This window comes from Rosa chinensis, chromosome 2 (assembly GCF_002994745.2).
Source record: "Rosa chinensis cultivar Old Blush chromosome 2, RchiOBHm-V2, whole genome shotgun sequence".
Classification (NCBI taxonomy): domain Eukaryota; kingdom Viridiplantae; phylum Streptophyta; class Magnoliopsida; order Rosales; family Rosaceae; genus Rosa; species Rosa chinensis.
Genome location: NC_037089.1, coordinates 7263973 through 7404657, shown reverse-complemented (window position 1 = coordinate 7404657; position 140685 = coordinate 7263973). Strand labels below are relative to the sequence as shown.

The following is a 140685-nucleotide window of genomic DNA, read 5'->3' as shown; positions in this document are numbered from 1 at the left end:
GTTGACCACTTCTGCTACAGTAACCGTAAGATTCTCGGTGTTAGTTCTCCGTTTTCCGACCAAATTGTCACTAGCCACCGTCGCAGGCTTCAAGGGGAGGAGGAGACACGTCTGTGGGGGCTGGTAGCCGGACGGTGAAGAAACGCCGGAGGGAGAGAGAGAGCGTGCGGGAGAGAGGAGAGAGAGAGAGAGAAATGGGAGTTACCGAGCTCCCACAGTAAAAATTCAAATTTATACCATTTACCTCAAATAGTAACTTTAGTATCTCGCTTATAACTTTCATATACGAACTCTGATTTTTACGTACCACATATGCACGCGTTTGGTTTAATATCTCTACAACTTTCATGAAGGAAATTTTCTCAAAATCTGATCCAAACAAAAAATCAACTTTTAGAGCCACTGAATGTATCGAATAAAGTAAAAGGTGAAAGTAATTGTCGTTTACCGTCCAAATGACTAGTAAACCGATAAATTTATGTTTGTGACTTAACAATGGGGTGGCTGAAAGGAAAAATAGGCATGTGATTGAAACCTCTATCACTTTAATGTCTGCAGCTGATCTTCCCAAATAGTTTTGGTTTCATGCAGTAGCTCATTCCGCTTTTCTCATTAATCGAATGCCTTGTAGGTCTTTGCACATGTCTTCTCCTTATATTCAGTTGTTTGGATCTCCTTCTGATTTATCGTGTCTTCGAATTTTTGATTCAGCTTGCTATCCCTATTTGAAACCATATTCTCATGACAAATTAGATCCTCAAACTGTTCAGTGTGTGTTCTTGGGTTTTGATCTTGGTTTCAAGGGTGTGTTTTGTTACAATATTCTAAAAAAATAAGTTGTGGATGAGCAGACATGTTGTTCATGATGAAACAATATTTCCGTTCCTTCAACCAACGTCTACAGGTTCTACCCCTCCTTCCTCTTCCAAACCTACTACTATTAGACATTTTCCTATCTTCCTTTCTTCTCCTTCTTCTACACCAGTGTCTAATATTTTCCTCGTCTTCTTCTGCATCCTCCAACGAACAACAGTCATCTACTTCTGTGAGTACTCCATCTCCTTCCTCTTCTACTTCTCCTACTCTTTCCAACTTGATGCATGTCTTGTCTTCTGATCAACTACAAGTGGTTCTACCCATAACGTCCAGCTCTTCTTTTATGACATCTCTAGTGCTTTCACCTGTTGTCATTGTAGGGGGAAAATGAAAATGAAAGTGAACCCCTTCACTTACCTCAAGAACTGCAATTTATTCAAGATCAACCTTATAACGAGCATTCTATGCTCACAAGGGCAAGAATGGCATAGTGAAAAAGAAATCATTCCAAGACTTTTGTGCTAACTCATGCATTATACAACATAAGCTTTTTGATGAATATGCACATTTCAGTGGTTTTACAGTAGTGACAAATATTCATGATCCGGTTAAACCAAAGTCATTCAAGGCTGCATCGGGAAAACCTGAATGGGATAATGCAATGTTTGAAGACATTGATGCTCTTAGAAAACAAGGTACGTGGGTTCTAGTTCCTTGTCCATCTGTGAAGAATATTGTTGGTAGCAAATGGATATACAAAGTAAAGAAAAACCCTGAAGGGACTGTGTCAATGTATAAAGCAAGACTGGTTGCTCAAGGTTATAGCCAATCCAAAGGGTTAGACTATGAAGAAACTTTTATTCTAGTGGTTAGACACAGTACAGTTAGAATGGTTAGAGCTTTAGCAGCTATGTTAAAGTGGGAATTAAGGCAGCTTGATATCAAAAATGCATTTCTGCATGGTGATTTGAAGGAAGAGGTTTATATGCAGCAACCTCATGGTTTTGTTAATTCCAATTATCCTAATCATGTATGCTTGCTTAAGAAATCCCTTTATGGATTAAAACAAGCTCTCAGAGGTTGGAATGAAAAGTTTACTGGTTTTCTTCCAGCTCTATTGTTTGTTTTGTCACACTCTGATCCAAGTCTGTTCATTAGACACACAGAAAAAGGTATAATTGTTATGTTGTTGTATGTAGACGATATTTTCATCACTGGATCAGACAAATCAGGAATTGTAGATGTTATACTTGAGCTAACTGCTGTCTTTGATATGAAAGATTTGGGATCCTTGTCATACTTTATGGGTTTGGAAGTTACATACAAAAATAATAGAGTTTTTTTTTTCTGTCATGAAAAATATGCTAAAGATCTTATACAAAGAGTAGCCATGGATACAAGTAGGTCTTGTACAACACCTTGCTTACCTTATGTTCAAATGCTCAAGGATGAAGGTAATCTTCTTAGAGATCCTACTCTTTATAGAAGTATTATGGGAGCTTTACAGTACCTCACCCTTACAAGGCCTGACATAGCCTATGCAGTGAATACAATATGTCAATTTATGACATCTCCCACATATGTTCATTTTTCTGTTGTAAAAAGGATTCTGAGGTATTTGCAAGGAACAATATCAAAGGGTTGTTTTATAAGTCTACAAATGACACAGATGGTATTACCTATGTTAGTGCGTTTTGTGATGCAGATTGGGCTAGTGAAATAAACCAGTGAAGGTCCAGAACTAGATTTGTAGTATTCTTTGGATCTAATCCTGTTTCTTGGCAGTTAAAGAAACAAGGATCTGTATCAAGAAGCTCCACAAAAGATGAATATAAGTCTCTTGCAAACACTGTTGCTAAGATTTCTTGGATCAGACACATTTTTTATGATCTTCATATAAGGATTCCAATGCCTCCTCTACTAAAGTGTGACAATCTTTCAGCACTTGCTTTGAGCTCTAATCCTGTGTTTCACTCAAGGATTAAACACCTTGATAATGATTTCCACTTTGTTAGAGAAAGGGTACAAAAACAAGATCTTCTTCTACAATATGTGCCTACTACTAATCAAACAACAGATATTCTCACTAAAGGTCTATATACACCTGTTTTCAAACAACACAGTACCAATCTCAGCTTGTTCACCCTTAGTGAGCTTGAGGGGAGGTGTTGAGCTATGCTCATGAGTCAGCATCCTTGTCAGCATTATATGTCCAGCGTGGATTGAGAAACTTCTTGACAACTATAACGCATTAGCATGCCAGGCTAATAGTTTGTTAATCCTGAAGTTTCTTTGATGTGAAATTTTCTTAATTAGAGTAGTATAAATACCTGCAGATTGTATCTTTTCTTTTAGAGATTGTGTTAATGAAAAATACAGTGTTATGCTGCCAAAATTCTTTCTTAAATTCCTAAAGCTTCATCTTAATCTTCAGACTAGTTTTACAGATTTACACTATGATCGCCATGGTTGTCATGCTAACCAGTTGACCGAAATTCATCTTTTGTGGAATGCCAAATACCAATTATTGGGCCCACTAGTCATACCAATTCACTTACTATTTAGCCCAACCTATCTAATAGGCTCCACGACATGTGGCATGCTGCCAAGAATCCTTTCATGTCACAATTGTTTAATTTTCAACGCTCATTTAATTAAAACCATTGGATCTTCAATCCGACGGCTGAAATTAAATGACAACGATCATAAGTTTTTATTTTTGTATTTTTTTTTCTGACGGTAACGGTATCTATGCTTGATATAGAATTTGATTTGTTAAAAAAAAAAGTATTCATTAATAATTTTTAAATTAATGTTGTACGATTAATTTCTTTATTAATTAACTCATTAATTAATCAAATTAAAAGTTCAACAGTATTTTGAATTAGTTGATAGGAGCATATTTATGCGACATTATTATTAATTAACCCTATACTTTTCTTTGTTAGTTTATATTATTTTTAGATAAATTATTTATTTTTATGTTTATTAGGTTTTTCGAAGCAAACTAGGAAAAGAAGGCTTAAAGAAGGAAAGTGAGTGGCATTTTGATTCAATAAGGATTTTCAATGGATTATGACTTTTCTTTGAAGTAAAGAGTTAGAGATCCACAAAGAAACAAAGTAGAAGAGTTTTAAGACTGAATAAAAGGGTTCTAGACGTGACAATCAAGGCCTACAAAGCACAAGAGAAGCAAGAAATTATTCAAGCAACTCAAGGAGAAGAAGTAAAGTTTGGAGCCCAGAAACGATCGATCGCTGGAATCTGGAGATTGATCGTTTGCCCTGTTTTCTATCTTTTTGATTCTTTCTTCTTTCTAAAACTCATGTATTCCTTTTGTGTGTTTTCCAAGATGATGAGTAGCTAATTTTCTTTTAGTTAGGGGCTGCTTTCAGCCCTAGACATGGTGTAACTATGATGTTGATGTTTATTTAATATGTGCTTTGGATTTTGGATATTCATTAGTTTATTGTTTGTTCATTGATCAACTTTGTATGTTTATTGATGGTGGGCAACATTCGTATGCATGCTAGGTTGTAAAGCTATGAGTGTCATGTATGATCATCATGTCTACTTGCATTCTAGAGTAGCGAGTGAGTGACTTGAGCCCCATTCATATAAACTAATGTCTAAGCTAGGTAGATTAGGACAACATCAATACCAAAATTGCCTAGCCTTATTCATAATCTTTTAGAGCTTAATGACTTTTAGGTGAGAGCTGTGTTAGAACATCACTCTAGGTTCCATTCTAGAAGCTAAGTTAAGTTGAAAACATCATTCTCTTAACATACCAAGTAAGAAAGGTTGATAGGTTTTTTTTTATGTGAAGAAAGGTTGATAGGTTTTTTTTGATGCGAAGAAAGGTTGATAGATTAAGTACAACACATCATTGACTTAGCTTGAGTAAGGATATCCGAATGAATTGAACATGTTAGTAAATACATCATAGGTGTAATCATTGTCTAGTGGTGAGAAGTAGTTCCTAGCTGGTTTTCTCATATTTGATCAAAACCAAAATCTCCTAATTGTTTTCCATTTTCGTTAGTCTTCTGTCCTTTATTTTCTTTAGTATAGCAATTCAACTCCAATTACCCCCAAATTTTGTGCGTGTGTTTGCGTGTCTAGTTAGTGTGTATTTAATTTCATAATTTTTGGTTGAGTATAGATATATATTTAATTTTGTCTTTGTCTAGTGTTAATTTCGAGTTTTTAGAGTCTGTTTTGCAATTCTTGAGTCACAATTCTCTGCGGGAGACACCCACTTTCCTATATTACATCGATAACCATTAAGATTGTAGAGATTTATTAATACACCTATTTTAGGTGTATCATTATTAAATTATTCAAATTTAAAGTGTGCATAGTGAATTGATAGTCATATTACTTTTTATTGATGTATTGTGTAAGCTGGAGGCAATTATTAAGTTTAGATGAATATAGTAGATTGGTTGTAGTAATATAGCCGGCAAATTAGCGATTATCCCTAATTCATGAGTGCTCTTCATAGAGTTGGTTGTCACTTCAGTTTTTCAAGATTGGTGAAGGTCCTGCTGTAAAGTTGATTAGAGTTGACTAGAGTCGGTGTCTTCAGTGCTTGGTTGATAATGCGATTGGACCACATGATGCACAACCGTATAAATATTCGTAGCTTTCTAGTACATAGTACATAAACATGTTGCAGCAAGAACCACTTGAATCTTTACGTAAACCGTTAACCATGTACAGACAACTTGACCTGGAAGGCTAGAATACGTTCTCTTTTGCAGAACGTTCGGAAACACACACGTGGAATGCATAGTGACTAGTACGCATCGAAGAAAACTGAAAATTAAACCGTTCCAATATGTCTTGTGTCGTGACTCATGAGATTTTGGAATCCACGTTGTAGGATGAATCAGTAGATCAAGTGGCTTATACATGCTTGTTTTGCAAAAGGCTAGGCCGCTAGGGCACCGTCTACATTTCGTTCCAAATAGCCCTCGATCATATGCTGAACTTCTTGCAAAAACTTTCAAACTCAATCCCAGGTTACAATACATTTGGATGCCGTAATACACCCATTTTGAAAGATCTGTCATCAGTGTCGATCGGTCCGTCGACGTTGATAGTTTTCAAGTTCCTTGAGATAATGGCTTTCTATATATTTCCATATATAAATGGCCAGTCTGTTCGATCAAACTCATTTTCTTTTCTAAGAAGAAATAGTTTTCATGACCATCCACACACGGGAACGTGGAGACTCTTATCGGAAATCAATCCCATATGCATTTATAATTGAAGTGTAGTTGAAACAAAAATGTATGACTTAGCAATATCTGATGTCCTTTATCTTTCAATTAAAGTTTTCTTTTTTCACTTGTTGTATTCTGTGAGTTCTACGGGATGAACTCTTCTGAAATACTCCTTTCTCTTTTTGAAAGGGACCCTTCCTTTCTCTCAAGTTCCTAACTTGAAGATGATCTGGCCAAGTTTTCTGTTTAATTACGAATCAATGTGATTTCAGTAAAGATTATAGAACTCCATATATTGTGATCAAATTGAACCAAATACGTGAACAATTTATATTGAAGTGTTATAGTGACTGATGTCAAATTCTATTTTCAACCACTTTGACATACACATTGTGTAGAATTGCTGTAAATCTGTATGTAATTAGGATTATGATATCATGTAATTATGGAAATATTATTTTCTATTAGAGTTAGACCACTCCTTTGTACTTGTATATATACCTCCATTGTGGGATGAATAAAATCATCGAATTAAACTTGAATTGAAGTATGCTTTTCTACTTGGTATTAGAGCAGGTTCAATCCTTTGAATTTGTGTTGTATCCTTTGAATCCTGAATCCCGAAGAACACACAAACTGCTGCGTACCACCACCATTGAAATCAAACCATCCCTGAATTTCAAACCACCATCACCCTACCCTTTTGCTTTAAAAAAAATAAAATAAAATAAAATAAAAAAACTCTGTTTTCAAAGAATTTAGATCCATCTTGATACCCTACAAAACCCAATCCTGCAAAAATCCTGAATTCCTCAATGACTGGACCTGTAATTGAAGGCGAACAGTCAAATCCTGAGAAGGCAATGGTGCCATCCTCACTAAGTCATCCATCACCACTACACCACCCAACAAGACAACTCTGCTTTCCCAACAAGTGTTGTGTTGAATGAATCCAACTACACCACATGGGCTCCTCTCATGTGGATGCGCATTGAAACACGAGAGAAGGTTGGTTATCTAATCAGAGTGAAGGCTGAACTCGCCATGAATTATGCAGAGTATGAAACTTGGGCCACAGACAATGAAAAGGTGAAAAGTTGGCTCATTAACTCCATGGAGTCCTCTCTTATAAATTGATATATTTGTCTTCTTACTACAAAAGATATTTGGAAATCTGTAGAGAAAACCTTTTATGATGATTCTGATGAAACCTGGATCTTTGAATTGAACAAGAAGTTTTTTGAAGCAAAGTAGAATGCACAACCTAATCCTACTTACTACAATGAGTTAGTGGCGATATTCTAGGAGATTGATCAAACGGTGGCCTCTCAGAATGATGATGTTGCAGCTGTAGTTCATGAGACTTCAGCGATGTCCCATATGTGTGTTCACATATTTTTGAGTGGACTTGACCGAGAGTTTGATCAGGTGCGTGGAGAAATCCTGCTCAAGGAACCTAAATTTTCCTTGGAGTAGAGCTATGCTTACATTCGCAAGGTGCAATTAGAGAAACATACTATAGGGGATTCAGTGCCTATCGAATCTTCTGTTATGACTGTTCAACGTAAATCGAGTCCTCATCCTGGCTTCTTAGGTCCTTCTCTACGCCGTCCTCTAGTTAAATCAAATCCATATACAAACAGAAAGTGCATTATCTATGGGGAATTAGGTCATAGCAAGGAGCGGTGCTATGAAGTGATTGGTTACCCTCATTGGTGGGACTTCACCAAGAAACCGTGAAAGAATATAGGCAAGGCCGCAATTGCTACTACAGAGGAAGAGCATCTAGAGAATGCCTCCGCTAATGTAGCGCGGTCAGGTATGAAGGGTAAGGTTACTTTGAATAATACATAGATAATTGATACAGGTGCATCTGATCATATGACCAATGACCTAATCTTGTGAAAACTAGACTTTTCCCCTGAAAATGTTGTCTCTACTGCTGATGGTACTCCAACTTCAGTCACCAGAGATGGTTTTATTACTTTATCTGATACCTTAACCCTTGAATCTGTCTAGTTGTTCCATCACTAGCTTATAATCTCTTGTTTGTTGGCAAATTATTTTAGTTCCTGCATGTATTGTGACATTCTATCCGTCTTTCTGTGTGTTTTAGGACATTCTGACTCGACGGATTCTTAGTTATGGTTATAGAAGGGGAAAATTGTACTTCCTGGATCTGACAGAGACTTGAGAGAACCAAAAGTGTCTTTTGGGAAAAGCTAATCAGATCAACGGGGTAGAGAATGTGAATGAAGTTGTATGGTTATGGCATCACCGTTTAGGCCATCTATGTTTTAGTTATCTTAAAAAGATGCAACCTCATTTGTTTTCGGTTGTCAGTGATTTGGATTTCCATTGTGACATTTGTGAACTGGCCAAGAGTCACCATATTTCATATTCACCAAGTCTTAATAAAAGTCTTGTTCCTTTTATGAAAATTCACTCCGATGTCTGGGGTCCTGCAAAAATTCCTTCTCTTTTTGGAGCTCAATATTATGTAATGTTTATTGATTATTGCACTCGCATGATGTGGGTGTCATTACTGAAGAATAAGAGTGATGTATTTGGGATGTTTACCTAATTTCACAAAATTGTAGCAACTCAGTATCAACAATCCATCAAAGTGTTTCAATCCGACAATGGTGGAGAGTTTGTGAATGGCCCCCCACATGAAATTCGTCATCAAACCTCCAATTCTTATACTACTCAACAGAATAGTTTAACAGAATGGAAGAACAGGCAGTTGATAGGGTTGTTCATGCTTCCTTGTTTGGCATGAATGTACCTCGGTCCTATTGGGGAGAAGCAGTGAAATCAGCAGCATATCTCATCAACCGTACTCCTTCATGGGTAATTGAGTTTCAGAAGCTTCATAAACTTTTGACCATCCCCTCTATGCCTAATTTGGAGCCTCGAGCGTTTGGGTGCACAACTTATGCCCATATATCAAAGTCACAACGGAGCAAACTTGATCCCCATACAAAGAAGTGTATTTTTATGAGTTATGACTATGAGCCCCGGAAAAACGTGTCGAGTTTAGCGACGATCGTGCGATAAATTATTCAACGATCTTGTTAAACGTGGTGATGCTCGAGAAAATTTTCGAGGATTTTTACAAAGTGAAATCTTAAATTTAGGAGTTGGATAATAAAGTACACGGCACGACGAGTTCGTGGAAATTTTCCGGAGAATTATTAGGATACCCGAGCTATTTATAGTGGCTGTCCGAAGTTTTGGGATTTTGGAAATTAATTACAGAAACAGAAAACAGGTGGAGCAAATCCTAGCCATCCACTGTCTCCACCGCTTGATCCTAGCCTTCCATCGTTAATTGGACACATCTATATAAGTTGTGAACGGTGGGAAGACACATGAACATTCGAGAGAGAGAGAGAGAGAGAGAGAGAGAGAGAGAGAGAGAGAGAGAGAGAGAGAGAGAGAGAGAGAGAGAGAACACGGTGCTCTCTGAACCGAGACGCAGCGCGACCCGACCACTGGGCCACCTTCCGGCCACCGATTGCCCATGCATTGACGGTGAACAGAGCAGCAACGACCGGAAGCCCTGAGCTTTCTCCGGCCACCTCTGCAACTTCCGGCGACCGATTAAGCTACACTTGGTATGGGAATTCACCTCCTTGTCATGCTAAACATCCCAGTATGATTTGTTTTCTAATTCGAACAACTTTAACTCATCTTCGTTTCTAGGTTGCTTATGCCTTCTTCGCGGTTCCTCGACGCCGGCAGCTTTCCGAGCTCTTCCGGGCTTCATTTTGGCTAGGTTGCATCTGTAGGAGGAATCTAGCCACAATTGGAGCAGAAAGCCACGAACTTGCTGGGTTGCAGACGTCTAACTCCATTAACGGTCGAGCTTCGAATTAGGTAGGATGGAGTTGATCAACTTGGCGTCGACTAGGCTATCTCCGGCAATTGTGTTCTTCGTTATAGAGTTTTCGTCTGCAAATTCTACCCCAGAAGGTAAAATTGAGGTTCTGTACTTCTAGGCACTCTTGATAGATTTGTTGAACTGTAGTGTTTGGTTGAAATCAGAACCTCCTGGGTACGAGCTTGATAGTGGGTTGTGTTGAATGGGTTCTTTGCCTTGAGTTGACTGACTTGTGATCATCAAGTTTGATGTTTTGATCGTACTATTTTGGCTGTTGGTTGTTCGGTGTTTTTGATGACTTGTTCAAGACTAGTTTTGGTATTAGTGTTGAATTGAGATTATGTGGTGGAAGTGGCCTAAGGTAATATATGGGTGTCCAGAGTAAATTAGATACACCCATATTGAGTCGAAAATATTGGGTGTCCTTAGTAATTCCGTTGAATTATTATGCGACACAAATGTTAAGTAAAGAAAAGAAATTAACTATTTGTATATATTGGGTGGCCTTAGTAGTCGGGTACACTCAATATATGTTTGGTCAATATTGGTCAAATGTGGTCAAAATAGTCAAACCAGGAAAGGTTGGTCAAAACCGGAAAAGTTGGTTTGGACGATTCATTAATCGTCGAGATTTCCTATAATTGTTCAAAAAGTATTAATTATCGAAATGTCGGAATCTAGGACTCCAGTTACCCGAGGAACAGAAGGTTCGCAACTCTCGGAGTACTTGAGAGAAAGCATCAGAATCCAGGTAGGGATTCAGGACTCTTCTCGGTTGGTGATTTTCGTATATATTTTTATTTAGTTAGTATGGTTTGGTCATGTTCAAATGCAATGCATACTAACCAAACCATGTGAGAAATGTGATGGCTTGAGAGCGAAGGGTGGCTCTGACTTCCTTGGGTTCGATCCCCAAAACCTCCGGAGGGTTAGTTACGCCGGTCTTCCGGGTATTCCGATTGTAAGGACGGGCCCGGTACGTGTGCATAGCTAGGTAGCGGACGCTCTCGCTACGCTTACCTGGTGATAAAGTAAATTGAGGTAAGGTCGTGTAATGGGTCTATGGGACCGGCCATCTGGTAAGATTCAGCGCGCATATTCAATTTAGTATCATGCATCGATTTTCGCGTCAAAAAGCATTCTTATAAAGTTTGTCGATCTTTTAAATATTTGGTTTAAGCAAGTTTTCATACTGGAGCGCTCCAAATACTTATCTGTTGATTTTCAAACCTAGTCGAGTTAGACTCCCTGTTGAGCAGCGAGGACGAAAGCTCACCCCTACTACAGTATAGATGCAGGCCGGTACTGTGCACTGGCGACGGGACAGTAGCAGACGGAGCTGGGTGTGCGGAACAAGTTCGGTAAATCATTGTTTGGTTTCCGTTCTAAATTCTACTTCGTGTTTCTGGACTTGTTGAAATCTAGTCTCGTGTCAACTTTAGTTGAATTCTTTTCATTGGGATTCGTACCTCATGCTAGTTTTTATCCAAGTTCTGGACGAATGAAATAGGTTTTAACAACTCAAGTTTTTCACCTCAAAATATTTGTAGCTTCCGCTATGTTTATACAAAAAGTGGTCTAGCAAAATTGCCTAGCGGTTCTCTAAGATATAAATCGAGTGTTCGGTTTATGTTTTAGAGACTCGCGGCACTGTGACGTGCTTAAGCTGGTGAGGTGCAGCTTGGGCCGTTACAATGACCCACTCACCAACATAGTACATATATCTCTTGTAGTCTCATTCCGTGAATCTGAGCCATATTACTTTGGGGGAGCTTCTCAATCTTCCCTTAAGGGTTGTGAAGGGAATCCTCGTTCTATTGTTGATTGTGATGTTTTTGAAGACTTTGAAAATTTGGAGGAATGATTTGAAGGTAAAAATTCTGAAACAGTCAAAAACGATCGATCGTTTGAACCTGAAGATCAATCGTTTTTAGAGACAGAAGCTCCTAGTGGACAAAAGCTCTTAGACAGAAGATCAATCCTTCAGCCCTAGCAATCGATCACTTCAATAGGCAGAAATTTTCAGTAGCCAAACGATCGATCGATCGGTCCCTAGCGATCAATTGTTTCCTGAGACAAATTTTTTGTGGGGCTGGGCATATGTAGGGGCGGGTCGGTTTGAGGTCCAAACCGACCTCGACCCGAAATTATCAGTTGTGGGCTTCTTGAAATAGAAACCGGATTTACAAAGTAATGGGCTGAATCATCAGTTAGGCCGAAAATCGGGTCGGCCCAATTCGGTTTCGAGTTGGGCCGTTTTAGAGTTTTTGTCCCATTTTTGAGGCGCAATTCTTTAATATTTCAGTTTACCTGCTTTTGTAGGACTTTTTTTTTGTGGTAAAGGCCCAATTTTAAGCCCTTTGTTTCAACACCTAAACTTTCAAACAGAAATCAAACATCCAAAACTGTGAAGACTAAAAGTGTAGCAAGGCAGCAAGCTAATAAAACCAGTTAGTTCAGCATTACTTAGTTACAGACCAATAAAAGTCCATTAGCCATAGTGCCATACTAATAAAAGTCCATCACCATCAGTTTCAGTCCTAATAAAAGTCCATCACCAACAACAAATAAAAGTCTTTAATTTAAGCAAATAAAAATGCAGCAACTTCAAGTCTTCAACAAGCAGCTCCTTTCACCCATCATATAGTCTCTTCGGGTAGCTCACCAACATTTGTTACACTAGAATCTGCATCATGTCCACAATATCAAATTTCAAGTTTTCAACAAAATCACAAACACGCAAAATGAAACAAAACAAGCAAAACTTCCATAGATCTGATTCACAAACCTAAAATTCCAAGATATCAACAATCCCAGACCTAGATCGGTCCCCAGAAATCCCTACTTGAGTTAAATTCACAGATCACACCCCAAACAACCAAAGAAATGCACAAGAAACCTAACAAATCACAACCCGATCCATCCCATTCCCAAAAATAACCAAAAAAAATTCCAGAAAAAGGAACAGAAGGCCAAGAACACAAACAAATCAATAGAAAAAAATGAATGGAAAGTGAGCAAGGCAAAAACACATAGATATGATCAAATCTTCTATATCGCAGGTTTTGTAGTAGCAATAGAATCCATATACAAGAAAACACATAGGTAAGTGTTCGAAAATCAAAACACAAAATTAAAGTGAAAAGAGAGCCGACCCGATCTACTGATCTGGAAGAAATGAGAGTTGAGGGCGAGAGTCGACGAGAGAGAGGGAGAGTTGAGGGCGAGAGCAGATGAGAGAGAAGTGAAGCCGTGGAAGGTGAGCCGACGATAGAGAGAGGCGGTCGAGGTTGATCGATCTGCAGATCTGCTGGATTTCAAGAGAGGCGGACGGAGTGGGAGTGAGAGTGAGAGAGAGGCTCTGAGGGCATTGAAATGAGTCAATGACTCAAATAAGGCTGAATAAGTCGATACATGGTCTTAGGGTTTTCTAAAGGTGTGATCGGGTGTGAGTTGGTCTATACAAGTGCTGTGTTCCACTAATAATCTGAAGACAGATATAAAAAATAATTATTTAAATTTTGGTTCGGTCTGGTTTTAACAGGTTGGTTCAAGAAATAAAACCGAATCCGACCCGGTTCGGTATGGATATGCAAATTTTTAGTCATAATGTAATCGGTTCGGTTACCTGTGAGCCCTGGAAAAATGTATCGAGCTTAATGGAGATCGTACGTGAAATTATTCAATGATCTCAGTAAATGTCAAGATGCTCGAGAAAATTTTCATAAAGTGAAATCCTCAATCTAAGAGTTGGATAATAAAGTATACGACACGACGAATTCGTGAAAATTTTCAGGGAATTTTCCGGACACCCGAGCTATTTATAGCAATTTTTCGAAGTTATGGGATCTTTGAAAATATTTTAGAGAAATGGAATTTTCTGCTGTGCGATCGTGGCCGTCCATCCAGCCACCGCTTCATCCCACCAATTGATCACAACCATTCAATATTAAGATGAGGGGCTTATATAGTTGCTGGACCAGATCAGGTGATCTAGAAAACATGAGAGAGAGAGAGAGAGAGAGAGCTGGGAGCTCTGACCCAGATGCCACCGCGACTCGAGAAGTAAACCCTACTAGAAGGACGCCGTCTGGCCACCCCATGAAGGCACGCGGCCACCAATAACTTCGTCTTGTCGTCACTGTCACGCCTGTGGCCTTTGATAGCCTATGCATCGAACGAGGAGGGAGACTCGATGATGAGAAGCAGCGACTGCTCCGGCGAGTTTCTGCAATTTCTGGCCACTGCTTGGGCCGCATTCGATATGGAAGTTCCTCCTCTCACCTTCCCCTACATGTTTATGTAACTAGTTTTTAAATTGGATCACGTTTTGACGATTTCGTTTCTGGGTTCATCTCGGTTCTGCCGTGTTCTTCGTTACCGGTGACTTTTCCGGCTCTTCTTGGCTTGTCCCGACCTCGATTGCAACTATAGACAAGGTATTTAGTAGCTGGCTAGGTAGATCATGTCGACACCCTCAGTTCATCACTAACCCAGTTTCGACAGTGAGCTCGGGAAGCTGAGTTTGGGTTGGTTCAAGGGATTTCCTATTTCGAAGGTATAATCTCGAATTAGATTCTTGTGTTGGTGATCAGAAATTATGCTACTGAGCTTGGTTTGATATGATGAAATTGAAGGCTCTGTTATCGAATTGGTTATGTTGTCTAGAATTTTGATTATTTGAGTTGATGTCTACTGTGGGCTATGTCAATTGTAATGGTGAATGAGTTTGGAAAATGGACAAGTTATGATTTTGGGTGCCCTTAGCAGTTTTGGGCACACCCTGTATAAGAATTAGAATATTTTGGGTGTCCATAGTAATTTTCATTGAATTACTATGCGACAAGATACAAAATGGAAGTAAAAGACCAAGTGTAGGGTGATTGGGATAAATTGTTGACAAAATTGGAAACATGTTCTATACTTGTGCATATGTTAAATGGATAGAAAGTGAAAGAAATTAATATATGGTTGATCGGTACTGTAATGTCAAGTGAATGTTCGATGATTTAAGTTAATTGTCGAACCTACTACGATTGGTCACACTTTGGTCAATCCTGGTCAAACCAGGAAGGGTTGGCTTTAAATATTTGTTCGACGGATTATTAACGTTAATTATGTCGGAATCTAGGATTTTCAGTTGCCCGAGGAATGAAAGGTTCGTGAATCTCGGACAACGTAAAAGGGTAACGCATTGGAATCCAGGTAGGGGACTCGGGACTTATTCCGTTAGTTATTTTCCGTTTTCAATTAAATATTTATGCATATTTGAGTTGCATAGTTTGGTTATTGATGGCTTGAGTAAGTGGAACATAGCGATTCCTTAGGCTTCGATCCCCTAAACCTTCGGAGGGGCAGTATGGACGGAATGGTGTCTGACATCCTCTGAGGTGTGGCACTATTTCTAGGTGATATGGCGTAAGTGGAAACTCTCACTATGCTTACCTGGTGATGATTTTATTTGAGGTAAGGCCGTGTAGTTGGTCCATGGGACCGGCCATCAGGTATTATGCATTTCTTTGAGTTTCGTGCATTAGATTTTGAGTCCGAAAGTTATTTAAAGTTTGTCGTTCTTTAAAGAAATGGTTTAACTTTTTCATACTGGGATCCCAAATTATTATCTTATGTGTCAGTTTTCAAACCTAGTGTGGTGAAGCCCCTATTGAGCAGCGAGAACGAAAGCTCACCCCTATAACAGTGTGGATACATGTACTGTGCACTTATAATGGGATTGGAGCGGACGGAGCTGGGTGTGCAGATTTCAATAGAAATCAGGTTCTGGGTTCCAATCTTATTCCTGTTCCTTAAAATTGTATTTCCGGAACTTGTTGAAAACTGTTTGTTGCGTGCTTAATCCTTTATTCCTCGATTGTTTGCAACGTTAAGTCCTGGACGAACATTTGAATTTAAAGTTTTACAAAGGTTTTCACCTCAAAAGAATTTAAAAGCTTCCGTTGCGAATTTCTATCAAAATTTATTTCAAACAAATGCCTAGCGAATTTCTAGAATGTAAATTGAATTTTTGGTTTATGTTTTAGAGACTCGCGGCACTGTAACATACTTAAGCTGGTGAGGTGCAGTTTGGGGTGTTACATTACCAACCTGGAAAAACCGGTCCGGTTCTACCGGTTTTCTGCCTCAATTCGGTTTTTTGTCCACCCCTAATTTTTTGGATAATTTGGATCAAAATCAAGACGTATCTGAAGCTCATACACAAGATATTGCCCCTTCTACATCACCAACTGAAGATCCTGCTCAGAATGATCCACCTCAAGTACCCCTAAACTTTAATGAGTCTTCTAGGTTAGAAAGTGACGAATCTAGGAAATCACAAAGGGTTACCAAGGAATTTCTAAGAAACAATATGACCTAGATATCAAAGCCAAAGCTAAATACCCGATAGCTAACTATATGTATAACCATAAGATTTTTGGGTCACATGCACTTGTTGTTGATCAATTATCTACTGTATCTATTCCTAGTAACCTGCAGGATGCCTTGGAGGATCCAAAGTGGACAAAGGCGATGAATGAAGAATTGGAAACTCTTCAGAGGAATGTAACATTGGAACTAGTACCTATGCCGGTTGGAAAGAAGACTGGAGGATGTCGTTGGGTGTTTAATATGAAGCTTAATGTCGATGGAACTATATATAGATACAAGGCGAGGTTGGTTGCCAAGGGATATACATAATGCTATGGGATTGATTATGAGGAAACTTTTGCACCTGTGACAAAGATCAATACTGTCTGGATTCTAATCTCACTTACTGCAAACAAAGATTGGCCCTTGCACCAGTTTGATGTGAAGAATGCATTTCTTAATGGGAATTTGGAGGAAGAAGTGTACATGGATGTGCCCCCAAGTGTTAAGAATTACTCAAGTGATGTTGGCAAGGTGTGTAAATTGAAGAAGTCTTTGTATGGCCTGAAGCAGTCTCCAAAAGCTTGGTTTGGAAGATTTTCAAAGTCCATGAGAGCCTTTAGATATAGACAGAGAAATTCTGAGTTTCTGACCATACCTTGTTTATCAAACGCAAGAATAGTAAGATTACATCTCTTATTGTGTATGTTGATGACATGATTGTTACAACGGATGATCCGAAAGAGATGAATGAATTGCAAAAGTATTTGTCAAAGGAGTTTGAAATGAAGGATCTGGGACAACTGAAGTATTTTCTGGGTATTGAAGTTGCTAGGTCTAAGAAGGGGATTCCACTTTTACAGAGAAAGTATGTCCTTGATTTACTTGCTGAAACGGGGATGCTAGACTGCAGACCAATCAAGACACCCATTGAGATGAATCACAAGCTTGTTATTTATCCTGATCAAGTTCCAACTGATAAAGGAAGGTATCAACGTCTTGTAGGAAGGTTGATTTATCTTTCACATGCTAGACCTGATATTGTTTATGCTGTGAGTGTTGTTAGCCAGTTTATGGATTATCCTAGTGAAGAGCATATGGATGCAGTCTTTCATATTTTGAGGTACTTGAAGATGGCGCCAGGTAAAGGATTACTATTTGAGAAAAAAGGTGAGTTGGAAGTTGTTGGGTACACCGATGCAAATTGGGCTGGTAATAAAACTGACAGACGTTCTACATCTGGGTACTTCACTTTTGTTAGAGGAAACCTTGTCACTTGGCGTAGAAAAAGCAAAAAGTCATTGCCCTATCAAGTGCAGAAGTTGAATTTTGAGGTATGGCACAAGGAGTCTGTGAAATGTTGTGGATCCGTAATGTCCTGAAAAACCTGGGTTAGAGGCTTAAAAAGCCTATGAATTTGCGTTGTGATAATACAGCTGCCATTGAAATTGCACATAATCCAGTTCAACATGATAGAATAAAGCATGTGGAGGTTGACCGTCATTTTATTAAAGAAAATCTAGACAGAAAGGTTATTCGCTTTTCATTTGTAAACTCAAAGGAGCAGTTAATTGATGTTCTTACTAAAGGAGTATCCTGGAAGATATTCGACAGCTCGGTTGATAAGTTGGGCATGATAGATGACTTGATGCATATACTCTCGCAAGCGTTCGAATCGTGTCAAGATAGGGAAGTATTAAGCCCAAAATTATTGTGCCACGGGGATTAGTGGCTAACCCACAATCCTTGGGTAGTCGTAACTAAAGACACTTAGCAAACAAAGAAAAACAAAATAAATAGAAATGCTAATCTAAGACACCAAGCCTTAGCAATGCTCTGCTTTAGTTTTCACCAAAGCCTAATCAAAACTAAGAACCTAGTGATGGATATGCACAAATGAGTGGAATAGTTCAATGTTTGGGAGTTGATTTTAGATTAACAAAATGTAATGAAATGTAAAGCAATTAATAAAAAGGACTAAATACAAATTACTACCCTGTGGTTTATGTCCAAAATCAATTTAGTCCCTGAACTTCTAATTTCATCAAAAACACCCCTGCACTTTCAATTTTGATCTAATATGTCCAATTTGTTAGTTTTCCGACAATTAAGTTATTTAACTTGTTAATGTGGCTCATATATGGCCTATGTTTTATGATGTGGTGTTGAGGTGGTCTGCATAGTCAATTTAGGAGTGAGTCTTACTAATAAAAATAAATAGTTTTCCAACAAATAATCCAACTATAACTTGAACCCATAATAGAATATTAACGAATTGGATCTATTAGATCAAAATTGAAAGTGCAGAGGTGTTTTTGATGAAATTAGAAGTTCAGGGACTGAATTGATTTTGGACCTAAACCACAGGGTACTAACTAGTATTTAGCCCTAATAAAAATGCAAAAAAATGAATAAATGTGAAAACCAATTAGATGGGAATATCGGGTGCTTAGGAAGTTCCTTCACCCAAACCTTATGTGTCAGAAGCTAATCTAATGTAGATGCAAATTTCCTACTTTGGCGGTAGTTGTATCCAAGGCGGTTCAAGGCTCAAGGACCGAAATTCCCTTTCATGGTATTCCTACTCCGGTTCAAGGGTCGTAGGAACTCACTTGACATGAATTAGAGCCGGTTCAAGGGTCCCTAATTCATATCAAGAGGCCTAGAGATCAAAGAATTAGACTACTAAGCGACCTACCCACGCAATCACGCAACGGGTGTAAGTCACCATACTTATAACCCCTCGAATACGAAATTGAAGGTTTCTAGCTTAGGAATTAGAGGGAGTCAAGTCTCTAACTTCGTTTTAGACATGCTCAAAATACACACCCTAGAGTTGACTATGCTCCTAAACATACATTTTAACCCAACAAAAATATATATAAGCATCCATCATATGAAAATTGCATCATTATATTATATTAAACATCTTTTACAAAAAATTTGGGTTAGCAACAGAACCCTAAACTATTGGGTTTGGTGCCTATCCCTCCTTGGTGGAGATATTTTGCATGGCATGAATGCATGGTATTAATTGTTTGTGCATTCAAGGTGACAACTTATGCATTAAAAATTGGTGCACGGTCAAGTGCATGCATTGGGTATAAATGCATGGTCAAGTTGATGCATTGGGCAGTAATGCATAGTTAAATTTATGTTTTGACCTTTTTTAATCTTTCTAGGGAGTTAATGTGGGAGAATAGTGGTTGATTCATGTATGAGCATTGATGAAGTGAGTCTAGAGACTTCTATCAATGGTATAAATAGATGAAGCTTGTGTGGAGGCAAGCAAGGAGAGGTCTAGAGTGTTAATAGCTCTTGGGGTAGAGTGAGTTAAAATAACTCTAAGGGTCTTCGTGTATAGAAGCAAATTGAGTTGTGTTCAAGAGTGTGAATAGCTCTTGGGGTAGAGGGATCTTCTAGGTTGAGAGAGGGTGTACAAGGGGTATCCTATTGGATACAAGGGCTTGGGTTGGGCATAAACTTGAGCGGTGTAATCTTGTACTTGTGTAATTCTCTCATTAGTGAAGGTGAAACTCTCCAAGGACATAGGCAAGGATATTGGCCGAACCTCGTTAAATCTTGTTGTCTTCTTGGCTTGGGGTAGAGTGAGTGCGAATAACTCTAAGGGTCTTCGTGTATAGAAGTAAAGTGAGTTGTGTTCAAGAGTGTGAATAGCTCTTGGGGTAGAGTGATCTTCTAGGTTGAGAGAGGGTGTACAAGGGGTATCCTATTGGATACAAGGGCTTGGGTTGGGCATAAACTTGAGCGGTGTAATCTTGTACTTGTGTAATTCTCTCATTAGTGAAGGTGAAACTCTCTGAGGACGTAAGCAAGGATATTGGCCGAACCTCGTTAAATCTTGTTGTCTTCTTGGCTTGGTTATTTCTTCTTTCTATCTCTATTTCTAGTACTTAAGTGGCGGAGGGATTAAATTCCCTAACAAGTGGTATCAGAACTTCAGCTTATCGGTCGTGGGCTATTTGGCATGGCAAGTTCTAGCGTCTCACATTTCAAGGTGGAGCAGTTTGATGGAAAGGGAAATTTCACTCTATGGCAAAGGAGGGTGAAGGACATCCTAGTTCAACAAGGTCTTGCAAAACCTTTGAAGGGAAAGGATGTGAAGCCAGAGAAGATGTCAGATGAAGATTGGGATGAGTTGGAGTCCAGGTATGTTAGCATTATTAGGCTTTATATTGCTGACAATATTATCAATAATGTTAATGATGTAGATTCAGCATCTGAGCTTTGGGAGAAAATGGAGAAGCTTCATCTTGGGAAAGGCTTGCAAACGAAGTTGAATCTAAAGCGGGATCTCTACAAGCTCAAGATGGGAGAAGGTGCGAGTCTGATGGACCACATGAATGTGTTCAGAGGATTGGTAGATCAACTAGCAAGAGTTGATGTAAAGATTGAGGAAGAAGATCAAGCCCTTCTACTTCTTACCTCACTTCCCGATTCGTATGAGAATATCATCACTACAATCTTGTATGGTAAGGATACATTAAAGATGGAAGAGGTGGAATCGACTCTCTTAACTCACGAGAAGCAGAGGAAAGCCAATGATTCCCAATGTTCCGTCTTTGTTGCTCATGATCAGAATCAAAGAGGAAGGTCAACTGCCAGGGGATCTAGTGGACATAGCAGGTCTAAATCTAGGGGCAGGGGAAAGGGCAAGCAATGCTACGAGTGCAAGAAGTAGGGACACATAAGGTCGGATTGTCCATTGTTGAAAGAGAAGGATGATAAGGGCTCAGATCGCTCCATGGCTGGTGTAGCACAAATTTCAAATGATTTTGGAGAATTTCTCACAGTCTCCAAAGGTAATTACACTTGCTCTCAACGTGATTGGATATTGGTTCTTCTCATCATCTTTGCTCCAGGAGAGAATATTTTGATACATTCCAAGAAGGCCAAGGATTTGTGACTTGGGGTGATGGCACAAGGCGTCGTGTCATGGGTGTTGGAACGGTGAAGATTAAGATGTTTGATGGAGCGGTTCGCACTTTGGGTGATGTTGTATACGTCCCAAGGTTCCAGAGAAATTTAATATCCTTGATCCAGTTAGACTCCAAGGGCTGCAGGGGTTGGTCAGCAGGGGGAGTTATGAAAATATCACGTGGCTGCATGGTCCTAATGAAGGGAGAAAAGTGTGGATGTATGTTCCGTCTGATAGGAAAAACTTAGACCTGGAAGGTTGAATGGAAACGGTATGCACAAGGATGCAGGTACCTGAAGCGGGTCTTGTCTGCGAGCATAGCAGAGGCTCCAGTTACAAGTTTCCAAGTTTCAGACGACGGTGAGAAGGTAAATCCTGCTAGGGAAGGGGTCAAGTCGAGGCCTCTCTTCAGAGTCAACAAGTGATAGTTGTCTCGGGGCAGTTACACATGGTATTGGCTGATTGAATCAGGGGGAGTTAAGACAAATGCAATTGACTCTGATTATGTGTAACTACACAACTAGAAGGCCAATGAAATGCTTGTGGGTATAACAAGTTGTGCCTTGGATCGAGATGACTTCAGGGATTGAAGTGGTGGTGCGAAGCTCTCCACTAAAGTCAGGAGGGGGAGATTATTGGGTTTGGTGCCTATCCCTCCTTGGTGGAGATATTTTGCATGGCATGAATGCATGGTATTAATTGTTTGTGTATTCAAGGTGACAACTTATGCATGAAAAATTGGTGCATGGTCAAGTGCATACATTTGGGTATAAATGCATGGTCAAGTTGATGCATTGGGAAGAAATGCATAGTTAAATTCATGTTTTGACCTTTTTTAGTCTTTCTAGGGAGTTAATGTGGGAGAAGAGTGGTTGATTCATGTATGATCATTGATGAAGTGAGTCTAGAGACTTTTATCAATGGTATAAATAGATGAAGCTTGTGTGGAGGCAAGCAAGGAAAGGTCTAGAGCAACTCTAAGGGTCTTCGTGTATAGAAGTGATTACACACATTTCTATACGCGTAATTACGTTCTAAACGCTAGAATTAAGTTAATCTTCCAATTAATTATTATGTAATTAATATATTTTTATTTATTTTGTAGTAAATAAGAGGAGTTGTGGATTACGGAAGAAATTGTGCAAAATTGGAGCAAAATAGAGTTTCGATAAAAAGACAAAAGTATCGACGCGGTCAATCGTAGTCAAGAATTAATCAAATGGAAGAAAGAAATGGTCATTATGTTTAGGGGAAATTACTAGTCACTCCCTGTACTTTTAGGGAGTCGACAGTTCAGTCCCTGCTATCCTAATTTCGACAAGTTACTCCTCAGACTTTCAAATCTCACACAATTTGGTCCAAAATGACTATTTTCCCCCTCCCTTCCTCTTTTTGTTTTTTATTTTTCTCTCCTCTCCCCTCCTTTCTTCTAAAATTCATAGTTAATTCATACGAACTCCGATATTTGCGTTCCATATATGTACGAGATCGTATCGATGAGCTCCACAACTTTTATGAAGAAAGTTTTTCCAAATTTTGTATGTATAAAAAGTCAATTTTCATGACCGCTCCAAATAACATTCGTTTCGAAAATCCACTTTCTTCTAAAATTCATAATTAATTCATACAAACTCTGATTTTTGCGTTCCATATATGCACAAGATTGTATCAACGAGCTCTACAACTTTCATGAAGAAAGTTGTTCCAAATTTTGTACGTATAAAAAGTCATTTTCACTACCCCCCTAAATAACGTTCGTTTCGAAAATCTCCTTTCTTCTAAAATTCATAATTAATTCATACGAACTCCGATATTTGTGTTCCATATATGTACGAGATCGTATCGAGGATCTCTATAATTTTTATGAAGAAAGTTTTTCCAAATTTTGTATGTATAAAAAGTCAATTTTCACGACCCCCCCTAAATAACGTTCATTTCAAAAATCTCCTTTCTTCTAAAATTCATAATTAATTCATACGAACTCCGATATTTGCGTTCCATATATGTACGAAATTGTATCGATGATCTCTACAATTTTTATGAAGAAAGTTTTTCCAAATTTTGTATGTATAAAAAGTCAATTTTCACGACCCCCCCTAAATAACATTCATTTCGAAACTAAAATTGATACGAAACCGAATTTCTCATACAACTACTTATGAAATAGTCTCAATATTCATAATTCAAATATTTGATATTTCTTGGGTTGAAATGTGCATAATGAGAGAGAGAGTGTGTGTGTGTTATTTTGTGGTTGGGGGGGGGGGGGGGGGGGGGTTGTGAAAATTGACTGTTTATACATACAAAATTTGAAAAAACTTCCTTCATAAAATTTGTAGAGCTCATCGATACGATCTCGTACATATATGGAACGCAAAAATTGGAGTTTGTATGAATTTTAGAAGAAAGGAGATTTTCGAAACGAACGTTATTTAGGGGGATAGTGAAAATGACTTTTTATACGTACAAAATTTGGAACAACTTTCTCCATGAAAGTTGTAGAGCTCGTTGATACAATCTTGTGCATATATGGAACGCAAAAATTAGATTTTGTATGAATTAATTATGAATTTTAGAAGAAAGTGGATTTTCGAAACGAATGTTATTTGGAGCGGTTGTGAAAATTGACTTTTTATACATACAAAATTTGGAAAAACTTTCTTCATAAAAGTTGTGGAGCTCATCGATAGGATCTCGTACATATATGGAACGCAAATATCGGAGTTCGTATGAATTAATTATGAATTTTAGAAGAAAGGAGGGGAGAGGAGAGAAAAATAAAAAACAAAAAGAGGAAGGGAGGGGGAAAATAGTCATTTTGGACCAAATTGTGTGAGATTTGAAAGTCTGAGGAGTAACTTGTCGAAATTAGGATAGCAGGGACTGAACTGTCGACTCCCTAAAAGTACAGGAAGTGACCAGTAATTTCCCCTTATGTTTAATTACCAAGAGGTGGGTCACGTGGGTTGTAAGGAAGCAGCAAAGAAGCATGATTAATTAAACAACATATTTAATTGTTTTGTTTAATTAACAAAAGGAGAGCACGTGGGCTTGGAACAAAAGGCATAATTGATTTATTCTTCCTTCTCTCCCACATTTGGTTACCACGTTCCCTTACCCTTTTCTGAACCAACATCAACCACTCATAAACCTATTCTCTCCTCTCTCTTGATCTATATATATAGCACCAACCCCCTATTCATTCGAGGGAGGGACACCAGTAGACCACCAACAGCGCCGCACAGCAACTTTGGGGAGGGCTACTGCCCTCTCCCTCCTTCCCTTCCATTTGTCTTATTTTGTTTAGTTTTCTTTTGGGTATTTGGAGGATTTCTCACTCAAGCTTCAAAGAATCATCATTAACAGCACCACATCTCTATTTTGAGTAGTTGGGTGAAGAAATTACTTGGTTCATACTAGCTCATAGCTAAAAGTGACCAAGCTAACTCTCACATCTCTTCCTTATTATCTATTTTATAATTTTATTTGCTATTGATGATGTATTTGACTATGGATAGTGAGTAGTTCAATTTTGGGAGTTAGGGTTGTGAAGCTCCAACTCATCTTGTATAAATATTGATGCTTTAATTTTAATAAATGCAATTTCCATTGTGTATGCTTTAAATCTGAATTTATTGGTCCTTAGAAGCATGTTTCTAGGCTTTGTCAACCTTTGAAATTATGTTGTGGGTAATCGTGATGAATAGTCGATTGATAAATTGACAACTTATTAGTCTTATGGCATCTAGGATTTAAGTGTGGTGACCATTAGCTAGCTTAATTGTAGCTAAGCTTGCTTGGGTCTCTATTATCTTGCTCTCTAGGCCTCTAATTTTGGATATTGCGGCCTTAACCGGCGTAATGCCCAAATTAGAGAGTTGATTGTGGCCTTAACCGGCATAATCAATACACCGAAAGGATAATTGGTTTAGTAGCCCTAACCGGTGTTAGATACGGGACTCGACACATATAGGAAATGCATGCATTTGTGAAATTGACATCGATATTTGCAAGAGAGTTAGTGTGAATCACCCGACACTCCCATGTTCCCATTAATTTGAAAACCCAAATTTAATTTTCTTGTTCGTTAATTAGTTGTTTAGTTTACTTTTCGGTTTCGGTTGCGTTTAATTTAGTTAATTCACAATTCAAAACTTCCTACAATTTTCGACTCATTTGTACATATCCACCACTAGGCCCTTAGTTTTGATTAGGCTTTGGTGAAAACCAAAGCCGAGCATTGCTAAGACTTGGTACCTTAGAATAGCATTTTTATTTATGTTCTTTTACTTTTTCCTTTATTTGCTTAATGACTCTAGTTCCGACTACCCAAGGATTGTGGGTTAATCACTAATCCTTGTGGTACCATAATCTTGGGCTTAATACTTCCCTTACTTGACACGATTCGTACGCTTGTGAGAATATATGAACTAAGTCAAGAAGCAAAGTGAGTTGTGTTCAAGAATGTGAATAGCTCTTGTGGAAGAGTGATCTTCTACGTTGAGAGAGGGTGTACAAGGGGTATCCTATTGGATACAAGGGCTTGGGTTGGGCGTAAACTTGAGCGGTGTAATATTTGTACTTATGTAATTATCTCATTAGTGAAGGTGAAACTCTCAAAGGACGTAGGTAAGGATATTGGCCGAACCTAGTTAAATCTTGTTGTCTTCTTGGCTTGATTATTTCTTCTTTGGGCTAAATACTGTTTAGTACCCTGTGGTTTGAGTCCAACATCGATTCAGTCCCTCGACTTTCAATTTCATCAAAAACACCCCAACATTATCAAAATCTCATTTAATAGGTCATTCCGTCAACAATCCGTCAACTAAAACCGTTAACTCGCTGACGAGGCATGCCATGTCAGATTATGTGGGCCCCACCTGTCAGGTAAAATTCCAAAATTGCCCCTGCCTCTCTCCCAGCTCCAGAAGAACTCGGCATCTTCTCTCTGTATGAGCTTTCAACTTTTCCCATCCCTCAGCCTTACTAAATCAACTAAAACTAACATATCTCTACACAGTTTAAGCACATTTTATCAAACACACACCATACTTGCTTACCATCATACACCACACAAGAGCGAAAATCCTTGAGTCCTAAAGCACATTACAGCTACTAAGAAACAAAACTCATTACACTAAAATCCTCCAAATCCACTCTACCCACAACAACCAAGCCAAATTTCACAAACCCAACAATTCAAAACATAAAACTATCGAAAATGAGACCCACCATTGGAGCATTTATTCTTGGCGAGCGAGGCGGCGGTGACACGGTGATTGAGCTGAGACTTTCCGGCAGAAGTGGAGGGCACAGAAAGCCTCTCTTTGTACAGCTACTAAGAAACAAAACCCATTACACTGAAATCCTCCAAATCCACTCTACCCACAACCACCAAGCCAAATTTCACAAACCCAACAATTCAAAACAAAAATCCATCGAAAATGAGACCCACCATCGGAGCATTTGTTCTTGGCGAGCGAGGCGGTGGCAGCGGAGGAGGCACGGTGATCGAGTTGAGACTTTCTGGCGGAAGTGGAGGGCACAGAGAGCCTCTCTTTGTCTTTACTATTGGCCAAAGCTCTGGATGTGGATGGGGAGGACTTCTCTAGGTGCTTGTCCAGCATCGTTGATGCGCCTGAGGTCCAGCAGCTCACCGACGAGCTCTGTTTTCGATGACCCACCTCCGCGTTCCCAATACATGGTCTAGAATTCGAACCCCCCTTTCGATTCTAGGCTCTGGGGTTTGGGAAAATAAGGAGGGTAATCAAGCTATGTACATGGGGTGGTGATGGATTTGATTCAAAGGGTTGGTTTTGGAAGGAAGGTGAGGGGAGGTGGAATTAAGGTTGTGGGGATCGGAGAGACAGAGAGAAGATGCAGAGTTTCGAGCCAAAGTCGAGTTCTTCTGGAGCTGGGAGAGAGGTAGGGGCAATTTTAGAATTTCGCCTGATAGGTGGGGCCCACATACATAATCTGACATGGCATGCCTCGTCAGCGAGTTAACGGATTGTTGATGGAATGACCTATTAGATGAGATTTTGATAATGTAGAGGTGTTTTCGATGAAATTGAAAGTCGAGGGACTGAATCGATGTTGGACTCAAACCACAGGGTACTAAACAGTATTTAGCCATTCTTCTTTCTATCTCTATTTCTAGTACTTGCGTGGCATAGGGATTAAATTCCCTAACATAAACCCCAATAAAAAAAATTACTCACAACTCATAATTATGAACATCAAAGATACCAAAATCAAAGAGAAAATATTATAGATGTATAAGAGAAGACAAATGTAACCACAATTAGCTAGGAAGCTAATATGACTTCCCTTGAATTACAACTCCCACAAATACCTAAATCTTGAATATTGTAGCTCTTGATGAATCCTTGAAGTTTGTGTGAGAAATTCTACAAATACTCAAAAGAAAACTAAAACTAATTTAAGAAAATAGAGGAGGAGTGGAAGGTGAGAGCAACCCAGAGGGCTGCCCAGGGGTGGGTTCGCGAAACCGAAAACCGAAAAAAACCGAGCCGAAAGCCGAACCGAAGCCGAAAAACACCGAACCGAAAAAAACCGCACCGAAATGAAAAAAACTGAACTGAACCGAAACAGTTCGGTTCGGTTTTCAGTTTCAGCAGCCAAAAACCGAACCGAACCGAAAAAAACCGAATGGTCGTTTTGACTTTTAAGTAACCCTAGGGTTCCACTATATATGCGTTTCAGACCTTCAGTTTCTCACTTTTCTCGCCTCTCTTTCTTCTCTGCCGTTTCTTTCTTCTCTCATTTCATTGTGCTTCCACCAAACACAACACCAACGATTTCGACTACGGCATTCCCCGATAGGTCTCTGACATTCAGAAGCTCCGGTCTCAATACCAGCGGGAGCTTCTCCTTTCCCTCCAGGTCTATCTCTTCTCTTCAATCTTGTTTTCGTTGGTTTGTATATTATTTTAATCTTGCTTAGTTATCATCGTCATCGTTTATTCTTCTTAGTTTTAGATCCAGTTATGATTAGATCTGTTGTAAAGATCCAAGACTGGGGCTCCAGGTTTATGAAGGAGATGGGGAACAATCTGGGTTTTTCGATATGTGACTTTTTCTTACTATCTGGGTTTTTGTTCTGGCATTTGATTCTTCCAACTCTAGTTGTCTTCAGGTTTTAACTTTCTAGTAATATTTTTGTTAATTGCTATTCAGGAATGATGCGGCTGGTGATAGAAAATTGTCAAATCTGGGCCATAGACCCATATCAAGGTTGAAAATCACTCTTCATTTTGTATTCAGTCAAATCACGTTTTTGCATGTACTAATACAAAGTCTTTAATAAATCTGGTGATTAGATGGTAAGGTAAGTTATGTAGTGATGTAGGAAGATTACTATAGTACAATTTTGTGAATCAAAGTTGACCCACCAACGTCTCAATCCATTACACCCTAATAGTTTGTGATTTACTTATAAAAATGCATTGTGAGATTCAATTATTTCTGTAATTGGTTGAAGTTTCAAAATAAAAGATGTCTTTGTACTATCTGATAGACATATGTTGTCACTGGATTTCTTTTCCTATCTTCAGTTTACATTTTTCAAGAAGAGAATTAAGTCAGTAACTAGATTTTACTTTTGTTTTATGTTTAGGTGTTGATGCCCAGCAGAGTATATCTACTCTGAGTTCAGACCGCACTGAGGCTTTTCTAAAACAATCCAACTTGAAGGTAATATTTACTCTGCAATTGACATCTCTCATTTTGTCATCGTACTTTCATTCTAGATGTTATCTATTCACCAATTAGTACTGCAGATTCAACAACTTAATGATATGTCATGATTCATGACACAAATTATCATAACCGAATGTCATCCTCTATCATTATGACAGTCTTTTTGCATGCTTATTATCTGGTTATATGATCAGTTGGTTGTACTTGTGTAACTTATGCACTAGTTTTCATGTTTGATGATTGGTAGTTAACCTTGCTACAGATGAGTCGTCCAAGCTAAAACCCAATGGACCTGGACTTCTTGAGGTTCTCAGTTCATCATCTCCTTTGAAGCTAATCATAGTCTATATAGGTGTGTTTTTTCTTTTTCTACATCCCTGTTTCTATATGCTTGATGTTGAACACTTTTAGCAATAGCTATTACTAGTGTATTATTTTTGCTTTTTACTAAGGCTTGATGTGTTGTTGCATGTTTTATGTGCAACTAATGGACTGATATGCATATGCATTTGTTGATGAACTTAATTTCTTTGTTGTTCTAATGGAGTAATGGACTGATCTGCATGTTTTTTGTGTAACTAATGGACTGATCTGCAGTTTGCTCAGTGTTGTTGCTTTCTACTCAATATGAGTTCGACTCTTAGTAGATCTGTATATCTGGGCATTTTCATATTGATCTGGATTTTTAGAAATTGACTCGGTTTGTGTGATTTGAAATATATGCAGAAGTTGTGCCAGAGATTACAAGCACCAGTTCGAACAGAAGAGGGATCGACTTTTTTTTGTTTTTGTTTTTTGGGTCTTTTTATTATGTGGGTGGTTATTGGTTTGCTTTTTTGGTTTTGATTTGTTTTTTCTTATATAACTAAAAGGCTCCAACGGCCTTAATTCCTAATATCCTAGTTTCCATAGTAATTTTTGTAAGTAGATGACAAGATGGAAGTCTACACCAATGTGTTTGAACACTTTCATATAAAAGTCGAGCAAAAAGAGTAAAGGAATGAACGATATCATGCCTGAAAAAGAACACCATTATTAAATTATTTTTAAATTCAAAAAAAAAAAAAAACGGAACTTGAACCGGACCGAACCGAACCGGGCTGTCGGTTCGGTTTTCGGTTTCAAATTGTGAAAAATAAAAAACCGAACCGAACCGAAATTTAATTCGATTCGGTTTTCGGTTTAGGCTCAAAACCGAACCGAAGTAAAACCGAACCCACCCCTAGGGCTGCCCTTACTTTGGGTGGTGCGGCGCTGTTAGAGGGAGAGGAATAGAGAATAGGTCTCGGTCTATATATAGTGTGAAGAGAAAAGGACATGTGGCTGTGCAGAAGGGGAGAAAGAATGGGATTTTAAGTGTGCCACGTGTCAGCCATTAATTGGTTCAATCTAATCAAATGGGTGCTGCACATGATGATGATCAGGTCATGATTAATTAATCAAATGGTTTGATTAATTAGCCAAACCAATGATTAGTTAGTCAAACTTTTTTTTTCTTTTGTTCATTTGTTTATTATTTTTCTTTTCTTCTTCTTCTGACCATAAAACACATTCAAATGTATTGCCATGGAATAATCGAACTCAGCTTCCTCGCTCACGTTGACCATCGTTGACTGATGTTGACTTTTCGCCTTTTTCTCGGAAACTTCATTTTGCTCAAATTTTGCATCGTTTTCTCCCAAAATTCACAACTTCGATTATGTACTATAATATAAATATAAAAAAATTAATTACATAATAATTACTTTAGAGATAGCTTAATTCTAGTGCTTAAAACATAATTATGTGCATAAAAATGTGTGTAATCAATAGACACCTATACACCAACTTGAGGAGAAATGTAGAATCGTTGTAAATCTGTATATATCCTAATCCTAATTATCCTGTAATTATGAAAAGATTGTTTCCTATTAGAGTTAGACTATTTCTTTGTACTTGTATATATACTCTCATTGTGGGATGAACATAATCATTGAATTAACCCTGAATTGAAGTATTTTTTTCTACTCATTGCATGTCTATAAAGGCCTTTTGCCACGAATGTTGAACATTGGGTAGTGATGGCGGAAAGACGACTAACTTACTCCTAGACGGTGGTAGCGAGTACATCTTATAGAAGATGGAGCACGTCCCTCTCTGTAATATATACAGACATGCGCAAAGAGATGGGAAGTCCGTAAAAGAGTACTTGACCCCCTCATGTTAGTGGAAGAAACAGAACCCCCTGAAAGGGATTGCACAGCACATTCATACGTGTAGTTTATAATGATCTGATTCGATATAATGTCTCTCTACCATTTTAATTCTTTGCAAGAAAAACATTCTATTTTATGCATGGAGGAATAGTTCCTCGTCCGCTAATTAAAAAGGCACGAACCAATGGTGGACTGCAAAGACCTATTTATAATGTAGTTGGTTGCTCTACTTATATATGGGCTCAAGGGTCCATATAATGGGCCCGGTAATGACACAAAAGTAATATTTTGTAGACCTCTCTTTAGTCTTTACCATGTAAATTAAAGTATTTAGTATAAGATAAAACAATTTTTAGGTTCACCCTTAGAGTGAATGAGCATATTCATCATCTTTGCGATTAACGCATAATAACTTTATAATTTTCTAATTCAACCATTCATGTTATATAACGTAATGCAAAGATTAGCTCTGTTAAAAATCAATCAAATTGAAAACCTTTTAGTTATTCATTTCTATGAAATATATGGACGGTTCATCATAGTATAGTAATAAGTGTTGTTAGAACCATCCATTTGTTTGATTCAATTAGATAATTAAACGATTTCTGATTTAATTGATTTTTTACAGAGATGATCTTTAAAGGATAATTTAAGATATAGACCGTCGGATTATAACTTTATTAAGTAAAAATATGTTAATCGACAACGGCGGTGAATATATATATGCTCGTTCACCTTAGTGGTGAACCTAAAAATTGTCCTATAAGATAATAGCCGAACTCAAAATTTCATAAGTCGCAGGGCATAAGTTTTTCATTTACTTACGAGGAAAGCATGAATTACAAGAAAACAACTCCAAAAGAGCCAAAGAGAAACAAGAGCAAGAAAATAACCAACATAGGCTACATGCAAGGCATGTAGAAACAAATAATAAGTTTTGGATTACACAATGGCGATAGGTGGAACATGCAAACTAGTGATTGACTGCTGAATTCAGAGAAACTGAAAGCGCATTGAGATCCATATTCGGTCGTCATGGTGGTGACGATGATTAGCTCTCCAATTTCCCGACCCTTATAAAGCTTCTTCCATGAACGTCCAACCCAATTCTTCAAGCTCATGAGTTCCATGTGACAGAAAACTAGTGCTCTACCCAATTCTTCTTGGTGCAAATCACCATCATCCTCATATAATTGATTTATCCATTCTGCAAGGTGCAAATCATGGTCGATATTTGTACTATTTAGGAGGTCAGATGTGAAAAGGTCCTGATCATTTTAGGTACATTTCAAGATCCATTAGAAAAGTAGTAGAAGAATTCTTCGGTTCTGGAAGCTGATCGATCAGACAGTACTAAAGAAGAAGTTATTCAAAACTTATTCTTTGTTTCAGTGCGAGAAAGCCGTGTAGTGATTTTAGATGGGACGGCTTGTGTAGTCTTATATACCTGTTTTAAAAGTTTGGGAAAATTTTGCAAATAGTACACCAAGTAAAGGCCACTAATAATTTCCATACATAATGTTTCAAGCTGATCGTTTTGGTACACGGACTTTCAAGCCCGACCCACTTTGTAGACATGTCGTCACTGACGCCGTTTAGTCTTATGTCATTACTTATTTGTCAGAGGGTAATTTAGTACTTGTACCTCTTTCTGACTTTGACACTCTCCCTCTCTTCCTCCATGGCTGCGACCAGAAATTTTCCCAGTCCTTTATCTACTCTCTTGTTATCTTTCCTCCAAGCTCTTGTGTAACCAAACCCAATCCCAATATCATAGGAATTACTCCATAATTGTAAGTGAGCTCCATTATAAAGTTCATTTCTTCCGGCCCGAATCCGAGGAAAGCATTCGAGTACTTCTCTTCCGGAATATCCCTCTGCCGCAACCCGCAACAGCTTCATCCCAAGAGCCTCAGTGTAAAACTTGATGGTGCGCTCGAGATTGCCGACGCGGTACACGGCATGGAGGAGGCGGCGCTTGTCCTTCTTGGGTAATTCCAGAAGCTCCGAAGCGACGAATATCCTCATCAATTTCTTCTTCTATCGTCCGATTCATTAGAGTGAATGGGAGCCGTTGGATCTGCCCACGATTCTTCCTCCCCTCACCTTCACCTTCACCTTCATCATCGTCACTCGCCGCCGCCCGCCTCCGCATCGCCAGCGGTCGTAATTGAAACCTTGAATTCTTCAACAACAATATCAAATCAAATTTTGAATTTCTTGATCAAATTGGGTTTCTGCAATTGAAGGTGAGGGACTGGGTTCAATGCTTAGATCACACAAGTAAGGCGATAGAACTTACTTTGAATTTCTTGGATAGCTGGCCATGCCTGAAGTCAAAGCTTTGCCTTTGATACAGAACACGATGAACAAGAGGGAAAGAAGATTCACAGGGTTTTGTTACTAGTATATTTATTTTATTTTTTTAACAGAGTTAAGCCTCCTCTACTTCACTCTCATACTCCATATCTTCCTCACTCACCATAGCCATCAATTCAACTGTCACAACAACGAAAACCCTAGATTGGAGTTGGAGATCTTGAACAGATGAACCCAATAGAGAGAAGATGTGGGAGGTGAGGATGAGAGATTAAAGATTAAAAAGTTTGGTTTCAGCGGAGAAGCTTGAGAATTGAAGGGTGTTGATTGATGGTAATGGTTGGAATTGCGGAATTGTAGAATTGCATAGGTGATCGAGATTTGGGAGGGGGGAAGATAGATGGGTGCCTATAGTGAGAGAGAGAGAGAGAGGTGGGTGCCCAGAGGAAGAGAAAAGCCGGGTGCTCAGAGTAAAAACTCGAAAAGACCAAATTACCCCTTAAATTAGGCTAAACTAACGGCGTCATTGACGTCGTGTCTAGGTAGTGGGTCGGACTTCAGGTTTCATGTACCAAAATACTTGGTTTGGAACTTTATGTATGAAAATTATTAGTGGTCTTTACTTGCTGTACTGTTTGCAAAATTTTCCCTAAAAGTTTTAGATGAGACGACTTGCACTACAAGAGAAAATAGTAAAAGCGAGGAATTTTATTGTGACAACTCAAAATTTGTCGCAAAAGCTTGGCAAATACGAGGAAATTTCAGTTGTCGCACATGATCCTATCAGCGACAACCAATTTATCACATAAAGTAGAAATTTGCAAAAAATTGACAGTTGTCACCCATATGACATTATGCGACACCCAATTCCTCACAAAATATCAATTAAGCGACAATTGCTACCAATTGTCAGTTAATGTTTATATGACAACTTTAACATCCTCGCAAAAGATTAATTAGGCGACGACTTCTGTGAAATGTCGCTTAATGTTTATGTGACAACTAGATTTCTATCACTGAATACTAATTTAGTGACCACTTCTGAAAATTGTCGGTTAATGATTATGTGACAACCTTACCTTCCTTGTTGAAAATCAATTTGGCGACAACTTTATTCGGGTTGTCGCTTAATGTTTATGTGACAATTTGAATTTCCTCACTGAAAATCAATTTGGCAACAACTTTATCTAGTTGTCGGTTAATGTTAATGTGACAACTTTAATTTTCTCACAAAAGGCCAATTAGGCGACGAGCTCAACGGGTTGTCCCTTAATTTTTATGTGACAACTTGAAATTCATCGCTAAAAACCAATTAGGCAACGACTTCTATCAGTGGTCGTTTAATGTTTATGTGACAATTTTAATTTCTTGCAAACGACCAATTAAGTGATGACTTGTATAGGTTGTCGCTTAATGTTTGTGTGACAACTTGAACTTCCTCGCTGAAAGTCAATTAGACAACAACTTGTATGTGTTGTTGGTTAATATTTATGTGATAACTTTAATTTTCTCACAAAAAAACAATTAGGCAATGACTTCTTCAAGTTGTCGCTTAATGATTATATGGCAGATTTGGGTGAGTCAAAATCCCCTCAAGGCGAATCTGGGTGAGGTGAAACCTCTCAAAGAGGATTTAGGTGAGGCAAAATCTCTTCAAGGCAAATTTGAGTGAGGTAAAACCTCTCAAGGCGGATTTAGCTAAGGCAAAATTCCCTCAAGGATAATCTGTACACATGTGTGAGGAGAAATCCCCTCAAGACGAACATGGGTGAGGGGTGATCCCCTCAAGGGAAATATGGGTGAAGTGAATTCCCCTTGAGGGCAATCTCGGTAAAGAGAAATCCCTTCAAGGCGAATCTGAGTGAGGTTAATAAATTGAATATATCAAAAAAAAAATTTCTTTTCCAGAATATTTTCAATATATCCGTGTGTAAACTAATATTTGTTTAAGGAAAGCCAAAATTGGGATAGATTTGAGTCGTGCTTTCATTGATAATAGGGGCTTCTTTATATAGAGGATTACAAGACATAGAATTAGAGTTGTACAAGGTAAGATAATCGTACAATTAATCGGATATCTATGAATATCTCCGAAAATATTTCTAATTCAAAACCATATTACAACCAAGTCAAGTAACCTAGAGTTTGGGCCAGACACATATTCTGGATTTACTTAAACAATATTTTAATTATTCATATGGGGTAAAAGAAAATGATTTATGCATTAATTCGAAAAAAGAAAAAATTATTTATGCAAGTTCTAGACTTGTGTGATGGCAAGTCAAACAGGTTGGCTAATGAGCACGACCAGAACGTTCTATTGCTGAGGCTCATGTATCGTATGAATCATTAACATTTTGTTCAATGTATCTTGAAGATGTCGAAACAGCCTTTAATCGACCGGAATGAAACCAGTCAGGGAGTGAACCCAATGCAGAAGTTTCTATTTTTGCTTAGAGAGTACGTCCAACCGAAAAAGGGGTAATGATATGTTGAGTGATCACATGAAGAATTGAAACAAGCAAATTGGTTAATCTTGAATAATTGCGACCAGATTGAAGACTTTAGAAGGTATGTGATTGATAATCTAGTTTATTTATTTGAAATATCGTGAAATAAATAAAATACTAACAATTAATTGTGTTTTGTAGTGAGCACGTGAAACTCCAGGAAAAAAAAAAAAGAAGAGGATGCATGTTCGATATATTATGTAATATACCAATTAATTACGCACCAGCTCCACGACGAATGTCTCCCCATTTGCATGGTCCATGAGTTCTAATGTATGGAATAAAGGCTTCATCTTCCTCAGCAGACCAGGCCCCCTTGTTTATACTGTTTTTGTTACAGCATGGTTTTCTCACCATCTCTCTGGATATATTGAGGGCTTTAATTAGTAGAGACTACTATTGCAGATTTGGGGACTGAAGAGACATACATATGTACGTATATACACATGTATATAATACATTATTGTGCATGGGCGTTTCAATGCAGATTAATTAATATTTAGCTCCCACAGGCCACATTGAAACTAAGCCACAGCAATATCATGCAACTACCCGGTGGCGGAGTCAGGATTTGATTTCAAGTGGGGCACTCACAAAATACCGAAACTCTAAAAAAGAAAAAGAAAAATGTATTCACAAAATATCAAAACTTCATAAGAGGACAAGAAAAATACCTAAAATGATATCTTGTAAATTTCTTAAGTAAATTGTCGACAACTACATTAAAGATTTTGAAAAATAATTCAAAAGCAAAACAAAAATAGTGTTAATGTCCAAAACATAATATATTATGTAAACATAAACATCTAGACCAAAAAAACAAAACCCTAAAACCCCACAAAGTGGGACGGTTTGGAAGCCTCGAACCCATGAATTCCTTGGTTGTAACTTTCCAAGCATCCACCACGCTAGACTGCTCAAACTACATGTTCAGCAAACTAAGAATATATAAAAATTACTGGGGCACGGGACCCAGCATGCCCCAATGTGGCTCCACCACTGCAACTACCTATATATGCTACTTCTAGGACCACTCGAAATATATAAAAAGAAATGTATGATTTTCAATTTGACATAATGATCGAGAAGAAGTGAGAAGATCATCAAAGAGAAAAAAAGGTTAAATTATAAGCCCCTCGAATCATGACATCAGCTAATGAATCTACCATATCAATTAAGGTAGACTAAGAGCAAATCTAACAGTTTCCTCATACTTTGATTTTCTCTATTGTAGGGAAAAATGAGCATTTTTTGCTCCAACAGCCTATAACTATTCCTATTTTAGGGATAGTGAGGAAAGTGAAAACAAAATTTCCTAAGTTTACAACAATCTCAAAAATTAATATTGTGTCTGTGTACATATATAGGCCGATATTAGCTAGCTAGAGAGGGCGCTCCTCTAATTTTAAACATTGTAGACATTTAATGTTTTTGATTTCTATGTCAACTAATTTAATTATCACAACAAATTCAATCTTTAGGGTCGTATTTAGGAATCGATCGTTCATGCAATGAAAAAAAAAAACTTCAGACAAATCCACAGTTCTTTCGTCATTTAAATTATACAAACAAATTATTAAAAGAACTTCAATTTCTCTAATTTTTTTTCAAAATGTGTCCACATGAGAATACTAGATTGACTATGAAGATTTTAGACGTGGAGGCTGAAGAGACGCACAAATATGATATAGATCATACATGTACGTATTCTTGAATGTATATATACAATTATTGTAAAGGTTTGTAGTAATGCGCGTTGCCTTCCATCCCACAGTACTGCTCAGCAATATCTGCCAAGTACGTACAAGACCACATGATATACATTGACACATACCTACACTCGCAGTAAAGACCACCAAAATATATTCGCGTACACCATTAATTTATTAAGAGAACTCACTTTATCAACTGTTATCTGCATCTAGCTAGTGTGTTTCTAGTGTTGTAATGGTGATAAACGGAGAATGGAAGAGCTCTATCGATAACTGGTCATCACATTCTCTTAGGAGAGATGGCTTAATTTGCTCTGCACTTATAATTATCATTTTTTGATAAATATTGACTACGATTTTCAGCCTGATGCTGTCTTTCAAAAGAATTTAAATTTAAAAAGCAAACGATTTGAATCATGCTGTCTTTATGCATATCATCGAAAATTCTTCCATGCTCAGAGCATGAAGTGCTCGGGCACATTACCACACTTTCTAACCGTCAGATGTTTTGTCATAATCCTGATCGCTCATTTATGTAACCGGCTGACCTGCTGGAATGTTTTCTCTTAACAAGAAATCACCTTCAGTTAAACTTTGATCTCCCATGGTAACTCTTCCATTTTTGTATTCGCAGAACATTTCACAAACACCTTTCCTGCATTCCACTTATTACCATTTACCCTCTAAACTCCATCCTGCAAGTACAAAACTTTAACAATAAGTTCAAAACTTTATGATGCATAACCCTCAACCCAGCAAACCCAAGTTCCCAATTCACAGAAAAATGACAAGATGCTGAAAAAAGCTTCAATGAATAAGAAGCCTAAACCCCACGATTTGAAGAATCGGATTTGTTCCGATTCCGGCAACAAAACCATCCCTCGCAAGTCCATCATCTCCCGGTCGTTGTTGTCATATCGGCGGACTCGGCCAAGAAGTCGAGGGTGAAGTTAGATCGGGTTTGATTTAGAATATATGGGCTTAGGAGTTAGATTTCGATTGAATTTGATGGGTGAACAGATGGACAATTCTGCAGTATGGGCAATTGAATTAAGATTTCACAGGCTTTAGAGGAGGTCGAAGAAGATTGAATTGATAAAAGATGTTAAATTAAACTAAAGATAACAAATATGGGCACAATGATGGTGCAGTGGCTCAGGGCACTAGTTTTGGCCTTTTGGGGAATGGCAGCTCAGGTTCGAGCCACACCCATTACCTTTTTATTTTTTTTGTTCTTTTTTCTTTTTCACAATATATAATAAATTGAATTTGTTACCTAAAATTTGTTAAAAAATGGAATGAAAAGAAAAAATTTGAAATAAACTAGCATCGGCCTACAGCGCCTAGGAATAGGGGTGTGCAAAACATGGTACAAACCGGCCAAACAGGTCAAAACTGACTGATAAATATGATTTGGTTAAGGTTTTTAACTTTAAAAATTGAAAATCGGTTCAATACCGAACCAAACCATTTATGAATTGGGTTAGTTTGGTTTCTCTTATACTTAAACCGCAGAATCCGAACCGACCGATATGTTTGAAATATAAGAGAAAAAGTTTTTTTATATTTATATATATACATAATAAATATATAATCATTTATCCAGTTTGTTTTAAGTAAGTTCTAAATCTCCAGTTATAACTTTATTCTCAAATGATATACTATCATATTGAATTCAAGGCCTAAAACCTTAGTATATAATCACTACAATTTTTTTGATTCTTTCATATCACATCTCTGATCTCTAAATCTCTCATTCTTTGATTTTTAAAACTATCATATTAAGTTAGTATTGATGGCTAAGTCGTTAAATAAGTGAATCACTTTGAATCTAATTTAGGTTTTAGTTTTGGACTATATGTTTTAGATTTTAATTATTGAATTTTAAATTTAGATGATTTAACATAATTTCAATTCTTTAGATTGAATTTTTATTATGAATGTTTTCATAAATAGCACGTTAATATTATATAGGTGAAAACCGCCTAACCGACCAAACCAAACCATCTTTAATTGGATTGGATTGGGTTGGATTAAGTTTTTTTTTTTTTATGACCGGTTTTTCAAAATGCCTAAACCGCTCACTTTGGCATAGAGACGGTTTGGAGTTAAAACCGATCCAACCCAATCCGTGTGCAGCCCTACCTAGGAAGGTGGTTGTTGTTGTTGTTTTTTTTTTTTTTTTTTCAAGAGTGTGTGGGGAGGTAATTAAAAATAGTTTGGAGGTTCCTCGTAGAAAGTTAGAAACCCACCACGTTTCTGCTACATTTGCATTATTTTTATTTTGTTTTTATTTTTTGTTTCATAAAATCACTTTATTATCCTTATAGATTAATTTTGATTCAAACTATTTTAATATATAAAGGGTAAATTGCAAAAGGGTGGATGAAAACAAAATTGGAAATCAATAAATTTGTAGGTATGCAAAGATTTTGTGCGATCTAAAACAGAAAATCGATAAATTTGACAGTACCCATATATTTATAGCATATTAATAGGTATTGTGTAAAAAAATTAACCCGATCCGCCATCATTTAGATGTCAAATAAAGCGGTCAACCACTTATACACTTATAACTCCCTAAGGGGACCTTAACCACTAGTAGATAAATTTTCTGAAATTTTTACTTTACTTGATATAGGTCATAGCCACGAGAGTGTGAGAGCTGACAGATTGAAAAAAAAATTGCGAGTGAGCGGTTATGAGCATATTAGTTCTATGTGATATTTAGGGTTTAGGATTGACCTAGTAGATTGAGACCCAAACAACTTCGAAAATAGCTGAAATTTTGACCATAATTATATCTTATTATCATGATAACATCCAACGGTCAATTTTTATAAAGTCTATTTCCTCCACATTGTTCCTCATGGAAGGTATATATTTCAATACAACTAATAAATAAATTAAATCGCATTAATAGGCATATAAGGATTTCGTGAAATCTAAACAATCGAAACTGAAAATTGATAAATTTGACATTACCCATTTATTTATAGTGTATCAATAGGTATTATGTAAAAAAATTAACCCGATCCGCCATCATTTAGATGTCAAATAAAGCGGTCAACCACTTATACATTTATAACTCCCTAAGGGAAGCTTAACCACGAGTATATAAACTTTATGAAATTTTTACATTAGTTGATACAGGTCATAGCCACGAGAGTGTGAGAGCTGAAAGATTGAAAAAACAAGTTGCGAGTGAGCGGTTATGAGCATATTAGTTCTATGTGGTATTTAGGGCTTAGAGTTGACCTATTAGATCGAGACCCAAACAACTTCGAAAATAACTGAAATTTTGACCATAATTATATCTTCTTATCATGATGACATCCAACGGTCAATTTTGATAAAGTCTATTTCCTCCACATTGTTCCTCTTGGAAGGTATATTTTTCAATACAACTAATAAACTAGTTATACCGCATTAGTAGGCAAACAAGGATTTCGTGGGATCTAAACAATCGAAACTGAAAATTGATAAATTTGACATTACCCATCTATTTATAGCATATTAATAGGTATTGTGTACAAAAATTAACCCGATCCGCCATCATTTAGATGTCAAATAAAGCGGTCAACTACTTATACACCTGTAACTCCATAAGGGGAGCTTAACCACGAGTAGATAAATTTTAAGAAATTTTTACATTAGTTGATATAGGTCATACCCATGAGAGTGTGAGAGCTGACAGATCGAAAAAAGAAGTTGTGAGTGAGCGGTTATGAGCATATTAGTTCTATGTGGTATTTAGGGTTTTAGGATTGACCTAGTAGATCGAGATCCAAACAACTTCGAAAATAGCTGAAATTTTGACCATAATTATATCTTATTATCATGATAACATCCAACGGTCGATTTTGATAAAGTCTATTTCCTCCACATTGTTCCTCATGGAAGGTATATTTTTCAATACAACTAATAGACATATTAAATCGCATTAATAGGCATATAAGGATTTCGTGGGATCTAAACAATCGAAAACTGAAAATCGATAAATTTGACATTACCCATTTATTTAGTATATTAATAGGTATTGTGTAAAAAAATTAACCCGATCCGCCATCATTTAGATGTCAAATAAAGCGGTTAACCACTTATACACTTATAACTCCCTAAGGGAAGTTTAACCACGAGCAGATAAACTTTATGAAATTTTGACATTAGTTGATATAGGTCATAGCCACGAGAGTGTGAGAGCTGACAGATTGAAAAAACAAGTTGCGAGTGAGTGGTTATGAGCATATTAGTTCTATGTGGTATTTAGGGTTTAGAGTTGACCTATAGAGACCCAAACAACTTCGAAAATAGCTGAAATTTTGACCATAATTATATCTTCTTATCATGATGACATCCAACGGTCGATTTTGATAAAGTCTATTTCCTCCACATTGTTCCTCATGGAAGATATATTTTTCAATACAACTAATAAACTAGTTAAACCGCATTAGTAGGCATATAAGGATTTCGTGGGATCTAAACAAATGAAACTGAAAATCGATAAATTTGACATTACCCATCTATTTATAGCATATTAATAGGTATTGTGTAAAAAAATTAACCCGATCCGCCATCATTTAGATGTCAAATAAAGCGGTCAACTACTTATACACCTATAACTCCATAAGGGGAGCTTAACCACGAGTAGATAAATTTTATGAAATTTTTACATTAGTTGATATAGGTCATACCCATGAGAGTGTGAGAGCTGACAGATCGAAAAAAGAAGTTGCGAGTGAGTGGTTATGAGCATATTAGTTCTATGTGGTAGTTAAGGTTTTAGGATTGACCTAGTAGATCAAGACCCAAAGGACGACGATAATAGCTGAAATTCTGAGCATAACCATTTCTTCTTATCATGATAACATCCAACGGTCGATTTTGGTAAAATCTATTTCCTCCACCTTGTTGCTTATGGAAGGTATATTTTTTTATTTAACTAATAAAGAAGTTAGACTACATTAGTAGGCATATAAGGATTTTGTGCGATCCAAAAAAATTGAAACTTGAAATTGATAAATTTGACATTATCCCTCTATTTATAGTGTAATAATAGCTAATGTGCAAAAAATTAACCCGATCCGTCATTATTTCGACATCAAACAAAGCGGTCAACCCTTTATACACTTATACTTCCCTAAGGGGAGCTGAATCACGAGGAGATAACTTCTCGAAATTTTTACAATAGTAGATATAGTTCATACTCACGAGAAACCGATTGTTGGATGGGAAGATTGGAATGTTTCTTGGTGTTGTTATAAAAAATCCAGCCAGTTTCGCATTCGTTTCGACTTCAATCCATTTGGTCAACTATAATTACTTATATAACCTATATTTATATATCAAAATTTTCAAAGAGCAACCCCATCGAGACATACAAAATTGGAAAAACTGACCGTTGGATGAGAGAGTTAAAATATTTTATGCCTATCGTAAAAAATTCAGCTAATTTCCTTATCGTTTTGACTTCGATCAATTCCGTCAACCGAATTTACCTTTATAACCATATATTTATTAATTACATTCTTCAAAGAGCAACTCCATCAAGACATAAGAAATTAGGGAAACCGATAGTTGGATGATAAACTAAGCGATGTGACGAGTTTATAAGAATTTTCAGAGAATTTTTTGGACTCCCGAGCTATTTATTAAATTTTTTTGAATGTTTCAAAATGTTGAAAATAATTTTAAAGAAACAAAAAATCCATGCGGTGCAATCTAAGCCGTATGTTTGTCCACTGCTTGATCAGGGCCCTATATTAAAATAAATGAAGATTATATATGTGGCTCATATCAGATCAATGCATCATCTCAAAAAAAAAAAAAAAAAAAAAAAGATCAATGCATTGGACTCCCAAACCGGTGCCCGCGACCCGACGACCTGAGTCGGCGACCTGCTGGAATCCTCCGTCCGGCCACTTCACGGTGTCACACCGGTGGCGTTCGATTCATCTCATTGTCGCCGACCTTCCTCTGGTACTGGTTTGTCCCGAAGAGGGAGAATCGAAGGCCGAAAGCTTCTTCAGCTTTTTTCCGGCGAATCCGGTGACTGTTGGGGATGCATGGGGCAAGAAACTTCTTCTGCTCACCATGCTATACACTTTGGTATAATTTTTTTTCGAATTCGGTTTAATTTTGAAGACTTGGATTTCTGGGTTTTTCGTGAAAGTCAGCCTCAGATCCATGAACCTTGTTTGGTGATGGTTCGGGGGAATGCCGGTGTGCCATGGAGACGGTGGGCTAGCTGGGCAGTACCGATTCGGCGGTAGGAGTGGCGCTTCTGTTGTGTTCTATGGCGTGCTTTTGCTTTTTGTTGGGATTGAATTGGTTATGGCGTCCAAGGCCATGAATTCGAAAGAGGAATCGTTTGTGATGTTGGTCTGCGTTTGAAGCACAACCAATTATCAATACCGGAATTAGAACACAGCAACACGCAGATGAGATTGGTTCAAGGAAGCAAAGAGAAGAAGAATACCAGAAGCAATTTACTCAAGCAATTTGATGAGTTACCCAAGCAATTCGTCCTCGTTCGTCATTTCTCAGTTTGAAACAAAAAGAGAGAGAGCAGAGAGAAGACGAGATGATGAGAGATGTTATTGACTAATGACTACCAGGGAACAGGCTAAGCCTTTCCCACCTACATGGTACTGCTCACGTGACTGGGCCCAAACAACCCGAGCACTCCAAACTCGGAGCATGGAAGACGTTCTCGCATATCATGTGTCATATTTCTTTCCAAATAGTCCCCGTCATGCTGCTCTTGCTGACTTGCAGCAACCAAATTTCAAACTCAATAGCATACATTCGAATAGATTCACCAAATTTTGGTATACCTTCCTTAAATCACCAAAATTTGGAAGAATGAAACTCACTTCAATTTATCGGTGTGACAAATATATATATATATATATATATATATATATATATCTTGTTTTCAAACTTCGTTGGTCTGGAGTTGTTGCTCGACATAATGGGTCGCTATATTTTCATATAAATGAATTATCAGTTCTCATGTTCAAACATATATTCTTCTCCAAGAAATTAAACTGTTTTGTATTTTTCTGTATTCTTTTTATTTTTAGGTTTCAAGACCGCCCACACACTCGAACGCTGGAAACGAAAATCTGTTCCCAATTTGGCAAATAGACGATGTCTCTGTCTTTCCATAAAAGGTTTGTCCTAGAGTAGGTTTGCTTTAATCTCTTGTACGTCTTAAACTTATAACTCATGTTTGTCTTCTTATTAAAAAGGTTTTGTTCCAGAGTAGATCTCGTCCTAATCTTATGAGTCATAATTGAGAGGACGGTTTCCTTCTTTTGGAAAGAAACCCATTCCTTTTCTATAGAGTTAAGGAGATTGACGGGCAATGGTCGAATGGACTGAGAGATCCAAACACACATTGATTGCTCTGCAATACATTGAATTCTCAACCCTCGCATACGCAAAGAAATGAGTAATTGAGCTAAATACGCGAATAATTAATTAGTCCACTTGCATGTATGCACTGGCGAAGCTATATATATATATATATATATATATGCACGTACAGTCTACTCTCTCGGCTATGAGAGAAAATAGTTAATCTCTACACCTAACATGTTCACATCAGGCCTTACGCACGCACCTAGGCTGCAGCGCTGCAGTTCTACGTGGTGGTTGTGCATTTTGAGAAGCTAGACTAGCTGCGTCCCCTTCTGCTATATATACTTGCGTACATGCTGCGAAGAGGAAGAGTACTTGACCTAAAGTGTACGTATTCGACCCTTCCAGTTTATGGACCCACTTGACCACTAAGCCTTTAAAATTAAAGGGGGAAATTCCCACTTACACATTTTTTAGGGGGGTAATTCCCAGTCACCCAAAACATTTTCAAAATACCGAAAAGGGGTACAAGACCAGCATAATAGCATTTCTCTTTTGCTGCACCACCGTTTGTCCTTATAATCACATGGTGTTTGTCCACTTTGTATCAGATTGCATGAGTTTTTGTATGATAGCTCCTTGTAAAAAGAGTTTGCAGAGAGTTTGTTTCCTTTTGCATGAACTTTTGTATATTAGTGCATGTTATTTTGGACTTGTAGTACATGTAGCTTTGGCCTTGTCAGGAGCTCTAGATTGGCAAGCTAGCTGAAGACTAGTATAAGATGTAGAATAGATAGCAGATGGAGTACGTTGGAGAAGAAAAAATCTCAGTACCCATTGCTTTCCTTTGTAAACACTTTCAGTATCAATAAAGCCCTTTGTTCATAATATCATCTGTTCATATACTTTCTACTTATTAACACCACAATCATCCATACATAACCCACAACAATAATCTGTAGCTGTAATATGGAGCAGTAGCTGTGGTGACACTTTATTCATGTTCGTGTGAAGCAAACTAGCATTCAACTAGTGTTTTCTGTTGCAACTCCATAGAAGACTGTACAGTTTGTACTAGCACGTTCAAGTAGGTTTATCTTACTTTTTATTTTCCGGTTTTCTTAGTAGACTTCTAGTCCAAAATAGGGAAACACTGAGATAATTATGCTATTATATTGCTAAACGGATGATCATATTATCTTTAAGGATTCCTGTTTTAATTAACATGCATGCCAAGATAACTAATAAAATTAGTCAGGGAACCTCTGAGTCTAAGAACCTCTGTTTCTGCTCTTGTTTGGCCCAATAGGTTGGCTTTGTATGCAGTTTTAAGCTCTTGTCCATGTTCAAGACTCAATCTTTAATAGATGTTTTGGCATATGTGTAGTTAGGACAGACCCCTTTAAATTTGGTATCAGAGCCTAGTTTAGCATTATAATAGTATAGTTATATTAGTAAAGTACCTTGAGGACAGAAGTCATAAACACACCTAGTAAGAAAACAAGAAAAATTTGAACCTGTAATTAAGAGTCAGTACAATCCGACCCTGTATTGGGGGGCAATAGACGACTATTGGAGGCCAATAGACGATTCAGTTATCTTGAAATCTAAACTGTTTGTTACATATATTTAAATCTGTTGTTGTTTTATGATAGATTATCTTAATTTAGAGATTACAGAGCATCAAAAACGTAAAATTACTCTAGATCAGAATACTTTAGTTTGTTATTTTCCACAGAAGAATAATAAGCATATTTTACATAGTGAAGAACATCCACTAATTAATAGTGTCATAGACCTTATAATTAGCCAAGCAGAAAGTATAAAATTAGAACATAGTCAGTATAATCAGAAATTACAGCAAGTATTAGATTATTTTCAGAAAAATTCCCTACAAATAATTAGACAAAATTTAAGTTTTATACAATCACAACTAGAAGATAATAATAGAAATATACAAAGGTTTCCTAGTAGAAAAGAAATAAAAGAGCTTGTAGACATCATTGACAGTAAGCCGAAGCAAGTAGAATTGCAGTCCTTAGAAATTGTAGAACAGCTGAAAATAGAAGTACAGAAAATTAAATTAGTACAAAAAGAATTAACAGAGCAAGTAGAAAAATTGCATAGTAAAATAGATAGATTATTAGTTTAATGAATGATTCTAGAAATAATAATAATTACATCAAAGCATTAAAAGAAGTTAGTGAGTTAGAAGAAGAACCAATAGGATTTTCAGACTTTACAACAAGTGTTCCTAGTAATAATATTCCCATAAGGCAAAATAATATTATTATCCAATTGATAATAAATTTAGCAGAAAAAATAGATCACATAGAGGAACAAATAGCAGAAATTAATCAACTTTTAAATAGCACATCAGCATCATTACTACCATCATTAGTTAATAAATTAGAAACTTTAACATTAGGCACAAGTAATATAAGAAAAAGAAAAATAAACCCTTTTGATAATAGCAAATGGAACTCTTTAGAAGAAAAGGAAAAGAAATAGTAAGAACCGAAGATATATATCCTAGTGAAGAGGAAGCACAGGACTTTCTTAGAAATGGATTTTTAAGATCACAAAGAAATAGACATAATTTATATCAATTAGGAAGATTTGAAAATAGAAATAGCATAGTAAGTAGCATAAGTCAATATGAAATAAGTTGCATAGATAAAGAAGTTATACTAAATTTACTTAGTAATTCGGCAATAGAACAACTTAGAAAATCAAACTATTCACAAATTCATATAGGAACTATATTAATCGGAATAGCAGGATTGACTAGAGCACAAGTAGGAACTAAAGCATTAGTATACATATATGATGATAGATGGGATAATCACCAACAAGCAGCCATAGCAACAGCTGAAGTAGACCTTAGCACAAATTTAGCAATTATAGGTTGCATTCCAAATTATGTAATGAATATTAAAGAATTTAGTAAATATATTAAGGTAAGCATTAGAACAAAAATTATAATATGAAAGGAGATTTTAAAAACTTAAGTGTTAGTTTAATGTATGTAGGAAAAGTGTCAGACAAATTTAACTATAAGTTTAATGTTGAATTCCAAAACTTAGTACAAACTTTTGGAAGTAAACATGTTAATATGATAGAAGCAAAACCAGTAGATAATAGTTTTTTAGAAGGAACTCAATGGTTATTACCTAATTTACATGGATCAAAAAATAAACAACCTGATAAAGCACAAATTTTTGAAAATCACTTAGGAGAAGCATCAGTAAGGTTTAGCAATTATAGACAAATAGAAAATGTAGACGACTTAGAAAGTGAAGCAGAAATTAATATGGCTTTTGATAATTTAGAAATCAATATGATTGAACATAATTTTGATAACATAGTAGATAAATTAATAGAAGACATAGATAATTTGAGTGAAGAACAATACTTAGAAAAATATAAAACTTATGAATTAGGATTACATAGACTAAATGATGAGGAACTGAAGCAATTAATATTAAAAATAGGATTAGAACATATTTTAGGAGAAAAAGAATATAACAATATGTTAATAGAAGTAGAATGTATGCCTGTAGAAGAAACTAGTTCAACAGGAACTTCAGGAATCCATACTGAACCAAGAGTAGGTAGAACCGATCAACAAAATATAAGACCAACTAGAGAACATTATGCAGAAAATAGTAGAACTTATGATTATGAAGAAACTAGACCTAGAAGAAATAGAATACCTTATTCAGGAATAGAACATGTAAACTTAGCAGGAAATATATTAAACATAGATCATGTAGACCCACAAGATTGGGAAAAAACAATAGAAAGATGGGAGAAAGGATGTGTACATGCGGCAATCATGTTAGATTTTAGTAATACAACTGATATGTTAGATTATTTTGAACATACTTTAGATGGAATGGTATTTGATTTCTTTCAAGCATGGAAAGTAAAAAATCCACAACAACATCAAGCAGCAAAAGAAACTTTTAATATAGATACTTTTGTTAAACTTATTAAGTATGAGTTTTTAGATCATAATAGGTTAGATGGTAGAAACGAACAAGAACAAATTAGAGCAATAAGAAATTTAGAGCAATTACAAATTTGTGATTTGCAATACATAGGAGAATATACTACAGATTTCTTTAAATATTTAGGAAGAACAGGTAGGATTAATGACATAAATTTATTAAATACATATATGACTAAAATTAAAGGACCAATAGGAGAAAAAATATGGAGAGAATGGCAAAAACACCCTAGAAAAGATGATGTAGCAATAGGACCCAGAACACAACATGTGTATGATATATTAAGAGAAGAATGTAGACAACTCAAAGCAAAGAGACAAATTAGAAAACAATTTTACATGAGCTGTAAGAATATAGATTTACCTAAGCAATATGGTTGTCATAGGAAAGATAAGTATAATAAGAAAATTAAACCATATAGAAAGAGCTATAGGAAGAAGTATAGATCATATAAGCAACATAAGACCTTTGACATACAACCTTCAAGAACCTTTAGGAAGAGAAAATACATTCCTAAGCACTTTAGGCAAAGAACCAATAAACCTTGGATTAGAAAATACAAAGCACCAAAAGATAAGAGTACTTGTAAATGTTATTTTTGTGGTGAAGTAGGACACATTAGACCTAAATGTCCTAAGTTAGGAAAACAACCTAGAGAAAAAGTACAATTAATTGAGCAATTTAAATTAGAAGAAGATGAAGACTTAGAGTCAATATATAGCTTAGACAACTTAAGTGATAGTGAAAGCATTTATAGCATAAATAGCATAGATATGTTATCCGAATCAGAATTAGAGTCAGATTACTCTAATAATTCAGATAGTGAACTAGATGCAAATATATGTATGTTTGAGGAAGAACAAGAAGAATTTCAATATGTTAATTTAGGTTGGCCTCAAGAATGTAGTAAATGTAAGAAAGTAGTAGCTGAAAAATATTATACAAGCAAGATAATATTTTGTAAACCTTGTTATACTAATGAAACATTAGAGCTAAATTCAATAGAGGACGAAGAAATTAATATGCAAAACATTGGAGAAAATCAGAAAACTAGTTCTTTAATAACTATTAATTGTGAGTTAGAACTATCTAAAGAACATAAGATTCAAATAGTAGGTATGATAGATACAGGTAGCACTAAGAGTGTCATAAAGGAAGAGTTAGTACCAACACAATTTAGGCAAAAACTAGTTAAACCAGTTAGAGTATCACAATTCGATACTAGAACTGTATACTTAACACATTGTATGACTAATATACCTATAAAGATAGAAAGACAATTATTTACCTTACCTTTAACATTTATATCACCTGTAGGATCTTATCAATTTATCTTAGGATTAAACTTTCTTAAAAGCTTACAAGGATTTTTGTATATACCTCCGGATATAACTTTCTTTAAGAAAGGTATAACTACAACTGATCAAAGTAATTTGATAGAAGCTTATAATAGCATTAGCATAGAAGAGTCAAGAGAAAATAGCTTTAGAGAAGAAGAAAATCTAGATAACAATGTCGATGAGCAGAATAGTATAGAATATGATGAATCAATCTTTGAACTTGAGTATCCAAACATAGGAGAAGTAGCTCTAGTAGAACTGAAACAAATAGGTAGACCTAAAACATTAGAAGAATTATTACAATTAGCAGAACATACTCGAATCATAGGAGAAGATCCCCAACTACATTGGAATAAAAATAAGATTTTAGCAAAATTAGATATAATTAACCCAGATTTAACTATTAAAACAGCAGATATGCCTTGTAATTTATTGGATAAACAAGAATTTGAGCAGCAAATAAAAGAGTTATTAAACCTTAAAGTAATTAGACCTTCTAAATCTAGACATAGGTCAGCAGCCTTTGTAGTTCGAAAGCATTCCGAACTAAAAAGAGGTAAAGCTAGAATAGTTTATAATTATAGGAGACTCAATGACAATACTTATGAAGATAGTTATAAATTACCTAATAAAGATGAGTTAATAAATAAGATTCAAGAGAGTAAATACTTTAGTAAATTTGATTGTAAATCAGGTTTTTGGCAAATTAGATTAGCTGAAGAATCAATAGAATGGACAGCCTTCACTTGTCCAGAAGGACACTTTGAATGGTTAGTCATGCCATTTGGATTGAAAAATGCACCTTCTATTTTTCAAAGAAAAATGGATCAACTTTTGAAGAAGTATGATAGTTTTTGTAGTGTATATGTAGATGATATACTTATACATAGCAAAAATAGAAATGAACATAGAAAACACTTAGAAATAATTTTGCAAGAGTTTATAGATAATGGTATCATTATTAGTAAAAATAAAATAGACTTAGAAAAACAAGATATAGAGTTTTTAGGAATATATATTAAGTCAGGAACTATTCAATTGCAGGAACATATAGCTAAGAAGGTTACAGAATTTCCAGATCGATTAGAGGATAAAAAGCAGTTACAAGCATTTTTAGGATTATTAAATTATGCTAGAAGTTTCATCCCAGATTTAGGAAGAAAAATAGCAGTTTTACATAGTAAGACTAGCAAAACAGGTCAGAAATACTTTAATACAGAAGATATTAAGTTAGTTCAACAAATTAAACAAGAAATTACACAACTTAAACCTTTAGCACTACCATTAGATAGTAGTTACAAAATAGTAGAAACAGATGCATCAGCATTAGGTTGGGTAGGAATTTTATATCAGAAAAAGTTTAAAGAATTACCAAAGTCTGATGAGCAAATTTGTAGATATGCATCAGGTAAATTTAGTGACATACAATCTCGATTACCAGCCACAGATTTAGAAATATTAGGCATAATTAATTCTTTAGAAGCATTTTCTTTATTCTTACATAATGAAATATTTACAATTAGAACTGATTGTCAAAATATTGTTTCTCATTATAATAAAATCACTACTAATAAACAAGCAGCTAGAAGATGGGTCAATTTTATAGATTGTATTACAGGAAATGGATTTAGGCCACAATTTGAGCATATAAAAGGAGCTGATAATACACTTGCAGATATCTTATCTCGGCTTCTTCTTTGACAGGTATGGACTTTTTCAGGCCTTCATCTTCTAGTACTCAAAGAGCAGAAAGTGGTGTGCCACCTCAAAGTGGTAATACACTAAGCATGACAGCAAGATCAGCAAATATTAGTTACAACTTTAATGGCTACACTGTGCAAGAAATTAGAAATCCACTCTTTAGATATAAAAGTACAGCATCATTATCCACTAGACAACAAGTTCTATTAGATAATTTTTGGAATATTAGAATAAATGCTATGGACATGAGAAGAGGTCAAGAAAAATTAATTAGAGCACTTGAGCAGGAATTTTCAGCCAATAATTGTGATCTTGCTAGATATCAAGAAGAGTATCCTAAGTCAAGAGCACAATATGCTAGACTTCAGACACAATATAATCACCTTAAATCACAGCATGATAATCTGAATGCATTGTATTATAATTTGCAAAATGAGCATGATACAGTAGTTGATCATTTTCGTACACTGAATATAAATTATCAGAAAACAGTTGAGTTTATTAAGCAAGAAGAAGAAAGTAGTTGGCCTGCATCTCTGTTAGAAAGAGAAACAAAAAAATCCCTACTTTTTACAAGCTCTAGCAAAAGAAAGGTTTTCGTATTTACCTCATGATTGTAAAGATAAAATCTACAAGTTACAGCATGATAAGCATCTTTCCCTTCAAGTAGCTATCCAGAATTGTCTCTTTAATCTTATATCTCATCCTCAACCTGGTATAGGAGTCATTTGTCATGATACATTTTCTCACCCTGAAGATAAAGCACGATTTTATATTCTATTAGCTACTATTAATATGAGAGACTTTGGTGAAATGTACATTGAGCATGATAATCGTAGAGTTAGAGTTACTCCAGGTTTTCTAATGGAACATGGAGTGTTAAAAAGTCTTTATGTCCAAAATGAACATCATATAGAGTCATTCTCCTATCACCCTAAGTATGCCATATCTCATTATCTTAAGCAATGGGGAAGTATAGGATTAGGTTATAGTACTATCCGATTAGAAATAATTAGCATTCCTTCATATCCCCGTAGAACCAGTCTATATCATGATAAAGCCAGACACCTAGTCATCATATCACTTCGTAATTATATAGAGCCACCTCCTTTACCAACAATTGATGTGGCACCAACAGTGGAGGATATTCACAAATTTCGTGCAGCCCAGCTTGTAGTAGATGATTTCTTTGATGATACAAATCTGCAATTAATCTACCAAGCCAATGCTTTAAATATCTACACCAGAGAACACCTGGATGGAGTACCACGACCAGGAGAGCTGTACACTGTTGATATGAGCACAACCACTAAAGAAGTGTATGATTTATTGTATAAAGAAGAGCAGGAGAGCCAACAAGTGAGAGAAAGTGATGCTGATTATTGGGATAATCTCGATGATGAAGAACTCCACAACATTGAAAACATGATGGAAGCTTGACGATCATCTCACTACATCAATAGAAGATAAGATTCAAGCATGAAGATATAGCTTTACACTTTTCAAGAAGTTCATTTCTCAAGCAAGAAGATCAAGATGAACAGCTCAACATAGTTTTCTCAGCAACTGGCAAGAAGAAACGAAGCAGCCATCCAAGAGGCAAGAGGCAAGAAAAAGCCAAAATAACATTCAGCTTGAGACAAGCAAGGAATTCCTCAAAAAGATAAGGACATCGATGTCTTTTCACAGCAAAGAATTGTGTAACCGGGCAACTTTCGCTCGTACTGGGGCAAATGGGAAATATCCCAAATTAAAGACATACGTAGGGGCCGATCCAGGATGTAATCTTGGAGTGGGCTAACATAATGTTTGCCATAAGATTTTTAGGGATTTCGAGCTAAATTATAAAAAAAGTATTAATAGAAATTGTTGTAACTAAAGAAAAGAAATGGAGTAGAAAATTAGAAAAGAGCAAAAAAAAAAAAAACTAGGCAAGAAGATTTTAGTAGGAAGAGAAGAAGGGAGAAAAAAATGGGGATGGGGAAGGAGAAAAACAAAAAAACAAAAGAAGAAAATGGGGGAAAAGAAAATGATAGAACAACCAAGAAAACATGCACTAAATGTTGTTGACAAGAAACAATGAGTCACTTTGCCAACTGAACCACACATAGTTATGTGAAATGCTGGCACTTATAATCGATCATATATTCAAGGAATTTTGAGTTGGGCTATAGCCCAATCAGCCACCTGCATAAATCCGCCCTGAACATACGTACTGCAGAAAAATGTAGGTCGATCATTCTATGCAGGCCAAGTTTGCATGGAAATGGAATGGTCCAGACTAGTTCCTTGAATGGAAAGGCAAACACGACGTACTGGTCCACATTACTAGATTCATGGTCCAGAAATACCTGCAGTATTAATGCTAGCCAGGTCTCATATACATTTAGATATATGTATGAGATGATTGGGAGAATGTGAGGTATATACGTACATTGGCAAACAGGGACTGTGTAAATATGTTATTTGAGAGTATCCAAACGTTGCTAATTAATTGGTTTTCGTTATGATGCTCATATAACCTTATCATGCATAATATCGGAATAGGTTCCACCCAAGTGTGAATATTTAATGACCACACATTTTCTATGTCACCTAATATAAATTATTCATGCATGCGACTTCAAATTTTCCACATATATGAGAGCGTGAGAAAATGTGGAGTTTTTCTCCCACATTAAAAATTAAGGACCTTGAAATGGACAAACACACACAGTGATACATGTAACTGAATCTTCCACACAATAATACAGAACTCATGAATATTACTGATCATGCATCTTCTGAATTCAGAAAATTAAGCTGAAAGGCATTGAGATCCACATGATCTACATTCACTACAAGAAATCTTAGCTTTTGCAACGGGTTTATATGCAAAGAACCAAAAATTCCTTGTATTTGGTGTGATTAAACAAAGAATGTTACCGTTCCTTGTGTTTGTTTGAGATAATATACAAAGAAGAGCAGAATTCCTTGCATTTGGGCTCCAGATATTTTAAAACCAATGAAGTCCTTGCAAATGTTTTCATAATCCTTGCATTGTTTTGAGCGGGAGATTTTGGCGCTCAACGAAAAAACTTAATACAAGGAGTTCACCATTTCCTTGTTTTTTAGAAACTAATATTGCAAGGATATAAGAAATTCCTTGTATGTAGCAAAAAACAAGGGAACCAAGTCCTTGCTTCCTTCGCAGATATTAAATAGAACTAGAAACAGATCGAAGCTTCCTCTCTATCATCCCAAAAACCAAGTCTGAAAGCTCTCAATAATCTCTCAGGATCCCACGACGAACTCTTCCGAGTACCGCCGACGCTTCTTGTTGCCATCAATTTTCCTATTCGTCTTGGGCTCTAGAAGAAGGCCTTCATCTCTCCTGTCCCTGCTATCAATAATAGTTGTTTTTAGGTTCTTCTTCTCTCTCTCTTTGAAGATTTAATCTTTAATAATTATGTTCTTGCGAATTGATGTATGGGATTTCTATTTCCGTGCTCTGGGTTCTCTTTTCTTTATACCAATTTGAAATTTTTATGATGTTTCTTTGTGTATCAGTGGTGATGAAAAGGTTTACAATTTGCTTAATATAAATGCTACAACAAAGACTATTGCCTAACTGTTTCAATTGCAAGTATACCATAATGATCCTTTGACAATGTAAAGAATGAAAATTGCTAAAAACCCTTGTAAAGTTCATACCTTTGCAAACTCGGAGCTCTATCACAAAGAATTCTGCGGAAACCAAGTCAGCAAATGAGGGAAAGTATGAAAAATTAAGGAAGCTTTGTTTGGTTGGAGAGGAAGATTAAAGTGAAGTGGGGGCTTTCAGTATTACGTTCATGAAAAATGGGGACCTTGAGAACTTGTATGTGGTAGAGGTTAGTTGTGTTGTTGTGGCATATATATTTCACATTGATTACTAAGTACTGATTGGGTTAATCATATATACTTGGGCAACTAGCAAGGTGAAAGATGTATGATAATCTAGAGTTTTGCTGTGTGTATGAGTACTGAAGGAAGGGAATATATAAAAGATTCTCATCTTATAATAGTGTTTGAGCCTCTTTTATGAGATTTTGTTCTTAAAGGTCTGTTTTGTGATTCTTATTTGTGGATGTTTTGTGCTTATAATTTTACCTTAGGAATACAGTTGATGCAAACAATAATCACCATCTCAACTATATCCCTAAGGTGAGTAGAAAAAGGTCTTTGCTTTGATCCAAATGTTTGGAGTTTGTTTTTCATTGCAGTCCACCATTGTTTTTGCAACCTTGTGTTTATAGTGTTAGACCTACCATAGATGGATCAATTATGTGCTATGTAGTACAGCTTAGTTATGGCAATATAATAAGTGCGATCTTAAATAAGTTCATTAAATTGGAGAATAATGTACATTTGCTCCTTGTTTCCTTGTCTGCTAGGTTGATATTTATCTTTTAATCTTTTATGATGTACTCGGACTTGGTCATATGAGATAAATTGTTGGCCTTTTGTTCTTTGCATATGATACAGGTAAAATATGTACATACATAAGATAAGAGTCATTTAGTTCAGCAAGGTTATGTTGTAAATTCCTCCAAAGATACACTGCAGACTGAAAATCATTGACATTGATTTTGTTTTTCTTTCTTCATTTATTCTCTGTTAATGGTTTAATACTTGGGTTTTTTTTCTCATATTTCTCAGGGGCTGAGTTAAAGATCATTTAGAGCCCTCATTATTGATCTTCATTTGCTTTGCTTTAAAAGGTATGATGTTTATTGTTTGACACTTGCTAGAAAGACCAAAGACATATACATGTCAATTTCTATAGAGTACTCTATGTTTGGTCAGTGTACCTCTTGTACTTTTTGCTTTTCCTATGGAAGATGTTTATTTGAAAATAAAAGCATATTAGTTTGTATTTGAACTAAAAGGAATATTTATTAATATTGCAGATGGCTCAAGGGAGAGGGAAGCGGATAAGGAAGGTTAAGAAGGTTCCTCCACCTCAACATCCAGCTACAACAACTGTGACAGATAATATGTTAGCTACACCTACTGTGAGTGAGAATGTGCCAGCAACAACTATTGTGCATGCTTATGTGCGAGCAAGAGCTAACATGCCACCAAGAGCTGATGTGCCACTGCAAGCTAACGTGCCACCACCAGCTAATATGGCCCCAACAATGCATCAACCGCCTACCCAACATGGTAAATTGTATTTGTCTTTTCTTTTCTTTTCTCCGTTTTACACGTAAAAATTTGATATTTCAAAGCCAATTCAATTAGAAATACAGGATAGGTAAATATATAGAATTGTTTTTTATTTGCAGGGATGACTTTTATGGGCATTGGTATGAAAAGAAAGCGTGGTAAATCAGGTGGTAAAGCTCTTCAGGACCTTATAAAGGCTAATGGTGGACCTCTGCGTGTTGACTTTCATCCAACCATCCATGTCCCGTCTGATGACATAATTTCTAAAATGTTTACTTCAGAGATAGGAATTACTGTCAGAGGTGGGGCACCAGTATGTCAATATGGTTGGTCTGATGTTGATGAAGATGATAAGAGGGACCTAAGAGAGGATTTGCGGTTGAGTTTATCCTGAATGAAGTTCATGAGAATTAAACTTAAAAGTTTTCTTGTGAGGTGGATTTGTTCCTTGTTAAAAATAAAAAATGGTTTACTAACAATTTTGATAAGTATACCTGTACATGAGGTAATTTTAAATTTCATATACCTGAACTATAGATTCTTGATCAGGTGTTCTTTGTGGTGGATCTAAGCGATCCAGTTGTTGTTGCTTATGTCGATTCTAAAATGTCCACTGCTTACTCCCAATTCAAGTCTCGACTGAAGAAGGAGTGGCAAGGATTTGGCTCACCTGAGCTGGGACGAGCAAATCTACCTAATGCAGATCTATGGAATGAGAGGCATGTCTCGCATTGGCACTGGCTTTGTGACAACATATACACCAACCAGTCTTGCATAGTATGCTTACATTATTTTCGTTGGTTTTATTATTCAATTATTCTAACTGAAACTTTTACATTGAATGATAATCGATTTTATATAATTAAGAAAATTGCGGAAAAGAATTCTGCTAATCGTTATATGCAGCAACATACCCACAGGGCCGGTGCACGACCATATGTGCAACATGCTTTGGCAGCCTCTAAGGTAAATATGAATTAGTTTCAAGTTCAAAAGCAAACTTTAGATGGCCAATTAACTGATTATTCTTGATATATGTATATTTGTTTAATGGAGGAAGGGAAGGAGTTGTCGCTCATAAATAACTGGGGAGGGAAACACAAGGATGATAATCATGAATGGATTAATGAGGTTGCCAAGAAAAAATATGTAAGTCACTTGACTAAATTTAGGTTATGTACACTGCATTATTTTTTGTTGGTGATGATTTCAGCCCTCCCTTCCTCTTGGCCCTTAAAATAAGCTCGTTATTCTCTTACCAGATTACTATAGTTTATCATGGATAGTTGAATGTTATCCATTTGGCCAATCTCTCTATCATGTCATGATCCTCTTGATCATTCATCTTTATCTTATTAGTTGCATAACAATAATCTGGGCATCTTTCTTTTTTCTTTCTTTTCATTTATTTATTTATTTTGTAAGTACATGTTTCAAAACCATATCATGTCAAACTTTCAGACAATTAAGTACTATGAGGTTATTGCAGTTAATGTAGAAACAGAACATAAGCCAATGAGTAGCAACCAATCTAACTCTAGTGGTAAACTTTTAAGTGTTGAATCATGTTATTTGATTTTATTTATTCATAATTTTAATTTTGTTTTTTAGGAGAAGATGGAGGTTGAGAGGATTGCTCTTATAGAGAAGTTGTACCGAGAGGCTCCCGAGGGTACTCCACATGATTCTATCAAACTGACTTTGGAAGCAGAGTTTCCAATAATGGCTAAGGAGCTTGGGAGGAAGGGTAGGATGATCCATGGCATTGGTAACGTCCCTCATATACATTCTAACATACACAGAGTATCTGCATGTGCTGGCACTAATTCTGAGGTACCTGAATTACGTGCTCTTATCAACCAACTTACCATCAACATGCTCAGTATGAAGGAACAAAATGGACACTTGAAGGCTCAAGTAGAAAGCTTATTAAGGCAATCTCCTGGACAGATGAGTGAGGATGACTTCCCCCACCCCAGCACCAACTTCTAAGACTTTGCTTTAGTAGTTTGGGTGAGCATTTGCTGGACTTTTGGTCTGATGTCCCTTTTTGTGTAGTTATGGCTTTTTACCTTGATTATGGTATTGTCCAGTAATACTCAAGTAAATCCAATGTGTCCCTTTTGAGAAATGCAAGCTGACACATAACTAAGATGAAGATCGGTGGTGGATTTACTTGAGTTTAGACCTTCTACCCTCACTCAAACATATAGGACATCTAACTTAGATTAGTGTAGCTAGCTAGTATAGGCTATGTAGCTTCTACCTTTTGATGTATAAATGAACAAATTAATTATATATGAAGCAATTGTTTATATCTAATCTTCTTATAAACTAGTTTATGTCGTAAGCTTAGCTTAAACTTTTAATGTAGAATATGAAGAATTTCTTTTATAATTAATTTATTTTTCTATTAGCTAAAAAATTAATTTATATTTTATTAGAGATAAAATAATTATTCAAGGAATGCTCGTTCTCAAATTCCTTGCAATAGCTTCCTCAAAAGCAAATGCAAAGACTAATATGCAAAGAAATTTCCTTGTATTTGTTATTTGCATAATTATATTATTATCAAAATGCAAGGAAATTCCTTGTATATTAGTCTTTGCATTTGGAAAAATAATGAAAATTCCTTGCAAATGGTTTAATGTAAGGACTGATATGCAAAGGAGTTATCCTTACATAATGATAAATGCAAGGACAAATTCCTTGCAAATGAGTGTAAAAAATGCAAGGAATTTTAAATTGTTGCATTTTCTCTTTTGCAAGGGCATCTTTGCAAGGACCTTAGCAACAAATTTATTCCTTGCATTTGGTGTTTTGCAAGGAATTTTTACTCTTTTACAAGGAAAAAATTCCTTGCAAAAGGCGATTTTTCTTGTAGTGATTACTCGGTTGAAATGGTCCGTGATGGTTAGCCTTCCAATATTCCGACCTTAATAAAGCATCCTCTATGAATATCCAATCTTGATCAAGCTCATCGGTTCCCTGTTCAACTGGGAAATAATCAAGAGGGCTGAATCCTCCTTCTCCATCCGCCGCCGCCACATCTGTGCGTTTCAACTCGTTGGATAAGTACATGTCAAAATCCATAACAAAAGTAGCAGACGAGTTCGACAGCTCTTGATGGTGAAGATCAGCCACTACTGAAGAAGAAGAGGATATTGCCTTTTCAATTTCATGATGATGGGAGTTGTCTATGGTACTGTTATCATCAAGAGCAATAGTAGATGGGATAATTAGGTCCTTCATGAGCTCAAATGCTTTTGTTCGAATGGCCTTGTTTTGATCTTCCGTGTAAATTATATCCTCAGCTTCTTTTAATTTCTTGCTAGGATATTCATCATGCTGATGATGATGATCATGATCATGAGCCTCAATGTCATTGTGTGGAGCTTGCTCTAATGACCTCTTGCTCAAATTAGTATTCCAGTGATTCTTTATTTCATTGTCTGTTCGTCCAGGCAATCTTCCGGCTATAAGGGTCCACCTAATTCAATCAATGTATACACCTATCATAAACGTCTTAACCAATACAGTACTGTAAAATATATTATATTCGTACTTATAATATATATTATATAGTATAGCTAGCTAGGTTTCCAGAGATTGAAGAATAAGAAGAAATAGAGAGAGATGCAGAAGTGAAAAAGAGGACTACGTACTGTACCTCGATATACAAAAATAGATATATATATATATATATATATATATATATATTCTGTATTATAAATATGTATGTACACCTAATACGACCAAGTCCTAACACATAAATACCTGTTTCCAAGAAGATTGTGTAGTCTAAAAATGAGTTCATCGTCATCGGCAGAAATGTTTCCTCTCTTGATATCCGGCCTAAGATAATTCAGCCATCGCAGTCTGCAGCTCTTTCCGCACCGGTTTAACCCTACATAACATACAGATCGAAACTGTTAAATGTTTATTAGGTTACTGAGCGATCGATCTCAACTATACGTATGCATTTATATTATCACCAGCTCTCTGAGGAATGTCTCTCCATTTGCCTGTTCCATGTGTTTCTATGTAGTGAACGAGGACTTCATCTTCCTCAACAGACCATGCTCCCTTTTTTACCCCTTGTTTGTTACAGCAGGGTTTTCTTCCCATCTCTATCTCTCTCTTTTTCTCTCTTATTTCTTGTTACGTAGTACGTCGAGTAGAAACTTCGATCAAACACACTGTAATTAAGATGAATGTTGAAGTAGTCTTTATCGACTACTCCTGCATAAAGTAGATGTGCAGGCTGCAGAGACATAAATATATCTATATCTTATATAATTAAGCCAATTCTTGAGGGAATGGTTAAATTTTTGAAGTACCATATATGCCCTTACATACTATAAATATTAATAAACAAATTATTTCTCTATGAGGATAAGATAGTCAATAAATTATATTATATTTGAAAAATTGCAATACCACCCATGAAAAAAGGAGAAGCTTCCCCAAAATTAGGAGAGAAATTGTAGTAACTTTTTTAATTAAAAAAAAACAAATAAAAGCCAATTGACATGTGCGGAGCACATGTTAAGGGGCTAGTATATATATAACGAATACATACCTTATTGTGCATCATCCTTATTGGCTCCCACTGTTGATCGAAATATCCGCTACAGGACCACTAAAATCTCTACAAAATACGTGCTTGACTGTTCTTCTTTTTTCTCTTTCTATTTTCGAAACATAAAGAGAAATGTCCTTTAACAAAACAAACGGAAAATTAATTCTTGAGGTAGGATTGAATTAGTAGAAGGAAATGTTCGACACACAAGTTGATATGTTTATGGTGAAGATTATAACAGCTTGTCCATGTCGTCATCTTTTATCATATATAAATTATTCTCTGTTCAAACTTATAATCTTCCCAACAGGAACACATTTATTCTTGGCTTTGACGAAAAAGATAGTCTTCACAGCCGTCCACACAGGCGGTGGAGACTTGTCGGAAGAAAAATCCCATATGCACCATGTGATTATATGGTTGGATGGTAATGCCAAGAGAACATAATTGAAGAAGGTCGGTACGTAATAAAATTTGGTAAAATATCTTTCCATAAAAAGTTTGCTTTCATTACTTGTTGTATCGTCTGAATCTTAGGGGACGGACTCTTCTGAAATGTTGACACTTTCTTCTTTCTGCTGAAGCTAAGGTCCCTCCCATCAAATTGATCCAGGAGATAGATGTATATGTGAACCACTTATATTGTGTGACTAAAATAAGTAACGTGCTCATTGTTGTCTCAAAACGCTAGCTTTCAGTTGTATATAACCGTTGAATATATAGTAACGTACACATTATTGTCCTGACAAGCTAGATAGCTAGCTTTTAGCCATATATGAATGTCTAATGTTCGACAGGTGGGTATGGTGACAAAGAGGATGACTAACTAGAAATTGTAATCAAGCCTTACGCAGTTGCATCACGACCCTTTTTTGTAATATCTGCAGACAAGAGAGGGATTGAGTTAGACCCAGAGATTAGTCGACCCCTCGTGTTAATGGAAGAAATAGAACCACTAATCGACCGCTAGCGTGAAAAAGTTAGTAAAGCTAGGGATTGTAGGGAACATTCAAAATTTCATATATACGTGTATAATAATTTTCATTCAATTTTGTCCATCCCTACAATTTTCATTCTCTGCAGGCAAACAATAGTTCCCCATATGTAGAAGTTTCTGATATAAATTATGATTCAGGAATGAATGCAAATGAAATAACCTCACAATGTGAACTATCACAAGTTGATAATCTGATATACACTGACAAAGCGCAGCACCCAAAACAAATTCCAGCAACCAAATTTCAAACTCAAACTCAGTACATTACATCCGATAATTAAAACCTTATTTCAAAACATAGTTAATAGTTTGAATTACCGGAATCCGATTATGGATCTTCAGACACTTGCAGGGACGGAACCACATAATCGAGAACAATCACGCTATCCAAATACTCCCTAACCTTGTCCTTCTCCACCTCCTCCACCTCCTCCATCTCACTCACTCCCTTAAAAACCGCCACCGACGCGATCGAATACCCTCTGGCCCTCCCCGGCGAGAAGTTCTCTCCGACGCTAATCTGCCCCGCCTCTCCCAAGCCCAACTTCCCCTTAATTCCTTTAATCACCTCCAAAACCTCACCTTTAGCCGCCTCCCCCAACTCCTCCTTCAACTTCAAAACCGTGACCCGGATCGCGGACCCGGGGGACAAGGCCACCGGGCCCGTCAGCCCATCCGCGACCCAGTCAACGGCCATGATGTCATCACAGATAGGGAGGCCTAAATCCTTGACGACGCTGATGTGGCCCGGGTGGACGGTATAGGCGGCGAGGTCGTCTTTTGTCTTGTAGCGGCTGTGGAGGAGGTGGGTGAAGGCGAAAGGGGAGGATCGGGTGCGGAGGAGGGGACCGGCGGTGAGGTGGAGAGTAAGATCAAGCGAGCTCAGGCCGTTGAGGCCCTTGACCCATGCGTTGACCTTGGAGGGGTCGGCGTTGTCTTTGACCTTGAAGAGGACGATGTGCTCGACGACGGTTTGGGCGGCCGGCGATGACGACATCCTGATGAAATAGTGCGATGGGGTTTGGGAGGTGAGAGAGAGTGTGCGAGAAATGAAATGGGGTTGGAATAGGTTTATGGTGATCTGCGTTTACTGATAGTGATGGCGGGAAGCTCCGGTACTAAATTGGGGCTCAACCCAGGCCCAGGCCCAACTTAGCATTTGTATTGCAGATGTCTGGATTGGGTTTCAGAACGCATATTGATATTGAATAGTGTTGGATGGTGCTGGTGGCGGCAAAAAGCTAACCCCTCATGCCAATTTGAACTTCATGAAAACCACATATACAAGAGGTCGGTGTATGTATAGGCTCATTCTAGAGAGGACAACGGAAAAGTAATTTTTGAAGACGTCCACCCGATACCGTGTAAATCCAGAGACAGGGTTGTCATTGTTTTAGGTTCGTCTCAAAAATCATTCACGAGAAAAGCCAAATTGAAACCATTTAACCATTTGGTTGGCATCATTATCATCTCAGGTTTATCCGATTACAGAGGTCACCAGTTGGAAACCACCTCCCAACTCTATGAATCAACTCTCCATACTTGGTCCCTTGCCTAGCGGGGGCTTCATTATGAAGGGCTTTCTGTTATGTTTACAGGGCGAAATGGGCCCTTACATTTGGGATCAAAACACAATCCTCTGGTCATACAGCAAGACTTGCGTTGCATAAGTCTGATATATGGGTAATGATCCGTGGCCTAATAATTTTATTCGGTTTGGGGTTACAGCATATGCAGCGGATGGATGAAGCGCACAGTGCAACAAACTAAAATTCACTAAATAGCTTTAGGCTTTATGGCTAGAACCCCAAAAGTAACGAACTGTCTATATTGATGAACAGTGTCACTTTCGAAGCCTACAGGTCAGTTTACCACTGCATATGCCCTGCTCTTGCATCATCTTGTATCTTTACCTGCTCTTACATCACAAACCAAGAAAGTAATTGAAGAAAGGTTGACTTGAAAAATTGGGAAACACAAATGCATGCGATGAAATTATGAATGCAATTGAAAGTCTAGACATGCATCAAGCATCAATCATAATTTGTGATAGTCTGATGGGTCAATAGTTGATACAGTTTAGCCAGAGAGTGTTGAGAACGCCCAACACCTGAAAGTCTGAAACCAAATTCCAGCAGCCAATTTTTGGTAAACACCTTATTTCACCAAAACCACACAACATTACTCAATACTGACAAAGTGAACTACCCAAATCCGATAGTTTTCAGAGACTTGCAGATTGGGGGGATGGAACAACATAATCAAGAACAATGACGCTGTCCAAGTACTCCCTAACTTTGTCCTTCTCCAGCTTCGCCAGCTCCTCCTTCGAATCCACGGCCTCCATCTGGCTCACTCCCTCGAAAACCGCCACTGAAGCAATCGAAAACCCTTTAGCCCTGGCCGGCGAGAAGTTCTCTCCCACACTAATCTGCCCCACCTCTCCGAACTTGCCCTTAATCCCTTTAATCACCTCCAAAATCTCACCTTTCGCCGACTCCCCCAGCTCCTCCTTCAACTTCAAAAACGTGACCCGAATCGCGGACCCCGGCGACGGACCCACCGGGCCCGTCAACCCATCCGCGACCCAGTCAACGGCCATGACGTCATCGCAGATCGGGAGAACGGACTCCTTGACGACGCTGAGGTGGCCCGGGTGGACGTTATAGGCGGCGAGGTCGTCTTTGGTCTTGTAGCGGCTGTGGAGGAGGTGGGTGAAGGCGAAGGGGGAGGATCGGGTGCGGAGGAGGGGACCGGCGGTGAGGTGGAGGGTGAGATCGAGGGAGGTCAGGCCGTTGAGGCCGTTGAGCATGGAGTTGAGCTTGGAGGGGTCGGTGTCGTCTTTGACCTTGAAAAGGACGATGTGCTCGACGACGGAGGATGACGACATGGTGACGGTAGCGAAACTGGAGATGCGGGTTTTGGGGAAAGAGAGGAAGTGGTGGTGTTTGGGATGTGAGAGGGAGCGAGAGAATGGAAGGGGGTTTAAGAAGGAGCGAGTGGCCTTGAGACACACAGTCGCCGTCATATCCGGAGGAGAATGCAATCGGGGGTCTGGAGTGGGTGAGAGTTGGTGATCTGTGTCTACTTTGATAGTGATGTGAGGGAAGCTCCGGTACTAGATTCGGCCCGTTTACTATTCATCTTTGAACTAACTCGGGCCCAAGTTAATTTTATTAGCAGATCGTACTGGAACTGTTTAAAGTTTTTTCACCCTTGTTTTTTTTTTTTTTTAAAAGAAAATGAGATGCAAGTTTCCCCAATTCCCTGATTTTCCAAAAATATCGAAAATTCTTCTACACACGGCGGTGTAAGTCCACAAATACCAACTATGTAATCTCAACCGTCTATATGTAGGGTCCGTTATTTATCACTCAAAATAGTCCAATCTCAGCGGTGCGTATATCTTCACGCCGTGTACCGAAAACTCTCTGAAAAACTATGGATGCAAGTTATTTTGTGTTTTGATGCTGGAAAAGAGTCTAGGGTTGAAGAAAAAAATGGTATGCTGGAAATGGTACACGTTAATTGTCACATTTGGCATCTTAAGAAAGGAAATGTCGCGATTATATGCGAAAAAAAAATTGTGGAAGTTGAGGCACTGGAATTCAAAACCAAATTTCTTCCGGCCAAAGCCCAAATATGGCTGATCTCTGTCTCTCGTTGGTGTAAAGATATGGATCCAACACTCCTCTTATGAAGTTATAACTATCTCTGTTTGATTGAGTGAGATTTTGGGATACATATTGTATGAGTTTTTGCTTGCCTCTTGATTTTGTGTATCTATCTACTATTTATTATTTAATTTGAGGAGCTGTGCCCAAATCTAATCAAATGTTTTCAATCCATCTCATTTTATCGATTTATTGAGATTAAATTTGTAACATTTTGCTGAAAATTCTATCATTGCTAATAAGCTCTTGCTCTTGCTGTGTTCAAAGCATAAAAATTAACAATGGATCAAAGTTTACAAGTCCAATAATAATCACATTCCTCTATGAAATTTAGGATCACTTCATCCAACAGCCAATGCTGTTCAGAAATTTAGGCTTACAACGCAATGAAGATTGCAACCTCTTTATTACATTTTGCATATGAATGTTTATGAAACGATGCATGGAAATTCTGTTACATTTGTAGATTGAACAATGGTTTATGTGGAAGCTGCAAGCAGCTGCTTCACCTTTTCAATGTATTCAGCAATTGCTTCTTCTTGGATCTTTCCTGAGTAACATTCACATACAAGAAGTTGATAACAGTACTAACAAGAGATACATGCACTATATTCTGAAAAATAATTCAATGATAAATTATAGTTAGGGTTATGTAATTTGTATTAGCTAGCTAGGTACCTTCAACTGCTTTCCAAGCATCCCATTTGGCCCTCTCAGTTGTGCTAAAGAACCCAGGTCGATCTGCATCACCAACATAAGGATTAAGGTTTGTGGGGTAAATTATGCAAAGTAAACTTATTAAGGGGTTTACGACTACTAACTAGTATTAACGGAGCCGATGGTTGCTTGCTTGTATAGGCCGTAGAGTACTAGTTTATCTGCATCCTTTGTTGTCGAGGGCAGAGACTTGGCCTTCTCTGCATATTCTTTAAATTCCTCCTAATTTAGGACCATGCAAATAACACATCGGTTAGTTGACTTGTATTCAGGGAGAGAGAGAGAGACGGTGTGAACCTGAAGAGCCTGAGCCATTGTAGAATGATAGAGATTAATGCTGGCAATGAAGGAGGTTAAGTAGTGTGAATGAATGGTTGTTATGAGTTGTGGTGGTGGGCGAGATTGACAGAGAAGTTTTTGTATTCATATACACGTCTTGATGATTACAATGAATCTACATAATAACATGGGGCATATGGAGTACGTAGGTAGCTAGCTCCAGTGGTACAAATTACAGAGGCACCAAAACATTGATAGGACTAACCGAGGAACGAGTACTTCTGGTCCACTACAATATTTAGGTAGCTTTCATACAAATATAATTGTCAGGGTCATTATTTTCTTGTCTGGCATGTTTCTTCTGAGACAAGGTACATATTGCCACTATATACTGGGTGCACACATGCGATAGGATCGATTTCATATTGCGACTGCACATTACTGGTTACTGCCTTAGTGCTTACCCGATATGTAGGGACGTTATGTTGTAGCGAAAGTTTTACAACGTTTAAGAATGGATTAGTTGGTAACTATAATTCTCCATATAATGGGTCAAAAAACTTTCCGTCGTATAGTTTTAGAACTCGGGAAAACTATAGAGACGGAAAAAAGAGTCACATAACAAGTAATACTATTGATCATGGTGTTGTAGGGTACATAAGGCCTAATAAGGATAAAAGGTTTTGGGCATGCACAGTGAGCAGACAACTATATCTCACTAATTTAAAGAAAGAGAGGAGAGGACGGCCGATAAGCCAGGACCATATATATCTATCCGTAGCGGTAGGGACAAGAGTTACTTCAGAATTAGAATATCATCCATGAGATAAATATTTCTCTCTGTTCCATAAATTAATTGCTTGCTTGCATACGCATGCGACTGATCGTCATTCTCCATGCATCTTCTGATTATCCAACTCCAAACACTCCTCCCTATCCAGACAATCTACTTAGCTCCACCTCGACCTCAAGATGTACTCTGATCTTCCAAATTCACGTCGCTATCCAAATTTGAATGCAAGTTCCACCTTGAGATATCACGCGAGATTCTTTATTAATTTTCGAGTGTTGTTAGTCTTGCTAGACCTTTATCACAAATGCTCAACATTATTATTTATGAAACCATGTTAAACACAGTTCAATTCACATCACTGTACTTTAACATCTTCGCGGAAATGAGAATTTTTCCCTTGTCTCTATCATGTGTTATGAATTAAGATTCTCATAAATTTTCATTTTCAGTGTTTGGAAACACTTTAGAACTTATAGAGAAAATTTGTTAGGAAATTCTTAATACAATAAAATAATAAGAAGTGGGTAACCAATGCAAGGAAATAGCGAGAGAAAATGAGTCTCTTACGATTATGGGAGGATTCACTTTCTTCTATTTTTCCCATCATCCGGAAAACTTGTTTCAATTATTGTACTTATCAAATACTTTACTTTCCAAACTTATTAATTGCGAACCAAATCAGGCTTTAAAAACCAGTAATGGAGCTTTTATGATCAAAAGCCATAATCAAACAATGATCGACGACGACTCTATGTTCTAACTGTGTAATCGGATCTTACCTAAGCCACTTTCTTCAATATACCAATACAAAGGAAATCATCCTAAGAATTTCGTCACTTCGTACATTTTGTATGGATATGTTAAAAGTTTACATCGTAATTGGAAGACAACCTAAACAACCTGGTAAGGGTCAAATCAAACTGATATGCAATTTCAGTATATGCTTTGGCCTATGAGATCGAATATCATAGAAAATAAAAATAAAAAATCCATCATCCCATTGAAAACAGAGAGATCAAGGAAGAAGAAGAATATTATAAAGCCGGGTGTTTAGTGGAAACTGAAACATTTGCCTCCAGATTGTCTCCTATTTAGAAAACCAATCCGGAGATTACAGATAATCATTGAAATCATTGGGGATTTAAAAACCCTACTAAATTCTGATCTCCAGTATTAAACAAAACCATCCACAACCCATAAACAAGATGACCGTAGGAGAATGAGTGCGCTTAAGCATTCCTTCTCCAAGAACCCTAGAATACCCTACAAAGGCCATAATGCCCCTCTTTTTCTTTCACGTTTTTTGTTTTTTTTTTATTAAAAAAATCTTAAGAGAAAAATATTGTTTACTCCCTGAACTTTCAGGGAAAAAACAGTTTAGTCACACTCTTTTTAATTTCACACGTTTACTCTCTTATCTCTCAATTGGACCAATAGGTTAATTCTCTTACTCTCCGTCAAAAAGCTCCTTTAACTAGATGACGTGACAATCCATACCTCATTAAAATATCTATTATACCCTCAGTTTTTTTTTTTGGGTTAATTTATTCTTTCTCTTTTATTTTATTTTATTTGTTTTTTATTCTTCTATTTATCTCTTCCCCTCCCATCCTCATGCCACCGCCACCTCCACGGTCTCCACCACCATTACTACCCACGTTGCAGCCAAAGGTTGCTGCGACACCCTTTCACCACCACTATCACCCACACTTCCTTTACACCCCCCCCCCCATCTTTCTACCAAAACCCATATATAAACTCTCGTAATCCATCCCCATAGCTCTCTCCAATCTCCATCGCCGACCTCCCTCAATTGGCAACACACAATACACAAAGCATAATTCATCACAGCAGAACAATACACAAAACAAAATTAGCAGCAGGAAGCTCGGTTCAAAACTGAATTGGATCAGCCTCGAAATCCAAACCTGTCCTCTTCTTCACAGGCAAGTTCAAGGACTACGGCACCGGCCTCAAGCTGCAAATTGGGAAGCAAAACGCCACCGTCTTTCTAGACCCGATCTGAGCACAAGCCAAACAGTCCCAGTTGGCCATGGCTATCGGAATTGCATGGCGCTCAACCAAAGGGGAGATCAACTCAGCTGCCACCGTCGGAAAACCTGTAGCAAGAGAAAGGAAGAGAAATGGAGGATAAGGGTTTAAGAAGAGAGTGAGGAAGTGAGGAAGATTGCGTTGGTGAAGAAAGAGACAGAGGAGATTGAGTCGACTCCGACAATGTATCGGATTTTGATCAAAGGGTTGGTGGACAATTGCAAGATGGAGAGGGTGGTGGAGCTGAAAGATCGAGGAGATGGTTGATGTGAAGGGTTTTGAGCCGGACCCGGTTGTGTATCATTATCTGATGGTGGGGTGTGTGTGGAATTCAGATTCAGATGGGGTGAAAGAGAAGTTGGGAGGGGAGGTGGAGGATGGAGTTGTGGTTTAGGATCCTCCCAATCCCATCGGTGGTGGAAGTGGAAGAAGAGAGAGAAAAGAAGAGGGGAGAGATTCAGATTCAGATGGGGTGAAAGAGAAGTTGGGAGGGGAGGTGGAGGATGGAGTTGTGGTTTAGGATCCTCCCAATCCCATCGGTGGTGGAAGTGGAAGAAGAGAGAGAAAAGAAGAGGAGAGAGAGAGAGAGAGAGAGAGAGAGAATTAATTAATTAAAAAAAAATTGAGGGGTATATGAGACATTTGACATGGAAGGGATAATGACAATAGTGACTTAACCGAGAAATTGGACGGAATGAACCTATTGGTCCAAAATTGAGATATGCGGGAGTAAACGTGTGAAATTAAAAAGAGAGGGACTGAATTGTTTTTTCCCTGAAAGTTTAGAAAGTAAACAGTATTTAACCCATATTTTAAATACAAAAACATCTATTACACCCCCACCCAAATCAGTCTAATCAAATAGCTCTATTAACTGAGGTAGGGATAGAGTTCTCCCAAACTTTACTTTCCGATCTTGATTGTCCCAACGTCGCAGGAGCATCTGCCGTGCCCTTGTGTTTATTATGTTCAACTTGTGACAAGGACAATGCCAAAGAGATTCTTCCACTAAATTACTTGTTGTCTAATCCATAGTTAATTGGCGCGACCCATATGGTTCTGGGGTATATAATTGTATATAGGAGAAAGTTAGTAGGAAACTAGGAAAGTGATATGTCAATGAGAATCTTATTGGCAATGGATTTGAGATTGGAATAGTTAATTAATTATCTTCTTCTTTCTTTCTTTCTTTTGCTTGCTAGGTAACAAAATACAATATCTTTCATTAGTGTGATTTGAAACAGGAATCTTATCTACCTAGTTTCTTAAGTATCAAAGTGTCCTTCATGGGACATTAATCAACTAGTCATTTTCACATAAGAAAGACACATTACTAATTAAGTTGTAAGGTAACCAGTTGAGGTGGTATTTCGTTTATTAGATTAATAAACCAAGATAAACTTGATAAACTATGAGTAAATTATGCAACCATCGACCAAAATTAATTTAAATAATTCAACGACTGAAACTGCTACAAATTTTATAAATATAGTTATAAGATAGTACTCGAGCCTTGAGCTAAACACGAGTATAGACTTTGAGTACTCATTGATGCCCAAGCATGAATAAAGACTCGAAACAGAAGCCCTAAATTTGAACCGGGCAACTAGATCAAAACTCGAAAGATTATACTGAAATTCAAGTTGAATGAGCATTAGACTCAAAGTTTTAACCAAACGACCGAAAATGGGTATACCAATTGACACAAAAGTTACAATAAAAAAAACTATCGACATGATGAGAGAAAGGTTCAGTAGAGTTAAGCGAGCTAACTAGGCCTGGCAACGTACGGGTATAGTGCGGGTTTTTAACGGGCCGACAAGGCAAGAACCAGTTAGCTTAACGGATTTCACGGGCTAAACCCGACGGGTTTGCAGGTTACCCGTTGGAACCTGTTAAAACCTGTTAAGACCTGAGAACAAAAAAAATTTCCCTTTCAAACCCATTAGAACCCGCAGACCCATAAGTAGATTTTTTTTTTTCAAAGGTCCAAATGCAAATGCTTAACGTATCTTTATTGACCTCAATAATCTCTAAGGCCACCACCAAGTAACAATTCTATAATCTTGCCAACACTAAGAAACAAATTACATTACAACTTACAACCAATACAATACAAAAGTAAAAAAAAAAAACAATCAACAACCACAAAAATCAAATCCTCATAAACTCATATTGATTAACAATGAAAGATAGCTTCTTTGGGTGCCAACACGTCATGAAAGTTGTAGATAAGATTAAGAACACTAAACAAAAACCCAATGTACATACTAGTTGGTTCACTAGATTTGGCACCATCAGCTGAGGCCGTTAGTAAGACCCGGGTGCCAGGCCACAGGCATGGTTTACATCTCACCATGGTGGTTCGCATCTGGGACGGCACCCTGGGCACAAAAGGGTCCAGACCTGATCAGCACAGTCCACCTAAATACACGCCATAAGGCTGATATAGCTACAAAGGGACAATATGCGTCCCACATCGAAGATGGGATAAACTCCCTTCCCATGCTCGAGTATTAAGGCATCAGCACAACCACCTTTTACTGGTAATAACTCCTTGACCCACTATTTATATAATTCCTTTATATATTAGTATCTTACTCAGGCATCGGAGATGCGTAAACAGTCTGGTACGATTTACCCCTCTAATGCTGTGTTCTTGGTACAGGGTTTAGGAGTTTGATCGGTACCCCAGGTGGTATAGCATTCTGTGTGAGGTACCCGGGGAAAGCCACCAGAAACATTGGCGCGCGGCGCGCCAGATAGGGGCTGATCATGACCGAACCGGAAGAAGCGGCAGGTGAGGATAGAAGTGTCGCCTACGCACTGATATTCTCTCCAGGTACTTCATCAGCAGGGCAACCAAGTGCCAGAGGAGAGGCGCATGGTCTCAGATTCTTGGACCAGCAGAACGTAAATGACCCACCGGTCATCGGGGACCAAGTGGCCCCGGTCTCAGAGTTGGAGTCGATGCGAGCAGAGATCGCTGCCTTCCTAGAACAAGTCAGGATCGATAGGGAAATAAACCTCCTTTCTCAACAGAGACTGTAGGAGCTGGAAAATGAAAACACTGCGTTGGCCTGAGCACTGGATAGAAGGCACCAGCATAATGAGGCCCTCACCCAAGCCCTAGCTAGAGCATCCCAGGTAGCGACAGATGTAAATGCTGCCCTAGTAACGGGAGGCACGGGCCTCGCTCCAACCTCGTCCACGGGAAGTGGTCACCAGATAATCCAGATACTGGTAGACTTATACCCGGAAGGTCTGAGGCATTTGCCACCATCGCCATTGCCACAGCCAACTCAAAGTGACCCACCGGTAACTGATCCAAACACGGCGTTACTTTTACAAATGAGCAACTCCTTTCATGCCCTGCAGCCAAGGGTAGAGGCAGCAGAGAATATGGACACCTGGCGGCCCCTGACCACTTACGAGGACCGTCCGGGTCCTTTCACCCAACATGTTAGAGGCGCCATTCGAACGAATATATCAAAACCACTGAAGATTGACTATACGGGAATTGGGGACCCGTACCAGCACCTACAGGCTTTCCGCTCACAAACAAGCGCTAAGGGATACACGGATAAGGTGTGTTGTAATATGTTCCAGGAGACATTATCAGGGGAAGCTTTAAGTTGGTTCTACGAACTGCCGGCCGGTTCTGTAGGGAATTTCAAGGATCTTGCAGACAAGTTCGTAGCTCGATTCATCTTATGTACTGATGGGATACATACCCCGAAGGGGCTGCTAAAGATTCAACATGGGAAAAATGAAACTTTGAAGTCCTTTGTTAACCGATGGCAGGCGGTTACCGCTAAGTGCCGGGACCTTAACAAAGAACTGGCTAAGCTGGCTTTCAAGAAGGGCTTAAGGACGCGAAGAGTTTCTCTACGAGATTAACCATCACCCCCTGCTAGCTAAGACGAGTTGATGGCTACAACCATTAGGCACGCTCAAGCCGAATTCGAAACATATGGGGATAACTTCAGACCAGAGCTAAGGGTTTCCAGCCTAGCCCCGGTGGTCAAGGATGAGCCACGAAAGAGGGAGTGGGGCCATAATCAGGATCGATCACCCCATACCTCGAGCAAGAGAAGCAAAGAGTCCTCATTCAGGTCTAGCGGTTACGTGACCACTCAGCCTCGCTTGGAAGAAAGAACACAGCAAGCCCCACGAACACCGCCACCTCCCTGGTATGAGGTGTTTACTATCCTCAACGCTTTGTATGAAACTATATGGAACGAGAACAAGGATGAGATACCTGGACCACCACCGAGAAAGTTCCCGAAGAGTAAACTTACCCAGCAGGATACCGGAAGGTTCTGTACATATCACGAGGATACCGGGCACAATACCAACCTCTGCGTGGCTTTAAAAAATACGATCGAGTCGCTTATTCAGAGGGGCAGGCTTCATCGGTACTTGCCTGCTAAAGAAATATGAGCTATAGACGTGTATGGTCAGATCTTCACGATCCATGGTGGGGGCCCAAAGGAGTTACCTTCCCAGATGGAGAAGAGTAATTCCAGTTTCGGGCACCCGAAAGTTTTCAATTTCCACAAAGCCCCGCAGCAGGACAGTGACACTGGGTGGAAGTCGGTAACTTTCTTGCAGGAAGAAGAGGCTGACCTCAGAATGCCTCATGATGATCCCCTTCCTGATCACGCTCCAAATGGACCACTATATAGTCTCCCGGGTACTTGTGGATACCGGAGCCTCCATTAGTGTACTGTTCCAAGATGCGTACAAAGCCCTAAACATGGGACGGGCGAAACTGTCATAGGATAATGAGCCCCTCATCAGCTTTTCAGGAGATATAGTCTATCCACTGGGATCAGATTACTTATCGATCACAGTGGGAGAGAGTCCAAATTGTTCAACCATCAAAACAGAGTTCATTGTAGTTGATTGTGCCTCATCCTATAATGCTATCCTGGATCGATCGGCACTCTGGTGTCTGAAAACTTTCATTGTAGGTCACATGCTCATGATGAAGGTTCCAACCTCAGTTGGAATCGCAACCATTCGGGGTGATTAGGCTGCGGCGAGGCAGTGCTATTCTTTAACGGTATCTCGGGGCAAGGGAAAGTCAGAAATGTTGCCTGTGGCCACCGATCCTCTCACAGACAGGTACGAGGATCCCAGGGATGATACTAACTCTGACGAAGAACGACCCAGTGTAGTGGAAGATGTCAAAGAAGTCGTTTTATCTGAGCAATTCCCAGACAGAATCGTCAAGATAGGTACCAAGTTGGCTCCGGCTATCAGGGAAGACCTAATCTCGTTCCTCCGCTCTAACGCATCTGCTTTCGCTTGGTCATACGAGGACATGCCCGGTATACTAACCGACATAGCCAGGCACAACCTTAGCATCATTCCTTTCTCGGCACCAGTGAGACAGAAGCGCAGAGCCTTTACACATGATAAGTACCGGGCTATTTAGGTTGAAGTAAAGAAGTTGATGGCCATCAACTTTGTCAGGGAAGTGACGTACCCCGGTGGTTAGCCAATGTGGTCATGGTACCAAAGAAATCTCTGGGATCATGGTGCTTGTGTGTAGACTACACAAATCTCAACCGAGCATGCCCTAAGGATAGCTTCCCGCTCCCACGAATTGACCAACTAATCGACTCCACCGCTGGGTACTGGTTACTTAATTTCATGGATGTGTTCAGTGGGTATAACCAAATTCAAATGAACCCGGCAGATGAGGAGCACAACGCTTTCACTACAGACAAAGGTCTTTATTGTTACCAGGTCATGCCCTTCAGATTGAAGAATGCAGGTGCCACTTATCAACGACTTGTCAACTCCATGTTCGTAGAGGTCATCGGTACTATCATGGAGGTATACGTGGACGATATGCTGGTCAAAAGCTTAATCTCCGAGGACCACATAACCAACTTATCAATTGTCTTTGCTATCATATTACGCAACGGTATGCGGCTTAACCCATAGAAGTGCATTTTCGGGGTTGAAGTAGGGAAGTTCCTCGGATACATCATTAGCCACAAGGGAATTGAGCCAGAGAAGGTGCAGGCTATATTAGACATGATATCCCCAACCTACAGGAATGAGGTCCAATCCCTTACAGGTAAGGTAGCCGCTCTATCAAGATTCATCTCCAGATTAACGGACAAGTGCACTCCTTTCTTCAAGCTGCTGAAAACCCAACATGTCGAGGTAATAGCCCGGACCACTGAGCACGAAGCTGTGTTTCTCTACCTAAAAGCGTACTTGGCAGAGGTACCTCTACTTTACAAACCTGTTCCAGGAGAAATGCTTTACATATATCTTGAGGCATCTTCAATAGCCGTGAGCTCCGCTCTGATAAGGAAGTATTCTGATTGCGAGTACTCAGTGTACTACTCTGGAAAAGGTTACACTGGTGCAGAATCCAGGTACCCGGACATTGAAAAGATAACATTGGCCCTCCTGGTATCGGCTTGGAACTAAGACACTACTTCCGGGCACACTCGATCACTGTTTTCACTAATCACCCATTGAGGCAGGTTTTACCGAAACCAGAGACATCGGGAAGATTAATTAAATAGGCCATCGAATTGGGGGAGCTCAACATCAAGTACCAACCCCGGACAGCTATTAAGGGCCAAGCAGCAGCAAATTTTATTTCTGAATCTATTCCCTCTCATAATCCAACCCCGAGATCACCTAAACTGCCAGCCCCGGACCCACCCCCACCAAGCACTTGGCGATTGTATGTTGATGGCGCATCTAACAAAAAGACAAGTGGCGCCGGTATCTTGCTAATCAGTCCAGACGATCAAGTCTACGAGTACGCCCTCAAGTTTGCCTTTAAGGCATCCAACAATACCGCAGAGTACGAGACACTCATAGCAGGTCTACAAATCGCCTGGGAACTAGGCATCCAGCACCTTCATATCTTCAGCGATTCCCAGTTAGTTGTGAACCAGGTCAGCGGCAACTTTGAAGCAAAAGATCTCCACATGTCCTCTTACCAGGCCCTAGCCCGAGCACTGGTTCAGAGATTTGCCTAGTACATCATCACTCAGATACCCAGAGCAAAAAATGACAAAGCAGACGCCCTTGCTAGGATTGCAGCAACTTCTCCGAGTCCTACCTACGGGGCAACCAAGGTTGAAATACTAGAAAGGCCGAGCACTTGTAAGACGATGTCAGAAATATTCACGGTGGACCACATTGCCTCCTTGATGGATCCAATTTTGAAATACATGGTGGACGGTCTGACCCCGGACGATAAAGTTGAGGCCCAACGACTCCAATTAAGGTCAGCTCGATACACGATCATGAATGGAAAGTTATACAGCAGAAGTCATTGCTTCCCCAACCTCAAGTGTGTGACACCAGAGGACGGTCACAAAATAATGAAGGACATACACGCTGGCGTATGCAGTAACCACGCAGGGGCCCGGTCTCTTGCACATAAGACCCTAAAGGCAGGATACTTCTGGCCAACCATGTCGGCCCTAGCTCAAACAATATCGAGTTCTTGCCACAAGTGCTAAATGTATGCAAACATCCCAAGGGCACCGCCCATTACCCTCTCCATACTCCTTGCACCTTGGCCATTCTACCAATGGGGCCTGGACCTGATCGGTAAGCTTCCCACAGCAGTGGGACAATTCAAATACGCCATTGTAGACGTCGACTACCAAACAAAGTGGGTAGAAGCAGAACCTCTTGTCGCTATCACCATAGAGAAAATGAAAAACTTCCTGTGGAAAAACATTTACTGTAGGTTTGGAGTCCCGAACACAATAGTCACGGAAAATGGCACCCGTTTGACAATGATGAACTAAGGGCTTACACCGAGAACCTGGGCACTAGAATACTCTATGCATCCCCGGCTCACCCCCAGACCAACGGTCAAGTCGAGGATGTCAACAAGATAATAAAAAAGATACTGAAGAAGAAGCTCGATAAAGCCAAGGGTCTTTGGGTTGCTAAACTCCCAAAGGTGTTGTGGGCTATCAGGACCACGGCGACGGAGGCCACCTAAGAGACCCCTTTCTGCATGCCTTTTGGGTCTGAGGCGGTTCTCCCCATTGAAACGCAAATCCAGAGTCCCAGGATCGAGTACTTCGACGCGGGTGCCAACTTGGAGGGCCTATAGCTCGATGCTGATTTGCTTGAGGAGCGAAGGGATGTGGCGCACATGCAAACAAAAGGAGGATAACTCATTATTATGATGCCAAGGTACAATCCTGGACACTGAAGTTGGGTAACTAGGTCATGAAACAGGTTTACCCAGAGTCTTGGGGACTGGATCCCTCTTGGACAGGCCCTTACGAGATCGTCGAGGAGGTAGGCCCCGCGACCTTTTACATCCGGGACATGGACGGGGTCGTTTCACGACATCCATGGAATACATAGCAACTCCAGTACTATTACAAGTAGCTCCCGGAGCATCTTACCCTAGCTTTTGATCATCCAGCTATGGCAAGCTACCCATCGAGTACTCATTTTGTAAGCCACTAGCATTTCTTTGAATGGAAAAATGGATTGTTCAGACCATTGCTTACATTTGGCCTTAGTAACCGGACGTACCAGACAACCAAGCCATATTGTTAGTTACTTTATTCCTGTAATGAGTAACTTAAACATACACGCTTGTAAGACGCAAAATACAAGCAATTTTAATCCCTTTAAACATTTCCATTCAAAAAAAAAAAAAAAAACATAATTTAATTTAGACAATGAAAGCAACCCCGTACTTAGAGGCAAAATGAATTTAATTAAGGCCCAAACCTAATACTGGCTCGAAGCCATTGTTCAAAAAATGGGTACAACAAAAGAAGGCCCCGGAAGGCAAACTTCCAAACTATCACCACCAGTTGCCCCTTCAGGTCTCGCACTCTGGCTTCCCTATCCCTTATGCTTGGCCTTTTGCTCTTTCTTCTTTTCCAGCAGATCCCGCCTGAATTTGGCTTCGTCCATGTACCCGGCCGCCACCCACTCCCTGTACTTGGTAAGCACGGCCTTATCTTGAGCGGCAAGAAGCATATCGACAAGCTCTTGGGAGCCTTTGAATTCGGCAATGGCCTCCTGCTTCTCGATAGGAAGGCACTCTTCCAGATGCTCTGTTCTCACCTTCCAGGACGTGGCAGACTCCGCAGCTTCTTTCTCGGAGTCCCGGGCACTCCTCACCTCATCCTTCAACCCAAACATTTCATCTTCGAGCTTCGCGATCCTTTTCTTCACTGCCTCTAGCTCGGTCACCATGGGAGTCAAGGACTCCACCTTCCCCTTCAAGGAGTCCCGCTCCTCTTCGAGCTCCACGATCCTTTTCTTCGCTGCCTCCAGCTCGGTCACCATGGGAGTCAAGGACTCCACCTTCCCCTTCAAGGAGTCCCGCTCCTCTTCGAGCTCCGCGGTCCTTTTCTTCACTGCCACTAGCTCGGTCACCATGGGAGTCAAGGACTCCACCTTCCCCTTCTCCAGCTTCGCTTTCTCCCCATGAAGATACTTCACTTGCCCGGAGAGACTGCTAACCTCTTCCTTCAAGTGAGTATCTTCCTCACTCGCGTTAATCGCATACACGTTGAATAATGCCTGTAGCACCATGTTAGTACACACATATAGTGCTGACAGTAGGCAAGTAATTTAAAAACATAGAAAGTCCAGTACCCGCATCATTGATTCCCCGGCCATGCGCCGATTCTCTTGGGGAGTGTTGTCCTTCGCCCGTACCCGGTCTAGGTCTATGTCCTTCAGGTCGACCAGCATAGACCGCACGAACTTCTCATCAGCAACCCCGTACTCACTCAGCAGTTGTTTTATGGGCTTCTTGGGGACTAACGAGATGGCCGAAGATAGCATCCCAAGTGAGGGAGACAACTCTGGTCCTGGATGACTTTTCTTCTTCCTCTTGGGTACCATCCCTGTCACATCTTGATTGGTGCAGGTGACCTCATGCTTCTCCCCACTCCGATGGCGATGCCTATGTGACTTATTCCAGCCTGGAAGCAGGACATCCTCGCTTCCACTTGACCCAGCAGAGCGAGAAGAGACAGAGCCAGATACCGGCGCCTTTTCTCTCCAAGGATCAGCAATCGTAACCACGTCCCGGGCAGTAGGCTGCTCGCTTAGGGTGATGGGGGCGTCAGGGTCAGGGTTACCGTACCCTTCATCAGGCATCTCGAGAAGAAATTCTTCAATCGAGCGACTCATAGCCTTCGACCCCAGGTCAACATCAATGTGAAACGCGTCCTCTCCTTGGCTCATGAGCATGTCCATCAACTTGTGGTCATTCATCCTGTCTTCTTCCTTACCTTTCCGGGGTTTCCTCTGCGGCACTTTCACTGCAAACAGTACGGAAAGTCAATATTCAACTACAAAAAAAAAACAAAAACAAACAAACAAACAAACACAACTATATATTTGCAGAAAACCAGCCTCACCGGGGATTCTCCCTAGGCCTGGCCTATCTAGTATGGAGTACCGAATGAACCTATAGGAGCTTTTTTCCTCTTTGCTCCATACATCGTATAGTCGGGCTATCCGTTTTCTTTCTACCTCGGACAATGAGTAAGACTGGTCCTCGATGGCCTGAAACGTTCCTGTTAAATTCCATTTCTTATTCCTAATCTGCCAATGTCCTCCAGCAAGAAACACTTTATTTCTCCACCTCTTGCTTCGAGAGGTGGGCATATCGGTAACTAGGGGCTCGTAGTCCCGAGCAGCGAACGTCACGGTACCTTGACAAGATTGTTTCCTCGAATATAGGACCGATACACAGCTCGGAACTCGTTAACGGTGGGCCACCCTTGTTGGCACAAGTCCCACATGGCCATCATACTCAAAATTTGCCGCCAAGCATTCAGAGTCAACTACCCCGGTGACAGGTTCAGTATCCGCAGGAGATATTGTAGGCACCGGGGGCAGCAGTAGTGATAGCCCTTGGTGGAGTTGGTTCTCATGTAGCGCCACCCATCCCGGAGGAGGATTCGCAGCCATCTCCCCAGCCTTTAGAGGCCTAAGTGCTACCTCGTCCGGTATTCCTCACTTCAATCTCATCGTGATGATCTCCTTCATGGTCATACTTCTTCCGGACTCGTCGCACACAGTCCCGTCTACCAGCGTATACCTAGGTTTAGGTATGCCCTCGGGAATAGCCACCGTGACTACTTGTGCCTCCGCAGAGTCATCCTCGCTCTCACCTCCATCGGTACCCTCGCTACTCTCCGAGAACACCCCAGTCGAGGATCTGGTATTCTTCGCTAATTCCACACGGGTACTACTTCGAGCCAGGTACCGGTCAATATCCGCTTCCGCTTCCGCTTGTCTCGCGGAAGACTGATATGACGATCCCGCATCCCCAGCCTTGGTTCCTGATTCCATCCTAGAACTATGTCAACCTGGGCCTCAAATTCGCTATATGGAATTAGAAACACAAGGGTTAGCCTGAGTCTAGATCTACGACTTAGTTGAAGTACGGATCACTCCCCACTTCCAAAACCCAGAAAATCAAACAAAACCCAGAAACACTAACCATACCTAGAAAACTATAGAAAAGTAAAATCCTAGAAAAACCCAGCGTTTCCTTCAGGCACCTCCTACAAAAACCCACACCAGCATTGTTCCTATTCCTATTCCTATTCCTTTTCATTACACAAACCCAGCCAGAGGTAAACCAAAAACCAGAAAACATCCATACCAGAAAAAGCGAGGAAACAAGCAATCAAATCCCACAACTAGAGGCAACGAGGATTCTTACCTTTTTTTTCAACAGTCGATCGATCGCCCACTCTAGAAATACAGGCACTTCTCCCCTTGATTTTTCCCCTCCTCACTGCAAATCGGCAGAGTTTTCTGACAGTTTCTGCGAAAAGTGAAGGGAAACAGTCGGTTCCCTCTTAAATTCAATCTCCAAGAAATCACATCCGTTGAAGACAAAAGGCCTTCAACTGTAGGATCACTACACGTGTCCCATGCATCTCTCCACGCCTCGAAACCGTCAGTAAATGGGACGGGCATTTATTACACCACCACTCTTTAAGCCCTATGTGGCTGACATGCACGAACAACCCTACCGGAGACCAAGGGCCCAAGGTCAGGTATACCTTATCGGGTAGAAGACATCACGATCTCAACCCCATCGGGTACCAGAGGCTCATGCCCTCCTTCGACCCCATCGGGTACCTGAGGCTCATGCCCTCCTTCATCCCATCGGGTACCGGAGGTTATCTCCAACCCTACAGGGTTAAATTGGGAGCACTGTAGATTAGCTACCTGCACTATAACCCGCTTAAGACATCCCTTGCATGCGCACTTGGGGGACTCCTTACAGGCACATATGTGCCAAACCTTGTGACAAAAAAAAAAATTAAGTCCCCACCCAAGAAACATCTTGAACGGGAACTTGGGGGACTTGTGCATACTAGTTGGTAGTTCACTAGATTTGGCACCATTAGCTGGAGTCCGTAGTAAGACCCGGGTACCAGGCCACGGGCCAGGTTCACATCCCACCATGGTGGTTCGCATCTGGGACGACACCCTGGGCACAAAAGGGTCCGGACCTGATCAGCACAGTCCACCTAAATACACGCCAGAAGGCTGATATAGCTACAAAGGGACAATATGGGTCCCAAATCGAAGATGGGATAAACTCCCTTCCCATGCTCGAGTATTAAGACATCAGCACAACCACCTTTTACGGGTAATAACTCCTTGACCCACTATTCATATAATTCCTTTATATATTAGTATCTTACTCAGGCATTGGAGAGGCGTAAACCGTCCGGTACGGTTTACCCCTCTAATGCTGTGTTCTTGGTACAGGGTTTAGGAGTTTGATCGATACCCCAGGTGGTATAGCATTTTGTGTGAGGTACTCGGGGAAAGTCACCAGAAACACCCAAATTTATAAAAACTCATCATTTCTAAACAAACCCAGATGACCCTTCAAAAAAAAAAAAAAAAAAAAAACCCAGATGAACAAACCTGATCAATAACCCAACACAACACCAAAAACCAAAACTTGAACACCACTGAGAAAAAAAAAAAATATCAGACCGTCAAATTCAACAGAGAAAACAGACCTGAAGTGATGGTGAATTGGGTACTTGCTGGATCCGACGAGCTCAATTAAAGCAAGAACATACACAAAGAAATGAAACGTTACAGTTCTCAAATCTAAAGGTGAGAAGGAAGAGGAAGAAGAAGACCCACCTCAGAAAAAAGGAGGAAGATTTAGTGGTTATTGAGTTAACGGGTTCTAGCGGATTTAGCAAGCACGGCTCGTTAATTTGCGAGTTTTTGGCTAGCGGGCTTTTTTCAGCACGGATTAATAAATGGGTGGGTTCGTGCGGGTTTGCTGGTTACCAGTTTAAATGGCAGGCATAGAGCTAACCATTTGAAGTACTAATTCTTTTCAAAAATAACTATACATAAGTAAATCTTCCTACGAAATGTTCACATGTTGAATGCATTTACAATAGTTGGATTTGATTTTAATTGAGTCTCCTGATGTTATGATTACAAAATTTTAAACAGACATGGTACTGATGATAGATGTATAAAATTCATAATCGCATGTAAATTGATCACATAATGCAATTGATAAACTTGTGGTTACCCTTAGAGGCTTCCACCTCAGTTAATCATCTTTTCGTATGAAAAAACAAAATGTAGTTGATAGTCATACTGGGACTATACGGATTAGAAAACAAATGGAACGAACCAAAAACATTCACGTTCGGGAGCGTGCCCACATGATACAGCAATATATTTTCTTAATTTTTTTTTCTTCTGAAATTAAGAATAATGGAAAAAATAAGATATATATTATGTTGAAGCATGATAAGGAGGGTGGGAATTGATATTACTATCTTCTATATGGTACTAATTTTCTTATCAAACTTCATCAATTTAAATATTTACTTCAAAGCGGCGCTCTAGGGTTTGCCGAGCATAGAAGAGATCCGGCGACTCCTACGCGGCTCGGTGGCTCTCTAGCTTGCCTACGGCGCTTACGTGCATCAATGGTGTTTTGGTGGATAGAGTGAGACGTGATTCTCGTCACATTCGTTTCGAGGTTGGGCTGTTCATTGCTGTTATCGGGAAGATCTAGTGATTCCGTGCAAGGCGCAGGTTTGGTCGATCGGTCTAGATCTCAAATTGATGGTTTGGTGAGTCCGGGTCTGAGAGATTCTTAGCCTTGATCTGTGATTTTGGGTTGAAGTTTTTTAGATTGAAGTTGTTCAAGGTTCTGCAAATCGTTGGTGGTTTGGATTTGCAGGTCTGATGCAGTGGTGGATTGGATGGCCGCCGGACCTAATGGTGGTGGAGGCAGCACAGCAGCGGTCTGCGATGTTGCTGCATGGGTGGAAAAGCCAGCCGTCGGAGCTGTGGTCGAACGGGATGCCACCGGAGTCCTTGACGATGGTGGAGGCAAAGGAGCAGCGTGATTCTTCTTCGCTGTTTGCTTGGGTTTGGGCCTAGACTCAAATTTGGGCTGATGGGGCAGAGGAGTCTTCCTACTAAGCAACACTTGGTTTGGGTTTGGGCTTACGGGCTTGGGCTCAGACTAAGTCAATCTGGGCCCTAATGAATTAGGATATTGAGCCTGTGTGAGGTTGAATTAACTTCTATGAGTCTTCTATAACATTTCTAGTATCTTGCTTGTACCATAATTGAGTGATTGGCAAGTGGGAACTAGTTGAATGATTTCTTTTCCGTAGGAGGCGAGGTTTTTTCATTCTTGTATAGGCTCGTTTAAATGTGAGTGTCCTAGAAATTTTAACGATCTGCTCTAGCTTAGATAGTTTAGTTCGGATTTTCTTGCCGAGTTTTGCTTATGTAAGTTATGGTAGACTCTAGCCTATTGGTTGTTGATCTAATGAAATCAACTTCTCTTTCAAAAAAAAAAATGATAAGGAGGGTGGGGTCCACATTGAATGGAAGAATTAAAGTAGGAACAATAATTGTAGGAGACCAAATCAGGAGGTTTGGGAGACTGGTTAGGTTCGGAACCTGACTGCCAGATCTTCCGAACCTCACTTGACACGCGTCTCTGTCTGATTGGCTAAAAACGACTTTGTCCCATGATTTTGCTTTTTTGCTTTCTTTTTTACATTTTTTATTCTTTTTTTGGCTAATAGTCTTTGAATAAAAATTTACTATGATATTTTGTTTTCTCTTATACTAGCAACTGTACCCGTGTTTATAATTTGTACCAAACTTAATAATGTGAGTGCGTAACTAAAGAATGTATTATTACTTATTTGAATACGGAGTTGAATAGTTTTACTTCTAATAAATGTCTTTAATTTTTTTTTTTTTATAGTAGAAGAGGTCATCCATTATGTAGCTCAGCAAGCAGTACAAAAACGATCCCCCCCTATGGGGGCGACAGAAAGAACCGTTCCGTAGAAACTACTACAAAGCCACCTCTAAACAGAGCAAACTAAACTAGTAATCTCCTAGCACACCCACCTTCTAGGATTAAGCCCAAACAAAGAAAAGTAGAAGCCCGAGGAATAAAAATAACGCCTCCAATATAGGGGCTCAACGAGACTCTATTTTCTTTGTGATCTTTCCCACTCAAAGCAAGAAACAAACAAATCCATTATCTTTTAGAACAAAAAGATAAAGGATCAAAATTAAAAGAACAAAAAAAAAGTGCATATTCGTCTGGGCCCAGCTCAGTATCCTCTTTGTCAAAATCCAGGCCCAACCCTTCCACCTAGGGCAAACCCTAAGTGAGAGAGAAGCCCTGCCGCCGCCGCCGCCACTAAACACCACTCGCCGGAGGACGCCGACTACGCTTCCACCACTACCGATAGCAATTGCAACTGGTGTCGACCTTGAGAAAACGACCCAGACAACTCCATCAAATCTAACATTTGGGAAAACCTTCACCACTGTCCTCCAAATTCTGTCACCGGAGATGAAAGCATCTCCTCCACCATACCAGCAAACCCATACCCAAAAGCGATGAGCCCCGGCATCAATACACCTATCAGAACCACCTCCTCGTTAGTCGCCGACCTTATCAACCAAAACAAAGAAAGTTGGAAAACCAACTTTCGATTTTACCTCCACACCGCTGCCACCTGCAAGACCAATACCCGGACCTCCGCCACTCTTCCAGAGGCTCAGCCACCAACCCATCCATCTCGGCCTTACCAAGTTTCCAAGACCACGCCACCTAGCAGCCGGTTCAGAAATCTGATCCGCAACCAGATCATCCCTCCTCACCACCACCAAAAGATCTGGCCCAGCACCACAAATCCCCACACTCTGAGACCGCCCAGAATCCTCTAGATCTCCCGGCCAACAGACCGAGAAATCACGAAAAGACGCCGCCTCATCAAAAACCAAAACCTCACCTCCACCAGTCAACCTAGTAAGGCCAAGAAAGAGTAGGCCGAAACCTAAAAGAATCTCCAAAAAGGAGAAGGCACAGGCGACACCAGCCCCAAGCGAGGAGGCGTTCCCCAGCCCTAGTTCTCTGCTAGGTATTTTCATCGCATACATAACAGTTGTTTATGTCTTTAAAATTATTAGATGGGTAAAAAAGTAGAGCGATTGTTTGAAAAATCCTTAAAAGTTTTATCCAATACAAAGTGCCTGAAATGATGAGTCTATTAGTGAATGTGATAAACTTGTTTCTTTATTGCCTTGATTTCAAAGGAGGCGTGAATGTTGAAGCACACTTTGTTGACTTCTTCTTCTTTTACAAAAGTACTACAAAATATGTAAGTATGTGTTTTACAAGATGAAACTTCTAACATACATTATTTGCCTAGTGATCGTTGTTTTGGCTTAATTGAAAACATGAATTGTAAACTAGTGAAAATAGCTGTGAGATTACTCAATGTTTAGAACAATCTAACTTCATTTACATTTATGAACAAATCATGGTAACATACTTTTTTCATATATTAAGTGATAAGCCACATCTTCACATCTTCAATGCTCGTAATAAAAAATTATTCAAAATCACACTCGTGTATGAATATCATGTAAATTACAAATCATTATTCAAATAGTCTCAAACGTATCATAAAGGTTAAATATTGGAATGTAGTTACATTTCGTATTTCTAAACTAGTCTCATATAATGTTGAAATAAATAAGTGAGGACATCCATGTGACGACGCTTTAAACTCTTGCAATATATAATCATTACAAAAATTTACAATAATAAAGTTTTATTTTTTGTTGCTTCAACAACGCAATGCTCAAAATAAATTTAATCGCACCCTGTGACAGTGTAAAGTGAACTTTCATACACAAGCATCATGAAAATATCTTTTGTTTCCATTGGTGCCACCTCTCCTAATCCATCTTTTCAATCTTGTTGGATCTCTAGTGGAGTGAGGTTTGTGCTCTATTTCTCTTAGTTGATCAACTCCCACATCAATCACACTTTATTTGTCTAATCACAACAACTACACAAGTAGATAGAAGCACAATCACACACACTGGTTGATTCTTAAATTCCAACAGTTCCATCATTAATACCCAAGACCCAATTTGTATGAGCCATAGATCTAGATTTGGATCCACCTCCTTCCTCAATTCATACATAATCATAATTTCATTAACAAATAGAGAAGGAAGTCACTAAGAAAGAGTGATTAAGATTAATGGGGGTCCCCTAATATAATTGGGGAGATGATCATATCTTCATATGAGGAAACACCCAAGCAAATCCCAACTGAAATCTCAAAAACCCACCAAAATAAAATAGGAAATAACAGGTGGGATTTAGATTTTATACCATTAATAATCACTATGAATAAATATTTCAAAAAACAAAAACAAAATCAAAATATTTAGACACACACTGAGAGAGAGAGAGAGGGTCCGAGCGTGACTGTCAAATCTACATATTCTCTTTCCTTCTCTCTTTGCTCTCTCTCTCTCTCTAAAATAAAATTTTCAGAGAGAGGCTTTCTTTCTCTCTTGTGTTGTTGTCTCTGTCTCTTTCTCTTTCTTCTGCTCTCTCTCTCTCTCTCTCTCTCTCTCTCTCTATCTCTGTGTTTTCCGGAGATTCGATTCAATCGCCGATTTCTTGCAACGTTTTTCGGGAAATCGTCGTCTTCCTTCCTTGCTTCAATCTCTGTCTTATTGCAGAATATAATGTTCCGGATTTTCAAGGTACGATATTTATTATTTATTTAATTGTTTGCCTTATGATGAAACCAAAAAATATCTCTCTCTTTCTCAGCTGTGGGTTCTTTTTCTTGTTTTGTTAAGTAATTATGAGGTTATACGTCTGTTCATTTTTTTAGCTGGGTTTCTTAACACATTCACCTCCTCGGTTATGGAAATTCTGTTTTTTTTGTTTCTCAAATGAAAATTTAAGATATTTGGAGATTTTTCTATGGTGTCGGAGGAGTTTGCAGTTCTAAAATACATATATTATATATACACACACATATATATTAATGAGTGTATTCAGTATTGTTTTTCTACTTGTGGAATTTTATTCTTCTGCAAACTGCAAATTTTCCAGTACGGTTAACGTTGGAATTCCCCAATCAGTCCTTGTTTGTGCTACTTTTGAAATTCATGTGAAACCAAGTTTGGAATTATGTAATTTGTTTCCAGAACCCCATTTGATAAAAGTTAATTTCCATTATCTACAATAAATTTCTGTTTTTTTTTTTTTTCCTTAGGTTGCTTGTAAAGATTAATAATGCTGTCTTTGCAGTAGTACTCTCATGGCCTCATCTTCTCTGCATCATTGACTGGCTTCTTTTTTTTTTTTTTTGGGGGTCTATGAGATTCTTCTTTGGGAACTCTGAGCTTTAGGTGGGTATTTCTTAGTACATTAAAAAAGGTTCCTTTTTATGGAAATGGGATCTGCTTTTTCCCCATCTCATCATAAATAACAACAACAAAGATAATAAAAATAATAAAATTTTTACTATCATTAAACTGCTGGTCCTGTCAAAAACAAGAACCATGGAGATCATGATTTCTACTGCAGAGCTTGTCTCATGTACACACCAAAATGCCTTGAACAATTCCTGCCCTCCTTCATGGTGTTTTTGTTTTGTTTTCTGGGTTTCTTTTGGTGAGTGGAAGAAGGAAGAGTGACGTCTTTATATTTTTATTGAATAAAAGAATGCGTCTTTTTTTATGATGCAGGACTGGTTGTGGTTCTGATTTGGTGGTGTACAAATTCTAACCCAGAAAGAGATTCAAACACTGAAAATGGAAGGAGACACATTTTCTGGGCTAGTTGGCAATGGCACCCAAATTGATGGCAAAGTGTTGCAGACATTTCAGAAGAGCTTTGTTCAAGTCCAGGATATCTTGGACCAGAACAGGTTGCTCATAAATGAGATAAACCAAAACCATGAGTCTAAGATCCCTGACAACCTGAGCAGAAATGTGGGTCTGATCAGAGAGCTCAACGACAATATCAGGAGGGTGGTAGACCTCTATGCTGATCTCTCAAGCTCCTTCACCAAATCCATGGAGACTTCATCTGAGGGAGACTCCAGCGGTGGTGCTTTGAAATCAGATGGTAAAGCTGGGCACAAGAGGAATAGGCCTTCATAGAACGATAATTGTCTTGTTAATTCTTTTTCATGGCCGGGAAGAAATTAAATAGATGATTAATTAGATTCTGTAACTTCTTCTTTCCTACTGTTTCTGTGAACTACTGTACGTCACCTAGATCTTTCTTCACTCACTTCTTGGACAATAATTGCCTCCTCCATGTCATTGTAAGTCCTGTAACTCTTGGATCTAATTGAAGAGAAAAGTTGCTAGTGTTTGTGTCATGAAATATCTCTCTTTTGGGTTTCTTTTTTCTTTTTTCCAATTTGTCAAAAAGCATATGATTTTGCTTGGGGAATTTTGAAGAGAGTTAAATTATTATTCCTTATTCCAAAGATAATGAAAAGGAAAGAGTACAGCTTTTATTTAACCTTTTCTGCTTGTCATCCAAGACTAAAAAAGTCTGGTGTGTGTCTATACATGAATCTCCTTTTTCATTAAGGATCAACATTGGCTTTTGATGCTGAAAAACCCTTTATATTCTTTCCCTTTCTCAATCAGCTTCTTGCATTAAATCAAGTCTCTTCTTTCTGGAGCCTAAGCTGAGAACTGAAGTGGTGAAGTGAACAGGTGGGAGCAGACTGTGTCCACAGTAAATCTACCATGAATCCAAAGCTTGGCTCCTTTTTCACACACTTGGTTTTTGGAATCAGATTTTTTGCTTTGGCTTGTTGCTTGTGATTTTGTTTCTGTGAAGATGCTCTGAAATAATTGGGAAGAAAGCAGCTTTTTAGATATATAATCTTTATGGTTCCCAATCACACACCACCACAAGAACAGAATCTCAGATAAGGAGATGATGGGCTTTTTTGACCCATTTTTCATTTGTTTATTTTGGTTGTAATGTAACACCAATGAGGGTCCTTTTGATAGTAGAAAATTAAAGTATTCTATAGGTAGTTTAAAACAAAGCACTGCGTTCCCAGAGACACACAGATATGTCTAAACAGTGACCACCCCAACAACATGACAAAGAGGACCCCAGGGTTCTCTCTTTTGGCCATGTAAACTCAACTTCTCCATGCTTTTGATGCTGAGGCTTATCCCTTTTCTTCATGTATTAGATAAAAAAATCCAACGTGACACCTCCATGTGTTATTAGAAAATTAAATCCTAAATTTTATGACATAAAATTTAACAAATTTTTTATTGATGCATATCATCCTTAAGAGTCTCTGTTAATCTCCGTTCGATTCAACTTTTTAGCTAGTTTGATTTACGCCCTTTAAGCAATAAATGACCCCTTTATGAATACCTTCAAGTTGTGATGATTCGTTTGCATGATCTCTCGCTCTCATTCTCTGATTGAGTATGTGTCTTTGTTGATGGACCCATCTATGTTATGTTGCAAACCTAATTTCCTGATCTTGGGATAGATAGAGGGACCCAAACACGAGTGATTGCTGGGAAATGGTTTGAATATTCGTTGAGACTTTGAGAGAGTGATGATGCCATTGCTATCCAATACTACTACGATTCCCGTTTATAATTTGGACCAGTGTGTAATGTAGGGTTTCATATATACTGGCTTGAATGCAAGCCAGTACTACTCGACTGTGATTTGCTCGTGGCCAGATGGCTTTATATAGGCCTCGTCTGGGTGTGTGTGTACTACGGAACTGGAAAAAGTAGATTCAAAGTGATCATGCGCTCACCTGGTTGCAGATTTGCAATCACCAGTTCGGCAGAGAGGTGTAAAGTGGGATTGTACTCGCTAACTAGTAACACAAATTAGGTCTAATTGTTCTTCATTGCACAATAAATTTTGAGGGTGTTAGTGTCATACGCAAATTGCACTTATCGTTTGTTGTTTTCGAAAGCAATTATCCCTACTCAAATTTATCTTATTTAATACATAGCGCATAAATGTGCAAATAAAGTAAATTAAATTAAAAAAAAAAAAAAAAACTTATTGAGTGCCTAACGTTTTTGACAACAAATTCATGTGGATTACTCTTATTAATTGATACCATATAAGATCTACATTATATCTATTTGACAACATTTAGCAGGAAGAAATGTGAGTTTTATCTTAAAATAACCGGTTTTTTTTTGTTTTGTTTGAGAAGTGAAAAGAAATTACAACTTGAAACACTTATGACAACCAGAACTAAAGTTATCAAAATTAGAAGTTGTAAGCGCGGAGAGAGGGAGCTTCCCTTTCCACGTGGAAGAGTTCTTCAGTGTATGATCATAATTCGCAATCGTATCCGCTACAAAATTTGCTTCACAGAAGGCATAGCAGAAGACAATGTGGTCAAAGCTACTAGCCAAGCAAGCTCTAAAATGACCGGTTAGAGCAACTCCAACAGTTTCCTCATATTTTGATTTTTCTCTATTTTAGGGAAAAATGAGCATCTTTTACTCCAACAGATTCTCTAAAACTATCCTTATTTTAGAGATAAAGAGGAAAGAGAAAACCAAATTCCCTAAATTTACAGCAATCTCTAAAATTTAAGGAAGAATTATGGAGATTTTAGAGATTGCTGTAAAATAAGGAATCTGTTGGAGTTGGAGAATAAAAAAATGCTAAAGTTTTAACTTTTGCTTCCCTATAATACAGAAATGATAGGGAAGCTGTTGGAGTTGCTCTTACTGTTAGAAGGAAACCACTAACTTGCATTAATTGTGCTGACCCATTTCTTTTGAGATAATGAGACTTTCTCTTCCCACCTTATTGGTTCGCATCAAATTTTCACACCACGATGCACTAACGTGTTCATGCTCGTACTTTCCTTGTTTAGTGCTTACCTCTAATTTATCCAAATTCATCGTTAAACAATTCATTTTTCAAAAACCATTAATAGATTGTGGGCACATTATCATATAAGACATTCCAAACTAAATATCTATTACAGATAAGCATGATATCATCTATCCCGTGTCATATCAAGGATATTGTAATTATGACAAGATGAGCTTATGCGATCTTAATATCAACCCAACCGATTCTCCACCAGTAAGAAGACATTTAGACCAAATTTGGGCGTTTATAATATCACATCCCCTCCCTTCAAAAAAAAATATCACATCCCCTTCTAATTAAAAACTCAACATAATACCTCTCTCAACTAATCACAGATTTAGTATGCTAATGACAGCAAACCCATGAAAACAACACCAATAAAGATCGAACATCGTCCTTGTGATCAAAATCAGTCACAATCTTTGATCACACCGCTGGCCAACAATGCAGGGCTCCTAATTAACAAACTAATCCAGGCTTTAGTCCAGTGGATCAAATTAAATAAATCACACACTACCTACTAAGACCATGATCCCATTTAATTAATACAGTGCTTAATTTAGTTTAAGTGGCTAATCAAATCATTAAGGGCAAGAACAAGATCAGATAGATAATTGGTCCCTAAAACCAGGCCAGACAAATTATACATATTGCTTAGATCATGTGCAGTAGGGAATCTACCTTCTTTTGCCCCATTCTTGTGTACCTTAAATTTCAAGCAAACAGGTTGGAAAGGTTGTCATGTCTAGTTTTGGTCCCTTTTATATTTAGAGACTATAAACCTGATTCTATAGGCTTCTGTACTATTTATTAATTGTACCCAATTAGGTTATCAGACTATAATAATTCACGCCCATACCTATTGTGCCATTGCACACCACCAATGATGATGATCACAATCCACTTTTCATACAAAAGAAAGTGATTCTGTGTGTTGGAGCATTGTGCCTGGCTCTCAAAAAGTGTGTGAGACCCAATTTTTATGGGGAGTTTCACATCCTTTGTGTGATGATCCAAATTATGGGATGTTTGGCCTTTAGGGTGGGTAACTTCTATAGCGGGCTAAGTAAGATGTATCTCTGTTTTCATTATGTTTGCTAACTTTCAAGAGATGGTTTATGTACGCAGAAAATTTAAAAATGATACAAAGAAGTTAAATAAATTGTTTGTCTAAATTAAACAAGCAAAACATGCTAGTGTGCGAGTTTCTTTGTTTCGCTAATAAATTTGTATGCATTGAAACTTCCGTGCACTAAATGCTTCATCTAAACAATGTCAACATTTAGGCGAAGATGTATAAAAGGTTTCTCTTTTGTGAATTTGATTATCAAACAATGTGCTGTCTTAAAGTAGCCTATGGCTCCTTTCAAAAAAAAGAAAAGAAATGGTAGCCTATGGCTTTTGTAAGAACTAAGAACATGCATGAAATGGCTTGGGCCCAACTTAACTGACGTGGATTCAAAGAGTAAACCACAACCCATTACAATCCAATCGAAGCCCATAACCTATATACTTTCTGATATTCATAACAGCATGGATAAATACATGTGGTTTTGCTCCCTATACCAAGCAAATCCCTAGGCCCAAAACAAAAAACCTAACTAACCTTGAGGCCCAAAACCGAAATAAAAAGACAAACCAGAACCAATCTCATCCGTCCACCAAACCGATCCTCAGCGCATCACAACCGTCAAATCATCTCCAGCTATACTTATAAACCCTAGCTATATATCGTCAAATCCCAAACGAGGTGCTACCAAAGCAAAGCTAGGGTTTGCAGAGCTCCCGCCACCACATTTTCAGATCTCGTATCTGCAGCTTCGCAATCTCGAAAATGGCGACCCAGATGAGCAAGAAGCGAAAGGTAAGTGGTATTCCTTCCTCCACAGTGAGAAAAATCGATCCAAAAGTTTTCATCTGAATTGTTTCTCTTTGTTCTCAGTTCGTCGCAGACGGTGTTTTCTTCGCCGAGCTCAACGAGCTTCTGATGAGGGAGCTCGCCGAGGACGGCTACTCCGGCGCTGAGGTTAGGGTTACGCCGATGCGCACTGAGATCATAATCAGGGCGACTCGGACTCAAAACGTGCTCGGAGAGAAGGGAAGGAGGATTAGGGAGCTGACCTCAGTTGTGCAGAAGAGGTTCAAGTTCCCGGAGAAAGGTGTGGAGCTTTATGCTGAGAAGGTAGCCAACAGAGGGCTCTGCTCTACTGCCCAGGCTGAGTCTCTTCGCTACAAGCTTCTCGGAGGCCTACCGGTTCGCAGGTATATGATTCAATTAATAATACTTTGATTTATGGTTGAAGCTTTCGATTTGATAGCAATCTAGGCAGAATGGTTTCGATAATATGACATGTTTGTGCTGTTGAGAGGGATTGGGAATTGATATTGTTTTCGATTGTTAGTATCTGATAAGGGGCTGTATGGATGATTTGGGGGTATTTGTTAAGATGTGGTTTTGTGTCATCTACAAAGCAGATTGGTGTTTTGCTACCAACTCTGTGTCGGAAGTTGACGAAATTAGATTCAGATCGTAATTGATTTTGAACCTCCATGCCATTATCGTCGTGAGATGTCTTTGTTTTCATGAAGTGGTGGGGAGGGCACACATTTAAGTATTAGCTATTTCTTTTGGTTATGCAAGGTTGTAGGATACTAGTTGGTTTTGTTGTGAAGTTTGTTGCTGTGCCACAGAGTGAGATTTTTACAAAGTACTCTGCTATCGTGGAACTAGGGTTAGTTTACGATGAGTTCAACAACTTGATGTTGACTCAGAATGGTGAAGAAATTTTATTTGGGTTTATTTGGTATATGTGCTGAGGTGAGTTTTCATGTATTTGTGAGTCATCTACAAAGCAGATTGGTCCTTTTCTACCAGTTTTGTGTCAGAAGATGATGAAATTGATTGACATCCTCCTTGACTTTTTTTCCTTATGAAATAGTCGTGTTTTCATGTAGTTACCTCTGGGAGGGTACTTAGTTAAATATGGGCTCAGCATTTTGCCAAGTAACTCAGAATTCAGAAAATTTTAACTGTTGAAACTGATTAGGGCATCAATTTTCGTTTATGATTGGGTGTATTTTATGTCATCTACAAAGCAAATTGGTTTTTTCCTATCAACTTTGTGTCGGAAGATGACGACAGTGATTGGCATCTTCCAAGCTGTAATCTTTGTGAGACTTTATCGTTTTCATGCAGTAACCGTCGGGAGGGTACATGCTTTAAAATGACATTAAATTATTTATAATTGTTTTTGAATTGAATGGGGAGATGTCTACCTTTGTTCCATATAGTTTGTGGATTGGGTTTGAATACTTTTCTAAATAATGCCGTGTTACCTGCTGACTGTATGTTTAGTAACTTACATACCACTGTCTGCTCCTTTCAGGGCCTGCTATGGTGTTTTGAGATTTGTCATGGAAAGTGGTGCAAAGGGTTGTGAGGTGGGTTTGAATCTAATTGTACAATTTTTTTTTTAATTTGGTTTTGAATGCAAGTGGAATACTAACATATGACCTCTAATTGGTACAATAACAGGTGATTGTTAGTGGAAAGCTGAGGGCACAGAGAGCCAAGTCCATGAAGTTCAAGGACGGATACATGATTTCTTCTGGTCAGCCAGTCAATGAGTACATTGACGCAGCTGTGAGACATGTTCTCCTGAGACAGGTTTGCTCCCATCTTCTGGTTTTCATTTCCATAACCATCCGTGGGTTCATTTCCTATCTGCAATTGACTTACTGTTATGCCATTGTCTGATAACATTTTGCGTGTTTTTATGCAGGGTGTTCTTGGTATTAAGGTCAAGATCATGCTCGACTGGGATCCCAAGGGAAAGCAAGGACCCATGACTCCTCTACCGGATCTTGTTACAATCCACCAACCAAAGGATGATGAGTTTGTCAGGCGGGCACCAGAAATTGAAGCAGCACCTATTTTGGCCCCAACTGATATTGAGGTCCCAGCCATCCCAGCCCTCCCAGTGGCTTAAGACATGTGCTGAGTTTCTCAAGTTTATAACTTTAGCTTCAGGCTCTTATATTTTTGATCAAAAGTTTAGCCTCAGACTTCGATGTTCTAGTTTTATTGTTTCCTTTGGCAAATTTTGTGTACTGAAAAGAAGGGGCGGATTGTTTATCTTGAATTGTTTCATACTTGATACTTTATTTAATATTTTCTTAATTTTAAGGATTTTTATGAATTTTCATTTGTTCGCTATCATTATGATCATGGTTGTTAAAATAAGCTGTGGTTATTTCCTTGTCCTTGAAAGGAATGATTAAATCAAATCGGTTAACCCTGTATTTATAAGCATTCTGCAATATGTTATTGACAGTTGAAATAACATTGCAAAGATGATGTGCTTTTTTAGTTTTTTGATGGGAGCTTGTTCTTCAGTTTTGTACAATACTCTGTCAAATTTTCAACTCGCCTCTTGACACCGTGCCGGCAAATAGATATGTTTGCTATTTGGACTGAAGAAATGGAATCAAACTTTGGTCTGAAGAACAGAGGCCTTTACAACTATTTCTCATGCCATGGAAGCATGGGGGAAAGTTTCCTTCAACTTCCACTGGCCTAGATGAAACGCAGCCAAGTTGAAGCCTGTTACAACCTACAACAAAATGGTGGTCATTTTGTTGTCGAACCAAATCCGATTGTTTATGTTTTGAGCGAACTTTTGTCCAGTAACGAACACACGCACAATACAAAACCGTATGAAAGTTCCATTTCAAAATGTCGATTTTGGAAGGTAATACTACTCATCAACGTAATCTTCATGCATGTGACGCAACGATGTTTGTTTTTGAATCAAATTTGGTAGTATATGTTTTGAATTCTGACCAATTACTTCGTAACGAACATGTAACGTACAAGATGATATTTGTTTTTATATCAAATTTGGTGGTTTATATTTTCGATTATGACCAATCACTTTGTAACGAACATGTAACGCACAAGATGATATTTGTTTTTGTATCAAATTTGGTGGTTTATATTTTCAATTATGACCAATCACTTTGTAACGAACAAGATGAAACTTTACGAAAGCGACATCCGAACCCTTTAAAGTATTGTTTTCATAAGTTGAAAATACTATATTTCGTGAAGTCTTAAATATCAAATACTTTGGGTTCTGAAACTTGTGCCTTTTTCCTATGTTACACATGACTACATGAATAATGTGTCAAAGTCTCAAAATACATAAATGAACCATGTTAAGAGTAACTAGCTAATACACTTGCCAAATGAGAGAGTTCAAGTAGTTCGACTCTCTCATTTGATAAGTAAATCGTGGTTAAATAGATTTGGAGAATCTAGTCAAGACTCAAGAGCAGGATAAGACCTTCAAAAAGGTGGGCCCTTAACTCATTTCAGCTGTACACGAAGTTGGTTCATGCAGTATTTGTCTTTGCTACACTTCTGAATCAGCCTTGCTTTGCCTGGTAAATTCATCAGTTTCTAAAAATTCACCAAGTAGAACCATTCGGTCTTATCCTCAAAGCAAGCAGGAATAGAACTTTCGTTACTACGTAAGGCTTCATTGCTCTAAATACTAGGGGTGGGCGCGGTGCGGTTCGGATCGGTTTAAGGCCCAAACCGCAACCAAACCGTTTTTTCGGTTGGCCTATATATCAAACCGCAACCGAATTACAAAAGGGATGAACCGATTATTTCGGTTACACCATTTTTGGTGCGGTGCGGTGCGGGTCGGTTTCGGTTTGGACCGATTTATTAATTTCAACTAGAAAGAGAGGGCCAAAATCATACTTATATTTACCTAACAATTTCAATAAGGCATAAATAAATTTTGAATGCATTTAGAGTCCACACAAATATGTAAATGTCGCCCAAATATCAAGCAACTTGCAGAAAGACCATATTTGAACACTTAACAAACCCATATATATATATATATATATATATATATATAATCAAGCAAACATAGCAACTTATTACAAACTGAAAACCTAAACAAAAATGGATTTCTTATATATTAAAAACCAACATTTCCATCAACAGAGAAATAATAAATAAATAAAATGTAATTAAAACAAATTCAGTGCGGGTCGGTTTAAATCGGGCGGTTTATGACCCGAAACCGCAACCGAACCGCTTTAATGCGGTTCGGTGCGGTGTGACCATCAAACGACACCATTTTAGTTCGGTGCGGTTACCGAACCGCTTTTTCGGTGTGGTTCGGGTCGGTAACCGCATTTTCGGTACAAAATGCCCACCCCTACTAAATACAAAGAGAACTAGTCAGTTAGTCACTCACATTGTTCAAGCTATTACACTTTGGAACCTAGCTAGGTATGTATCTAAGCTTGTTTGTTTAGTTTGTTCACCGTCACGATCACCCCGTCACGATCACCAATGTGGTCGTTTCTCTGTGCTGCTGTCATGGCCTTCTATACTCCTCTGCCTCGGCTTCCACTTGACGAACATCCCTCGAACTCGTTTGGTGTTTTAGGTTCTGGTGATTGATGGAAAGCTGCAGAGTGCTGAAAATGATGGTAAATGATCATTTACCATGAGTCCTTGGTTCATCCTGCTCTTTTGCTACATGAAAAGTATCATTTCTTAACTCTAGCTTTAATAACCTGTTTTTGCTTTTGTTTTCATTTATCTCTGTTCTAATTACCAGTAATTGGTAATTTCAGCCCCAAAACCATATTCATAATGGTGAAGCGTCAACAGCAAGGGAGGCACTGAAGCACAAAGATGTGGAGAAAGTTATCATGTGTGATATAGATGAGGTCAGTAGGCTTAATCTTCAAATAAGCTTACATCATCAGCAAATACATCTGAGGAACTTTGCTGTTGTGTACATATAGTGCTGTTTTTTTATGTATAATTTTTCTCCTTTAATTTGCAGGTGATTGTCAATTTTTGCCGCGCACATCTGGAAGAAAATCAACTAGGCTTCAACTTGTTTTCAATGATCCTAAGTGAGTAGTAGTGGTTTTGGTTGTGCATAATCTTGTCTGCGATCTCGTAATGAAACACTTAATGACAGATATTATGAGTACAGAACCATTCTGATCTGCTGTGAAATCTATGTATTTTCTTGAATATTGATTCTTGCTGTACTAAATGCTGTGACATGAACATGGATGCATATATATGCTTCCTATAGATATAAACTGAACTGAACCAAAACTTATTGTTGTGATTGATTAAAGGGCTGAGTTGGAGAAAACTGAAGAGAAGTTTGATGTGATTGTGGGAGACCTACCAGACCCAATTGAGGGAGGCCCTTGCAATAATCTTTACACCAAAAACTTTTATGAGCAAGTCATAAAACCTCACCTCAAAGACAATGGCATCTTTGTCACTCAAGTAAGACATATATTATTGAAATTACATTCCAAAATGATAATACTCATATATGCTTACTGATAAGTATGTAAATTAATGTGTTACAATATGCTTATGATACAGGCTGGTCCAGCAGGAATTCTTTCTCATAAGGCTATCTTCACTTCAATAGACAAACACTGTAAAACAAGTGTTCAAATGTATGTAAGCTTGTAAAGTCATTTTCATTGTAATTTTCCAAATTATTGTTATGAAAAGTATCCCATTGATACCTATATATACTTTCTGTAGATGTGTTGGCATACACAGCTCATGTGCCATCTTATGCAGATTCATGTGGATGGGTGATGGTAAGTACTAATTGATTACTCAACTAACTACCATGATCTTAAGTCTGAACTAACACGCGGATGCCATTTGAAAGCTCGCCTCTGTTATCTGAAATGGACAGGCTTCAGATCAACCACTCAGATTGGATGCTGCACAACTTGATAGCAGGATTGAGGAACGAATCTGAGGCGAGCTACTTTATTTAGATGGTGCTTTCATTGTCTCATCAACTGTGGTCAACAAGACGATCTACACATCGTAAGTACAAATTCAGTCACAGAGTTATTCAACTCGTGCTACTCATTTCTGCCAATGTATAAACATTTCGATAAGCTTCAATCATTATGCATGCACTTGTGTGTGCACGATTCCTATACTTAAGTTAGCTTCTTCTTTTTTTCTGATGTAGGCTTTTGAAAGGAACTAATGTCTTCACTGAAGAAACTACAATGTTCTGCCAGGGACATGGAGTCACTGATGATGCACAGGGCAATGAGGTGATTGAGGTCTAAATGTGTTATGTGCTTCTATTAGAAAGAAGGCCAGTGATTAGAATAAAAGTATTTGGATATATATGTAAACTAAGAACTCTCTTATTTTGGTTTGCATGCATGTGAACCCGGAACTAGTTTAAGCTTTGAAGAGAAATCATTGGCTTTAATATGAGACTTATGGTTATGAAGCAATCGATCAGCTTCCAATAGATGTTACTATGTTGCATTACAATTATTCCAGTAGTGGACTAATCCAGTAGCGGACTAATCCTAGTACTTCAGAAGTAAACAGATATTTGTTAGAGCAAAATCCAGATCAACTCTACCAAAATCATTAAAATGCGACTTGGTTAAGTATTATAGGTCAGATTTAGCCAAACTCAAACGGGGGGTTTATTCACATCTTGAAATCTACAACAGATTACATACCTGAAGGAGTTAAACACAAGTTCTGAATTCGAAAGTCCACTAAATTCTTGGTTAATTTTACATTTTACTTGCAGAGAGGCTCAAATGCCAAAGAAAACACCTAGCTAGCAACAGCTCTAGTTTTAGCTGATTCAAGCAATTCAGCTTCAGCAAGAGGGCAGGGAGAACGGCGAAAAAGGGATATCAAGGAATTTAGATCCCACTTCAAGCCTATGCTTTAAGCCTGCCAAATTTTCCGATCTTTATTAAGCCACATTTGGATTTTGGAAACCAGAACAATACAGTGCACTTACAGCACCGCTTCCAAATGTGTCATAATCCAGCAGCAAAGAGACAATGCCCAGGGGTCCCCTGATGTTTAATACGATTTGATTTCAGATCATCATCGAGAAGGTGCAGTAGAAGATACTCTGCATCTCATAAACTAGCAGCTTAATAGGAAATAGCATTGGACTGGTCAAGTAAGACAATGCTCTCCACGAAACAATCCAGGAAGTAGTACTCATATCCTTTATTTCCAAAAGCTTCAGCATATATATTTCCTATTAAGATCCACCCAAATCGGCTCATCACCTTCATCCCTCTTGAGCACCACCTCCCCATTCGTTGTTAAACTAAGCGGTTCGTATGTAAATCCTGGCAGAAGTACCCTGAACAACATAGTCCATGATTCTGCAACACCATACTCGTTCATTACCCACATGAAAAAACCAGAACTAGTCGGCTCCTGTCCTATAAGTTTACACCGGATCATCAAGGCAAGCCACTCCCTATACTTCGAAATATAGCATAACTCTCTCCTCAAAGCATCAGGCACCACCATGATCAGCGAATGTCTCAGCCTCCAGATCAAAACAAACAATGGCATTGTCCTTGTTCTTCTCTCGCCGCAAAACCAACCAATGCAGAGCATCATTGACAGAAACATGCCTATGTTCAAGGCTATCACTATAATCAAAAGGCATAAAATCTAGAGGAATATCACCAAGGGTCTTCCAAGTCCCCCTGGCCAAGGAATAAACCTCAAACTCACGAAAACCGTCACTTAAAATTCTTAAAACCTGGTAGTTCTTGTTCCGAGAATCGTAACCAAACTCGAAACTTTTGATAACCCTAGTCAAATCCTTCTTTTGGGTAGCTTGGTAGCAGTTGTTCTAGGCAAAACCACATACTTCCTAATTGATGGGTTCCAAATAAGGCACAAAAAATCGGCAAGGCATATAAGTCCATTACAAGTTCCAACCACATCAATTCTAGGGGTAGTCTTCTCCTTCAATATTGGCCAATAATTAGCGTCATCGAGCCAGTACTCATCGTTTGTAATAAAACAGAACGGGCTTTCGAGCTTAGTGTACTCACTGAATTCAGGGCTTTCCCAATGCAAGGAGAAGAAGTCACGGTGGTTTTGCTCCACGTCGACTGACCTGAGGAGACGGAGGTGGCTGGTTTGGACTGTGCGGCGGAGGTGGCTGTGAATGAAGTCAGAGCTTTTGACTTCCATGATTTGCAGACTAGGGTGCATTTGACTATAGCTTTTGGGGGCAAACAGTGAAGGATTTGTTCTAGGACTTCTTCAGGTAGATATCCTGTCATTGCTGGGTTTTATCCTCCTAGTGTTTTGCCCTAACTTTCAGTCTTGGGTGGAAGAGTTGGGGGTGTCGGGGTTTATGAAGAACTAGTGTTGTGGGTAGAGTGTGATTTTGGGAGAAATAAGATGGAGTTGCGACTCGGGAGATACGTTTGATGTGACCCCCCCTATTTCTGAGACTTGGATGTTGGCGAATGAGGGCACAAAGGTTAACTCGTCGTCTCGTCCAATAACACGTGTTGTGTTTTATCGTTTTCGTGTCGAATTGTGATGTTTTTATGTCGTGTAAAGTATATTAAAATTTTATCTACCAAATAGAGGAGGTTTGGAGTTTGGTGAAATGAGAATTCGAGGCTCGTTAGAGTGACGAACATATTATGTGTTCTGATTTTGTGACGTAACATCAACATTATTTTTGTGTTCAGAAAATAAATAAAACTTAGGCCTCAGGGAAAGAAGGTTTAAGGTTGGTGAAATTGGAGATCATGGTTCAATAAGCTAACAACAAATTGTGTTTTTTGATTATGTGATGTCACATCAACGTTGTTTTTTTTTTTAAAGGATTTAGAACCCAGCCTAATTGGGAGGCTCAGTCCTACGCTTAAATATTAATAATAATATGAGAACCAATGTACAACGAAGGAGACATATAACCTTCACCTCAAATAGTAGTACAAGAATCTTCATAGAGTGCAAAGTTACGTCAACGTTGTTTTCATGTAGTGGAAAGTAAATGAAATTCATTTTTTAGAAAAAGAAGGTGTGGAGATTGGTGAAATGGGAGATTATGACTCGATAGACTGATAACTTAATATGTTTTTAATCCTATGATGTAATATCAGTGTTATTTTCGCGCCATATAAAGTAAACGAAACTCAGATTTCATAAATAAGTGTGGGAGTCGGTGAAATGGATCCACCAGAACCAACTAGTCGGTCGTGTTTTATTGATTTTGTATGGTTGCGACACGTTATATCCATATTATGTTTATTCCGCCAAAAAAAAAAAGTGCGAGAGGATAGATGAAAAATGGGTGCAACGAGCCCAACCCGAGAACCACAGATAAAATTAAGCGCAGCCCACAGACCACAGTACTAATAAACAAGAGAGCCTGAGACGCAACTCATCGGCTCCAAACCTTTTTAGTTTTTAGAAATGACGCTCGCAATGTGGGCAGTTAACTACCAGATCGCCATTGCACCATGTTTGGTTATGGCAAGCCCGTAAATAATTACCTTATTTCGAGGCTCCTTTGGGAAAGTTAGCCACATTATTTACGTCAGCTCATATTGCGCCGAATCTCAGAGCATTCAACACGCGCTCAAGAAATATTAAATGACCCGGATGGTTACTATTATTACACCAATGCCATCCTTCTATGGCAAACCTGTAAAAAAGAGCAGGATCGGAGGATATAACTGTAATTCTAATTATGAGCGTCTTCATATATAAAGATCCAAGTCCAGTGACCCAAACCCAGTTCGAAATTCAAAATCCCTCTTTCCTTTCTCATCAGTCGGTTGAACCCTTCACCCAAACACCCCGCCACTCCCTCTCATTTCCTCAATTTTCCAAATCTACCCTCGCCGACGTACGCCGACGTACGCCACGCCCTAGGGTTTTCAGGTATGCCGGTGCAACTGACGCCGAACGCGGTTTCCGCCATCATCGGCGGTGATCTCAACTTGAAGCCGCTGATGCAGGTCGCCGATATCAAGCTCATCGGCTCGCAGGAGAGGTACCGGCTCATGGTCTCCGACGGCGTTTGGTCTCAGCACGCCATGGTCGCCACTCAGCTCAACGGGCTAGTCAAGACCGGCCAGGTCAGGAAAGGCTCCGTCGTTCAGCTTACCGAGTACATTTGCAGCGAAGTCCAGAACCGCAAGTTCGTCTCTCTCTCTCATTTTCGATTTTTGGTTAATTAAGATCTATTTGGATTATGAGATGTGATTGTTGATGTGCTTCATTAATTGATTTAATTTTTTGACCGGATGGTTAGGGTTTTCTGGTTCATTTGGATGACTTGAGATTTCAGAAGCAAAATGAGCTATATAGAGCTGAATTAAATTGAATGTTGTTTTGGTAGTTTGAGAATTTGAGTTTTGAAATTGTGAGTAATTGAGTAAATCACTTTCTAAGCTAAAAAGTACAGAAAAATTTGCACTCAGTGAATACAAATCTCCAGGTATTTTTCGGACGGTTTCTTGTAGCGTGTCTCTAGTAATTGAGGATTTTGTTTTCAATTTGTGGATTCAAGCAAGCTAGCTGTTGTATGTGTGCTTGATGTTCGTGTAACTTGTTAAAAGATGGGGGTTGAAATTATAAAGAGTTTATTTAAGTTAAGAGAAGCTAAAAATGATGTGAGTAGAGAACTGATCATAGAGGTAAGCTGTGAAACCTTGTGAGTGCATTAAACCGGCTATGAGAGTTTGACAATGGAGTTACTGGGTTTCTTATTCATAGTTATGTTTCCTGATGAGAAGCAAGTTTGTGGCCGATTTTGACCTTGAACTCTTGTACAGGATTATTGTTGTGCTGAATATGGAAACTATTGTACTGGACTCGGAGATTATTGGGAATCCAAAACAATATGTTGAGTCTGGTCCAACTACTGACACTGCATTGCCTAAGAACAATTTTCAGCAGTCTGCCTATGGCAACAATCATATGATTGGCCAAGGGCCTGTTCCCAAATGGCAGAATCCCAGGCCCTCTTTTCATCCTGAAAACTTTGTTTCCAGTATGCCAAATGCCAGACCTACATTCCAATCTGAAAGCTCTTTTTACAATACTCCCAATCCCAGACCTACATTTCATCCTGAAAGCTCAGCTCCCAGTGTGCCAAATTTCCGAGCTACTGTGCAGCCTTCCTACCAGCCACCTCCACAGTATAAAAATCGTGGCCCCGTGTTCAAGAATGAGGCGCCAGCACGTATTATACCTATTAATGCTCTAAATCCTTATCAGGGAAGGTGGGCTATCAAGGCAAGAGTCACTGCAAAAGGGGATCAGCGTCGGTATAACAATGCTCGAGGAGATGGTAAGGTTTTCTCTTTCGACCTCCTTGACTCTGAGGGTGGGGAAATACGAGTGACCTGCTTTAATGCCGTTCTTGACCGCTTTTATGATATTATTGAGGTCGGCAAAGTTTACTTGATATCAAAGGGTAGCTTAAAACCTGCGCAGAAGAACTTTAATCATCTGAAAAGTGATTGGGAGATAACTCTGGATGCAAGTTCAACTGTGGAACTGTGCCCTGATGAAGATGGTTCTATACCAGACCAGCTGTTTGACTTCAAGCCTATTAGTGCAATTGAGAATGCTGAGAGTAATTCTATACTTGATGTTATTGGCATTGTGACATCTGTCAACCCTTCTACTACTATCCTGAGAAAGAATGGTATGGAAACTCAGAGAAGAATTCTGCATCTGAAGGATTGCTCTGGTAGGAGCGTTGAGATAACCCTATGGGGGGAGGTCTGTAACAGGGAAGGTCAAAAGCTGGAAGAGATGTTGGCTTCTGGTGTTTTTCCAGTTTTAGCTGTCAAAGCTGGGAAGGTTAATGACTTCAGTGGGAAATCCATAGGAACAATTCATTCTACCCAGCTATACATTAACCCAGATTTGCCTGAGGCTCGTCAGGTGAGGGACTGGTTTGATCGAGGGGGAAAGGATGCCGCTTCCATGTCCATTTCTAAGGAATTTATGCCAGGAGGAGTAACTAAGAATGACATACGCAAAACTGTTTCTCAGATCAAGAATGAAGGTCTTGGAAGATCAGATAAGCCAGACTGGGTCACTGTGAGGGCCACCATATCTTTCATTAAAACCGATTCTTTCTGTTACACAGCATGCCCGTTGATGATTGGAGATAGACAGTGTAGCAAGAAAGTGTCGAGGTCAGGAGTTGGAGGATGGCAGTGTGACAGGTGCAATCAAGAATTTGAGGAGTGTGATTATAGATATCTTCTTCAAGCCCAAATTCAGGACCATACTGGATTGACTTGGGTGACAGCTTTTCAGGAATCAGGGGCAGAGATCTTGGGTTGCACAGCAAAGGAGTTGTACTTTTTGAAATACGAGGGGCAGGATGAGGAAAAGTTCGCAGACATAATCCGGAGCAGTATTTTCAACCAGTTTATGTTCAAGCTTAAGATCAAAGAGGAGTTGTATGGCGACGAGCAGAGGGTGAAGATCACAGTGGTTAAGGCAGATCCGGTGAACTATTCTGCAGAGAGCAGATACATGCTTGATGTGATTTCAAAGCTTTCTAGGTAATTAACAAGATTAAGTTCCATTAATTCGTTTCAGAAGGGGTAGATTTCTTTGGTTGGAGATTATACACACTTGAATGGGAGAAAGCTGGTAAGTTAGCGTATCATCATTTAAATAATCCTTGTAAAACCTAGATGTAGTTGCGGGCCTTTCTAGAAATTTTGGAATTAAGATGTTTGTTCTTCTGACTAGCATCATGTGCTTTACTGCAAGAAGTCGTGATAGAATCTGATTTATGACTAGATATTTGTAATTTCAGTTCTGCAATTTGCTGCTTTTCGATTCTGGGTGCTTCTAAATTGGGTTCTGTATTCATTTCTGAATTGAAAATAGAAAATGAGATTTCAGCATTCACAGTTTCCTGAGAGGGAAGAAGAGTCATATTACACGATGATATAGAAGGTAAACATAACAAGGAAAACTAAACAGATACATAAAGAAGATGGAACATTCCCAACCAAAGTGAATGACATTTCAATATTCTCAGCCCCTCTTGACAGGGTCGAAATTGGACACTCCGATTACAGCTCCAATAATCACAATAAGTACAGTGCCGCCGGCAGCAATGCTGAGTAAGAAGTTCTTGAGCGACGGAGAGACTCCAGACGCGGCTTCCGCCACGTCCGGGACCACCATCGAGGCCGTGAGCGCAGCGGCGGTGATTGCGGTGACGGCCTTCTCCTTCAGGGAAGCCCTGACCTCAAGTCTTCCACTTGATCTTGATGGCGAGGACACAGCCTTTGAGGGCCGGAGGGGTAGTGGCTTGTAGAAGGCCTCTGAGGATTGAACCACCCTCTTTTTGGTGGTGGCATTGGGCAATGGCATAGCCATTGTAACTGCTGAGCTTGAAGCCATTACTCTCTCTTGGGTTGTTTTCTGTTTCTAACTTTGAAATTTTGGTGCAAGTTTGAGGGCTTGGTATTGGTATGAAGGAATTTGAGTGGGTTTAAGATAGTCATAGAGGTGGTGGAAAGAGCTGCAAGCAATATGAGAGGTGGGAAAGGCATTGTCAATTTATCTTTGTCCTAGGTGTCAGCTTCTCCATAGGGATTGGTGGATAAGGTTATCTGATTGGCCCAATTAAACATCAAGATTGAATTTTGTATCTCATTTTCATTCTGTCAATTCTTTTCCTTTTAAAAATGATTAAGGGTCTGAATATCGGTCAAGATTCAAAAATGTAAACTCTTTCTGCTGGCTCTAAATGAATATTTGAGGAAGAAATATAACCAAAAAAAACATAAGGAAGAATACACACTGAAGAATGATTTTTGCCGACGATCTATACCACTGTACTGTTCATCAGCAAAGATTATTCGCAGCATATATATACACCGATGAATGACTTTTGCCGACAAATATTTCGTCACTAAAGGTTGCTCTCAATATCTCCACTACTATCAGGATACAAATGTTTCGTCCCTAAGCGCTCATAATTCATATCACAAATCAATTCAAAATCAAAAGCATACGGACTTCAGTGAAGCCATGTACGAAACTCGATTAAGGAACCATCGTCATCTTTGAAGCAATGATGAGAGAACAGGGACAGGTCTATGTAAATGGAATTTTCACAGTACAGGTCTTTGTATTAAATAATCAATTTTACAGTATAACATGAATTCACTCAAAACTGGTATGAACAATTTCAAAAATACTACATCATGTAGATCTCAAAAGTCTCAATTTCAAGACATTGAGACTCTTTCTCCATCTGGTAGAAATTCGGACATTCTATATCATAGTCTATCAAAACTTGTCAGCGCCATGAGGGTGGAAGCTCTGTAGTTGCTGACCCAACTTTGGTGAGATAAATCTCCTGAGGCAGGAGGTGATATTTTATATTAAGCTCTTCAAATATTTTCTTCAGCTCTAAGATTAGGTCTGTTCGGCGGCTGGTTTTGTCTCCATAGTTCTGGAAATTTATAGTATGAGAAATATAAAGAGCCATTGTCATCTTGTTTACGTCTTCAATTTCCTTCACCGCCACACTATGGGCAGGACGCCAGTGCTGAGGCTTGCTCTCCAAGTACCTGAAGTTTAAAATATTTCTTCATCAATCCATATAAATATATTTGAGGTGCGTACCAGTGCATGTCAGTTAATGAACAAGTGAGATAGGAATCGAGAAGAATCAATAGGCGCGCAAAGAAAAAACTGAGCTGACCATAAGCCACCAAAAGTCAGACAAGATTCATATAAAGTTATAAACACTCCCACATCTGTGCTTGTTATTGTAAGCTATAGTTGGGAATACATCAACAAGGGAAACGACTGATTGAAGAAGAAAACCATAATCGGGATCTAGTTCTCCAAGGAAGCAAAATGTTCTACCAGGATAGCAGAATCACTCGAGGGAACTTACTTAAAAGACTATTCCCTTTTGAGAAACCTAGCTTGCAGCTATTAAGCAGATAAAAAGAGGTCATCTGTAGACTAAATGATTCTAATCTTTTATGTCATTATAAAGCAATAGGATCACCAGGCCTAAATAAGTGGGTACTGCCTGTAAATATACTTCTAAGAAAGATTGTCATGAGAACTCTACAAGCTTGTAATAAGTTGGTTGTGTTGAGCTGAAATAGTCTCGAAGAGTAAAAATATAGAGTGAATAATAGAGAAGCACAGTAAGTTGGAGTTAACATACGTTTTTATTCTGGCTTTCATGCTCGCAATAGTGTCAATTGTTGTAGAAACATCAACAGCGAACTCAACAGCATCACCCATCTCCGGGCTCCTATAAAAGTTGCTGATGGGTTTAGTAGCCAGTACTGAATTTGGATAGTATATCTTCTCATTGTCAGGTTTCAAGAAGATCGTTGTCAATATGTTCATCTCTTCAACAATCAACTGTCAAGTTTCAAAGTGTCAAGTAGGTTCTTTTAATAGCAGTAAATAAGGTAATTTAGGATTTCAGAGTTACCTGTACTCCATCAACAACACAACGGTCCCCTACATCAAATGGGTGCATCACAAAGACAAATATGATGGCTTCAAACACAGTTTTAGCAGTGTTACCAAAAACAAACACCACCAGTAAAAGCTGTGATGATATAAAGACCAGTATGTTGGTTGTCAAAAATCCCATCAGAAGTAACCACACGATAAGGATCACAACAAGCACAACAGCTGAGCCAAGCTTATTCAACTCCTCTATAGCTGTTTTAGTATCAGTTAAGGAATGTGCCAATGACTTGCGTTCGTTGTAAACATTCACCTGCAAAATAGAACAATGGTAAGATTCATGACACGAAGCATTCTTATAAAGTCTGAATTCCTACATCAATGTTGATGACATGATAGAACTAGGATCCTAGCAGAGCGTAATTTAAATTTTAATAGTTACGTGTGACCGCTGGATGTCACAACTAAGTATGTAAATTTAGTTTGTGGTAGTATTATACAGTATACATTTCACAGTACAGATGTGTAGGTGAGTACAAAATGGAAATTTGGCAGATTATTCTGGAAAAAAAGAAGAAGAAAAAAGAAGCCAGACTGAAAGTATATATAATGAGAGAATAGAGTGAATTGACAAAGAAGTTACCAGCCAGTTCTTCAAAGGCTTTTTTTTTATCTTTCGACTTTCTGCTCCACCTTCAAACAGAGGAAATACGAGCTCGACTTCGTCCTTTTTCAAGAAGCGACAGAGGTCATCTTCCTCAATGTACCTAGTCCATTTGACAGGGTCAGAAAGCTTATACGAAAATCCAAGTCACCAAAAAGTAAAAGGAACACTCGGAAATAACAGAAATTCTCACTTGCTACCCCGCTTGGCTACATTCAGGAAAATGTCATAAGCTGCAGCCTGTGCTTCAAACTCACTAGTAATCTCTATATCCCTCTGCTCAACCTCCTCATCGTTAATGTCGTCTAGTGTGTGGGAGATGGTAGACAACCCAGAACCACTTATCACATTAATCAACCCTTTCATCGTCCAAGCAGAAATTTTATCCTGCTTCATTTTTGAAAGTTTTTCTACGTCAATCACTTCTTCTTTGGGCCCTTCCTTCCTATCATTTTTAGCTTTTGGCAGATTTTTGAAACTCAACCGGCCACTACTTGTTTCCTTCCCAAATTTTCTTCCAGCCATCTCCACCAATGGAGGCCCCGATAGGCTGCGGAGAACATACTGATGAAAGATTGATTCTTTAATCCTATCAAAGAACCTGGTGGACTGAAAAGAAGTGGCTAAAAGCTTCACAAACAAATTCTTCAACAGCCATATGGCTGCTCCAATCTCACAAGAAGCCAAACCCCTTGTCACATAACCTAGAATCTTAGACGTGTTCTTCGACCTCTTCACTCCATGATCAAACAACAAACCCCATGCTAGTAGAATCAAACCCAACCAAATAAACACCTGCACACTCCTCTTCAACCCATAAACAAAATACAAAACCTTCTTCTTAAGCAAGTAATTCGTTTCTATCACGAACACCAAAATGTTAATAAGCCATTCTGTAACCAACCTACCACACAACACAACCAACACTAGCACGCACCACTTCCACAGTGCCAATGACCAAACATTCTTACTCTCCAACTTATCAACAGTTAAGCAAGCAACTAAAAACCCAACAACGCACACAAACACAGTCCACTCAAGTAACACCAACTTTTTGAGCTTCTTACCCGATTTCTGGTGCACCTTGAGATTGGCTGTCTTGTACACCTCTTCATCATCTTCCTCATCCTCTTCTCCACGCGCCGGTGTTCCGATCAACGGCGTTCTCGGCGTTATAGGGTTTGATCTTACACCTTCTCTGGGAGTAGTGGCTGCGGCTTTAGTGCTTGGTGAAGCCACATTGGGTGAATTTGCGCTCGACTTTCTCTTGGGAATTTCTTCAGCAACCTTGACTTCATTAACGTAAGTTGGCTCCTGGAACCTCGACTTGGGCTTGGAGAACGCCGACCTGGCAAGCGAAACCCGGCGAAGCTCGCCGGGAATTCTCGGCGGCTTTCCGGCGGTGGTTGCTGTGATCTCCGGCGAAGCAGAGCCGGCGGCTACTCTGAGCTCCGTTAGCTCAAAGTTGGAGCCTTGGAACCCTTTTTGAGGAGACCCAGTTCGGGAAGGCTGCGGCGAAAACATAAAGGTGGAGTCTTCGGCGCCGGAAATCTGCACAACGACGTCGTTTGGTGCTGCTTTCTTGTCTTCCATGGTGGGCTTTGCTCTTTTACTAGTACAAAAGATTCAAAATTCGAACAGGCATTAAAACAGTAGATAAATTTCGAATCTTTTTGGCCTGAAAGTTAAGAAGTTTGGGAACAATTACAATGGTTGAAGATTTATAGCACCCCCAATGCTTCTTTTGAAATCAGTAGAGGCTTCTGGGTAAGTGGGGTGTTAAGAAAATGAGGTATGTCAACTAGCTGTGTTGGGGCTGCGAATTGTTGACCGGAGACTGACAGAGAGAGAGAGCGAGACGCTTCCATGGCGGTTTGCTCTTCTTCCCGTGTTTAACGTTATTTTAAGCCGCGAAATTACGAACCAAAAAGATAAAGGGCAACTGGGTACTTTGTGCTTCAACAAGTCCAACAGGAACCCAACAAAGAAATAGAGATTCTAGTAATGATAGTATCAGAGAATTTGGATCCCAAAATTAGAAGTGGTCAAGCTTAAGCACTATCCTGGTATGTTTTAACTTGCTTAATCAGTTTGTAATTTTTATGAAAATATTATGGCACTAGTTGCAAAGGTTTTGTCTTTAGATTGTGATCGTTATCCACTATATCATATATGGTAATGTGGATGTCAGAGGAATGTGGGTGAGCTAGCTGATGTAACCACTCTTGTATTTATAAGGTTGGATGGATCCGTCTATATCATAGATTCATAATTGAAGATGCTATCATGCCATACCAGCCGTATATGTTTGCACTAGGATTGAGTCATTTAATTCATGTATGTTATGCTTCATCAAAAAAATATTCATGTATGTTATGGTAACTTCTATTTAGTGAGCCCAACAACAAAATAAGGGGAACTTTCACCTTCGAACAAAGAATATAACACAAGTTGAATGAAGACTTGAGTTCATCAAACACAATACAACACTACAAACCCACGAAAGATTGATGAGCCATGATTCGATCGAGTATCCCCATCTTGATTGTCTTTACTACATATATAAAAAGAACATAATTAAGCAAATTGAAATAGTTAAGTGAATGCAATTATGTACTCTATTTAATTATTTATGGTGATCACTTTATCAGTCATTTTACGGATGGACAAAATCACCATAATAAACTAAAAACCGCATTATTGAAATTAATTAAATTCGGTCAGTAAATAGGTCTCCGCAACTAGAAGTATAACAAATTAAACAACCAAAATCACCTGACATTAACAAGTCCAACCCTATATTCATACAAAAACATATCACTCTCTCGCTCAAGCCTTACGGATTGAATGTCTTTTTCAATTAAAAAAAAAATTATACCTACGTATTATATACGAGTAGTATCCAACAAGGATGAAATTAAGCAGATCAATACTGAAACGATTGGAAATTATCAACTCGTCCCTTTGACTTTGTGAAATTATTATTAGAAGGAGTTGGCCGGATGGGTTGGTTGCTGGTACTGTAGGCGGCGCAGCCAGCCTATCACACCATACATGGCAGCCTGTTTTCAGTTCAAGGTCTTCACTCTTCAATATATTCAATAATGCACACATGTTTAATTAGATTATAATGCTGTAACCAATTATGTCACGTGGTGTAAACAGTATTAAACTGAAACTAGCCAGAGCAATATCCAGTACCTAGGTGAATAGCAGAATTTTCGGGGTGATGCCAATGATTGCCAAAGCATTTGGAATGTGATTGTATTTCCCATCAATTGTTAGTACTATTTGCTCAGAAATCTCATAACTTTTGGCTATTATGATTAAAGGTAATTGATCACAGTTCATATGTACAGGACAGTACGGAGCAGTGTAGTTTGGACCTGACTGCTTATCAATTTTCAGATTAATGTTTTGGAAAATACAGTTGATAAGACCTAACTACATCAAAGCACGATCCAGTCTGTGTGGGTCTTAGATCTCGTTTGTTTCTCGGATTTGAGGACTTGGGAAAGGAAAGTTATTCATTTCCTTTGTTTGATAACCACAAAGTCCGGAAATGTTTTCCTGACATAGGGGAAAGTTGAGGGTAAACTCATTGCACTCAAACTTCATGGGATTGAGTTTCTCATCCCATTTCCTAGCATTAATTGCAATAATTTTGGACAATAATACCCTAGCATTAATTGCTTGAGTATCCTTGGTAGTGTTGAAAATTCATTTCAGGTTGTTTTTATTTTAAAATATAAGGGTATTATTGAAACATGGATATATTTTTACTTTCATTTCCTGCGCTAACCAAACATCGGAAGGGAAATCAAATGATATTTCCTGGATGCTTTCCCTGCTTTACCAAACACAGGAAATGAAATCTGACAGGAACTTTAGTTTCCCTTCCCCACGTGAAAGACAAGGGAATCGATTTCCCTTCCGTGAACCAAACGAGACCTTAAGGGCAGCTCCAACCATAATGTCTCATTTGAGGCGCTATCCTCATTTTAGCACCTCCTTCTTACACTATTAATATAGCACCAAATTCTCATATCCAACCATGCATGAAGATATGGGGGTCCTATTTTTACTATTCTTGATTAAAATATGATATGAGTACAATGTTTATTAATATTATATCAAAAACATATTAATTGATTTAATTGAAAATGTGTGGCCCCAAGCTACTGTTCATAGTCCTGGTTTTGGAAAAGTCACAAATTTAAGACTTGGTTTAAGACCAACTCTTATATTTTTGAGACTAACTCCCCCTAAAATGAATTTTTGGAAAGCCCAAATCTCATTTAGGTCTTAAATATGGGATAGAACCCCCATGGTTGGAGTTGCCCTAAGTTACTCTAATTTAGGACATTCAGGCCCCTTTTCTTTTGGATATCATAACTTCAATCTTAGTAGCTCAAGAACAGAAACTCATACTGACCTAGAGCTCTCCTCTAGGGTTTGTGGTGCGGCGGGTTGATTTAGTCCAGTGAGACCTATACCTTTTCCATTCATGGAGTTCTTTTAGGCTTCGGCTTCATCTTATTTGCTTTTGCTGGTTTCGTTGGCAACGTAGCAGTTGGTGGTGAAGGTGAGTGAGGTCCGGGTAGATTGGGTTAGATTACTATTGAGGAGATATCATTCTCCGACGGCGATTGGGCATTAGGAACAAAGGGTGGCCGCGACACTGCAAGCTGGGATTTTGTCTGTTTATCGGGTGGATTTTCCCAGCCGATGGCGATGGCTTTGAACTTTGGTTGGTTGTTGTCTCGCCACAGCGCTGGCAGTTGGTTCAGCAAAGGGAACAAGTTGTGGTGGTGATATGTCAAGGCCAGCTCCGATGACGAGTGGCAACGGTGGCATTGGTGGAAGAAGGAATTTGTTCACCTAAGGTTTACTCTGCTGGGACTCAGTGGGCGGAATGCAAGCCTAGGGCTTGATGGAGTTCAAGGATGATCGACTTGGGCTTTGTCTTCCAAAGGCAATTCAGGGCCCTATTTTCTCAGTTGAAGCAGTTGAGGGTGGAGTCCCATCCTCTTCTCCTAGTATTTTTTAATTTTTTCTTCAGGTCACAAAGACTATTGACTCTATTATCTCTTTAATTCTTCGGAGTCTTTGGTTTTTGTTTAGAATAAAAGTGCATTACTTTAAAAGGTAGGTGTACTTGGGGTATGCTGATTTCTTATTCTATTTTTAGAATAGGATTTTAGAGTATTCTGTAAATGCGTTTATAGCGACTCAATAGGGGTACGTCGTTTTTGTACTGCTTGCTGAATTTCAATGAATATATGACCTTATTACTATAAAAAAAAAAACGAAGAACAGAAACTCATTGCTACATGGTCTTGGCGAAAATTATTGGGCGGTGAAATTGACATCCATATTTTTACAAACCACACTCTCTCCATACACATATTCATTAAAAAATTACTTGTATAGAGGAGTGTGGTTTGTAAAAATAGGGTACAAATTTCAATCTCCAATTTTTTTCTAAAACAAAAATAACTCTATTTCATGCGGATTATTTTGTACGTGAATAATGTGCTAATTTTAGGCTCGTCACACCACGAGCAACAACCAAAAGTTTTATTGGAATTATCAACCACTTGTTGTAAATATGGTCTTTTAAAATTGAAAAAGTAGTCACGTTTTAGATGATGATGGTAAAACAACTTTTTTACAAGAAAAGATAAAAAATTCTTGTGGCCAGGAATCAAAGCTCAAAACTGTTTCGAATATGACATGATCATAAATCTTGGTGATAATACATAAAACAATTCAGAACGTACGGCTCTCTATTTATTATTTTTATTTTTAAAGGACAGCTTGGTGACACCATCGAATTAGTTCCACTGCATGCAGCTAGGTTTTTATCTTCTCCCTATACAAATTCCTCTGCCCAATCGATAACCACCGCCATTTCTCGGGGTACAACGTCTTGATGATGAGTTATACCACTTCTTTCCACCACTGTTGCCTCGTCCTCCTCCTACGTACCGCCGCCGCTAGGTCTACCTCCCAATAAGCTTCCCAAGCCTTTTCTTCGTCAGTATCTTTCTTCACCTCCTCTTCCTTCTTTGCCTCGTACCACGTCTCCGGCCCCCATCCTACACAAAACGAAGGATCAAGAACCTCAAAACCCTCAAGAATAAACTCACCTTCACTTCTCCATTCATTACTTTCTGCCTCGTCCAAAACCAGTTCCGGGTTGCCGGAGTCGCTCCAATCTATTTCATCAATATAAGCGTCGGGATCTGGCGACTGCACGTTGCAGGGAACCTCCTTGATCTTTGCCAAGAACCGGGTTTTTGCATTTTCGAAGGCCTCTTTGGCCGCAGAGTCGTTCCACCGGGCAACGTTTTGGTAGAGATATATGCACTTGTTATTGGAATCGGTCAGTTTCTCCCATAACTCTTTGCCTACAGACAAGTAGAGTTGCTCTTCCCAACTATCTTTCGGTGGCCTGGAAGCAACTTTTCGACGTCGAATCCCATCCATAGTTGTGATGATCGAAAGCACTACCAAAAGGATTAAGCAGAAGGACCCTAGAATTTAATTCGGTTTCTCTCAATCGATTTCAAGAGACAAATGAATTAGAGGATGTGTGAATGGTCGCTATTTATAACCGGTCTGGTCGGTTTCTATTAATCCCTTTGCTATTTGGATTTCCTTTTCCTACAGGGATACCGGATACGACGTTTGGTAATTTAGTTTCTATTTTCTTCTTCTTAATAATTTCTCTCCACTCTTTGGAAGGAAACTTGTGAGAAAATTAAAGCAATAAAGCTTGTGTTCGGGGAAACTAATCATAACCTCTCCATTAATATATATATATATATATATATATATATATATATATATATATATTCTATGTAGAGCGGAGCTCCGCTTTGAAATTAACGTGTGAAGTTCAAGTTTTGGGTCACTTTTCGATCGCACATCCACATCTCGACCGTTCAGTTTTTAGGTACTAGTGTATAGATCATCTCTGCAAATTTTCAGCCAAAATGATGATCGTTAAGGCATTAATAACTGCCTTAAAGCCAGTACGGTTCAAGTTGACAGATTCAGTCCGTCCATTGGTGTAAGTGAGTTAGATATTTTAACGATCATCAATTTGGCTGAAAATTTGCAGAGATGATCTATACACTAATACCTAAAAACTGAAAGGTCGAGATGTAGATATGTGACCGAAAAGCAACAAAAAACTTCACACATTAATTTCAAAGCGGAGCTTCACTCTAGATAAAATCTGTATATATATATAGGATTTTTCTCAAGTGCGGACGTCCGTACTAAAATTTCGGTACGGATTTCCCGTTTTCACTCACTTTCCGATCACATATTTTGATATTCACCGTTCAGTTTTTAGGTCCTGATGTATAGATCATCTCTACAAAATTTCAGCCAATTTAGTGATCGTTAAGACATCCAAAACTGCGATTTACACGAACGAACCGAATCTGTAGAACTCGAACCGTTCGTATATATTGTTGTAATTTTCAGTTTTGGATACCTTAACGATCACCAAATTGGTTGAAATTTTGCATAGGTGATCTATACATTAGGACCTAAAACCTGAACGGTTAAGATGTGAAAATGTGATCGGAAAGTGAGGGAAAACGGGAAATCCGTACCGTCCGCACTGTAACCAGACTGTGTGTGTGTATATATATATATATATATCCATTCCCCTCAAAAACATACGAAAAACATTATTTCTAGTTTCCATGAAAAAATACGTACTTAATTGTTAATTAAAAGTTTCAATAAATTCTTTTTCAAAAAAGAAAAAAGAAAAAAGAAGAAGAATAAATGTCATAACTATAACAAATTATGGATACAGATCGAAGCCTTAGTTTCATTTTATGAGAAAAGACAGATAAAGCTAGACTAAGAAGTTCTTTCTATTCAATTCCTAAAACCATATGCTAAAACTCAAAAATACAAATTTAATAAAGGGTTCATTGACCCATCTTCCATCACTAATTCACTACAATGGACTCTCCAAAAGTAACCCCATCATCAATTCTTGTACCATTTTGTTTTTATCCCGGTCATTCCCAATACTGTTGTCAAATCCTACTACATCTGCTGCTTCCTTGTGATCAAGATTCTCTTCATTATCTACTCTGCTGTTAGCATCTTCTTCGGATTCCTCCTCCGACTCGTCCCATGCCCCCGGCAACCATCCAGTGCCCCAAGATGACTGATCCGAAAGGGACTCAAGATCATCAATAACAACCTCTCCTTCATCTTTGCCTCGAGTTTCTTGGTTATCCGTAACCAGTTCCGGACCAGTACTAGTTCTGGAGCTGCTCCAATCTATTTTATGAATGTAAGCATCAGGATCAGGCAGTGGTATGTTGCAGGGAAGGCCGTCAATCTTATCCAGAAACCGCTTCTTTGCACAATTGAATGCCTCTTCAGCTGCAGAGTCGTTCCATTGCATAACGTCTTTGTAACGATGCATATTCTTCTTCGTCTCTAAGAAATATTCCCACGGAACATTGCGAACCGTCCAACAGAATTTCTGTTCCCAGAAAGGCACACTCAATGGCTTTCTGTTCTTCTGTGATTCGTAAGTGGCTTCATCACCTTGATTTTCTTGTCTTCTCCAACTTTCCATATTTTAAACCAAAGAAAAATTAGAAACAGAACAAATGCATAGATGGGTGCTTGAAGGAGTTGATGTATATATAGAGTGTCCATCAATTAAGTTTGCTCTATTAATCAGTCTCGTATAATAATGATTTTCTTTTCATAAAAGGATATGGTTTGCTAGTTTCTATTCTTCTGCTAGTATTCCTTACTTCAATAGGAAACTTAAGAAAAAGTCAAAAAAAACCTATTTGCACTAACTATGAGAAGTTTTTAGCGACACACTTTTCGTCGCCAAATGTGTGTCTGTTTATAATCATTTTTTTATGGGATTCTGTTGCTGACAAAAGATTTGCCAACATATCCGTGTCCGTTTTTGTTTTAATTTTTATGAGACTTTTAACAACGCGCATTGCAGTAGAAAATTTGTATCTCTTTTATTTTTTTTGAAAACATATACAATTTTGGGGCCATGGGTTCAAGTCCGGCCTTGGTTGCAAATATCTCCAAGAGTACTAGCTACCTAGACAATCCACTTCATCAAGTGATTCAATATGTAGTCTCCAATTATTGTTGCACATCTCTTTCTCATTTTTATCAATGAGCCACACCTAGCTTTAATAATGTACTATTCTTCTAATTTGCAGATCATCGTGAACGAACCTCGTTACTCCACCAGGGGATCATTGTAGCTGCTACACTCGGTACCGCCTAGTGCAGATGGAAATGCAAAGATTTCCCAACTTTCTATGTCTTGACGATTAATTCCATCCAACCCTGCAAGTGTTTTCTTTATCATATTTGTACTACATATTGAATAATTAAATAGGTTTTATGGTCTTTAAATAGGCTTTATCATATTTCCTTTATCATAGTCTTTAAACCAAACAGTTCATAGGCTTCTTTCTAGCACAAATATGATAAAGGAAACACTTGCAAGGTTGGATGGAAATAAGAAAACTTAATTAGAGTAAAAGGAAAGCTGAGTATAGTTGGCATTATTGTTTGCGTTCCACAGTTTTCCATGAACAAAATTTTACACATTGTTTGAGGGACACACATGTCTACTTCGATAATTCGATTCAAAACTTCTTTATCTCCAACCCCAACAGGCTAGGATAGCTGAGAATCCTCTGATAATTAAACACTGTATATAAGCTGATGATACTAGTGTAGTCACACTATATATAAGCCTCTACCATTTCATGAAAATGCATTAGTTCTTAATAGGTGCGCAGATTGCATGTGTTTTCCTTTTTAGCTTGAATTTTGTGTGAAAGCAGATGTGTCAACTCTCACATGATAACAAACTATAAATGCATGCACTAAATGAACTGTTGCGTTTAGAAGTTATATGTACAATATAAGAGCACCCACTACCTAAGATATAGGTCATGGGTTCGAGTCACATGGGGGTAGGAGTGAAATCCTTTGATCATCTTTCAAAAAAAAAAAAAAAAAATTTATATGTACAATATTTTTACACATAATATGTTTAATCAACTCATTTAAGATGTTGGAGGAGATTAAACGATCAACGATGTTGGCCACGTATTTCTTTAGATTGATACAAATGGTGTGCTGAGGATTCATTCTTGAAGCTCAGTATTTGGATATGAAAAATGGAAAATGATTTGTGGCCTCAATGAGGCCTAAGATTTATGGCCTCAATATTAGGTGTCATGCTATGTCACCTACACACATCACATATTTGTCAAATCATGCCATGTAATTCTTGAGAAAAATACAATTTTAGCCTTCCAAAATCTAATGACTCTAAGTTATTTTGATTTTTTTTCTAAAAGAAAAAATTATTTTGTCGTTTTTTTTTTCTTTTCATTACACTCATGCTTAGATTTAAATTACAATGTCAAGAATAGAAAAAATTTCATGTAATTCAATCAATAGATTTGCACATACATTTGATCAATAGATTTGCATAACACATGTATAACAGTATATGAGTTCAACCTTTGTTGCGTTTCTGTAAATTTTGAAAATATAATGTGAAAAATACATAGTTATATCATTATATATGTTTTTATGTTCATTCTTTTCTCTTTATGTAGCTAGGGTTTAAACGTTATATTTTAGTTTATTATTTTCTGTTTGTTTATTTTCCTTATATTTAGATTGTAGATGATAATTAATGAGCTACTAACATGAATTTTTTTTTCTTACCTCTTAATTTAGACATATGTATTTTCCAAATTCAATTTATTAATGCTATTTTTTTGGATGAAATTAATCAATAAAGTTATTGCCAATTTCTTGACACCTAATTCAATATATTTATGCTATTTGGAAAGAAAAATTATAGGAAAGAATTTAAATAAATGAAGAAAAATATTGGCTAAAGAATTTGTAGACATATCTCTTAAATTAATACATAATTAATAGCTGATTTTTTTTTCGTCACCTAATTAAATTCATTAATATAATTGATTCACCCCTAACATCTAAAAGGAAATATAAAAGGGTAAAGTTGGTGTTGCAAATAGTATTATGTGGCAAGATATATTATGTGAAATTGAAAATAAAATTAGTATTTGCTTACATGGCATGACACCTAGGATTTGAGGCCATAAATCTTAGGCCTCATTGAGGCCCTATATCATTGCCCTATGAAAAATATATCCCCTAAATTAAAGTTCATGTTTTGAGTGCGACAAAAGTTAGTAGTTATTGTCTCCATAAAACCTAAAACTATTTTTAATTTTCAACACTTGGCAACAGTTTAAACTCACTATACTTCCTGTTTTAACTAGTGAGTTGCATAAACCATTCCATTAGGAGTAAATGTAATTATGGTACAACTTCAATAAAGCAACACAGAAATAAGGGAAATTATTAGGTGGTCTCGGACTACCACGTGGCATTGCCATGTGGTAGTTCAAGCCAATAATATCACTTGAATTTCATGGAAACCATGCAGGGAGTGAAAAATAAAAGAAAAATTAAATTAAAAGATCAATAAGAAACAAACACAAATCATATGGGCCAATAACATCAATTTGGACCACCACGTGTACTATGGTCTGAGACCACTTAATAATTTCCCCAAAAATAAATAGCAAGAAACATCTACAAAAATGTATTAGCGCCGAATTGATAACAAATCTAACCATTTATCTCGGAAACCACCCTAACTGAACTAATTTCATGGAATAGCTTGTTAACATTTATCCATCGATTGGTAATACACGACTTGAACCATCCACCAAAATTCTCCTTCTACTCAACTACCTTAGTTTAATGCTTTCTTCTGTGCCTCTTGCTCTTCTTCCTATAATCGGAATCAGATTCAGAAGCTGACTCCGAATCAAAAGATTTAGATGATGAGGTGTATCTTTTACGCCTTTTCTTTTGCTTCTTCTTAGTTCTTCCTCCAGTGCCTTCTCTCCTCCACAAGATCAGATGATCAAATGTAATCTGGACTGCTCCCTTCAGAAGAATAATCAGAACCTGTAAATGATGATTTCCCACTATCAGTCTAAAAAACTGAAGCTCCACTATCACTTCCAGAATCAGAACCTTGCTTATGTTTCCTCTTGCTTTTCTTCGACTGCTTTTCACTATTCTCTTTGTTTTTAGTATCTGGATCTGGAATATCCAAACCTACGAATAGTGCCACCTTCATCTTCAGTTTAGGAATTTTGAGTTGTTGAGTCCTAAAGGGCCTTGAGATGTAAACACGTTCATTCTTACATTCGTACGTCCAATGCCCAGGTTGGAAACACTTCTAGCATTGTGAAGCTGCACTACCAACAATACATACATTAGCCTTCAGCAGGGGCAAAACTACATGGTAGTCTATCTGGGCTGTAGCCTAGACAAAAATTTGACCCAAAAACCCCTAAGTATATGTATATTTTCTCTCAGCCCATAACCAAAGGAAAAAAAAAAAACTATCCGAAGACTGGAGCTACTCGACTTGAACCCACAAACTTAGGGATTCTGGGTAGCTTTGGTGATCAAATGGAAAGATCCTTGGCCGGGTTTCAATCAATTCTATCTAAGAGATTATCAATTTGAAGAACCAAATCATAAATCTCTCGATCATCAGTTTTTCCGCGGAGGAGACCAAGACAATATGGCATGGCAACAACGGAAAATTGAGATTTTTGGAATCAGACATCGCAGCACTGGTCCAGAGAATTTCTTCGATATCCATTTGGGTTGAGGTTATTTCTACTCCTTGATGGCTCCGCGCCTATTTGGCTTTGAGGATTGCAGATGGCCCCTTGCCTTCAATTGGGTTTTACTTATAACGGTGAGTTGGGTTCAAGTTCTTACCTATACAATTGGTCACTGTGCTCTCTCTTTCAGCTTGGATAATTATCAATTAATGTTTAATTGTAGCTTTGAGTTCGTGAAGGCCAGGTTTGTCTTTTACTTTTGCTCAATTAATTTTATTGGCTCTCTATTTGAGTGTTTGTTCTTGATTTTGTTAATCTGCATATTACAAGTTTAGACTTATGGTGTACTTGTTTTACCGGATTCAACTCTAGCATAAATTTACATACCTCTAGTCAAGATTATGTGACTCCTTATTTTGGATCTTTCTTCATAAGTCCTTGTAAACGAGGCAGAGACTTTGTTAATTAAAGAATCCAATGCAGAACCTTCTTCTTTTAATAGTTTAGAATGACAATCCTAAGTTGGAATTGCCATGGTTGTTCACGGCCAGGTTTTCTCCCTCAAGTAACCTTTCTCTCTTCTTTAGTTGCTCTTGATGTTTTATGTTTAATGGATACTAGACTCGATACGGATGCTTCAGATAAGCTAGTTTCTAAGCTTCCTTTTGGTAATGCTTGTTGTATTCTAGCGGAAGGGCAATGTGGTGGCTTGATTTTACTTTGAAATGAAATAAATTATAGTATTTCACTTGTTCTTGAACATTCTCGTTATATTCATTTTTCTGCTTCTTTAATCCTATAAATGCTAATCGCTAGTACATTAAATTTTTATACATGTATCCTCAAAAGGAAAAACAGCTTCTTGAATTGTGGAATGAATTACTTACTCTTAATACCTCTGCTGATACTGCTTGGTTTCTTATGGGCTATCGTCATTGTACCAAATATATATATATATATATATATATATATATATATATTATAGAGAAATTAGTCTAATTTAACTGATTGCTAATTAGCCTAGACAGGTTTTGGATCCTGGTTCCGCCACTGGCCTTCAAATTTTTCCTTTCGCCCAGTCTCACTGCCTTTTCAGTACTCATCAAATACATCTGTCTCTTGGCTTCTCTTTTCTCCTGCCATTTGTCGGGTCCTTCTTCCTATAAGCATTAACATTTCGGGCAGCAACAGCAGCCCTTTCAGCTTAAGCTCGACTAAGACCTTTTGCAGCACTTAAGGCCTGAGCCTTGATCCTTTATGCTGCAGCTTGAGCCTTCTCTTCTTTTTTTTTTTTTTTTTTGCACACCAACCAATTTTGACATTCACTAGAATATATATCAAACTCACACAAAGCCTTAAATGTCAGAAGCAATGCCATTAATGGCTAGCCAGTTTATCATGTGGCACTTATAATTTAAAAAAGCTCTGGTTTTAGATCTCCAATGATATAAAAAGCTACAACGTATAGGCCAAGTATGAGTTTCATTAAGATTCTCTGACTAGATCTTGTTAGCCCGGGGGCCAGTTCATTTTCCTTCCTCCAATGAGGTGGACATGAATGCGATAGACCGATTGACATGCTTTTGGCCCATCATTAATCACAATCCTAAACCCATCCTCCAGGCCTTCCTGTTTAGCAACAAGCTTGGCAGTGTAGAGAAGCAGACCAAGAATCTCACATTGCCTCTCTTCAGCCTTCGACAATCCAGTTAAGCCATCTTTAACTTCGGGAATAATCAAAATGTGTGTTGGAGCCTGGGGACTAATGTCCCTAAAAGCAAGGACGTTGTCGTCCTCAAAAACCACATTAGCTGGTATTTCCTTGTTGATGATCTTCTCTTCTTTCTTACTCGACTTGTTCAGATCTGAATAAGTAGAATTGCCTTCCCCTTAAAGACCAATCCCAAGTTCCAAGAAACTATGCCGATCACAGTCACCAAAAGCTCTAACACCCTTGGTTGGTGCTTGCTTATACTTGATTGTTTAAATAGAAATATTCCTCTTTTCTAACAGAATTCGATTTTTTTAGATGCAGGTTTTGCATTCCTACTTAGAATCAAATACCAAACTTGGTATTGTTTCAACTTTTTTCTAGCTAGATATGAAATCAATCAACAATGAGTGAGAATTTGTTTCCATTGGGTTTTAATTTAAAAGGTTAAGTATTTTCCAAGAAAAAAATTAAAAAGCTTACGAAATTTGGTACCAACTACATCCAATAAACCAAGAAAATAATTAGGGGCCTTAACTCAAGTCATTAACATCACATTACATATGAAATTCCTATTATGTTTTTTTATCACAACTATGTTGGGGTTACCAAGCCTTTTTCATTCCCAAAAAAAAGTATTGTTAATTATATGAACTCCAAAAAACCCAAGTACCCAACTTTTTTTTTGTTGAGATAAATAGAATATATTCCAGTGATCGAAAAGATCATATCGACCGTACAAGGTCAATCTAGGGGATCCGGAGATCACCCATTACATTCACTGCTCAACTAACTGCACAGCAGCCAGACTAAAACCCGAAAGGGAATGCAAAAACTAAATCCAGGAAGGAAAATGCAAAACTAAAAACTAAAAGGTAAATGCCAAAACTAACAACTAAATTTATTCTAACATAACCCTAGTTCTCCGCATTTGCATTGATCAACTTGGGGCTAAGACCATCTTGGTGTACCCTTCCACCCTTTAATGCAGTGAACAGCCTTGATATTTGAGCCCAGCCCGCAACAAGCCTACCAAAAGGCCCGACCCAACTTCTGCCCAAATCAGAAAGAGGAGGGAAAGTGGGCTTAAGCCCAAAGCCCAGCCCAACTCCCACTACCCTCACTCTAAAGTTTGGACCGGAAAGCACTGGAACCCTAGTAGGCTCGCCGGAGCCGCTGCTATCCCAACACAACCGGCCTCTGCCATTCCAACACTTCCGGCGGTCGGCCTCGCCCTTCAGTGGTCACCAAACCTCACCGGTAATCAATTCCACCTCCAAGCCTCAACCCGACTTCATGCCCAAATTCGCTGCAAGGATTCGATCACCACCGCTTACCCATGTTTGCGGTGACTGCACACACACTAATCCAGAACCCGACGTCGACACCAATCCGACCACCATGCGGCAAAGCTCTGCCTCGGATCCGTGACCTTGGCCTCTCCACCACAATTTGAATGGAGAAGTCTTCTCTGCCTGCTCTACCGAACCGAGAGCGACGCCGGAGCGTCAAAGCAAATGGACAAAGCCGCCGCCCTGCTTCACGAAACTGGGATTTCGAAATACAGCTCTGCGAAAAATGGAGCGTTGATGCCGCACCGTACGCCAAATGAGTGCACTTGTTATGAGCCCCAAGTACCCAACTTGAGATCAGACCATGTATCAAAAATGGTAGCATTTTGTGCAAATTTCTAAGCTTTTTGTACACAAAAGATTAGTGAATAAAACAATTGCCGAATAAGTTAATTTGGTTTTTAGTATAATACTGGTCATTGATAAGAGAACCATCTACCAATATGTATTTTATTTATTTATTTTTGCTCTAAGTCAAGCATAGGGCAGACTAGAGAGAGTGAATTCTTATCAACAATATATTCAATCCAATCCAACCTTTGCTTTGGTTTCTTGTAATTGCGTATTCCTTTGTCTTCATTCAATCATTCTCTAACCCATCAATGATAAACAAGTTTATATTGTACAACTACATAACCACTACGGCTTTCTGATTAACTACTTCTTGTTAGTTTAATCCTTGGTTTAATCTCAAATGATATATAGAATACAGAAAACTACGTTCAAACTCAAAACCCTCCTCTCAAGTCTACAAAATTTTCCCTTGCCACTCTTTACAAAACCAAGCATGCGTTCCTACATGGCACCAACTCCCTCTCCGAGCCCCTTTTTGCCGCCGCCACCCCCGCCTCTGGCGACCAAAAGCACCAGCTTGCCTATGTTGTATTATGGCCTCATAGTTGTTGGAACTGCCGCTATTGTTCTAGCCATGTACAATCTCATCTTCATCAAATGGTCCGCCCCGCGCCACCCCCCATCATCACCGAGAAATGTTAGGTCCAACGCTTTTGTTGAGGCTGCAAGGTCAGCAAGAAGCAGGAGCTTTGAGAACTTGGACAGCTTCAAGTACAAGAAACAGAAGGAGAGGTCAGTGGCTCAAGAACAAGGTCAAGTACTGATCGATTATGAATGCGCGGTTTGCTTGTCGGTGTTTGAAGATGGAGAAGAGGTAAGGAAGTTGCCTAGCTGCAAGCACTCGTTTCATGCTCCTTGCATAGATATGTGGCTTTACTCTCACTCAGATTGCCCACTCTGCCGGGCAACGGTGCCAGTCGTTTCTTGGTGCCACCGGGAGTTAACCACTACTACGCCGGAGGAGCATTCCAGAGAAGTCCTGCTGGTTTCTAGCAGCATCGCAAGTTCACCGGTTTAAGGTTTTTGGTTTCTTTCCAGAGAGAAAAAGGGAAAAAGAAAATTAGGGCTCTTCAGTTTCTTAGTTTTGGGTTTTGGTGTTTCTGATATAAGGACGATGATAACAAGGAATTCAGAGTAGAAAACAAGGTTCAGGGGACAGAGGGTAACATTTTTCGTATCAGTTGGACCCAACTAAACTGGCAAGGCCTGCCCACTGTTGTATATGATACTGAAATTTTTGGTGCTTCGGCTATATTAAGCTGTAAGTTGCACATTTGTTTCTTAATATTCTGAAAATGATCAAGACAGATTGTCAACTATAATTGTCTCAGTCGATTCCTCAGAAGGTTGAACTTCCACTCTTTTGTTGTAATTTGTGAAAACATTGTTACGATACAAATCCACCGTTTTTGATGTTATAATCTTTTGTGTTCGCCTTCTGGATACAGTACAGTTCTAATGCATTCTTAAAAAGCGTCAGAATTCTTTTCTCCTGTGTTTGCAATCAACATTTAGCAATATTCCGATGGGATAGGACCAAGTACAATCGCACTGATTGACAAGGTATTTAAAAGACTTATGAAACTAGGACATACCTACAACATGCATTACCATTTCGGCATCTCTGAGTATAGATTTACCAAACGTAATTTTATTAGAATCTGCATATCTCATATCCTGATCAGAAAAATTCTTGAATGATTTTCACAGATATTACAAGGCCCAAAAGAAATCTGAACTTTCACACTATGCCAACAATATAGTATATACAAGATATGAAGTCTACATCCTTCTTAAATTGTCTAGCCTCGCCTGTAAATCACTATCTATCCCACCATCATCGGTCGCAGCTGCTTCCACTTGTGCAACCTTGCCCTTTGCAGCTGGTGCAGCCACAGAGGCTGATGGCGCATTAACAAGCTGCAATGAATGAGAACACAGAGTACGATTACCACTGCTCAAAACCATTTTTATTTTGAAAGAGAAGTATATGAGTGCTGACAGGTGGAATTACCTCTTGATTGACGGTTATACCAATTTCATCAAGAACTTGGTTAACTAGGTCGTCTGTTTCCTCCTCTTCCTCGTCTCCTTCCAAAGCATCATCAATGGCATCTCCCATCACCTCAGTTGTCAATTCCATCTTCTCATTCTGCCTCTCAAATTCTTGCATAATTTTCTGCAGTGATGGCAAGTTCATCTGTCTATTCATCTGGCCCATTGCCTTTGTCACCCCCTTCATTGCCTCTCCCATCGCTTGAGTTGATTTCAGTGTCTGAAAAGAAAAAACAAACATATAAGAAACAATCAATTCCTGAAGACAATGAACATAGAGATCATTTCATGTAATTCTAAAAAAAAAGAGAGAGAGAGAGAGAGATCATTTCATGTAAAGAACACACAATTCATGCCACAAAGTAGTGATGGTGTATGAATTGCAAAAGATGCTCTATTCAGATATATTCAAGGCATACATTACAGAATGTGGGACATACCTGGATTCTGAGAGATACACCCTGGAGTTGTGACTTGAGCTTATAAAACTTTTCAATCTGGTGCCGTGTTCGAACAAGGTCTTTTGCCATAACTCTGACAGCTCCCTAAAACAAAATTCATCAAATGAAAAACCTTGGTTGAGAAATTTGACCATCAAGCTAAAGTGGATAGGGTAAAACTGTACAAGGCATAAAACTCTCTGATAGAGATATTTATGCAACACCAAGCCATGGGAGTTTACGTATGCGGTCAAAAGTAGCACAGCCATAAGATACAAACAGAGAAAGATACTTAAACTCCGGTCACCAGAAGTAAAGCAAAACAGCAGAGCTAGCAGAGAGAAAAAGAAAAACATACCATCTGCCCTTGCTTAGCACTCTTCTTAATCTCTTGAATCAGTTTCTTCTCTTGCGTCTGGAGGGATCCTCTCTCCCTCTCTATTTCTCTAATAGATTTATCCAACATTCTCTTGTTCTCCCGCAAGAGTTCTGAAACCACAAAGTCACACACACACATATTAGACTTTCACCTAGTAAACAGTAACCTTAGCACCAGTATTATGTCCCTGAACAAGATGATATGAACAACAAACAAAACTCAACTACCGCGCAGAGCATTGAAACTTCATATTTCCATATAGCATATCCTAATAGTACATAAAGTTTAAACCAAATAATCGCAATCGTAAAAACACTTGATTCTCTTCGTGTTTTATATACATCCCTGAGGCTTAGAGCTAGCTATATCCCTGTACAATCAAAGGCATTAAAGGCCTTAAAATGTATAACTACACAACGTCGTCAACAAGTACAGAAAATTTCACTGGAAAATTATGAAATTTCTATGCTTTTCCTTTGATCATTCTCTCTTCGACTGCAGAAACTATCTCAACCAAAATCAGCGAAAAATAAAAGTTTTGCAATAATTCCATGTAAGAACTTCATAAATCATGTAAATTCAACGAATTCAGATTCAGAAAACTATTTCTTTAACACAATAGAGATAAGGAAACCGGAAATTCGATCAAGTTAACGAACCTGCGGGGGTTTTGCGCTTGCCGAAGATGAAACTCATGGCGGTGGATCGGAAGGAAGGTCAAAACTGAATTCGCTGATCGGATCGGATCGGGTCGGGTCGGGGTCGAGTCGTAATTGACTGCTGCGATCAACCAATTTGGGAAGGAATGGAATCGAAGGTGGGAAAGGCTTTAAGGTGCTCTGATCTTCTTCTCTTGGTACGCGGTGTTTTTGTGTAGTGGTTAAGGAATGGTATCACAGAGGAAGAAGGAGACGACCACCCTCCTTCCTTCCTGTGGCTCGTGGGGCCCGCGTGATCGTTATTTTTCGCACGCTTTTTTTTTCTTTTTCTTTTGGATCTCTTTTCTTGATGAAGCCCACGACTCTGTTCTGGAAGAAATAAAGGTGGGAAGCCCAATACTAACCACTTTCAGGCCTGTATGGTCCGTGGGCTTATAGTTTTACTCATTTTCCTTTTGGGATTTTTTTTTATTTACATAGAGACGGTGAAAATGTTGGGAAGGTATGAGTTGATTCAAGTGGTACGATCGGAGTGACAGATGTTTCTAAAAGTGCATCTAAAGATGCTTGAGAGATGAATCAATCTCAAAAATCTACACCGGGGTGTCCTGATATGAAAGATTCAACTTGATTAGATTGAGAATAACCCCAATTAATTAGCAGGGAGTCTTTCTCTGTTCAAGTGGCTGAGTTGATTAATAGCTTGTGATTGATAGAGCATGGACCCTATGTCTTATGTAAATATAGGAATCTAACTTAACTCCTCCCATAAAGGATATCAAGTCCTAAACAATATATATATATGTACCAAGTGCAGACTTAAGTCATGCATGTACATCATGTATATTGTTATAGGTCATAAGGATTCGAGATATTCATTTGTCGTTACTTATTCTGCTAGTAGTAAAGCTAAGTTGTTGCATGTTACCTTAAATCATGACATGTCCACCTATTAATTCTTATCACACATACACCATATTCTTACCAGGCATTATACCCCAAAGAATATAGGGAGAATATCATAAATTGTCACTCAACTTTTTTACCTGTTTGACACTTTGGTCACTCACTTTTTAAATATATCACTTTGGTCACTCAACTTTAACTCTGTTATTCACTTTAGTCACTTTGTTAATTTTTTCATTAAAAAAAATTATTTTCTATAATATCAAGGATTTTTTCAACCGACCAATTGTGAAAAATTGAGAAATCTGAATTAGAATGAATAGGAGAAGTGATTAAAGACAAAATGTCCATTCGGTGACTAAAGTGATTGACAGAGTAATAGTTGAGTGACTAAAGTGATATATTTGAAAATTGAGTAATCAAAGTGTCGAATGAGTCATAGTTAAGTGATCATTTATGAAATTCTCGTATATGTTGAAGTGGCTTTGAAGGTTACCATCCTTTCCACACACCATGTACAATCATGACTCTTGACTGGTGGTGGTAGTACTCGGAGATCAATATGAGAGGAGTTTAAAGGTATGCAATTCCTCTCACTCAATTATATTATCGGATAAGTACTGAATCTCATATGTTCTTATTATTTTCCTGAATAAGACGTTTATTTATATATATCCATAGTACTCAATCAAATTAAGCAAGAACATTCAAAAAGTTGAAAATACAACGAGGCAAACAAAACAAACGTGTGAAATTCTAGCTTCGAATTGGCATCACAAACCCGGCCAGGTCTTGCTCATAATAGACTGTACCAGCCGTGGAGGGACAATAAGATCAACATGATACATGTAACCAGAATTGCATAATGCAGTTTGGACTTATATAATAGGATGCCCATCATGCCTGTATATAATACAAGAATGTAACACTGGCAGTGTCAGTGAGCATAGTACCTAACCACCACCTTGTATGAAGTATGAACCAGTAAGCCCTAGCTAAGCTAGTGAGACAAATATGGAGGGACGATCCAACCCAGAGATAGCTGGGTACTTCACTTGTGATCGTTTCAATCTCAGGGCTCTCCTCTAATCTACTAAAACTACTTATAGACCTGATAGCTCCACGTTCCTTTGTTTTATATCGTCATTCATTTTCCAGGGTTTTATGCATGGTTGTTGAGAAACATACATGTCCCATCCCATAAATGACAAATACTTGTTCATATTACGGACCCAGTATAGTAAACCAGATCAATATACAGTAGATTTTGTTGCCTGCAATCTTTCGGATTGCTATTTGTGTTCGTGTTTGTTTATAGATGATTGCTGCTTATTGTGAATTGGGATCATTATCTATTTACCATGTCTTTCATCAATATTTGGTATTATATGTACCAGATTTTGTTGGAAAGAAAAAATCTCACGTTGGAAAAGTGACAAATAAAATATAACTTATAAGTGGGTAACTCTTACCCATTTGTACCGAGGCCTTTTGTGATTAAAACCCAACACCTATCGGCTGGTTAAGTTGGGACAGTATCGATACAATAGTTGGCCACAAGCCACGTTTGTCGTTATTTAACATGGTATCAAAGCGGATTATCATGGGCCCAAATTTGGGTTCCTTATATTGTCATCGGAAAACTTGTCGCTATTTAACATGGTATCAAAGCGGGTTATCATGGGCCCAAATTTGGGTTCCTTATATTGTCATCGGAAAAATTCCGATCGGATTGTTACCAAGTGTCTCTGATATGAGGCTCGCTCTTACCCAATTGTACCGAGACCTTTAATCTTTCAAGAAATTGAACATAAATGCACGTGTCTTGCTCTTTTGTTTTACTTTAAACACTTATTTTAAACATTTCATCAAATACATTGTCGACACTGTGGTTTTACATCGCTTTCATGTTGTTGATTACCTAGTTTCATTAAACACATTGTCGACACTATAATTTTACTTTAAACACTTATTTGAGACATTTCATCAAACACATTGTCGACCTTGTGATTTTGTATCGCTTTCATGATGTCGATTACCTAATTTTGTTGATAATCTTATTGTAATGGTAGTATTATTTGCACTGTATCAAGAATTAGGATTGGTGATTGCAGCTAAATTGATGGTGTTATCATCATGTGAAGAAAACTAACATGACATGCATCACTATCACCTCTAGTTTGGTCCTCTTCATCAACTCATGTTATAGCATCATGAGCTATTTACTCTCTTAAGTGATTAATTAGTATCCCATCCCTTTCAAATTCACAGTTCTCCAATTCTTGGTTTCTTACTTTTGAGAAAAAGTAATCAAGAGATGGTGTTGAAAGTCAATGATAGGGTCCAATGAGGGTGCCCCATATATATATCATCCCAAGAACATGTAGTTAGATCACAACTTTTCATTTTCTCCTCTATCCTGTGGTGTTAAAGTTTGTTGGGATATAGATTTTTGCTCCAATATCTTCATCTTAGCTTAGCTTGCAATGTATTTTGACTTCTTAAGATTCCTTATGAGTGGCCCCTTCCTTGTCTGCCAAGTCTCCTAACCTGTTCATATCCATGTTATCTCGTGTCCCCAACATTTAAGATCATTGTTGGATTCACTTGGATTACAATTTCCTCCTTGTTTCATAGTTTGTGGTATAATGGTTATGACCAAACCCAATAATGAAATCATATTCTAGAAATGAAGGAACCAAGAAAATGAATCATATTCTGGATGAAGGAACCAAGAAATTTTGAAAAGATCTCAGTTTTTAATCATTTCTGGTTTTCTTTGGGTTTAAAGCTATTGGAATTTTTACCTGACAATACTTGAGGTGGTTGAGGCCATGTGCTTAGGACAGTGGTAAAGCACCCAAGAGAAACTTGCTTTCACTTTTCTCTGTTCTCTAGTAGCAGAGGAGATTTGTGTTTTTACTTTTGTTCATTTCCTCTTCCTTTTTCAATCTGCTTTTTTTCACAATTACTTATAGTTTAAGCGTGTGGATGTGACCTTCAACAGAGAAAGTGCTTCTGCAAGAAAGTAGCTTTGTCTAATGATTTTTCAATGCTTTTGATTCTGGCCAAAGTAATACTTAACTGGTAGTAAACTGCAAGAAATTAACAATGATAGAATAACTTCATGAATTTGAACAAAGAAAATTACAATATCAAGCCTTTGGCAATGGCTTGATTGGTTCTGACATTAGTGGTTTCATAAACCGGAAGTTCTTCTCTATATCTACCAATCCCAACTGGTTGATTGAGCTCGAAAAGATCCGAACTTGAATAACTCTCAGCATCACTTTCCTCATCATCACCATCTTCACATAAGCTTCTCCGGAAATTTTGACCTGGAGTTCTTGCAAATTTTTGAAATGTGGGTTTTGGCATCAAGCTAGGATCTTGTTCATAAACACATTTATGGCTTGAAATTTGAGTGTCATCTTCACCAAGAATCACACTTATTGGGTAAAACCTCACGGACCTTTTGTTGCCATTGCTCGATTTCTTGGACCTTGAAGAAGGTTTGCTCAAACAAGACCTTGAAAAAGTTGAAGCCGAAGAAGAAGAGTAAGTAGACTTGGTTACATGCTCTGAAGTACTCACGTCTTCTACAGCTCCAACATAGCACATCTTGGCTTTCTTGACGTTCCCGGAATTGAAAATCGAGTTGATGAAGCTCGCAATTTTTCCTCCCGGCGAAATGGGTTGCTTGGCTTTCTTCAATTCGCCGTAGATTTTGAGAGCTCTAAGCTTCGTCTTCGTAAACCCGCCTCCACTTCCACTCTCGCTTTTCGGCTTCTCCATATTCTCGGAGCGAACAGAGACCACTACTGCCGGACTCTGTTTCGACCGTCTTTTGTAGCTCGACTCTGTTTGATCCGAAGACGAAAATGCAGCTCCGGAGCTCGACTCTGAAGAACTGGAAGCCGAGTTCGTGAACATAGAGCTGTGAACGCTCTGCCTCTCAACCCAATTATCGATCATCATGGCTCGGCGAAGATTGGTCTTCCCGCTGCCTCCTTTAGTCTCTTCACGCTTGGAAACAGAGCTGCTCTGTTTCTTCGACTCTCTGACAAAGCCCGGATCGACACCGTTCGATTCGTCGATCGAGCGGTAAATAGAGTCGAGAAGAGAAGAAGAGAAAGAAGGGTTTCTTCTCCTTCTTCCTCCTCCTCCTGGGAACTTCTCTTCCTGAAAAGACGATCTCTCCCTCGTATACATGTTCGAAACCCGGCCCTCACAGAAATTACAGAGCAGAAACAGAGTATTTATAGGCAGAAGAACCAGAGTGAGGAGTGAAGTGTGAGGGTGTGAAAGCAGAGAGGAGGAGTAGTTTATAGGGGGAGTAGAGCTGGAGTGTTGGGTTTGAGAATGTCAAAAGCTGCAGGAGAGATTAATAGAAATGCAAGTAGCTCTGAGACCTCGTGTGAGAGAAGAGAGAGTAGATTAGATTAGTAATCGTGTGTGTTTCTTTCTCATGTCGTTTTGTACTGAGTTTTGCGTACAGGAAAGAACAAGGACGATTTCGAAAAGCGGGAGGCAGGGACTGACTAATGTGACTGGGAAAGAAGGAAAGGAAGGGGAGAGGGGAGAAAAGTTTGGGGTGGAGAATATTTAAAGCCACTGGGCCGTGCGTGCGGGTTAATTATGGTCTTCCAGCTCGGCCTTTCTTATTGTTTGGTGATGACACTGTAACTTTATTGTGAGAGGTGGTCATTTTCAGTTTCGGTCACATATTTTTACTGTACATGGTAAGATGTGAGTACCGACCCGAATTGGTTTCCTTGTGGGCTTGTGGTTTGTGAGGTCATGAACCACCCTATTTGGGCCTATTGTTCATAGTTCTTGGGCTGCCAGGTAGAGGCAAGAGAGGTTTTTCTTATGTAATTGCACCAGAGAAAGAATTGAGACCTCAATATTTTCTGTTATGCGATTGATCAGAGTTCACAACATCACTGAAACTAATACATTACTGAAAAAATTGATGTGATTTTAACGTGAATGATGGCTTTCATGACACATACAAACAATCATCATTGCATACCACATTACAATTTCACCTTCAAATAGCAAAATACTAACATAGTCATAACAATTTAGTATTCGTAGGTCGAATGGGTTAGACAATCTGAGTGAAGAGTTTATTATAGTATTTAATTCAAAATAATTGAGGTACAAGATTATCCGATTCTCGCGTCAGAGAATAACAAATCATTGTCACACAAACCAAATTCTTTTTACATCGGCGTACATTCTCACAATTATTTCACAGCTCAACAGAAAATATACAGTTTTAAGAATCTAAACAAATATAAATTAATATGGATAATTCGCGCTATTACAATCTAATAACAGTAACAACGACGAATGACTATATTATTGGTTTTTTTAGATGTTATAGTTTATTTATTATTATTATTATTATTTTAAGAATATCATGTCGATATGTTAATAAACTCAAGCCAAAAATGACTATTACATATCATCCATTTACCATATCTGGGTAGATAAAGAGTTTGTGGTATACCATATCGATACATAGATTAGATCCAATCATTTGACGGTACCCATGCTAACTTATTCAAAAAAGCCTATAAACCATGTAACAATGACAAGTAAATAAGCAAGTTTAAATAAAATAAAAGTAAATTTTTTCCTTGCCCTTAACACTAGGGCTCGGAGGTTTACTAGGACAAATGACACTTAGCACATCTTCAGCAATCACCTTCTTTGTTTTGGAGGAATTCTTGCTCTTTGATCCCAAAGGTTGTCCCTTCTTCTTTTTGACTGGTTGTGTGTCCGCTTTTGGGATTAAACTTTCCTTAGAAATCAAAATTCCTCCTGAAGCTTCAACCAAACCAAGAGATTTATCAAAGAATTTAGTATGGAACTCCGGGACTTTCAGCTTCTTAGGGAGCTCAGATCTGCTCTCTAAAACTTCACCTAGCAAAAACTTGAGTTTCTTTGGGGAAGAGAAAGGGGAAGTTGGTCTGCTGCGCTTTAAAACTGTCGGCATCTCCTCAAAAGGAACTATCGCTAGAGCATCCTTGCTAGTACCTTCAAAACAAGCATCTGCAGTTCGAGTCTCCAAACCTGTATTCCGAATAACAATTGGCTTTCGAGGCTTATTGCCATCAAATGAACCAAACAAATTACATGCTACAGGAGGTAATATTGGGGTTTGTATACCCTGAAATTTAAATGCTCCATTGACAAACCTGTTATCAACAAAGCCCAAGAAAGGTTTTGGCAATAGGAGACGCAATTGCTCCTTCTCACCAGAAGATTTGCTTGGTGAAACCGCCTGACAAACTCCCTTATCATGGTATATCAGATTGCATCTTTTGCATTTACCAGTCAAGTTTTCGAAGAAAAAATCAATCTCTGCCACAACTCCAGGAGCGAGATTTAGGGTTTTTTTTTTTTTTTTGGAAGAAGAGTTTGGAGATTTCATGTGTACCATGAGCCCTAATCTTGCCAAAATTGTCAAAAAGCTTTTGGTCGATCTCCTGGTACGTCCCAGCAATGGAGGCAACATTCATGATTGTCTGCATCTCTTCCAGAGCTGGTGGAATATTGTTGATTCTCACCCAAAAGTATAGGGTTTCCAGCGGTACAGATTGGGGAGCAATAAAACCACCATAGGCTTGTACAACCACTGGAGCTTTGTTGAAATACCAAGGCCCCCTCTAAGTACCTTGTTTCGATCTTTACGACCATCAAAGAGAAGACATACCAGTTTGGAGGCTGATCTTGTACCTTGAAAGATCCATCTAACACCTAGATGCATCGAAAGTGACGCTACAGATCCATGCTACTGCATGTTTTCCTCGTCAATGAACGAGCCAATAAGAAAGCTTGAGATCCTCCCGTGGTGGTTCCACTCACCATGTGGGAGATATCAACAACATCGCCCCCAGCAAGAGCAAGAGAGGCAGCAAAGGTGGCAGTAACATCCTTAATGGAGGTCTTTTTGCCGGAGGAGGAGGAGGAGGACGCCATGAGAAAGCAACACTAGGGTTTTGGTTTTGGAGTACGGCAGAAGGCAACGCTAGGGTTTTTCTTTAGAGTATCTTTAATAATGTTGATGTTATAGTTTAATTGAAAAAGGAGATCATGAAATATGAAAGGTGAAAAATAAACGAATTTGGTTTGTGTGGGCTGCCAAGGAGTATTAGGTGATTGTCAAGATCATAATCTCTTACGGTTTTTTATTGGATTAAATTCAGTTTACCCCCCTGAGGTTTGGGGGTAACTTCATGTTAGTCCTTGTGGTCTCAATTTAATCATAAACACCCCTAAACTTTCTAATTTTAGTCAACCGTGTCCAAACCGTCTAAATTGGACATTAACTCTAACATTGGGGCCCACTTTATGGGGTAAAATTGTCATTTGAAGACAAAAAAATTGGCGACAAAAAAAAAATCTATCTTCTTCTTCCTTCAATCCCATTCCCGGTCTCTCTCTCCTCTCTCTAATTTGTTCTGATCTCGATTCCCATTTCACCTCCCTCTAAACTCCTTCACCCAAAAACTCCAAACCCTAGAGTCCTAATCCCCAAACCCTTCTTCCTCTACATCAATCCCACAAACCCCAAAACCGCAAGACCCATCTCTTCTTTCTAATCGGGTTCGATCCGTTTTGTGTCTCGCGGCGTGCGAGCTTTTTGGAGGGTCTGAATCTGTCCCCATCACCATGTCAATGTGGGTTCTAACAAGAAGCACATTCACAGCCTCTCTCCGTAAGTCTTCGATCTTCTACTCGCTTTTGCAATTTTGATTGCCTTGAATTGCACCACTCATTGGCTTCGCAAAACCCGTTTCTAAACAAACTAATCACCTTCCATGGCGAATTCTAGAGTTTATGCCAGCAGGTGCATTGGGTTCGCTCCGAATTGACTGAATTCTCACCAGAAATGGAGTTTGTTGTAACACTTGAAGTTTAATTACTTTGAGGTTCAGACTATGAGGTGCAGGAAGTTGAAGAGTTTATCTACTCACAATTTTGCGGCGGTTTTACCTGGAGATTCAATGGCCAAACTTGTTGTTGCAAATGGTGTCTTCAACTTCTTGAACTTATACGACACTTTATTGGTCTGGAGGCTTGTGCTGGCCGGTGGACCTCCGCGCACCCAATCCTCATCGACCAAGCTCTCTCTTGTCTCAACAAGCATGAATTCCCTTTCAAGATCCAGCTCATCATCTTCTTCGAAGAGTTCTTCGGCTCGCACTTCACATCCGACTTAGATTCTCTTCTTTTTCTTCATTTTGTGTTCTTGGTTTTTTGTTTTCCTCATTTGCTATGTCTAATTTAGTGTTCTGTAGCCACCAGGTATGAAGGAAGTGGTGGTTTTGTGAGATGAATTTGATTCTGTGATGGTTTTCTAGTGGCTAATCTGGTTTTGTAAAACGGGTTTAATTTTGTGATCGGCTTCAAAACGAGGGGAGAGTGATTATTGTGTGTTTTGCAGCTTTTGCCCTCTACTTACTAGTTCAGGTATCAAGGAAGAAGATAAGGGCTAAAAAAGTAATTTAACTCCTCAGGTGGGTCCAAAATGTGAAAGTTAACGTCTACATCAGCAGTTAACGTTCAATTTGGACGGTTTGGACACGGCTGACTAAAATTGGAAAGCTCAGGGGTGTTTCTTATTAAATTGAGACCACAGGGACTAACATGAAGTTAACCCCAAACATCAGGGGGGTAAACTGAATTTAATCTTTTTTTATTCTTACTTCGGAGATTATTGATTTTTGTTTGAAATAAAGATGCGTGAACTGTGTAAAATGTGGGTGTGCTGGGGTATATTGGGTTCGTGTTTTTGTTTTAGAATAGGAGTCTAGGGTCTTCTGAAAAACGATTCTTTCTGTCGACCCTATAAGGTTGTTTCGTTTTTGTATTGCTTGCTGAATCTATACAATGGGCTGATCTCTTTTGATTAAAAAAATAATAATAGAGTTTTTCTATTGGAACCTCCAAATTTACTCACTTGACCTTCTTGCTTTTTACACCTCTTATCAAATTTTCAAATACTAAATTTACTCACTAAACCTCACTCAAGTTCCTGAAATAACCTCACTCATATAATTTGCAAACAAACTATTAATTACATATTCATTCCTTAACCAGATTACATAAATCTCTTATCTAATAAAAAAGAAACTCAAACACAAGGTATTGGGCTTTAAAAATTAATTTCTAATAAAAAAGAATTGTTTTTTTTTTCTTGTAGATGTGCAAAAAAAAATGAAGAGTAATTTTTTTTAATGTTTAATTTTTTTCTCTATTTTTTGTACCTCATGATTAATTATTTAATAGTTTTTTTTTTACTACTAGCTCCTTTTTCTTTCTTTTTTTATAAATATAATGAATAGACTGGGATTTAGGTCATAAAATGATTTCTTTTGTTATCCTTCACCAATATGTGTTCAACATA

General features: G+C 38.6%; 16 protein-coding genes, 1 long non-coding RNA gene and 2 pseudogenes across 18 annotated transcripts; 8 read left to right on the top strand and 11 right to left on the bottom strand.

Annotated features, from left to right (window-relative positions):
• The first annotated feature begins 28362 nt into the window (after positions 1–28362).
• On the top strand, positions 28363–29358 carry LOC112185625. The gene is made up of 3 exons (XR_002930353.2): positions 28363–28492; positions 28875–28951; positions 29220–29358. It is a non-coding gene; the product is annotated as an uncharacterized LOC112185625 (long non-coding RNA).
• Positions 29359–44466: 15108 nt separating this feature from the next.
• LOC112187056 (stress-response A/B barrel domain-containing protein UP3-like) lies at positions 44467–63913 on the bottom strand. Its single transcript, XM_040514471.1, has 2 exons — positions 63126–63913; positions 44467–44486 (listed from the first exon to the last, which is right to left on the bottom strand). Exon 1 carries the CDS (start codon positions 63876–63878, stop codon positions 63210–63212), a length of 669 nt encoding a protein of 222 aa, XP_040370405.1. The 5' UTR covers positions 63879–63913; the 3' UTR covers positions 44467–44486; positions 63126–63209.
• Positions 55904–59376, top strand: LOC121051656. Its single transcript, XM_040514470.1, has 10 exons — positions 55904–55984; positions 56249–56297; positions 56528–56618; positions 56793–56854; positions 57044–57299; positions 57422–57681; positions 57852–58079; positions 58170–58268; positions 58359–58451; positions 58914–59376. Exons 5-10 carry the CDS (start codon positions 57044–57046, stop codon positions 59292–59294), a joined length of 1317 nt encoding a protein of 438 aa, XP_040370404.1. The 5' UTR covers positions 55904–55984; positions 56249–56297; positions 56528–56618; positions 56793–56854; the 3' UTR covers positions 59295–59376.
• LOC112183574 (transcription factor MYB1) lies at positions 60086–63339 on the bottom strand. Its single transcript, XM_024321947.2, has 6 exons — positions 63200–63339; positions 62399–62765; positions 61885–62021; positions 61298–61501; positions 61080–61209; positions 60086–60792 (listed from the first exon to the last, which is right to left on the bottom strand). The coding sequence occupies exons 4-6, from the start codon at positions 61428–61430 to the stop codon at positions 60144–60146; spliced, it is 912 nt and encodes a 303-aa protein (XP_024177715.2). The 5' UTR covers positions 61431–61501; positions 61885–62021; positions 62399–62765; positions 63200–63339; the 3' UTR covers positions 60086–60143.
• A 990-nt stretch (positions 63914–64903) lies between the features above and the next one.
• Positions 64904–65959, bottom strand: LOC112187055 (stress-response A/B barrel domain-containing protein UP3). Its single transcript, XM_024325685.2, has one exon. It carries the CDS (start codon positions 65907–65909, stop codon positions 65106–65108), a length of 804 nt encoding a protein of 267 aa, XP_024181453.1. The 5' UTR covers positions 65910–65959; the 3' UTR covers positions 64904–65105.
• An 888-nt stretch (positions 65960–66847) lies between these two features.
• LOC112190694 (acyl-CoA-binding domain-containing protein 1-like) lies at positions 66848–67619 on the bottom strand. Its single transcript, XM_024330162.2, has 4 exons — positions 67570–67619; positions 67377–67494; positions 67234–67296; positions 66848–67105 (listed from the first exon to the last, which is right to left on the bottom strand). Exons 1-4 carry the CDS (start codon positions 67585–67587, stop codon positions 67035–67037), a joined length of 270 nt encoding a protein of 89 aa, XP_024185930.1. The 5' UTR covers positions 67588–67619; the 3' UTR covers positions 66848–67034.
• Positions 67620–75913: 8294 nt separating this feature from the next.
• On the top strand, positions 75914–78398 carry LOC112183573. The gene is made up of 5 exons (XM_024321946.1): positions 75914–76243; positions 76355–76834; positions 76951–77331; positions 77431–77784; positions 78138–78398. Exons 1-5 carry the CDS (start codon positions 75914–75916, stop codon positions 78396–78398), a joined length of 1806 nt encoding a protein of 601 aa, XP_024177714.1.
• Positions 78399–88246: 9848 nt separating this feature from the next.
• Positions 88247–90149, top strand: LOC112190990 (protein ELF4-LIKE 3). Its single transcript, XM_024330512.2, has 2 exons — positions 88247–88507; positions 89504–90149. The coding sequence occupies exon 2, from the start codon at positions 89570–89572 to the stop codon at positions 89918–89920; it is 351 nt and encodes a 116-aa protein (XP_024186280.1). The 5' UTR covers positions 88247–88507; positions 89504–89569; the 3' UTR covers positions 89921–90149.
• Positions 90150–94384: 4235 nt separating this feature from the next.
• LOC112189469 (40S ribosomal protein S3-3) lies at positions 94385–96869 on the top strand. Its single transcript, XM_024328809.2, has 5 exons — positions 94385–94530; positions 94609–94928; positions 96053–96107; positions 96202–96333; positions 96449–96869. Exons 1-5 carry the CDS (start codon positions 94501–94503, stop codon positions 96653–96655), a joined length of 744 nt encoding a protein of 247 aa, XP_024184577.1. The 5' UTR covers positions 94385–94500; the 3' UTR covers positions 96656–96869.
• A 532-nt stretch (positions 96870–97401) lies between these two features.
• Positions 97402–100992, top strand: LOC112183572 (annotated as a pseudogene).
• A 1057-nt stretch (positions 100993–102049) lies between these two features.
• On the bottom strand, positions 102050–102833 carry LOC112183570 (F-box protein At3g22350-like). Its single transcript, XM_024321945.1, has 2 exons — positions 102600–102833; positions 102050–102394 (listed from the first exon to the last, which is right to left on the bottom strand). The coding sequence occupies exons 1-2, from the start codon at positions 102831–102833 to the stop codon at positions 102050–102052; spliced, it is 579 nt and encodes a 192-aa protein (XP_024177713.1).
• Positions 102834–104316: 1483 nt separating this feature from the next.
• Positions 104317–107499, top strand: LOC112184823 (replication protein A 70 kDa DNA-binding subunit A). The gene is made up of 3 exons (XM_024323057.2): positions 104317–104713; positions 105351–107102; positions 107363–107499. Exons 1-3 carry the CDS (start codon positions 104457–104459, stop codon positions 107466–107468), a joined length of 2115 nt encoding a protein of 704 aa, XP_024178825.1. The 5' UTR covers positions 104317–104456; the 3' UTR covers positions 107469–107499.
• On the bottom strand, positions 107466–108056 carry LOC112184824. The gene has a single exon (XM_024323058.2). The coding sequence runs from the start codon at positions 107956–107958 to the stop codon at positions 107587–107589; it is 372 nt and encodes a 123-aa protein (XP_024178826.1). The 5' UTR covers positions 107959–108056; the 3' UTR covers positions 107466–107586.
• A 606-nt stretch (positions 108057–108662) lies between these two features.
• Positions 108663–112699, bottom strand: LOC112184821 (mechanosensitive ion channel protein 10). Of its 2 annotated transcripts, none has more exons than XM_040513811.1 (6): positions 112479–112699; positions 110865–112285; positions 110651–110774; positions 110027–110320; positions 109751–109953; positions 108663–109136 (listed from the first exon to the last, which is right to left on the bottom strand). In XM_040513811.1, the coding sequence occupies exons 2-6, from the start codon at positions 112262–112264 to the stop codon at positions 108863–108865; spliced, it is 2295 nt and encodes a 764-aa protein (XP_040369745.1). In that variant the 5' UTR covers positions 112265–112285; positions 112479–112699; the 3' UTR covers positions 108663–108862. The 2 variants fall into 2 exon arrangements, with proteins under 2 accessions (XP_040369745.1, XP_024178823.1); XM_024323055.2 differs by having other exon boundaries at positions 110865–112352; positions 112480–112699.
• A 3915-nt stretch (positions 112700–116614) lies between these two features.
• LOC112183569 lies at positions 116615–117163 on the bottom strand. The gene has a single exon (XM_024321944.1). The coding sequence runs from the start codon at positions 117161–117163 to the stop codon at positions 116615–116617; it is 549 nt and encodes a 182-aa protein (XP_024177712.1).
• Positions 117164–122518: 5355 nt separating this feature from the next.
• On the bottom strand, positions 122519–124783 carry LOC112183568 (annotated as a pseudogene).
• Positions 124784–127267: 2484 nt separating this feature from the next.
• Positions 127268–127840, top strand: LOC112183567 (RING-H2 finger protein ATL52). Its single transcript, XM_024321943.1, has one exon. It carries the CDS (start codon positions 127268–127270, stop codon positions 127838–127840), a length of 573 nt encoding a protein of 190 aa, XP_024177711.1.
• Positions 127841–128451: 611 nt separating this feature from the next.
• Positions 128452–130584, bottom strand: LOC112189611 (vacuolar protein sorting-associated protein 2 homolog 1). Its single transcript, XM_024328952.2, has 5 exons — positions 130356–130584; positions 129676–129806; positions 129318–129422; positions 128837–129097; positions 128452–128742 (listed from the first exon to the last, which is right to left on the bottom strand). Exons 1-5 carry the CDS (start codon positions 130390–130392, stop codon positions 128605–128607), a joined length of 672 nt encoding a protein of 223 aa, XP_024184720.1. The 5' UTR covers positions 130393–130584; the 3' UTR covers positions 128452–128604.
• Positions 130585–134408: 3824 nt separating this feature from the next.
• LOC112183566 (protein BIG GRAIN 1-like B) lies at positions 134409–135239 on the bottom strand. Its single transcript, XM_024321942.1, has one exon. The coding sequence runs from the start codon at positions 135237–135239 to the stop codon at positions 134409–134411; it is 831 nt and encodes a 276-aa protein (XP_024177710.1).
• Between the last annotated feature and the right edge of the window lie 5446 nt (positions 135240–140685).

Excerpts from the sequence above, each read along its gene's own strand:
- LOC121051656 (XM_040514470.1), top strand. The coding sequence starts at position 57,044 with ATGGCTCAAGGGAGAGGGAAGCGGATAAGGAAGGTTAAGAAGGTTCCT. Across the intron at positions 57,300-57,421 it reads TCAACCGCCTACCCAACATG|GGATGACTTTTATGGGCATT; the intron begins GTAAATTGTATT and ends TTTTATTTGCAG. Across the intron at positions 58,269-58,358 it reads ATGCTTTGGCAGCCTCTAAG|GAAGGGAAGGAGTTGTCGCT; the intron begins GTAAATATGAAT and ends TGTTTAATGGAG.
- LOC112183574 (XM_024321947.2), bottom strand. The coding sequence starts at position 61,430 with ATGGGAAGAAAACCCTGCTGTAACAAACAAGGGGTAAAAAAGGGAGCA. Across the intron at positions 61,210-61,297 it reads AGACATTCCTCAGAGAGCTG|GGTTAAACCGGTGCGGAAAG; the intron begins GTGATAATATAA and ends TATGTTATGTAG. Across the intron at positions 60,793-61,079 it reads CACAATCTTCTTGGAAACAG|GTGGACCCTTATAGCCGGAA; the intron begins GTATTTATGTGT and ends TGATTGAATTAG.
- LOC112187056 (XM_040514471.1), bottom strand. The coding sequence starts at position 63,878 with ATGTCGTCATCGCCGGCCGCCCAAACCGTCGTCGAGCACATCGTCCTC.
- LOC112187055 (XM_024325685.2), bottom strand. The coding sequence starts at position 65,909 with ATGACGGCGACTGTGTGTCTCAAGGCCACTCGCTCCTTCTTAAACCCC.
- LOC112190694 (XM_024330162.2), bottom strand. Across the intron at positions 67,297-67,376 it reads CATCGGCTCCGTTAATACTA|ATCGACCTGGGTTCTTTAGC; the intron begins GTTAGTAGTCGT and ends TTGGTGATGCAG. Across the intron at positions 67,106-67,233 it reads TGCTTGGAAAGCAGTTGAAG|GAAAGATCCAAGAAGAAGCA; the intron begins GTACCTAGCTAG and ends AATGTTACTCAG.
- LOC112183573 (XM_024321946.1), top strand. The coding sequence starts at position 75,914 with ATGGTACCAAAGAAATCTCTGGGATCATGGTGCTTGTGTGTAGACTAC. Across the intron at positions 76,244-76,354 it reads TCATCGGTACTATCATGGAG|AAGTGCATTTTCGGGGTTGA; the intron begins GTATACGTGGAC and ends CTTAACCCATAG. Across the intron at positions 77,332-77,430 it reads CCCAGTTAGTTGTGAACCAG|ATACCCAGAGCAAAAAATGA; the intron begins GTCAGCGGCAAC and ends ATCATCACTCAG.
- LOC112190990 (XM_024330512.2), top strand. The coding sequence starts at position 89,570 with ATGGAAGGAGACACATTTTCTGGGCTAGTTGGCAATGGCACCCAAATT.
- LOC112189469 (XM_024328809.2), top strand. The coding sequence starts at position 94,501 with ATGGCGACCCAGATGAGCAAGAAGCGAAAG. Across the intron at positions 94,531-94,608 it reads AGATGAGCAAGAAGCGAAAG|TTCGTCGCAGACGGTGTTTT; the intron begins GTAAGTGGTATT and ends CTTTGTTCTCAG. Across the intron at positions 96,108-96,201 it reads GTGGTGCAAAGGGTTGTGAG|GTGATTGTTAGTGGAAAGCT; the intron begins GTGGGTTTGAAT and ends GTACAATAACAG.
- LOC112183570 (XM_024321945.1), bottom strand. The coding sequence starts at position 102,833 with ATGACAGGATATCTACCTGAAGAAGTCCTAGAACAAATCCTTCACTGT. Across the intron at positions 102,395-102,599 it reads TTGGGAAAGCCCTGAATTCA|AACAACTGCTACCAAGCTAC; the intron begins GTGAGTACACTA and ends GGTTTTGCCTAG.
- LOC112184823 (XM_024323057.2), top strand. The coding sequence starts at position 104,457 with ATGCCGGTGCAACTGACGCCGAACGCGGTTTCCGCCATCATCGGCGGT. Across the intron at positions 104,714-105,350 it reads AGCGAAGTCCAGAACCGCAA|GATTATTGTTGTGCTGAATA; the intron begins GTTCGTCTCTCT and ends ACTCTTGTACAG. Across the intron at positions 107,103-107,362 it reads GTGATTTCAAAGCTTTCTAG|TTCTGCAATTTGCTGCTTTT; the intron begins GTAATTAACAAG and ends TTGTAATTTCAG.
- LOC112184824 (XM_024323058.2), bottom strand. The coding sequence starts at position 107,958 with ATGGCTTCAAGCTCAGCAGTTACAATGGCTATGCCATTGCCCAATGCC.
- LOC112184821 (XM_040513811.1), bottom strand. The coding sequence starts at position 112,264 with ATGGAAGACAAGAAAGCAGCACCAAACGACGTCGTTGTGCAGATTTCC. Across the intron at positions 110,775-110,864 it reads GTAGCCAAGCGGGGTAGCAA|GTACATTGAGGAAGATGACC; the intron begins GTGAGAATTTCT and ends CAAATGGACTAG. Across the intron at positions 109,137-109,750 it reads ATGAAAGCCAGAATAAAAAC|GTACTTGGAGAGCAAGCCTC; the intron begins GTATGTTAACTC and ends TTTAAACTTCAG.
- LOC112183569 (XM_024321944.1), bottom strand. The coding sequence starts at position 117,163 with ATGGATGGGATTCGACGTCGAAAAGTTGCTTCCAGGCCACCGAAAGAT.
- LOC112183567 (XM_024321943.1), top strand. The coding sequence starts at position 127,268 with ATGGCACCAACTCCCTCTCCGAGCCCCTTTTTGCCGCCGCCACCCCCG.
- LOC112189611 (XM_024328952.2), bottom strand. The coding sequence starts at position 130,392 with ATGAGTTTCATCTTCGGCAAGCGCAAAACCCCCGCAG. Across the intron at positions 129,807-130,355 it reads CAAGCGCAAAACCCCCGCAG|AACTCTTGCGGGAGAACAAG; the intron begins GTTCGTTAACTT and ends TTGTGGTTTCAG. Across the intron at positions 129,098-129,317 it reads GTGTATCTCTCAGAATCCAG|ACACTGAAATCAACTCAAGC; the intron begins GTATGTCCCACA and ends TTTTCTTTTCAG.
- LOC112183566 (XM_024321942.1), bottom strand. The coding sequence starts at position 135,239 with ATGATGATCGATAATTGGGTTGAGAGGCAGAGCGTTCACAGCTCTATG.